The sequence below is a fragment of the Peromyscus maniculatus genome, chromosome 7 (assembly GCF_049852395.1).
Source record: "Peromyscus maniculatus bairdii isolate BWxNUB_F1_BW_parent chromosome 7, HU_Pman_BW_mat_3.1, whole genome shotgun sequence".
Classification (NCBI taxonomy): domain Eukaryota; kingdom Metazoa; phylum Chordata; class Mammalia; order Rodentia; family Cricetidae; genus Peromyscus; species Peromyscus maniculatus.
Genome location: NC_134858.1, coordinates 1,702,745 through 1,843,319, shown reverse-complemented (window position 1 = coordinate 1,843,319; position 140,575 = coordinate 1,702,745). Strand labels below are relative to the sequence as shown.

The 140,575-nt window shown below is 39.2% G+C and overlaps 2 protein-coding genes across 5 annotated transcripts; one reads left to right on the top strand and one right to left on the bottom strand.

Moving 5' to 3' along the window:
- Positions 1–29,358: 29,358 nt before the first annotated feature.
- Positions 29,359–59,701, bottom strand: Kbtbd3 (kelch repeat and BTB domain containing 3). Of its 4 annotated transcripts, none has more exons than XM_006998294.4 (3): positions 59,446–59,701; positions 42,318–42,562; positions 29,359–37,028 (listed from the first exon to the last, which is right to left on the bottom strand). In XM_006998294.4, the coding sequence occupies exons 2-3, from the start codon at positions 42,536–42,538 to the stop codon at positions 35,426–35,428; spliced, it is 1,824 nt and encodes a 607-aa protein (XP_006998356.1). In that variant the 5' UTR covers positions 42,539–42,562; positions 59,446–59,701; the 3' UTR covers positions 29,359–35,425. The 4 variants fall into 4 exon arrangements, with proteins under 4 accessions (XP_006998356.1, XP_006998357.1, XP_015846662.1 ...); XM_006998295.4 differs by lacking the exon at positions 59,446–59,701 and adding an exon at positions 59,275–59,439; XM_015991176.3 differs by lacking the exon at positions 59,446–59,701 and adding an exon at positions 55,365–59,187.
- Positions 59,702–59,755: 54 nt separating this feature from the next.
- Positions 59,756–71,659, top strand: Aasdhppt (aminoadipate-semialdehyde dehydrogenase-phosphopantetheinyl transferase). The gene is made up of 6 exons (XM_006998293.4): positions 59,756–60,051; positions 60,376–60,601; positions 65,346–65,467; positions 66,046–66,207; positions 67,293–67,364; positions 69,974–71,659. The coding sequence occupies exons 1-6, from the start codon at positions 59,869–59,871 to the stop codon at positions 70,136–70,138; spliced, it is 930 nt and encodes a 309-aa protein (XP_006998355.1). The 5' UTR covers positions 59,756–59,868; the 3' UTR covers positions 70,139–71,659.
- The last annotated feature ends 68,916 nt before the right edge of the window (positions 71,660–140,575 follow it).

Genomic DNA, 140,575 nt, shown 5'->3' with positions numbered 1-140,575 from the left:
AATAAATCTTAAAAAGAAAAGGAAAAAAACTCAAAAGATACATAAGTGAAAGTTCAGTGAAGGCAAGTTATTGTTACTTTTCCTAGAAAAATGTCTATATATAATGTCAATGTTGTATATGCCATCATCATCATCATCATCATTATTATTATTTTAGTCAGAGGTTTTCCTGTGTCCCACCTGGTCCCATGGTCCCACAGCTACTTATAAAATAATCATTCAGAGGCTTAATATTAATTACCAATTTATGGCCATGGCCTATAGCTCAAGCTTCTTGCTGCCTAGCTCTTACAACTAAACAAAGCCCGTTTTTATTAATCTATATGTCTCCACATGTTCCAAAGCTTTACCTGTGTGCCATTACATGCTGTTCCCTGGACGGTGGGATGGTGTCTCCTCTGCCTCTGCCTTTTTTCTTCCTGTCTCTCTCTTGGATTTCTTGCCTGGCTATATGCTAACCACCGTAGGCCAGAACAGCTTCTTTATTAACCAATCATAGCAACACATATTCAGAGCATACAGAAAGACATCCCACAGCATAATATTATTGTTTCCTTATGATTGTTCTTTCCCATACAAGCATAGATAGTTGAAATCAAGTCATTGGATATCTTCTATAGACTTTGAAGTAGCTTTTGTTAAACACAAAAATAACCTTTATATATTATTCTAATAGCAACATTTTAAACAATTACTACCATTTTGTTTTCCAAATATATTTTACATGTTATTTTCATGTAATGAGGAAGAGTCTTATAGTTTTGTGTTTTTTGTTTTTTTTTTTCAAAATTATCTCCAACCATCTGAACAAATCACTGCCCCTTAGAGGGTTTCTCTGACTCACAGTTTCTTGTCTAAGATGATTTGGGGAAATAAAAGTCAACCCCCTTCCCCTAATAACAGAAAAGCAAAGAGAAATTCAAATGCAGTAAAATTATACTAGGCATTTGTTTTTATTTCTACAGAGCAAGGATAGTTTAACGTATAATCTGCTGCGACACTTTTTAAAAATAGAGCCGGTGGTGGTGGCGCACGCCGGTAGGATTTTCTGAAGGAGGCAGAGGCAGGAGGATCACGAGTTCGAGGCCAGCCTGGGCTACACATTTTTAAAGGCCGGGTGGTGGTGGCGCACGCCTTTAATCCCAGCACTCGGGAGGCAGAGCCAGGTGGATCTCTGTGAGTTCGAGGCCAGCCTGACCAAGTGAGTTCCAGGAGAGGCGCAAAGCTACACAGAGAAACCCTGTCTCGAAAAACCAAAAAAAAAAAATAGATTCTTCTCTCACTCAACACATCCTGAGCACAGTTTCCCCTCCCTCCACTCCTCCCAGCTCCTCCCCACCTCACTTTCCTTGGACAGAGTCAATGATGTAGTTCAATCTTTCTCAAACTTGAAGGCAGTATAGCTAATGAAAGAAGGGCTCACATTTCAATAATAACAATTCCCATGAACAATGTGGAACAAAGGCTAAATGGGTATGTCTTCCTGGAATAAAATAAAAAATATTAACCAAATAAAGTTCCAAAACTACCATTTTGCAGATGTGAGTTTCTTGGAATTGAGTGTTTTTTATGAATTTAGTCACCAGCTTCATAGCAGTGTTCAAAGAGAGGTAGTGAGGTCATATGAAAATCTTTCCAGGTTGTATTCCAGCCTCCACTTCTTACCTACTTGTATGTCCTTGGACAAGGTATGTATCCATCTAATTTCAGCATGCTTTTTGTAAGCTTAGAAAAATGCAGATTACATCTACATGGTTAGGGTTATGAGTGTTAATTAATAGATGTACATTAAGTTAACTATCGTTCTACCTCATGTCTGGCTACCTCATGCACTGCCTGAGTCACTAACACCAGCCTTGTCACTTTGTCATCATAGTTAACAGCTTTACTCCCACTTCTTATTACTCTGCTAGCTCAGAGGCAGAGGTGCTCTTTCTCAATGTATAAGCTCATATTTTAAGGTTTTTGTGGTCCTCTTTCTCTATACAAGGTTCATTTGAGCTTGTTAAGGTGACTCTTGTGTCTTGCCTCAATCCCACACCATTTGTTCCCAGAGGTCAGGTAAGCTACTGCTGCTTCCTCTGACCTACCCAACAGAAGCTCAACACACCTGTTTGAGACTCTACTAAAAGTGTGTCTTTTTGAAAAATCTCCAAATGTACATGAGTTTCTTGACAGCATATCTCCTGGTGACCTTCTGGTTGTAAGACCTCATGTTGGACTTTCCAGTAGGTGCCATCTTACTCCTTAAGCTTTTTGGGACATCACATCTAAAGATTCAGTTTGTTTGTGGACAATTCTCCATGTCACAGTCTCTCTTCTCACATCTGTTACTTTTTGTGAGGTCACTCACTGAATTAAGTCAGAGGGGAGATCTGTGCCTTGGCTTGCCTTGAGCATTTCATGTGGCTAGTTTGGCTCAGCCTCACTCAGTAGAAGAGTTTTCTTCTTTGTTTTGCATTTCTAATGTGGTTGAAGAAACCAAGAGGAAGGAACATCTAAATTGTAGTCCCTTTAATAAAACACATTTCAGCAAGTAGACTACTAATATTTGCTTTAAAAAATAAATCAATACAATGATCAAACAAAAATCCATTAAGTAATGAGACAACAGGGCTATGTTGCCTCTAATGAATGCATTTAATTGTCAAGGGCTGAGGTGCTCAGGGAAAGGCTAAATGAGCTTGCTTGCTTTTAAGTAGATTTAACTTGGCAAATGTTACATTCAGCTTGATTTTTAGCAGATTTAACTTTGTATAATGTATATGTAGATGTAGATTCAGCTTCTATTGCCAAAAATAAATTATAAAAATTACTTTATCTAAATACACAATAAAACACTATCTTTTTCAGGTGTTGAAATATTATTATTAAGTACTCATTGAGCTTCTAAAGGATAAAATTACTTAATTAGGTGCTTTGTGGTCACTGTAATTTTAATTGGATCAGTTTTGTTCTCTGCAATCTTATAATGAGGGGGCTGGGATTGTGACCCAGTTCTAAGGTATCTGATGCCTTTTTCTAGTTTTACAGTGTGGATGTTTGAATCAAAATGGCCCCCACAGGCTCATAAATTTAAATGCTTAGTCACTAGAGAGTGACACTATTTGAAATGATTAAGAGGTATAGCCTTCCTTGTTGGAGGAAGTGTGTCACTGGAGAGTGGGCTTTGAGATTTCAAAAGTCCATGCCAAGCTCAGAGTGTCTCTCTCTCTCTCTCTCTCTCTCTCTCTCTCTCTCTGAAGATAAGGATTTAGCTCTTAGCTGTTCCCCCAATGCCATGCTCCCTGTCATAATGATAATGGACCAAGTCACTGAAACTGTAAGGACGTTCTCAGTTAAATACTTTTCTTTATAAGAGTTGCCTTGATCATGGTGTCTCTTCATATGAATAGAACAGTAGACTAAGACATACAGGCATGTGCACTCATGTACATATATCCATACACATATTTTTTTTAAAAGAAAGAAATCATGTAATGAAATAATGAGAGATCCCCAGTACAGTAGAAATATATTAACTTACTTAAAATTAAGTATAAAAACTTTTAAACTTTCTTTTTACTTGTTTTTTGTGTCTTTCACATCATGCTTTCTGATCCCATTCTTTTCCCTATCCCTTCATATTTGCCCTCTGCCCTTGCAAGTACCCCCAAATAAAATAAAATTTAAGAAAAAAATAAAAAAGAAGAAAATAGAAAAAAAAATCTCATCATGGAAGCTGTAGTATGACAGAGTGAGTCAACATAATAAACCCTTTGTCCATTTATCTTTATTTACAAATATTCATTGCAAAGAGTCATTGGTGTGGTTTCTGCTACACTATCAATGCTGGGCCTTCACTGGGGCTCCTCTTGGATATCCTGTTGTTGCCTGGTGTCACAGAGATCCTACAGCTTTGGGTCTGAATGATTAGCCCCTTTATGTGCTCCCACAGATCATAGATGGGGTGGATATTGGGGTGGGCCAACTCATAACCCTGGGTAGTTGCAGGTTTGGTCAGCCCACCAGCTCTCCCTAGTCCAAAGCACCAGGCTGAGCTCTCTTGCAGTGATGAGCAAGAGGTGGGGCCAGTCCTCTTGATTTCATGCCCTTGGGTCGGCTCTCCCATACCTGCACCATCAGGACCAGCTCTACTGTGTTTGCTGCCAAGGCAAGGTGCAGAGGCCACTCTCCAGAGTGCTATAGCTAGTTAGGGGGAGGATCAGCTCTCTCCCCCAAGTATTAATTATCAAAGACTAATGGGGTCCAGCCCCTAATAGTCTTTTCTCAAGGTCTGTGGAAGAATCTAACAACCAGCTGAGGAATCTAATCTTAATGATATGAAATGACTCTATGTACACAAAACTCTTTAGTTCATCTACTTTATTCGTCTGAGTCAAAATCTATTTACACTGCTTCAATTCTATTCTCATACTTAGCTCCTCTCTGTTCCTTTCTCTCCTGTCCTCTCATTGTTCTATTTAAGTTCCTTCCATCTTTGTTCCTCATTTTAGATCTCTCCTCATCTTAGCTCATTCTTCTAGTCCTCTTCCAAGTCTCTGAGGCTTTCAGTTATATGCCCATACAAAGCAGCAATTCTCTGGCCAAAGCAAGGTCACAAGGCTTAAATACAGGGACATAAAGGCAGATAAGAGTTTTCCTCAGGCAGTGACTATTAGGCTTTCTTTTACAAACCAAAAGGGGAGTGGTTAAAGGAGGTGGGGTCAACTAAGAGCTAAAATCAGTTAATATATCAGAAAAAGGGAATTTATGTGCTCAAACTACATTCCTAGAAGCAGTTAGGTAAAATGTTAGGAGTCTACAATGTTAGTATAGATCATGAGTAAAATAAAACTGCCTATATTTCATTAGGAGCCTGTAACTGTCTCTGTAAAACTCAGCAGAGCAGGGGTAGCTAGGTAGCCTATGTCACAGCTTGATGTACCTGGTATGGAAAAAGCCCTTTTGTTCTAACTTAAATGTCAAAAGGAAGTCTGAAGATACTACTAAGACTGTGTAAGAAAGGAGGGTCTGAGCTTAATTTGCACAAGAAACAAAATTATGTACCTAATGTCTGCTTAGCCTATGCAGTGTCTCTGTATGGATATTTACTTTAATTCAGGAGACTAGAAGGTGGTGTGGAATGCTTATTCTGTCTGTTGTTTGTCCTTGGATGTTTGAGAGGTATCTCAGATAAAATGCTTTTGTCCAGAGTTGGCTTTGGATGATAGCTAAAGGGGATATCTGATTCTAATGCTAAAGAAGGAGAAACAAATAGCCTGACTGTTATGCAAATACCTTAATTGTATATGGAATAACTATGCCCAAAGAATGGTCAGTACACTGCTCTAGAAATGGAGAAGCTACAATAGCATGCAAGAAATTCATAGCAGAAAATAGCTTAATATTCAAGAGCCAATATCACCAAGACTCCTTGAACCTTGGCTGTAACTCTAGAAGGCCCCTGGCTTCTTCAAGGTATTACCTTTGCTATAGTCAGCTGAATTCCTACTTCATATTTCTGTGGCTCCAAGCAATTAATTTTTTTAAATTATTGAGTGCTGGCCTTATACTCGTTATGGTCTTACTATGAACTCAAGCTGGCCTCCAACCCAATGTCTCCTTCTCCTTCTCCTTCTTTTTCTCCTTCTCTTCTCCTTCTTTTCTCCTCCCTTCTTCCTTCTCCTTCTCCTTCTCCTCCTGCTCCTCCTCCTCCTCCTCCTCCTTCTTCTATGATGATCTTAGAAGAGCCTTAGTGGTAGGGGCTGTGATATAGATGCCCCATTTATAGCTGAGCACTTCACAATCTCATAGTTTTTATTCTTTTTTTTTTAATTAACATGCAATGTACTGACTTCCATGTGACTTTTTTATATGTACCTTCCTTTCACATTTTTACAGATCATTTTCATCAGCATACAAACAAGTTAGCTTCACATATCCTACAGAAACTGCCCTACTCCTTTTTTCTCTGCCCTACTGTCTCTTTTCTCCTGGGCTTTTAACCATAGTTGTACCAAAAATGCTATTCTCAAGACTGCCAGCAGCCTCTTGGTATTTCTGTTACCTAACCCATCAGTAGCTTGTATGTGACTCATCAGTCCTTCCTCCTTGATGCACGTGTTTCTCAGGGAGCCTCAAGAAATCTTCGGCTGGCTTTCTGGTGTCCTCACCGCATGTGAATCTTTTCTTTGGGATCCTTCATTCTTCCTTGACTCCTGATGCTTGCACAACTCTGGAACCAACCCTTGTGATCTTCTCCTGTAATACTGTGGGTAATCTCCAAGTTTTAAGATCATCATCACCTATTTGCTGATGGTTTCTAAATGTGTAGTTCAAATCTGCACTATTTTCTATTTTGTACCGTCTAATAGACATTTGGATGTCTCATAGATATGCAAAATGTAACTTTAAAATTTCCACAGATTAGCTCCTGCTATACTTTATACAATCCAGGTATTCAACTCATAACATTTTTTTCTTAGTTCAAAAGCTGGATTATCAACTTTTCTTGTTCATGCCATATGTCCATTCATTAGGAACACATATAAATCCCACCTTTACAAAATAATTAGAATCACCATGTCCTCTGTCCCTACCTTGGCTGCTTGAGGGCCTAGTAACAGGTGCTGTCAGAGGTCCTGATTGTCACTAGCTAGTGAGGGGTGACTACACAATGTCACCAGATTGTTGTCAGAGCTCCTGATCATGCCCTGCCAATGAGGGATGACCATGCAATGTCACCAGGTTGAGACACAGCTTGGGTGCTGGGGAGAGAGTATATAAGGCTTTCCCTATTACTGAATAAATAAGTCTGCTTTTGCCTTTCATCTGACTCCCAATGTCTATGTGTGTCTCTGTCATTAACGATGCATCTTCTCACCCTCTCCCCTGAGGGAGCCATTAGGACCCAGCAACAGCTGCTGTCATCTCTTATTATGGATTGCTGTACTAGCCTTTAAACATGGCTTGTTGCTTCTACACCTATACCCTACAGTCTGTTTCCAGCACAACGAAGTAATGCCACACAGATATATGCATATCATTGACACTTCTCAAAAATCTTCCTATGACTCCAATTTTATAGGGTCTGTGAAGTGGATTCATTCTGTTTTTTTTTTTTTCTTTTTGACCTCCTTTATGTTCTTCCCCGATCCATATTCAGCATAGGCAGTTCCTCTTAAAGGTGTTGCCACAAGAATACTTTTCTACCAGTTATCTAAATACAGCTAAGTCTATCCATGCTTCAAAGCTAAGCTCAGCTATCACCTCCAGGGATATGATGGTACATATCCCTGGTCATTATGTGTAGATGTGTAACTATCCTCTTCTCCCTAGGACCCCAGCCCTTCACACCCATCTTCTATCCAGAGCTCTGCTCATCTTCTAATATAATCTATAAAAGTACATCTTTTATTCATGTCTCCCATGGAGAGACTTCTCTCTCTCTCTCTCTCTCTCTCTCTCTCTCTCTCTCTCTCTCTCTCTCTCTCTCTCTCTCTTTATCAATATGCCCTAGTCCCTTAGTACCTACTGCATCTTAGTTTCTTAGTAAATATTTGTTTGTTTTTTTGTTTGTTGTTGGTTTTTTTTTTTTGCACATATGAACTAACAGCAGCAGACACTGCATGCACAAAACCTATAAAAGATCAAGCCAGTCAATGTCCACACATGGATGGAGTGGGGCTCCTGAAGTCCCATCCCCAGCTGAGGATCTGGCAGTTGATTGCTGCTGGGAACATGGGCACATAGAAACTGTAGTCACAGGATAAGAAAGAAGAGGTTATAACAGCTGCTGCTTTATTACCTCTATAGAACTGACTTTTGTTCCCTCTTTTCACTAAAGCTCTGATATTTGTATTGTATAAATCTGGTCAATATTTCTTATAACATGGAATTTATGTAAATTTCCTTGGTTTTCTTTTATTCCTCCAATAATTCATTCGCAGGAACAAAGAAGGCTTTGGGGTTACCCAGGAGAGGGATCATTGTATATGAGTGAAATTGATGACTAGATATCCTCCTCAGTTTATAGTTCCAATTTTCAACAAGCTGACCTCTTCATGATTTCTCAATTCTGCATCATCTGGCTGAGAATGTACAATGGAGAAATGTAGAGAAATAATATAGACTCAATTTATCAAGTAAAAAGCATTAATCTAGTATTCTGTTGATTAAAGGAATTTTCAGGAAAACAGTTTATATAATGCTGAATATAGATACTAAAACGGATTAAGAAAGAAATTGAACTGTATTCAATCAAAACTTTATAAATTCTTCTGCATTGCAGTTTATCAAAATGAATGATTGAAAAAATTCCAAGTTCCCTGAAGACTGCTCCAATTTCACCCATTTTTGGTGACTATGGAGCTCTCATGTCTGACTCCTTTGCTCATGAGTGAGCAGGCCAGCTGGGCTTCAGTCTTCATTTACCAGTAGATATAGGAGTCCTTTATGATTGTGAGAGATATGAAATAATCACATAAACAGAGCACTTCTAAGCATTATGCAATACTCTGGAGGAGCTCAGAAAAAGGTTGTTACCTTCTAGCAGGATAGAGAGTCTGCACAAACTCCCAAGGCATGTGACATCACAAGATTGGGCCCATTCCTGGTTCATCATTTAAGGGGCAGCTTATTTGTTCCCACCCTCATGGAAGGACTATGGGCAGCTAATGTGTGCTGAAAGAGGAAATGCTATTCTCTCAGTGATGTAGACATTGATAAGTTGCCCATTTTTCAGTAAGTAAGCCCAACTCACTCTTGTGCAAACAACTTAAACTCAGTGGTTCCCACACAAAAATCAAAGTAGGAAAGGAGCTTACTGAGAAGGGTTTTTTCAGAACAAAGAATTGGATTAGAGAGGATAATGAGGGATGGAAATGACCAAAATCTAGTAAGCACTTGTATGAACAGGTCAAAGAATAAAACAAACAAACAAACAAACAGAAAAAAAAAAGCCTATTGAGTGAATAAATTAATAGCTAAGAAATTAACGTTAAGTTTATGAGAGAGGAAGTTTAAAACCAGTTTAAAAACAAGAGCATATATCAACCAAGCTTTATTTTGTCACCTTAATTCCCTCTGTCAAGGGAGATTTTGGCACTTTTTGAATTTAAATTTGTATGCCTAGTTGTGGAACCAAAGAGGCAAAGGAAGATGGCTTCTACTGAAATCAAGGAAAAGATAAAGCTGTAATCCCAGCAGTGAGGAAGCTATGGCCTAAGTGTCACTACAAACTCAAGCTAGACTCAGACACAGCAAGACCATCTCAGAAAACAACATGACAAATAGAAAGAGACATTCATTGATCACTTCCCATGTTCTGTGTACGGTGCACGAATGTCACATACAGTCCTTTTCATAACTTTTTTTTTGATAAAGAACATGGGCTAGCTTGGTCTCTAAGAGTTTAAGGATAGCATGGGCTATCTATTAAGATCTTCTCTCAAAGAATCAAACCAAATTAAAAGAGCACTATAAACTACAAAAACAATAATTGGGGGGTGGTGACAGAGGGGAGGTAGGGGGGAGCAAGTGGGAGGAGAGGAGGGAGGGGAAACTGCAGTGGAGATGTAAAATAAATATATAAAAATTTTAAAAATGTAAAATGATGAATATATTAACTAGCCTAATTTACCCACAACACAATACCTATCTTTAATCATCAAAAAATTAATAGGGAAAAAAAACTGGGGCAAGGAATATTGAAGGGCCTTGCTCAAGCTCCTAAAGATATAGCATATTGCTCTACAATAGAAATGAGATGGGAACCATGTCTGTCTTATTTCAGATCAGAGTTCTCAACCTCTACTGAAGAATGTTACACATCTTGTCTAACAGTAAAATTATTTGAGTGCTTGTGAAATATTTAAGCTCCCAGGTCCTAAATGTAGAACTTTATAAAGAAATAGCTCTTCAGTTTGGTCTTTTGCTTATAGGCACTTCTCAAATCTTCATATGTATTTATTTGTTCGTTGATTGGTTGATCTATTTTGTGTGTATTTTCACCATGCATGCACACCTGGAGACTGGAGGTTGATTTGGAGTGTCTTTCTTCAACACTCTCCATCCTGTGTTTTGAGACCTGGTCTCTCACTCAACCTTGAGCTCCTTCGATCACTGCCCTTGACTAGTACAAACCATTTTCTTAGCATACTCCAGCACTGGGGTTAGAGATAGGTGCCTGTGGCCATGCCTACCTCTTACATGGGTTTGGACAGTGAACTTAGATCTACATGCTCTTGCAACACTGAGCTATCTCCCCAGCACCCGATTATTTTATTTTTAATTTCAGGAAAACTTACTGACAATGCACATTCTTTTTTGTTTGTTTTGTTCTTTTGAAACAAGGTTTCTTTGTGTAACCCTGGTTATCCTAGAACTCACTTGGTAGACCAGGCTGGCCTCAAATTCACAGAGATCCACCTGCTTCTACCTCCTGAGTATGGGATTTAAGGCATGCACCACCACCACCCAGCGACACTGCACATTCTTTTTTTTTTTTTTTTTTTAAAGAAATGACATTTTTTTAAACATTTATTTATTTATTATGTATACAGTGCTCTGCCTACATGCATGCTTGCAGGCCAGAAGAGGGCACCAGATCTCATTACAGATGGTTGTGAGCCACCATGTGGTTGCTGGGAATTGAATTTAGGACCTCTGGAAGAGCAGCCAGTGCTCTTAACCTCTGAGCCATCTCTCCAGCCTGACACTGCACATTCTTTTTTTTTTTGGTTTTTCGAGACAGGGTTTCTCTGTGTAGCTTTGCGCCTTTCCTGGGACTCACTTGGTCGCCCAGGCTGGCCTGGAACTCACAGAGATCCTCCTGCCTCTGCCTCCCAAGTGCTGGGATTAAAGGCGTGTGCCACCACCGCCCGGCAACACTGCACATTCTTAATGGACATTCTTTTATAATAATCTTGGTTGAAGGGGCTAGAGAGATGTTTCAACAGTTAAGAATACATGCTGTTCTTGATTTGGTGCTCACCACCCAGACTAGATAGCTCACAAAAATCTGTAACTCCAGGATATCCAATGTCTCTAGTCTCTGAGGACACCTATATTTATGTACACAACACAGACACACACACAGAAAGGAAGACACATAGACATAGATATAGACAGACAGGGAGACATACAGAGACAGGTAGACAGACAGACAAACAGACACATAGACACAGACACATACACACTCAGAAATAAAATCTAAAACTTCCTGGTTGGAGTTGCAAGTTTTCTCTCATAAAAGTAAGAAGTGTTGATGTTTTAAACTATTGACATTTTTCTTTGCAAAAATTGAGTTATGAATGAATATTAATTTCTCTCATAAAAGATGTGTGAATAATAGCTAAAGAGTACAGTGGAAGAGATGAATAATATTGGTAAAAGAAATAAAATTTTGCTAATATGTTTAAAACTTGTTTTTCAAAAAGCTATAAATAGTTTGAATTCTAATTAATGTTTCATAGTATAAAAAGGTAGTTAATCTCTAAAAGGAAAACCATTAAAACATAATTAGATTTTTAAATCTGAAAAGCCCATAAGGAAGGGCTTTTCTTAATGAAAAATTTTAAATTCATTTTTTCACCATACATTTTGGTGAGGTTGGGGAAGGGTAATTAACTTCCCCTGGAAGATTTAGTAATGAAGATTCACTAATTACCAGATGAGCAAAATCAGGTTAGAGAAGAACTGAATATGGAAGAAATGAAAAAACATATTTATCATGTGTAGTAGAATGTAATACTGTAAATTCTAAGATGATGTGTTTAATATTTATGTCAAAGCTCTATTTTGAGATGGCCCCCACACATTTCTTTAGATTTTCATAGGTAGTAATTCATTGGCTATCTTAAATTTAGGCTCATTAAGTTTTGCAAAAAAATCTTTTTAGACCACAAAATTTAATAAGTACAAGTGACTTCATTCTGAAAAGATGGTCCTTAAAAATTAATAAAAATTACAGTTTTAAAAAGTAATATTCACTGTATAGACAGTTTATAGTGCCGTTTTACCTAAAATTGAGGTTTTGTTTATTTTTTGTATTAATTTCAAGAGCTTCAAGTCATTCTAAATGTTTTGAAACAAAAGAATAGATAAAGAAAATGTAGTACATTTACAAAATTGAGTATTACTCATCTGTTAAAAACAATGGAATAATGAAATTTGCAGGCAAATGGATGGAATTAGAAAAAAAAATCATCCTAAGTGAGGTAACTCAGACCTAGAAAGATAAATATGGTATGTATCACTTACATGTGGATATTAGTAAATGAAAACCAAGCTACAGTTCATAGACCTAGAGAGGTTAGGTATAGAAGGGTCTAGTGTGGGGGGAGGACACATGGATCTCCCTGGGAGGAAGAAATAGAATAGATGAACTGGGAATAGGAGGATCAGATGAGGAGGGGACAGGATATAGGATAGAAGGGGAAAATTTGGGGAGAGATGGCTGAAATTGAGGGGCATTTGAGGGAGGGATGACAGAAATCTAGTGCAGTGGAAACTTCCTAAAATATATGAAGGTGATCCTAATTAGGTCTCCTAATAATGGGGGATATGGAGTCGTGACTGGTGATTGCCTTGTCACTAAACAAGGCCTCCAGTAGCAGGACTGGTTTGCATTCACTTCAGTTGTTGGACAAGAGAGTTCCATGGAAATACCTATACAACCTAGGTTATTGCTACCACAATGGGTTGCTCTCAGCAAGCTGATTGTGTGTGTGTGGAGGGGCACATTGCCAAGGACAACACCCACACAATTCATTGAACATGGAGTTGAACTGGTTGCATGGAGCCTTCATCTCTAAGTTCTAGTGTCTTTGGTGCAGGAATGTACTCTGAAGGCTACCAAACTAGAAACATAAATACTCACCCAGTCCCAAAGCCTTAACCTACAATCAATCCTGTCTGCAAGACATACTAACTGTTGGTTATGCTACAGCGGGGCCATGCCAGCAGAGGAGCGTGCTGGTTGAAAGAATCATAACCATGGTTACCTATTTAGAGCCTTATTGGGGGGGGGGGAGACAGACAGACAGACAGAGGGGTGGAGGAAGAGTGGTGGGCCGTTGTTGGGGCCAGATGTAGATGTAACCAACCATCTTATTAAATAAGAAACACAGAACCAATGTAAAAGAGAAAGCCGAGAGGTCAGAGCTCAGAGCTAAAATCTCACCCTTTCTCCTGCGGTGGTCCTAGCTTCCCGAAAGAGAGCTATTTCCTGTGTGTAAGTCATTTTCATAGTATTTTGTTCTGCCTTCTCATTGGTTGTAAACCCAAACACGTGACTGCCTCATCACTGTATGTACAGCCCTCTAGGTCTTAAAGGCATATGTCTCCAATGCTGGCTGTATCCCTGAACACACAGAGATCTATGGGATTAAAGGCGTGCGCCACCACTGCCACGCTCTGTCTATGGCTCTAATAGCTCTGACCCCCGGGTAATTTTATTTATTAACATACAATCAAAATCACATTTCAGTACAATTAGAGATGGGAGGAAGGAGCGGAAAGGAGAGGGGACAGAGAGTGCACAGAGGGCCCACGCTCTTTTTAGTCTGGGACGTATTGAAGGCTGATGACATAATTAAGGACCGAATCCTTACATCCCAGACTTCCCCTTATTATAAAAAAAGCAGGTAGATGGGACTAGGGGCATCGTTCCTCACAAACACTGCTTCCAGCTGACTTTTGGACGGTTGGCTCTGGGGGGAATGGAGAAGGGGAGTTTTCCGAGGTAGACAGGCGTTGTAGGATGCTGTCTGTCATCCCTTTGCTCTGGCTGTGGCTGGGAACTTTCTGTTTGACAAGATGCTGGTGACACAGAAAATAACTTTTAGCTGTTACAGTTCTTATTTGATGATCTCTGGACTCCGGTTCTGTGGTGGTCCTGTACCATTAGCTGAACAGTGAGTTAGAACAGGGAACTGGGAAGAGAAAAGCTTGTGGTACATAAGAATTTATTTATTTTTTTGGAATTAGGGACAAGGCAAAGATCAGGGTCCTGTCTGTATGTATGTAAGAAACACAGGTGGTGGATCTGGAGTGAAGCAATGAGCTCTTATTTTAGGTGGAAACCTTTTTTCATTAAGTAACTCTAAAAGTGCAACTAAATCTGGTGAGGTGGTAAGGCTGTCCTCTGTACCTGACAATAAAGGAGAGGTGGCATTCCAAAACTCCCAGGACTAACTCAGTGGCTCTGGTGTCCAGAAGGAAAGAAATGGGTCACTTCCCTGCTGCGTTCTGGGTTCCCTGCCATGTCTGTAGCCAAGCCTAGGTCTGCTGGAGGTCTTAGCTTGATGTACCCATGCATCTTGGTGCCTGGGGGCAGTCAGCTGAGTCTTTGTCTTTCTAGGCTGCACTTTTAAGAAGGCTGTTGATGGCCTGGCAGGGTATTAGCTAGCCCTTGGCCTTTCCCTCATTAAAACAGGGACCCAACAGCTTTTCGGAGTCAGTGAGTGCCAGCACTTGGCAATTTTGTTTTTGGGCTTTTATCTCTTCCCTGGCACACCTTAAATGCCACAGATGACTCTTTTGCCCATGGGGTCAGAAGCCTTGCTCTCCAGATGCTTAAGCTTTAGTCGGGGAGGTCTGGGGAACAAGAGATGGATTTTACTCCTTGTTCTGAACTTTTTTTTTTCTGATGATGATTGGTGGCTTAAGGACAGCTTTTGGAAGATCTGTCAGTAGGCTATAAGCTGATTTTTTGGCTTAAGAGTCATCCTGACTACTGTAAATTTATTTGTATGGATCTTGGCTGCTTCCAGACCTGTCTGTGTTTCTCAAGGCAGTTTGAGAATGAATGGGTGGAGTTAAGGTGAGTTAGAGCTAGTCATAGAAGGCGGTGGTGGCGCACGCCTTTAATCCCAGCACTCGGGAGGCAGAGGCAGGCGGATCTCTGTGAGTTCGAGGCCAGCCTGGGCTACAGAGTGAGTTTCAGGAAAGGCGCAAAGCTACACAGAGAAACCCTGACTCGGAAAACCAAAAAAAGAAAAAAGAAAAAAAAAGAACTTTAGCAGAAAGCTTGGAGACAAAGTAACTCCTATTTGCCCGTTTGCTGGCAGAAGTTCCCACAATTCTGTTATGCAGCCAGGCTTACGTCATTTATGCTGTTATGTGGCCAGGTTTACTGGTGCCCACTCTGTCCCTTTGTCCCATGGCTGTAGCCAAGAAAAAAAATAAAAAATTAAAATAACAAACCGGGATCAGACTACAATCTTGAGCGTCCCCAAAGACTGGAGAATCAGCTCAAGTTCGCCATGAATCAGCTCAAGTTCGCCATCCTCTTCATCAAGGGATGCGAAGGGATGTGGCTGTACTGCAGTTGGTCCACCAGGTAGACCAAGACAGCATTTACTTTCTCGTCAGAAAGGAAAATGTGCCATTGCCAGTGCAGCCCGAGGACAGCCCCCGGGGTGTCCGTCGCAAAGAATATAGCTCAGACTACAGCTGGGAGAACAGCAGACTTACTGTGGTGAAGAATCATGGCAGTAGCGGTGGGGGGGTCCAGCGGAGGCGGCAAGGGACACGCAACGGGGGAAGAGGCAGCAGCAGTCACAGCAGGTCCTCAGTCCAGCCATCAAAACTGTCATTGTGACTGGTTTAATAAAAAGCTGAATGGCCAATAGCTAGGCAGGAGGTGGAACTTCCTGACAGAGAGAGCTGGGAAGAAGAAAGGTAGAGTTGCCAGCCAGATGCAGAGGAAGCAGGACATGCAGGAGGAGAGGTAAAAGCCATGAGCCACATGGCAGCATGTAGATTGATAGAAATGGGTTAATTTAAGTTATAAGAGCTAGTTAGAAACAAGCCTAAGCTAAGGCTGAGCTTTCATAATTAATAATAAGTCTCTGTGTCATGATTTTGGGGCTGGTGGTCCAAATAAGCCTGCTACATACCACAGTAATGGTAGTACAGGACTTGTTGGAGTCGCCAACCAATCTGATTGACTTAAGGCCCGCTCCACGAGACAAAACCATACCCGACACTGCTAGAGTGACTGATAATCAGAGACTGTGGTGATAATCTAATTGTACTGAATTATTATTTTGATTGTATGTTAATAAATAAAGTTGTCTGGGAGTCAGAGCTATTAGAGCCATAGCAAGAGTGTGGCGGTGGTGGCACACGCCTTTAATCCCATAGATATCTGTGTGTTCAGGGTCAGAGCTATTAGAGCCATAGCAAGAGTGTGGCGGTGGTGGCACACGCCCTTAATCCCATAAGATCTCTGTGTGTTCAGGGATACAGCCAGCATTGGAGACATATGCCTTTAAGACCTAGGGGGCTGTACATTCAGACAGTGACGAGGCAGTCATGTGTTTGGGTTTACAACCAATGAGAAGGCAGAACAACATACTTTAAAAAAACGAACCGACAGGAAGTAGCTCTCTTTTCGCGAAGCTGGGACAGCAGGAGGAAGGGTGAGATTTTAGCTCTGAGCTCTGACTTCTCGGCTTTCTCTTTTACATTGTTTCTGTGTTTCTTATTTAATAAGACGGTTGGTTACATCTACATCTGGCGCCCAACGTGACAAGAATCCATTAAAAACTGCTTGGCTTGGCGGCAGGTCCACTTTCCCGCAAGGGCGGCAGGCGGCCCGCGGCGGCGGCGGCGGCGGCGGCGGCGGCAGCGGCGGCGGCGGCAGCGGCACACTGCGGCGATCGGCTTCTTAGTCCGAGCTGCCGGCATCCTAGTCCGGGTAGCAACTTCTAGCCCGGGCCTAGGTCTGTGAGCAGCTTGCCTAAAGCCGGTGCTACAAACAACTCAGACCTGCCCTGCCGAACAGGGCCCTGCCTGTAAAGCCAACGCACGTGGTCGGAGCTTAAGGAAGCCAGACCCAAGCCTTGACTCGGCACAAGAGGGAACACGTGGCTGCATTTAAGCTTTAGCCGGCTACGCTTTCTTGTGCGTTCTCTCTTTCCTCTCTCTCTCTCTCTCTCTCTCTCTCTCTCTCTCTCTCTCTCTCTCTCCCTCTCTCTGGATTTACACCTGGGACACTAGGTGGCTGCTTTGAAAATCCCCTCGGATTTCTACTGTTCTACGCAGATTTGGTAAGTCATAATATATCAGATATTTTAAAGGAAACTATCTAAAAGAGAATTTTTTTCCACATTAAAAAACAAATGGGTTTTATGTGTACATTGGAAGAAAATTGGTTTTTGTTCGAAATTTTAGGCAGTCTGGCAATGGAACAACTATATAATATTAGTATTGGTGGAATTATGCACCTTATCACTATAATAATCCACATTTTAATATTTAAAAAGATAGTCCATTTAAGTGCCAGGATAACAGCTTTAGAAGAACTTGTTAAACCTGTAAAAATTCAGACAGAAGAAATTAACAGTGAAGTTGTTTCAAGTCGGGATCATAAGGTTACAGAAAGAAAGCCTGTTTTCACACAGTCACCCTTAATTTATCCTGTAACTGTACAGCAGATGCCTGATCAAATGGCTACACAAAATACTTGGGCTCCAATTGAAATGTTGGATTTAAAAAGGTTTAAGGAGGCAATAGTATCTTATGGCATGCATTCCCCATATGTAAAGCAAATGTTAAACACTTGGTCAACATATAATAGGATAGTACCACAGGACTGGCGGGACCTCGCACAAGGTGTTCTGGAACCCAGCCAGAGACTTCAATTTCTGACTTGGTTTAAGGAGGAGGCTAAAAACATAGAAAAACAATGGAGGGATAAAGGAGTACAAGTTTGCCAGGATCAGCTTATGGGCGAAGGCCAATATGCTTCAGCACAAGCACAATGTTTATATGATGTCCAAACCCTAATTTTATGTCGAACGGCAGCCTTGAATGCATGGGACAAAGTTGAGGAACCAGGAAAAAAATCTGAGTCATTTACAAAGGTGAAGCAAGGCCCAAAAGAGTCTTTTACAGATTTTTTACAAAGACTGGCTTCAGCAGTAAAGAGAATGGTCTCGGATTCAGAAGCTGGTAAGGCAATAATTGAATCTTTGGCCTTTGAGAATGCGAATGCAGCATGCAAAAGAATAATCAGGCCATTAAGGGCAAGATCTGCACCTATGGAAGATTGGATTAGAGAAACAATTAATGTTGAAGCTGATGAGCATGATGATACATGGGTAGGAGAAGTAATTTCAAAAGGTTTGAGGAGTGTTAGATGTTTTGGATGTGGAAAGCAAGGACATTTGAAAAGGGACTGTAGACAGGTCATTTCCAGAAACAATGTTTCTTCAAGGAACAATGGCAACAGAATGCCCCTTCCTTCTGGAGTATGCAGAAGGTGTGGTAAGGGAAAACACTGGACCAACGAATGTAGATCAACAAAGGACAGACAGGGTAATCCTTTGCCTCAGTCTTCGGGAAACTCCCAGAGGGGCCTCATGCAGGCCCCCGTAGCAAATCCAGTTCAAACCTTTCCTGCAGCCATAGAGGAAATCCCTGCTCTGAGCGATTAAATAACCAAATGCCTATTGGAATAAATCATGCTGGTCAGGATGATGAAACAGAGAGAATAGAAAATTCAGGAGAAAACATAAAGAAAATTTTTTGGCAAACTTCTATTAATGAACAAAGACCAAAATTAACAATAAAAATAAATGGTGTTTTGTTGTCTGGTCTGGTAGACACAGGTGCGGACATTACCATAATTGCACCAGAATTTTGGCATCCAACTTGGCCTCTTCAGGAGGTAAACGTTCAACTGTTAGGAATTGGGACATTATCTCAGGTGAAACAGAGTGCAAGATGGCTCAAATGTATAGGTCCAGAAGGACAGAGAGGAAAATTAAAACCATATGTGGCTAACATAACTATGAACCTGTGGGGTCGAGACTTGTTGCAACAATGGAATACTCAGATTAACATCCCTCCAATCTCAGAAACAAATCATAAACTAGCACATGTTACTGAGAGAAATATTAGAAGATATTGTTCTAATGAGTGGTCACCAGCCATCCATATTATACAAGAACAGGGCACAATAACTGATGATCTTCCAAAGACACCAACAGCTCTACCTTTAAAATGGTTAACAGACAAGCCTGTATGGGTCCAGCAATGGCCTTTAACAACAGAGAAACTCCAGGCTTTAGAAGAGCTGGTAGAAGAACAGTTAAATGCTCAGCATATTGAAGAATCAACCAGCCCTTGGAATTCTCCTGTATTTGTTATTAAAAAGAAATCTGGTAAATGGAGAATGGTAACAGACCTTAGAGCAATTAACAAAGTAATTCAGCCAATGGGCTCTCTACAATCTGGGATGCCTTTGCCTACTCTGTTACCAAAAGGATGGCCTCTCATAGTTATTGATTTAAAAGACTGTTTCTTTTCAATACCCTTACAAGAAAAAGACAAAGAAAGATTTGCTTTTACAGTGCCTACTTATAATAATTCTCAACCGGTTAAAAGATTTCAATGGAGGGTCCTCCCACAGGGAATGTTGAATAGCCCAACTCTGTGCCAATATTTTGTACAACAGCCATTGGAAGTGATACGTAAAAAATTTCCTAAATCTATAATTTATCATTATATGGACGATATTTTACTAGCTGACTCAAATGCAGATACTTTAGAAATAATGTTTGAAGAAGTAAAGAAAATTTTGCCTCGCTGGGGATTACAAATTGCTCCTGAAAAGATACAAAGAGGAGATTCTATTAATTATTTAGGATATAAAATAGAGCTACAAAAAATTAGACCCCAAAAGGTGCAAATTCGGAGAGATAGACTACAGACTCTTAATGACTTTCAAAGATTATTTGGAGATATTTCTCATCTACGAACTATTGTTGGGGTAAAAAATGATGAACTGACTAATTTGTTCAAAACCTTAGAAGGTGACAAGGACTTAAATAGTCCAAGAGAATTATCACCTGAAGCTGAGAAAGAATTAGCCTTGGTAGAAAAGAAAGTGCATGAAGGACACGTGAATCGTATTGATCCAAAGCTGGATTGCATTTTGGTTATCTTACCTTCTAGGCGTTCTCCTACTGGAATATTAATGCAGAGGGAAGATATTATATTGGAATGGATATTTTTACCAAATAAACCAAATAAAAAATTAAAAACTTATGTGGAAAAAATCTCTGACTTGATTTACAAAGGAAAAATGAGACTTCGTCAATTAGCAGGCATAGACCCAGCAGAAATTGTCGTACCATTAACTAAGGAGGACATTGAAAAATTATGGACAGAAAGTGAACCTTGGCAAAGAGCTTGCAGTAATTTTTTGGGAGAAATTAACAGCAAATATCCCAAAAGCAATAGAATTGATCTTATAAAGAGAGCTGATTGGATCTTGCCTCGAATTGTACGGCAAAAACCCATATCTGGAGTTCGTACATTTTATACAGATACCAACAAAGAAGGAAAGGCAGGTTACAAATCAGAAAATTTAAGTAAAGTGGTTCAAAGTCCATATAATTCAGTTCAAAAATCAGAATTGTATGCTATTCTGTTGGTATTAATGGATTTTTCAGAACCTCTCAACATAGTAACTGACTCTCAGTATGCTGAAAGAGTGGTGTTACATATTGAGACTGCAGAATTTATCCCTGATGCTTCAGAATTAACTTCACTATTTATTCAATTACAAGATACAATCAGGAAAAGGAATCATCCTTTATATATAACTCACATTCGATCCCATACTGGTCTGCCAGGCCCTCTAGCACAAGGCAATGATGAAATTGATAAATTATTGATAGGAAATGTGCTGGAGGCCTCAGAATTTCATAAAAAACATCACGTTAATAGTAAAGGTTTAAAAAAGGATTTTTCCATAACCTGGCAACAAGCCAAAGAAATAGTAAAGAAATGTCCTACTTGTTCCTTCTACAATCAGACGCCATTACCAGCAGGATGTAACCCAAAGGGTACTCAGAGAAATGAAATCTGGCAGATGGACGTGTTTCACTTTGCAGAATTTGGAAAATTGAAATATGTACACCACACTATCGATACTTATTCAGGATTTCAATGGGCAACTGCTTTGAGTTCTGAAAAAGCTGATTCTGTAATCACTCATTTGCTAGAAGTTATGGCCATCATGGGTATACCTGCACAAATCAAAACTGACAATGCTCCATCATATGTCTCTGTTAAAATGAAACAGTTTTTTGCTTATTACAATATAAAGCATATTACAGGCATACCACATAATCCTACAGGTCAAGCAGTTATAGAAAGATCAAACAGAACTCTAAAGGATATGCTAAATAAACAGAAATGGGTAACAAAAACCCCCAGAAATAGACTGCATAATGCTCTTCTAACTTTGAATTTTCTGAATGCCAATGAGAAAGGAACAACAGCTGCAGAGAGACATTGGATAATAGAAAAAACTACAGAATTAAATCAGCCTATATACTTTAAGGATGTGCTGACCTCAGAATGGAAACCAGGGTATGTATTACATTGGGGACGTGGTTTTGCTTTTGTTTCTACAGGAGAAGATAAGCTGTGGGTACCATCAAAATTGATAAAGGTTCGATTTGAACAAGAGAGACCTCTTAATTAGAGGAGGTGATAGTTCATCAACCAGCATGAACATCCAATTTAAACTAACTTGTATCAATAAAACATGCCTTTTCATTTCATCAGATAATAACTTGCCAAAAAGGAACATCCCCAAAATTAGTCTTGGGGAAAGGTTTTTGTTTTTGTCTTTTAGGAGAATGAAGGTTAAGGAATCTGAAGAACACTGGACAAATGAGACAACTGAAGAAAAGGGACAAATCATCTATCCCAAGAAACAGAGTGAAACGGTGTATGGGTATATATTATCTAAAAAAATTTTATGTCTTCCTAAATGTTTGTTTCTGCTTTTCTCTAAAGATTTAACACTCTTGGTTTTCTAATAGTCCCAGTTCAATTAAAATTTAAAGCTGACTTTGGAGTTGGAGAATGGCTCTCTCCTTCTTTAAAATCAAGCATGTTGTTAAAAGGAAAATGCAAACTCCCTGTATCATGCCAGAATAAGAGCCATCTTCTGCTATGGTACAGGACAAAAGCAAAATTAATTAAGGGACTATTCTATTACTAATCTCAACTCTTTGATTCTATTCTGATTCTTTAAACTTTTCTCAAAGTATAAATTTTATATCAAAATTTACAAGATTAATATATATATATATATATATATATATATATATATATATATACATTTTAAACTTTGTTAAGATATGAATGGTCACATAGAGTACTAACTAATTCTAGAAAAAAGGCTAGCTGCATATATATGTTTTTGTGTTCGAGTCTCTTATCAGTTTTCTGCAGGAAATCATGGCCAGGCCTAACATCAACTGAAGTCTCCAGAAAGAAGATGGGGCCCCACAACAACAACAATTCCACGTGGACAATAATAATATCATTAAGCTGACAAACATCATCCATAGGTTAGCTTTGAACTATAAGATGCTCAGAGCAAATTTGAGATGACTAGCTGAGATGATCCAGTCTCAAAGACTACTTGAATAAGGACTTGAGATAAACCCTAAACTTTGGCATTATACACAGACTGGATAATGAAGGATATAGTTACCTCTCCTAGAATTTGACAATTAACCTAAAATTTTTCTTTCAGGATAAAGAAAACTTCGCCCATACCCAGCAGGAAGCAATTTTAAGAATACGACACCCACATTCCCAAAGAGGTGGTGTGGGGCGGGTGGTTTTTTGGTCTTTTTAATGGGTTTTGGGTCTGGGATAATTTTCAGTATTTAGGGGGGTTGGTTACAAGTTATTGTCAAGGGTTAGGAAAAAGGCTAAGCAAAGGAGATTAGATTTAAGGTTCTTGTTTAAAAAAAAAAAGAGAGAAAGAAAGAAAAGAAAAAGACAATTACTAGTTTTAAATACTTTACATTGGATTGAATTGTTTTATATTGTACACAAATTTGAAACTGATATTGTTAGAAAATGCTATATGTATATTTCTAATTGTATTTATTCCATCCATTTAACAATGTAATGCAAATTTCTGATCCTTGAATGTTATTATTATCAACTATTAGGATATAAAGAAATGAAAGCTAGTAGTTAGACATTATCATAGAACTTGTAGTCATATTAGATATGTTTTAAAAATTGAGCAGAGATGTTTTAGACAGGTCATCTTCAAACCCTTCAGAGATCTACAGAATATGGCATTTAAAATGTTTTAATAACTTAGAAAATTTTTCTTTTTTGAGACATGTCGGCTCCTGGCAGTACCAATCTACTTTAGAGAAAATATGGGCATTGAAGAAACTGCATATGGAGTCAACTTTCATTCTGGCAAAAGTTAGCCACTGGACAACAAAGTATCCTCGAATCAACAGGACAAAATGGACAGACAGATCACGAAACAAGGGACTACTGATTCTTGCCAAAACAAGTGTGGTTATGGCTTTATCAAAAGGCATCTTCTGAGGCCAGGACAATATGGCCCCATCCCTGAAGTGGCCTTCGCATCCGGAAAAGGTACGGTGCCCTTTTCTTCGAAGGCAGCTTAACAGGCAGAGGGCCGATGGATTCTGTTGTACAATGGAACAGCAGCTGAAAGCTCATGCCTCTCAAAAGTAGACTGGCATTTAATAGAGGGATGTGGAGAAGAAGGGGATGCTGAGATGAAGCCATATATACACAGCCAAGAAGAATGGACAGCTGAATTAAAAAACTGTCAACAATTTCCAGAATTTAAAATCCTGAATCATGACAGGACACTAGTGGAATTCAGGTGTTTCTGGTACGTGGACTGCTCTCACCCAATGTGAGGTTGAACTGTTGACCTTGTGTACATCCTACTTCACAAATGAGTCTGTCAGATACACTAAGCCTATAGGCTGAAGATGATGCCCCAACACCGCGGAGAAACCTCAGGTGACTGCCCAGGCAGCTGGCTGTTTCTGTCAACTCACAAAATTTTTTGGAAGTTGCTTGCATGCACTTCCTGTTTTTATTTTTGTTAGCTAATATTATTCCCTTCTTGGGTCTCTGAGGGAGTTGAAGATTAGTTAGTTATGGTTGAAAATTAGTTAGTTATAGTTGAAAATTAATTAGGATAGAAAGTGCATTAGATACATCTTGGATTTACCAAAATAGGATAGATAATGGAATTGTTTTCTCTGATTTGTCAAATACCTGTTTAGGTATTTATTACTTGTATATATTGTATATAGTTATTGTACTTTTGTATATAGTTTTTCTTTTGTTAGTTATAACCTTTTGCTTTCTTTTTCTTTTTATTAAAATAGAAAAGGGGAAATGTGGTGATAATCTAATTGTACTGAATTATTATTTTGATTGTATGTTAATAAATAAAGTTGTCTGGGAGTCAGAGCTATTAGAGCCATAGCAAGAGTGTGGCGGTGGTGGCACACGCCTTTAATCCCATAGATATCTGTGTGTTCAGGGTCAGAGCTATTAGAGCCATAGCAAGAGTGTGGCGGTGGTGGCACACGCCTTTAATCCCATAGATATCTGTGTGTTCAGGGTCAGAGCTATTAGAGCCATAGCAAGAGTGTGGCGGTGGTGGCACACGCCCTTAATCCCATAAGATCTCTGTGTGTTCAGGGATACAGCCAGCATTGGAGACATATGCCTTTAAGACCTAGGGGGCTGTACATTCAGACAGTGACGAGGCAGTCATGTGTTTGGGTTTACAACCAATGAGAAGGCAGAACAACATACTTTAAAAAAACGAACCGACAGGAAGTAGGTCTCTTTTCGCGAAGCTGGGACAGCAGGAGGAAGGGTGAGATTTTAGCTCTGAGCTCTGACCTCTCGGCTTTCTCTTTTACATTGTTTCTGTGTTTCTTATTTAATAAGACGGTTGGTTACATCTACAAGAGACCATATAGCCCAGGGACCTAGGGTAAAACCAAACATTACTAGTCTGAAAAAAAGGTATCAAAAAGTGACTACTAATAATATTCTGCTATACTTATTGAGCAGTGCTGTATTCAGTCACCATCAGAGAAACTCCCTTCTGCAGTAGACAGGAAAAGATGTAGAGACTTTACACACAGAGAGAGTGCTTGCAACACACAGCTCTAAATGGGGTGTCTTTATCAAATCTCTTCCCTCAAAACTTAGGGAACCCCGTGGAAGAGGAGATGGAAAGAGCCAGAGGAGATAGAGGACACCAGGAGAACAAGGCAGTCGGAACCAACTAACCAAGGCACATATGAGCTCACAGAGACGGAAACAGCAAGCACAGGTTCTACGTGGGTATATACCAGGTCCTTTGCATATAAATATTATAGCTTTCAGATTTTTATGGGACTCCTGAGTATGAGAATGAGTGGGCCTCTGATTCTTGTGCTTACTCCTGGGGCTCTTTTCCTTCCATTAGGTTGCCTTGTCGAGCCTCAATATGTTTTTTTGTTTCATCTTATTATATTTTATTTTGTCATGATTAGCTATTATCTCCTAGATGCCTTTTCTTTTCTAATGAGAGACAGAAAGATTATGGTTCCAGAAGATCGGAGAATAGGGGACGTGGTGATATTGTGTTTCCCAATATATTGTGCACACTAATAATCTTACCTGGGGTCAGAGAACAGAACAGCCACTAGACAGACATAGAAGCCACAAAATGGTGGCACACATACGTTTAATCCTAGCATTCTGGAGGCAGAGATCCATCCAGATCAGATCTCTGTGAGTTCAAAGCCACACTGGAAACCACCAGGCATGGTGACACACACCTTTAATCTCCGGAACTGATGGCAGGAAGCAGAAAGGTAAATAAGGCATGAGGACCAGGAACTAAGTTTTTTTAAGCCTTTAGGCTTTTAGCAGCAGTTCAGCTAAGATCCATTCAGAAGAGGACACAGAGGCTTCCAGTTTGAGGAAACAAGATCAGCTGAGAAGTTGACAAGGTGAAGTTGGATGTGGCTTGTTCCATTTCTCTGATCTCCCAGCATTCACCCCAATTCCTGGCTCTGGGTTTGTTTTTATAAGAAGACCTTTTAAGATTCCTCTATAAGGGGAGGTGAGGAGCCGTTCTGAGAGCAGTGCATGGAGGGGAGACTGGAATTAGGACATAGTGTATGAGAAAAGAATCTATTTTCAATACAAGGAAAAGACAAAGATAGTAAAATTTTTTGTCTTAGGAATTATCTGTTTTTTTTTTTTTTTTTTTTTTTTTTTTTTTTTTTTTTGAGACAGGGTTTCTCTGTGTAGTTTTGGTGCCTGTCCTGAATCTCGCTCTGTAGACCAAGCTTGAACTCACAGAGATCCACCTGGCTATGGTTCCCGAGTGCTGGGATTAAAGGTGTGCGCCACTACCGCCTGACCGTTTTTTTTTAAAGAGATTTTTCTATTTTACATACCAACCACAGATTCCCCTGTCCTCCCTCCTCCTGCCTCCCAGCGTTCCCCCATAACCCAACCCCCATTCCCACCTCCTCCAAGGCAAGGTCTCCCATGGGGAGTCAGCAGAGCCTGGTACATTCAGTTGAGGCAGGTCTAAGCCCCTCTTCCCTGCACCAAGGCTGTGCAAAGTGTCTCAGCATAGGCACTAGGCTCCAAAAAGCCAGCTCATGCACTAGGGACAGGTCCCAATCCCACTACCTGCCTGGGGGCCCCCTAAACAGTTCAAGCTAAACAACTGTCTCACTTATCTAGAGGTGGCCAAGTGGTTAAGGAGATGGACTGCAAATTTTTAGTTTTAAATAATAATGTTCACTATGTAGAAAGTTCTAGTGCCACATTATCTCAAAATTTAGGGGTTTTTTTTTGGTTTTGTTTTTTTTTGTATTAGTTTCAAGAACTTGAGGGTACTTTAAATGTTTTGAAAATGTTTACCTCTACAGTGAAAAGAAAATTACTTCTATGAGCTATTTTCTCTGGAAAGATGTTAAAACATAGGTAACTACTAAGTATCCAAGAATAGTTTTTCACAAAATGAAATTTGTAACTGACATTGTAAATGAATAAAAGCCTGAAGCCCTGTTATACAGCTAGCTCCCAGTGAGTGAAAAAGGAAAACTGGGTACTTTTTATAGTTGATTTCCTGTAACAATAGAGATAGAAATTTGTTGTTGAGGGTTTGGATAGTGAGAGGAAAAGCTAATTCAAAAAGGTTCAGAGCTTAGGGGAAGAACTTAATGCTGAAGTACTATGTTAATTACAGAGTCCACTTAATGACTTTAAAGAAAAGCTTCATTGGCCAGGGGATGGGAATATTAAAATATTGATGAAGAGAGACCTCCGCTATAGACTGAACATCCCAACAACTTAGTGGCAGGCTAATTTAATCAGATATAAAAGTCGTGTGTGTGTGTGTGTGTGTGTGTGTGTGTGTGTGTGTGTGTGTGTGTGTGTGTGTGTGAAGGCAAGAATGCAATGTGGGGTGTCTTCTTTCAATTGTTTTCCATTTTGTTTTTACAGAGTCTCTCACTGAACTTGGAGTTCACTGATTTGCCTAGACTAACTGGCCAGTAATCCCCAGAATACTCCTCACTCTGCTTCCCTACCACTGGGATTATAAACTCATGACTTCATGCCCAGCTTGTCTTTTATTTTTTGTTTGTTTGTTTGTTTGTTTGTTTTTGTTTAACTAATGTGGACACTGGGTCTTAAATTCATGGATATATGGCAAGCATTTTAAATACTGATTCATTTCTCCAGCCCCCTCTATAATTTTTTTTTTTTTGGTTGTATACTTTATTCTGGACATTCAATTCTTTGCCTCTGTCACTGGGCCTTTATTGTTATATTTTAACCCTTCTCTTACCCATATACTTTCAGGTCAGTAAGAACTTTGTTTATAGGTCTCAAACTCTAGCAGACAAATGGAATACTCTTATTTTACAGATTGACAGTTGACTTATCCTTCTTGTTCAGGTTTTCATTATTTTATTAATTTTAATTATTAAATTTTAATAATTAATTTTAATTTATTTATTATGTGTGTATGTGAGGGAATGTACATGTGTTATAATATACATGTGGAGGTCAGAGGAAAACTTTTGGGAAATGGTTCTCTCTTTCTACTATGTGGGTCCTGGGTATTGAACTAAAGTCATCAGGTTTGGTGGAAAGCATCTTTACCTTCTGAGCCAACTCTCTGACCCAATAGGCTTCTTGTTTTTTAATTTTTTTTTTATCAATTCTTTGGGAAGTCCACACAATGCACCTCAACACCACTCATTTCCAGTCCTTCCACATCTGCCCTCTACTCCTGCAACCTCCCCCTGGAAAGAAAACAAAAGACAAAAGAAAAATGAACATTTTGCTGACCCCTCTGAGCATGACCTGCACCTCTAGTTCCTCTGTCCATGTACCATTCTGATTCTGTCTCTCTCTCCTCTACATCACATCTACATCACATACTTCCTCTTCATAGTCTCCCCACCATAATTTTTTTTAATAAACTAAGTCTTCTATCTAGATGAATCAAAAGGAAGGGACTGGAGCAGTGTTTGAAGTCAAAGGGAACTTCAGGAAGCTGAAGGCATGGAAAAAATTGGGTGTATTGAAAGGAGTCTGGATAAATACATTCTTACCTAGTACTAACATGTACTAGAGACCTTAAGAAACTCAAAGAACACAACTGGCCTTATCAAAACATGTCAGACAGAGACAGACTGCATGAGATGGTTAGTGTTGTCAAATCTATGAAATCTACAATCACCTGGGAGAAGGGTCTTGGAGAACATCTGTAGAGATTATTTTATGTTAATTTATGTGGTGTGTTGTACCATTTCCCTGGACTTGGGATCCGAGACTGTCTACAATTATAGAGAGCCAGATGATCGCTGGCATGCATGGATTAATTCATTGCTTTCTATTCTTGACTGTGGATGTGATGTTGAGCTGCTCCAAGGTCCTGCTGCCTTGACTTCTCATCCTTGATGGACTATATCCCTGAACTGTGAGCTGGAACAAATGCTTTCTCTCCTAATTTTGTTTTGTCAGGGAATTTTATCATAGCAACCAGAAAATAAACTAAGAGTCTTCCCCTTTCAAGGGCTGGATTTCTTGCTAAGGGGGAAAACTCATTAGTCCTCAGTATTTATCTGTGAGCACAAGGACCTTATGCCCTTTACAATGACTGGTCCTTTGTGATGTGTTAAGAATTTTGTGTGAGAGTAATACACAAATCCCCCAATAGCATTACTATCTGGGGACCAAGTTTCCAACTGTCTGTGGAAGACAGTTACACTCAATTAGCATAGGCCTAGCCTTCCTTGAGGCAAAGTTGATCAGTTGCTGACCCTGTATATTTGGCCAGGTTCTGTTTTCATTATCTCTGGCCCAGGGATATTTGTTGTTCTTTCTCAAGCAGAGGCTGAGGTTCTAACACTCGCCCACTCAAATGCCACAGTCTCAGTGGTCCGAGATCTATCAGGGTTTCTTATCAGCCTAGAACATTGGAAAGAGGCAAGAAGAGTCTTGGCATCTACTTTTCTCTCTTTTATTTCTGATAACAATGCAGAGAATTGTGACACATTTTAATAAATTAACATTTTATAGAACTGAGATATTTTACTAGATAATTATTAAGGTTAACACAAACCTGAAAAAATGCTGACTTTATTTCTCATAGCATATGGCAAAAGACTCACATTTCACTAACAGAGAAATGAAATAAGTTACCTGCGTAATAGCATTGGGCATTACCTCCCCCAACTAGAAAAAATATCACTGAAGCAATTACACTTAGAAATGGGGGTTGCAAATGTATTAATGGAATTTGTACTGAATGTCTTACCCATTATTGCCACTTAAAGAAAATGAAGGATTAGCTGTTATAGTTACTTTTATGGTTAAAATGTATGAAAACAAATAATCAACTACCTGAAAAATAGGTAGAAAACTACTTAGAAGCTATAACATCACCTTCAGAAAAAAATTTCTAAGAATTACTTAGAAGCTATAATATCACCTTCAGCAAACAATTTGCCAAAGGTACAGAAGAATCAGACACATTCAGTCATGATGAATATATTTTGCTTTACATATATACATTGCTCAATAGAATTAGTTTATTGGACAGATTTCTATGATAGGCATTGTGCTAATTGCTGAGTCCTGAAATGATGAAGTTATGTCTCAGTCTCTGTGAGCTTCCATGTAGATGAGAAATATACAGTAATATCTATTTAGTGTGATACTTATTAATAGAGGGTTGTACTCTGAGTTATTTCAGCAACTTCATTACCCTCAAGAGCAATAGCACAATTTGTTGTTGGGAACGTTTTCAGAGTTAATGAGGTGAATAAAGTTTCATGGTTGATAACGATGGAATTATGGCCTTGTTTTACAAAACTACCATGCTGTTATTATCATAAGGCTAGTCTATATTGATCTGTGAGTAAACTGTCCTCTTAATAATGTAACTGGTATCTATGATTTCTATGTTTTGTAGACTTTCTAGAGGACTTTCTAAAAGTATTTTTAAAATTTTGAAAACTGTATCAAAAATTGTTATTAAAATTTTGCCCCTAAATTCTCTAGGCAAAATATATGTTTATGATTATGCTGATGGGAAGAGGGCACTCAGGAGGCTCTAGACCAGTGGTTCTCAACCTTCCAAATTGTGTGAACCTTTAATACAATTTCTCATGTTGTGGTGACCCCTAACCATAAAATTATTTTTGTTGCTACTTCATAACAGTAATTTTGTAACTGTTATGAATTTCATGTAATTATCTATGTTTTCTGATGGTCTCTGGTGACCTGTGAAAGGTTTGTTGGATCCCCAAAGTGGTTGCAACCTACAGTTTGAGAACCACTGATCTAGACTCTGTAGGACTACAAGACCTAGAGAGCTAGACAAGAATGAAATGTTTGAACCACCAAGTTCACTGGCACTAGACAGTAAGGTAAAATCCTCCTGTCAAAGATTCTACAAAGCTTGCCAGGCTCAACCCAACAACATGGCACTACAGTGAATTCTCTGTGGCAACCTTACAAAGAGAAATCATGCAACCTGGCCACTGATAGAGAAGTCAATGTGTTGAGCTCTTAAAGAAGGAAAATGAGGATATACTTTGTAGCAACAAAAGACATGTTGCTTCTCCAAGTGCTTTAAAGACTGAATTTAAAACAATTTTAAAGCAAGAATTCAAGTTCTCATCACAGATGGCAAAGTTACTTTCAGTATTAGCAACAATTTCTAAGGTAACTTTTTGGAATCAGTATAGTATAGTAATTCTTTGTCCCTGAAAGCACTGAACTATAAACTCTAAGACAAAAATCATGTGTCTGAAATGTTTAAGGTAGAAAAACTTTCTCCATATTTTATTCCAAGATTATTTTCACTTTTATGCATATCTCTAACTTATAAGAATTAACATTTTGTAAATGAACATCTAACTGAGTAAAAATATGAAGAGAAGAACCAAAACCTATATGAATTGTTATTATTTCCCTGACATAGTACTTATGTCAGAGGTGGTGATTGCCTACCTTTATATCTTAAAATTTAAAGTATGTTTATAGATTATATTTGATGACCTAGTGCCTATTCAAATTTATACCAAAATAGAGAATTTAATCTATCTAAGAATAATACTATTGTTCATTTACAAAATGTTAACTCTTATAAGTTCTATTTTTTAAAAAAAAAATCTCAAGTATGTAAACCAATTGAAATCAGAATAGTTAAAATGTCTTAGTAATAGTCTCACCCTTAGGACTTTATAAAGTGCAATTGTTGTTTCTTATAGTGAACAGAGGTCTATTTCCCTGTAAAGTCTAGCCCTTATTTTAAAGGGCTACCCTCTGGAGCTGCTTTCTTGGAGACATTTTTAAAACTTATTCTTTAATTTCAAATACAAGAGAAAAGCTTCCAGAACAATGAATTCAATCAATCTGAAAATGATCCCAAAGTAGCATTCTATTCTAGTATGTATTTTATTGCTTCCAAATATCAAAATATTAAACAGATTAGCTCTCAGACTTTGGTTGTCAAATGTATAATTGAGCCAAACACAATGAACACACATTTATTTGTTCTTCTTAGTATATGAAAAAGTAGAATTTGTTGCAATGTGGGTTGCCCTCAAATAATCCACCTGTCATGGGTAATGAATACAATGAATGTTTCTATGATAAATATTTCTTTCCTTACCAATACAGAGTTGAGTTTAATTTTAATTATGTGAATACTCTTGCTCAAGACTGTACATGAACAAAGGTATGCTGCATTTTAACTCAAGTTTGAAGATCACAACAAGAATGTTCATCAACTCTAATTTTATTTCATATGTTAATCTTTTCCTATATTTAATAATGCTATATACATACATTCAATATTTAGGAGATAATATTCAAGTATTTCTAGATGTATAATCACAATGAAGTAAAGCAAGACAAAAAATAATGGATGAGCCAGGCCATGGTGGCACAAGCCTTTAGTCCTAGAACTTGGGAGGCAAAGACAGGTGGATCTCTGTGAGTTCGAGGACAGATCAGTCTAAAGAACAAATTTCAGAACAGGTTCCATAGCTACACAGAGAAACCTTGTCACACACATACACACACACACACACACACACACACACGATGGAGAAATGTTAACAATTTTTTTCCACAGGAATGACAGCAGTCTGGACAGTGAGCCCAATTATTTGGTCATTACATGTAGTCCTGGCTGAAGGCCATGAAAGGTAAACTACTTTAAAGAGAAAGAAAGAAAAAAAAAAGACCTACAAGAAGATGTCATAAAAGGATGCTATATTCTCAAAATAGACCACAGAGACCACAGAGATTTGCATATTAGAAAACCAGAATGAAGAGAGTCAGAGTGATAAGTTCTGTTCTTAGGCAATGAGGCCACAGTGACTGGCAAGACCACTGAAGGTACCAGTGTAGTCATGGAACACAGGATCCAATGTAGATAGAGTCCTGGAGATTCTGAACACAGAGCCATTTTTCCCCACTGGGGCAGTTAAGATGAAAGCATGTCAAGGAAATACAAAATTAGACATTAGTGGAGCCAAGCCTGTTGTGGTGGTGATAAAGAAATGAAGAGGCTGAGCTTTATGAATGGACATAGTATTTTCTCCATAATGACAAATGGAAAGAAGCACAGGGTGTAGATGTATAGAGATGGCAAGAAATGAACATGTTTAAAAGCAAACACAGCAATATAACTAAGGCCCCCAAACCATAAGAAAAGACAACAAATCCAAGTAAACCAGTTGGGTCTTGATGTCAAGAATATTACTATAGAGAACAGCAGAAATAAAAAGGGTTGGATAATGTAACACTGTTGGGAGGGGACTGTTTTAATTTAGTTTCTCTTTTTTGGAGGGGGAAGAAATGAATAATTCCTAGATTCACTGATGATATTATTTAAGCATACTTTACTAAGAAATACTTACTAGTCCCACATAGGCCACTCTTTGTTACCAGCTTTCTTTAAGAATGCCAGAGAAGCATCCTCTGAGTTTTCTTTTTCTTAAGTACACATGAAAGAAAAGGCACAGCCATCAGTCAATATGCTAAAAAGAGCTATTGATTGTACTGAATACCCTGTGACTGGCATCTGATAGCCCAATTTTGAAGTTGCATGCAAATGTACTCTGAAAATACATCTGAAATTTGTGTTTGCATTTATGTGATAAAAATCAAAGAACTTTCATTTAGGTAAACATTAACTACACTTACTACAAATTAATATTTATAATGTAGTGTAGGAAACCACACTAATTCTAAGTTGTGCAATCTATATAGTTGCTAAGATGTAAATCAGAGGTATTAAAACCTAAAATGGCAGTATCTTTTAGAGCAATCAAACAAGCATACCTCTTGCAAAGCAGAATGACCTTACTCATGAACAAGAATGGTCATGCTCTGGTTGAAGCTGACAAAGACAGATTTTGAAACTATTGATATCAGAAGTCCTGTCATTTTGATTCACCTTGAATAATTTACTGAAGTCATAAAACAACATGGTGCTTGACAATTAGATCCCATGGCAGGAAACTGGTATAGTACTAATTAAACCCTGGAATCTTACTGCAGCTCCAGGTTATACACACAAAGGATTCTTAATGCACATTTATGTTTATTGCTGCACTCTGTTCACAACAGTCAGGATATCAGAATATCAGGATATCAAAATCAGCCTAGATGACCATCAATGGATGAATATAGAAAACGTGGTATATATGCACAATAGAATTACATTCAGCTTTCACGAATGCAATTAGGGCACCTGCAGGAAAATGGATGGAACTAGAGGTCAATATGCTAAGTGAAAAAGCCAAATCCAGAAAGACAAAAATCATGTTTTCTCTCATGCAGAATCTAGATTTGTTTCTGAATCTGTGCATGTATACAATATGTGTTTGTGAGACATGGAAGTAGAAAGACAACTTTGAAGGAAGGAAAAGATCTTAAGGGAGCAGAAGAGAGGGTAATGGAATGCATGTGGCCTGGAAGCAAAAGGGGGACTATCTGGCAGGAAGAAACCAGCTAGAGTAGGACCTGGGGGATGGGTGGAGGCAATGGAAGAGATGAATAGGAACTAAAGTATAAAGACAAACATGTATACAAAGGCCAAAAAGAATCCCACTACTTTATAATGATCAGCTTCTCTAGAGATAAAAATTTCTATATCCTCTATGTTGGGGGAACAGGCACTAATGACATAGAAAAAACATTTTAAAAGTACCATTTCAGATTGCAAGGACATCACTTAGTGGGTTATATGTTAAGACACAGTCAAGCTTGGTGCAATTTAGGATGATAACTAAATAAAAAATGTAAATTTACCAAATTTGAAACAAAAAATGAAAGCTATCATGTTATTAAAAGCTCAGTCTCACAATGATACTAAAAACAAATAAACCAGCAAGTAAAAAAATAGTAATTGCAATGGCTTAGCACTATAAAGTGCTCAAATATGCTCTTAATAACAAATACATATTACATGTACATAATATCATATACCATAATGAATCCAAACTCTTCTTAGTATATTGACCAGAAGAGTGAAGAAATGTATTTTAGAAAATTACTGACCACAACAAAGGTAAAATGAAATCATTTAAGTAGCAGGCAGAAAAGGATAGGGATTCAACAATTCTTAGACCTACAATGTTCAATGTGAGCGTCTCACCTATTTCTAATTTATCTTCATGTCACACAATGTGACAGTATATAGGCCATTTTCCCTTCCTCAAGAGAGTTCTCCCTTCTACATGTTACACATTTATGAACACTGATTTTTTTTGTCATCCTTTACCTTAAAGTCAAAGGGTCAAAACCTATAATTTTTACTTACATAAGAAAATACAAAGTATTTATTCTGAACTATTTAACATTAAATTACATTTAATATAACTTTGGTAAAATGTATTTTGTATTTTAACTTTCTGGTAACTGTCTACTTATAGACAGCATACATCTCTAGTCATTCTTCAATAGAAGGAATATTTTATTGTGCTAAGTAACATACTTTTTTACTAATTCTATTAGGCATCATTTTAGACCACTCATGCAAATATTATTTTTAGAAATGATTAGAAAACCATGGGTCCCTATATTTGTTGAACTGAATAACTTGGCAGTAAAATTCAGTTAAGGCTCTTGGCATGGGTGACACCTCTTCCCACTCTGACCTGCTGCTGTGGTAAACCTGCACCTCATCTGTGATTTCATCTGGTGCATAATCTCCACCTAATATGTAAATCTTATCCTCAATCCCAATTGCACCTGCATTAAAGCCTGCACATTCAAAAGAGCCTTCTCCTTTCCAAACACAAGTATCAGGACAAAAACTATACACCTTATAGGTGGAAAGATCACATATATACAGGGTGCAGTTTACTGGGACAGCTTTAATTAGAGTAGCATGAAAGAACTGCCCAAACTCTGCTACTAGTTCAGACCACTGGTCAGTTGTAGCATTGTATTTAAAAAAACAATCAAGGGATGGGTTAAATGAATCTGCAATCTCTACCTCAGATCCAAGAACATAAATGACATTCTGGCATGCACTGGCTTCTGGGTAATAGATGCCTCTGGGTAAAGGGCTAACTGATGTCCACTCTTTGGATAGTGGATCATAAGATTCAACATCTAAGAGACTTTTAATATCCTGTGATCCTCTAGTCTTTCCACCTATAACAAATAATCGATTGAGAGCCATGACTGATGTATGCATGGTTCTTGGAGTTTTCATGGTTGAAACCAAGAAAAACTCATTTTTGACTGGACAGTAGCACCAGGTCTGGTCAGTGGCATCATGGTAAGACTCAGCAATATGAAGTCGAACCTTCCTACAGCACTTCCCTTTACAACCACCTGTTAAGAATATTTTCTCTCCATAGCTAGACAGACTAGATCCTGGCAAATCAGTAAGATGTGATTGTGGCAGTATTTTCCATGAGTCAGTTTTAATATTATAGCAAAATGTATATTGATTTTCTCCATTTTCCTCAGTTTTATGGATGAATATATATTTTTCAGTTGTGGATGGTCGAGCATCAGGGAAGAGGCCACTAGAACCTTGCACACACTTAATGGCATCCACAATTATGTCAAAGCAGTTTGTGCTTTTGAGTAAACACTCTTCATTGAGCAGATAGTCTTGAAGTGTGTCCTCGGGTAACTGATGTAACCTTACTTTTGTAATCAAGTGAGGCAGGTGCTTTCTCCTGGACTCTAAGTTGTATTTAATCCATGTGATGACAACCTTCAGGACTATTTCTTCTTCAGGCACATTTAACTCATCTGACTCCAGACACTTTTGTAGCACTCCAAAATTCATCTCTAAAAACTCTCTGGATTTAAATAGCAAATGAAAGTGACGTTGTACGAAGCATAAAGTGTGAGTAAACAAATGGGTAGAGCCGTAGCTGTCTGACAGAGATAACAAATGCAAACAATTGACGAGACTGATGCTTTTTATTAAAAAGTCACTGCAAACTTTGGACAGGAAGGGGACCTGCAGAAAGGATGACAGCTGGAAGAACATTTCCACATTTTCATCTGTTATTCTTGCTTTCCCAGTATAGGCGTAGTCAAGAAATGCCTTTACTGCTTTGGAGGACAAGTTAGTAATGGTAACACTTCCATCATCTCTTTCTTTCATGTTTACTTCAAACATGGCCCTGAAAAAAATAAAGAAGAAAGAACAAGTAAACAGGAGTATTTTATTCTACAATTATTATCAATATTACCATACAGATGTTTCTTTACCCTTTAGTTCATTTAAAATGTTTATGATACCACAATTAATGGCATCCTAAAGAACTATTTTAACTTTTAAAATAGTTATATGCCATAATACTCATCTGATGATATATTATGTAACCTTCATATTAAAAATTTATACAATGTAGCTGAGATATAGTAAAAAATGAAAAAAAGGTTGTAAAGTGGTTCAAATTTTATGTACTGGTTAGTTCTTCTATATAACTCCATTTTCTTCAATGGAAAATTAATTACAGCTGTGATAATAACTACATTTCTCAACATACAATGTTCAAAATTTTAGGCTTCAAAAATTTACATCAAACACAGAACACAATGAGGGGCCCACTGCCACCAATGATTTTTGTATGGCTCTGTGGGAAAATCCATGAAATCAGATTCATACTGTATAAGGGACTGTGTGGCCAAAAACTAAGCCACACAAAGCGCCCCCCCCCCCAAAAAAAAAGGCCAAACCTATGTTTTTGTGGTAACAACCACTGGGTGACAGACTGCTCTCTGAATCTGAATAATCAGGTCAGCTTGGAAGTTAAAATTAAGAGATTGGGACTAACTTGAACTCAGGAGAGACAATAATTACAGGTTATTTGGAGGTACCAGTGAATAAAATGTACTTTACTGTACAGCCTGCATCTGTGCTGATATTATAAAAAATACTGTGGTGGTTTGAATGAGAATGACCCCCATAGGCTCAACTTTTAATACATGGTCCCCAGTTGGGGGAACAATTTGGGAAGGATTAGAAGGGGTGGTCTTGTGGAGGTGTGAGGTTTCAAAGAGTGATGCCATTAACACCATGTTCTCTGTCTCCTGCTTGTGGACTAAGATGTGACTTCTCAGCTGTTCTTGCCACCATACCTTTGCCCTGGCATCATGGGACCCTAACCTTACATTCTAAGCCAAATTAGACACTTTCCTTTACAAGCTGTTTTTTTTTTTTTTTTTTTTTTTTTTTTTTTTTTTTATGGTGTCTCACCACAACAATAGAAAAGCAACTAAGACAAATACTATGTGTACTATACCTGTGCTATACATAGCTAAGTACTTGCTTGTACTTGGTGTTGGGGCTGACTTTTTACTTTGAGTCTGTCCCAGAGAACAAATAAATCTATTAGTGAGCACAGCATCTACCTGAAGAATATGACAGGGTCTTTCAAACAAATAAGGAAAAGAATGATAAAGAGACTTTTTATAAGGCTATTTGATACTTAATACAAAGCCAAGTAAATGTAGTGACAAAAATTATACATATGCTGTATGTTACACAAGGACCTTCAACAATGTATGTCAGTTTAGAAATACTAAACAGCAATGATTATATTATATATTATCTATGTATCTATGTACTACATAATGTACTGCATTATACTCAATGCAGTATTAAGTTCATGACCCCAAGAGACAGCTATCTCAGTGATAATGCAGCTTCTTCACTTATTGACTACATGACCAGCAGGAGGTTTCATTAATAATGAATATGAAAGGTATTCTATTAATGCTTGTTTTCTTGTATCACACATGAATATAAAAAGAGAAAAAAGCATGGCTAATGAAGCTGAAAAAATAAATTAAAATATTAATTTGCATTGTAATGGGAAGTTCTAAATAGATACATTATTTTAGCTAAAAGATTATTAATATGCTACAAAATAACCTCAGGTTACATATTCAAGGAAAATCATATCACTATCAACAAAATTACTTGCAAAATAAAAGGATTAAATGAGTTGTTTAGTGGGGAAGGGATGGAGAGGGAGAGCAATGAAAGAGGTATCTTGATAAAGGGGGTCATTTGGGAGAAATCTGGTGCCAAGGAAAATCCCAGGAATCCATAAGGATGACCCCAGCAAAGACTCCTAGCAATAGTGGAAAGGGTGCTTGAACTGGCCATCTCCTATAATCAGATTGGTGACTACCCTAATTGTCATCATAGAACCTTCATCCAGTAACTGATGGAAGCAGATGCAGAGATCCATAGCCAGGCACTGGGCTGGAGCTCTGGGAGTCCAGTTGAAGAGAGGGAGGAAGGATGATAAGCAAGGGGGAGGGGGAATATCAAGATCAAGATGGGGAAGCCCATAGAGACAGCTGACCCAAGCTAATGGGAGCTCACAGACACTGGACTGACAGCTAGGGAGCCTGCATGGGACTGACCTGGGCCCTCTGCATGTGGGTGATAGTGGTGTAGCTTTGTCTGTTTGTGGGGCACCTAGCACATGAGCTGGCTTTTTATAACCTATTCCCTATGGTGGGATGCCTCAGCCAGCCTTGATGCATGGACCTAGTCCTGCCACAACTTGATATGCCATGGTTTGTTGACTCCCATGGGAGGCCTTACCCCTTCTGAGAAGTGGATGGAGGGTGGTGGTGGGAAGTAGAAAGGAGATGGCGGGGAGGGGGACAGGAGGAGAGGAGGGAAGGGAAATTGTGGTTAGTATGTAAAATTTTTAAAAAGTCAATAATTTAAAAAATGAGTTGTTTAGATGAATAAGTGACTTAATCATTGCAAAGTATTAACTGTTACTATTTTAAGAAATCAAACATTTCCTAATAGATTGCTCACCTCTCCCCACATCTCTGTCTTTCTATCTACCCTACCTACCTATTAAGGTTTTATTTATTTTATGTATATGGGTGGTTTGTCTGCATGTATGCATGTGTACAAGTATGTGCCTAATGCCTGTGAAGTACAGAAGAGGGAATCAGATCCTCTGGAACTGGAGTTACAGATGATTATGAGCTACCATGGGAATTGAACCCAGAACCTCTGGAAGAGCAGCAGGTGCTCTTAATCACTGAGCAATTTCTCAAGTCCCAGGATTCTATGTGACTCAGATTTGTCATGTTATCCTAAGTAGTTTTCTGTAAGAATGTGATTCCTTTTCAGTTCCTTGATTTTACATCTTAATCATAATTTTTGCTAAGTAGTGCATACTTTTCTGACATTTTTATTTTACGTTATTCTTGCAATGTAGTTAATTTTATCAAATTACAAGTATTGTGAATTAATGGTTTATTTTAAGAGTATAAATGATTAAGTTTCTAGCCACATTTGTATATATTTTCATGTGAGCTATGTATTCATTTAACAAAATTCAATAAAGAACTGGTCATTCCTGCTATTTAAAACAGTCTAAAATTAAAAAAGAAAACTAGTATTTTATTCTAATAGTGATTTTAAAAGATGAATAGCAGACTCAAAAAGCTAGGAGAGGATATGAGGTTCTGCTGTGTCATGTACTATTTACTAATACTGCTAAAATTATTTAACTGCCTATCTGTTCAGCATTAGGTCACTTGAGGAAAAGTTAGGAATAAGCTGAACAAAATAGTATGTATGTGTTAAAGCATTTAAATGCCTAACCCAGTAGTCACACAAACAGCCCTTGTTAAACTAAATGGGTCAAAAAAGTCATCACTGGGAAGGGACAGCGGGGGGGAAGGAAGGGACATTGATATAGCTAGATAGCGATAAGGAGGCGGTAGAGAGTAACCAGAAGACAATATACACATGTAAAAAGCTCTCAAATAATTAACGTACTAAATTATTTAATTAAAAAATAAGTTTGATAAGAGCAGAGAATTATAAATTCAAATGCTTACAAAAACTTCTTGGTGTATTAGCTTGAAAACAATGAAGAGAAATCACACTGTATGCTCAGAACAGGATCTTTCTGTGTTTTGCTATGTTGCAAAACAAGAACTTTATTGACTAACATTAACTGAATGTAAAATACAGTATGCTAACCATTTATACATTATTTCTTTTATAAACTCCAGAATGACCCTATGTATTAATTCCTATTTTTATTTTTTCTAATTTCCTTGTCAATAGTGAGGAGACCTAGGTCTGAAGAAGGTAAGTGATTTACCTAATGTAATGATGATTACATGACTAGTAAACAGTGGATCTGGGACTTAGCTTAGGGAATATATACTTAGAAACTAAGTATTTAACCACTAACTAGACAGATGCCTGTGAACAAAAGGCCACATCTGTAAGGATAAGGGACACAAAAAAGTTACTGGAAGGAAAGCTGAGTTCAAAAGGAAGAGGGCAGACAAAGGTATCCTGGGGGTAACAGAGACTAACACTTGAGGCCCCAACATAGTTCAAAGAATGCCTAAGAGTATGTGAAGAAACAAAAAGCAGAGAAGGAAAGTTCTAGTTAAGTAAATAGCTAATTCAAGACTGCTAGAGCTTCTCTGGCCAAGAACACTGTGCAGTACTGAGTTCCAAATTCAAAGCAAAACCCCAAAGGCAGGTGTTCAATCAGTAGCAGATGGCAAGAACTGCTTGCTAAATAAAGTCTAGCTTATACAATTTACTACAATGGCAGTACAGCAGCTCTTGAATTACATGGTTATAAAAAGCAGGTTTTGAATTAATGACTGAAAACAGAACAGCACAAGGTTCACTTACCAATTTAAAAAAATTGCAAATGCAGTATACTTTTCATTTTGCTTCATATATTCAATCTTAACCTGTTTTTATCAAATTGGTTGAGAGAGTAAAACCCTACTTAATTTTTATTCCCAAACTGGGCACAATGCAGAGTACTGAAGTGAGAACTTGAGTTTACTGCGGTAAACTAGGAGGGCTGACTGCAGGGTGCCAGCACAAGATACCATTCTCTTTACTGGCCAGCAGACAACTGCCACAGCACTATGATAATACATCAGACCTTTACCCTTATGCATCAGAAACTCACTATCATCATGGCAATCCTCCTTCCTCAGCCTCCTGAATGCTGAGATTATAGGCATGAGCCACCATATGTGGAAGGAGAAATAATAAGTCCTTTGGACTCGAGTTCCTCACCTGGGAGATGGCATGGACACAACTAAAATTATTTTCTTCTTGGTCATTTTCTTTAAACTCAGCTTCTATTTTTGTTCAACTTGCCATTTCAACAAAGCTGACCCCATATGAACCCCACTCCCACCCAGAATAGCTCAAGGAACTAATTTTAAAGAACTTTGGGGATGGTGTCCTTGAAAGACTCTTATTTTTACAGCTGTAGCTTAAGAGTCCCTATTCAAACACTATTATTAAACTAGTTCTAATTAAGTCTTTTTATTAAGAATTAAAAATTGCTATAGCATGTTCAGGAGGCAGTGAGTTTTAAAATACAATGTAATTTTTTCCATATATAAAATATAAAGTATAGATGGGGGTAGAGTACCTGAAGAAGTCACTGCATGCTGCCAACACACAACGATGACATGGGATTATTTCTTCTTTCATTATTATTTTGAAATCATAAAAGACATTCTGTTCTCTAAAACTCTGTAGAACACTTAAAATTTTCTGCCCATGATCTTCTGATGCAAGGAAATTCTTTTTCTTTTCAGATGAGATTCCATTCCATGAGCCTTGTTCATCGAAATTGTATGAATTATCCATAGCCAATTCAACCGGTTCTTAGAACTGGAATAAAAAAATTAATGTTGTAGGAAGCTAATGAAATTTTCAGACTTAATTTGCCCTCTTCAGTCTGGCAAGATAGCTTATCAGGTAAAAGCTCTTGCCTTGCAAGTCTGGTGACCTAAGTTAGATTCACAGACCCCATATAAAGGTGGAAGAAGAAAACCAACTTCATACAGTTATCTTCTGACATCCACATGCTTATCAATACCCAATAATAAATAAAATGAATTTTAATCAATGTACTCATGGTGTGAAATAACAACAGAAATAATAATATGATAGTAAACTTTAAACATTTGATTTTATGATATTTAATAAAAAAATTCTTCTTGAACTTTTATTTGAATTGGGAAATATGTAATTGAAGCTTGATATCTATTCTCATAGGATTGACTGTAGAGGTTGTATAAATACCTACCTTCTTTAGGACTTCACTACATGCTTCATCTTATTGTTATTAAATAAATACTATTCCTGAAGTAGTAGTTCTTTTACTACTTTTACATTCTATACATGTGTTCCTCTTCTAAGCACAATCTTTTGTGGCAAAATCAGGATTAAAATGTTGATGCTGACATACTGACTTCGTATCTTCTAACTCTAACCCTAACCCTGACCTTCACAAGAGAACTGACTTAAAAAAAGCCACCCAAGTTTGGTGGTATTAGTTGATTTATGGCTGTGGTGGTTTGATTGAAAATGGCTCCTATAATTTCATAAGGAGTGGCACCATTAGAAGTGGCCTTTGCTGGAGGAAGTGTGTTGGGGGGTGTGTGGGAGGGCAGACTTTGAGGTTTCAAATGCTCAAGCCAGGCCCAGGGTCACTCTCTCTTCCTGCTGTCTAGCCATTTGGATGTAGAATTCTTGGCTCCTTTCCCAGAACCATGTCCGCCTGTGCACTCCCATGCTTCCTGCCATGATGAAAGTGGACTAAACCTCTTAACTGTAAGCCAGCCCCAATTAAATGTTTTCTTTTATAAGAGTTGTTGTCATAGTGTCTATTAACAGCAATAGAAACCATAACTAACAAATGGCCATTAGAAAGAAAACATTGGTCCCAGGTGTCCTAGTTGAAAGCAGAAAGAAAAACAGCATACCAATACTACTAATGTTTTAAAGGGTGTTCTAAACACAAGGTAAAGAATGCAAAAACAGTGGGAGGCTAGATTGTAAGCTCCTCCTCTGAGGACCTCTAACTTCCAGGTTCCATCCACAGAATACTCTAATTGCTCTAACTGCTGGACCCTGCTCCCACTCTGCAGAGCAAAAAGCCCAATCTCTAGACATAAAATCCCACCAATCTCCATCCTGAAAAGCTCCACCCTCTTCCTAAGAAGCTCTATATAAGCTGTTTATCCTGTTGAGTTTGCTGCTGTTTCTTGCTCTAGCAGAGGCAATTACCCTCCTAATCTCTTGTGTGAGGTTTGTTGTGCAGTGTGACTTTATGGTATTCCTTGGTTTCCAGTTTTCAGGATACCTTTCCATCTGAGCTGCAATACTTACACAGAAAATCATTAACTTCCCAAATAACAAACTCAGCTCCAAACACAAAAGTGTTAACAGCAAAAAATAAGGAAATAAACAGGAAAGAAGGCTGAGAACTAGGGAAATCAGAGAAACAGGGAAACTGATTCCCTAGTACCTCTCTGTTGTACTTATTCATTTCCTTAAAATCCCCTGACTTCTAGTGGCTTAGGACAATTTATTCCTCTCAGGGTACTTAGCTGGAGCTTCTTGCTTGGGGTTTTCACATAACTGTAGATAGTCAGATTGCAGACAGCTATGGCTGGAATCGTCTAAAGTCTGAGATCTTCAATATGGCCTCTTTAAGGAAAGGAATAAATAAGAACCACTGAGGAACTGGAGGTGGAGTATACAGTGTTACAATGGGCTTATAAGAAAAGGGAATGGTTTGTAAAAATTTTTCTTTTTTGTTTATGTTGATGGTGGTTTTGTGTGTGTGTGTGTGTGTGAGCTTGAGCGTGCATGTGCCATAGTAGGACAGACTCAGGTATCTGTCTTCCGACTTCTACCTTTTCTGAGACAAGTTTCTTGTTATTCAGCACTGTGTCCACCAGGCTAGCTGGTCTACAATGGGGACTGTCCTATCGCTGCCTCCTATCTCTCTTTAGGAGCACTAGGCTGATAGAGCCACTTCACATGAGATCCAGATCCACATTAAAGTCCTCATGCCTGCATGACAAGTGCTTCACCCACTGAACCAGCTCTTTGGTCTCTGGTCCCTCGATGATTCTTTTAAGAAATCCAACAAGGTTAGGCTAGAATAAAAAGTAGGTACTTTAAAAAAATGAGAGAAACATGGAATATATTAGTACACAAAGAAAAGAGGGTAGGTGTGAAGAGAACTTTTGACAATGATAATAATTTAAACTCAGCAACTATATCTGGTAGCATTCAGACCTGCCCCTGGCCCACCCAGTGCCCTGACAACATCATCCTATGTAAAGTCCCCTTTAAAAAAAAACCCTCCCTCTTCTCTCTCTCCCTTCCTCTCTCTTGCCATGAGGTAGTGTGCACCTCCTCTTTCCCTTTTCTCCTTCTCTTTTACTCCCAGTCTCCACCTGCTTTCCCTCTCTTCCCTTCTCCCTTCCCCCAATAAAACTTTCCACGTGGGTGCCGTGTCTGCATGGTATGAGTGAGTTTCCATCATGCCCCATGGCAGCTGCCCACCATGTCTGCATGGCGTGTCTCCCTCACCAGCCATGGGGCATGTTGGCTCCACCTGCCAAGGCCTCTTTGATGGAAATTCCCAACACGCCCCCGTGGTTGGGCATGGTCACACATGCTGGGCGGGACACCTAGTTATTTCCACCCAGTCATTTCCGGGTCAAATGTCTTGTGTGACCCAGGACCCTGTGGCTTTACGTGGTTGCATAAAGCACGCGGCGCAACCATGTTATCTATGTGCATGCATGGAATAGCCACTTGGGCCTGTGTGCGCAGGCACAGCTCAGCCTTTATAAGCCAGTGCCATGATTCCCTGGCCCCCTCACACACCACACACGTCTTTCCACAGGCCTATGCACATCTCTCTCTCTCTCTCTCTCTCTCTCTCTCTCTCTCTCTCTCTCTCTCTCTCTCTCTCTCTCTCTCTCTCCTCATCTTAATAAAACTCTTGTTAGTGGATTCTGTCGTGTTTCCTGACTTTTCCTCACAGGGTAAGAGCATTGCAAAAAACCAACACTCTCTCCTGCCGTTTTACAAAAATATCCATACCTCAAAGCAAAAAACTTGGGACCCTTACACAGTAAGTTAGACAACAGCATTATATATAAAAATTCCACTCTGTTAAGCGGTAAATATTAGTAGACAACAAATGGTTAGAATTTCTGTAGTTGCTTGGTGATACAAGCCTGACAGTACCAGTGAGAGACTAAGAGTTAGACAGACTTCCTGGAAGACAGACAGATAGGTTCTGGTCATGGCTAGGTAAATAAAGGTGGCAAATTTCCAAGATGGCTGGCTCCTTCTTCACACTCCTGACTCGAGACAAAAGCCTGGCAGCTTAAAGCAAAGGCCCTGTAGGGTTTTTTCTCAGCCTGCTGATGTACTGTCTCAACAAGTTCAAGGTTGGTTGAGGACAGGTTACACAACAGTTGTGGGTAACCATTCTATCTTTATTCAAACTCACCACCCTCAAATTAGGAGAAGAAAACTCTTCAGAGACTGTAAACATCCCAGCTCTGGAGAGGAGACTAGAGTTCCAGCTTGGCAGAGAGTCTTTTTCTCTGTGTGTCTGCTGCATACATGTGTTCTTACCCCCAGTAAATGCCTTTCTTCAGCTGCTGCTGATTCTGTCTGCTACCTGTTACCTTTGAGATTTTCCCTGTCTTTTAATTCTTTAACCCCTAGTCTGTATCATTAGGACTTTGGATAATCTCCATGTGTAGTGGCATTCCTGCTAAGCTCCAGGCTTGGCTCCAGAGAGCAGCACCTAGACCTAATCCTTCCTTTGTTTAAATACACCTTTTGTTTCTCTTACCTTTTGTTTTTCTTATTGCCCTATGTGAGTCTTGTCTGAGAGTCAAGGATCAGAGAGTCCCCCAAAGATCAAAGGCCTATGCAAAACTTGGTCCAGGAAACCCGGAAAACCAAAGTACCTGAGAAATCAAGTAATTTGCACCTGGCATTTGGTCTCTGGGAGCTCCTTTTGGGTTGCTTTGAAGGTATGGAAATTAACTATCTAAACTGTAAAAAAGAGTAAATAAATTTGTCCTAGGTGAAGGGAAGAGTGTTTCAGTCCTTTGAGGCTGGACCCCCCTGCAGCCATGAAAGGCTAGATTCATTCTTAAGATGCTTCTGTGTCTTCATTCCACCGACCCGCGTGAACCCCCACACTTGTGTAGCGACCACCCACATAACGACATCCATGGTTACTTCACTCAATATTGATATATCAACTATTTAAGACTGTCATTAACAATACTTTCTTCAAAATAGCAAGCTGAGACTCAAATTAAACAACATTCCTAAGAACAAAAACGCTGTGTCTGGTCCCTCAAGAAAGTCTTTTTCCCAAGGTCAGGCAAATTAGACAAAAGCCCCCATTCCTTCAGGGACTTGAAGAAAGATCCTGTTTGCTAAAAGGCAGTCATTGTGGCTTTTCTATTTCCATATCACTGTGGTGCCTATTAACTTGCCAAGGTCAGTGCTAGCCTCTAGGCTCCCTCCATCACTGATCACAAGGCCCCTTTCTCCAGTTCCCATTTAACCCTGGGCATCTTTCCTGTCCCTTCACCTTGCTTTCCTGGGAGACAGCCTTGGCAATTTGAAATAAACTTTTCCCCTTTTTCCCCCACAGAGTGCTACTTTGGATTTTTTTTTACAGTATCCTTTTTCATTCAGTATAGAAACATGCTTGTTCACTTGAAGTCCATGTTTTGTAGAGCACTCTTCCGCTCCATTTCAACATCAACCCAAAGCTTAGAGAGCAGTTTTAAAGCTGAGTGGTGGTAGCTCACTTTTTTAATCCTAGTACTTGGGAGGAAGAGACAAGTGGATCTGAGTTGGAGGCCAGCCTGGTCTACAGAGCAAGTTACAGAACAGCCAAAGCTACACAGAGAAACTCTGTCTCAAAAACCAGAACAAAACAAAACAAAACAAAAACAAAAAAAACAAAAACAGAAAAAAAAAAAAAAAAACCAAAAAAAAAAAAAAAAAAGAAAAGAAAAGCAGTGTTATTTACAAGATCTTCATAAGGCACTGCTCAAAAGTTACCACAACAGATCACTTTTGAGATAGGGCCTCACATTGTTGGCTAGCTTTGAATTCAAGAAGGCTCCTGCCTATAACTGTCAGGTTTAAAGAAAACTCAAATTTCCCAAACTCCAAAAGGTAGTCCATAGTCCAGAAATGAGCTCAACCTGAACTACAAGAGCATTTCTAGTGGCCAGATAAAACTCAGCACCCTCAGGAACTTGTTAAACCAGTTCCCATCTGCCAAAGAGCCATTTCCCTTACCTCTGGCTGAAGGAACATATGGCTACCTATCAACATATCAAAAGTACATGTTGGCCTTAGATGCCCTCAGTATCTCAAATACCTTTTATACACTTCAAAGTCCACACTGACATCCTAGTCCTTCTCTTCTCCTCCACCCTAAACTCCCTCCAGCTCATGGGCTTCCCTCCCCCAGCTACTCCTTGTAAGGCACCTGAGACACAAGAGTGTCCAGGCCCCTCCCCAAGGACCTCCAACTGCCAAGTTCCACCCTCAGAACACTCTGTCCTAAGAGCTACATCCAGCCCCTACCCTACAGAGTAAAAAGCCCAAGCTCTGTACATGAAATCCCACCAATCCCAACCCTGGGAAGCTTCACCCTGAAGAGGTCCACCCCTCTATCCTGCGCCAAAGATACTCTATATAAACCCTGCCTTCTGCTCAGTTCTCTGCTGTTTCTTGTCGGAGCAGAGGCAGTCACCCTCTGGGTTTTTCCCTCCTAATAAATCTCTTATGTGAAGTTTGTTGTGTGCTGTGACTTCGTGGTATTCCTTGGTGCCCGAATGCCAGGTTACCTTTCCATCCGAGATGTAATGCTTACATTTGGTGCTTACATTTGGCTAGCCTCTCTTAGTGCCTGCATTTTTCCTCATGATCCAAGCTGCACTTGAAAGGATAATGGCACTGATTGTTCGGCAGAAGTCATGAGCCATGGTTACCAGAATTAGAATGGGCTTTTTTAGAGAGAAGAGGGGATAGGACAGGAGAAACCAGGCCTGGCAGAAAGAGACGGGAGTGTGTGTGTGTGTGGGGGGAGACAGACAGACAGACAGACAGACGGATACAGACACAGACACAGACACAGACACAGACACAGACACACACACACACACACACACACACACACACACACACACACGAATATGACACCGCTTTATAAAGGCCAGGACGCATCTGCGCACACAGGCCCAATCTCAGAGATCATGAGGTTACGTGACTACATAACTATGGGGTGTGGGTCACGCAGGACGTGTGACCTGGAAATGGAGATAACTAAGTGTCCCACCTAGCATTTGAGACCATGGGGCGTGGTTGGAATTCTTATCAGCACTAGGATCCTATCCCTCATCTCCAGTCCACCCACAACAGACTCACCTCCAGGTCACACCAATCTCTTGGCACCCCATCCACCAACAGCAATTGGGTGTTGTTCCTCTTTGGTCGGTGTAAACATTTGAGTCTGAGGAATGACCGTTGAGTGTCCAGCACTCCTTTGTTACTCCTGGAGGTAGAGGTGCCCCCAGCCACAGTCTTTAAGGCTCCAGCCAGCTCTCTTCACCTGACCCTATACCCCCACCCTTGGAGCTACAATCCTGCAGTTTCCTTAGACCTGACTGGGCTATTATTGTGTGTCTTCCTGCCCTCTTCTCCCACCCTCTCCTCAGAGCTGTCTACAATGCCACAGTTCCTCTAGGTCCTCATGGCTTTTTTGACTCTGTTCTCCAACCCTTTCCTGTGGATGACATCCCCATCTCAGAGCTTGGTTTTTGTCCTTGCCTTCACAAAAGCCCTGTTACCAGGCTTCCAGTCTCTCTGGCTTACGCAGGCTAAGGCCCTGATCCCCAATAAGTGTGGAGACAACCCACCGAACAGTTTGGTCCTCATTGACTCATGGGGATGCCCACAACTACAGGCTGCAGGGACATTTCCCTTCTTCTCATCCGTGGGAATGTGCCCATAGCCTCTAATTCCTCCTTAGAATGCCTCTAAGAAAATCTCCAGACTCAACACCTGGCATCTGATCTAAAGGGCCTTAAGTTTATTCGCTTTTGCAATCAAGTTTGGCCTCAATACTAGATAATCAATCCAGAGAGCCACCTAAAAGCCCCCTAGATCCTAATATTTGGGAACTTTGCAAATACTAGGAGTGATCAGGGAAATAAAAAGAGACTCCCCATTCCCAATTTTTTCTCTGCTCCAAGCCCTGTCTTTGTCTGGTTCCTCACCACCCTCCACCCCCCAACCCCCTCACTGTTTAAAAAACCTGTCTTTTAAGTTACCAGTTGATAGATCTGTAAGTTCATTGCAAAGTGGAAGCCAGGAGCCAAACCTAGCAACAGGGGGAGAAAGCAAAGCAGTAGGCCAGTTGCTCTGTGTACACATTCTGCAAATACTCTTCACTGGCTCAGCTCCCTCCTGCAACGAACGCCCTCTGTCTATAGCTAGAGCTCAAAATTTTCCTATCTCTAAGCTTTATTTGTTCTTATCTTATCAGATTCAGTTTTACAGTGATTTAGGTGTCTTTTAGATATGAGTGGCATTAGACTGTTGTTTTATGTTGTCCCACTTCAATTAAAAGCTGGCTCTGGAATTGGGGTATGGGGTATGGCTTGCTCCTCCCCCAACCAAGCATGTTTGTTTAAAAGATTTCCTCTAAAATCTCCCCTATCAGGTAAGCCACCTGACTATGTGACAGAGAAAGGAGAGCAAAACAAAATAAAGAGACTATTTCCAGTGGGGACTATTGCTACTCATCTCATACTCTTGGTTTTGGTTTAACTCTCTACAACCTTTCCTAAGGTATAGATCTTATCTCAAGATTTGTAAAACTACTGTATAAACTTTCTGTACCTAAAGATTTGCAAGCATATTGGAGATGCTTATAACCCTGTAAATTTTGTAACAAAGGGGTTAATTTAAAACTCATAACACCAGGGCTGACAGCTAAAAATCTACACATAGGTAATCTTAAAGGAAACATGTGGCTTGCTGCCATCTTAGTTCCTGTCCCCCGACAGGGACAGAGGCGGCCATGAGACAGACAGCGGGGTTGGAAAGGATGGGTTTTGCCTCACTCCCATCTTAAAAGTGTCCACATGACATAAGCTAACCAAGGTACAACTCCTCCTAGTTGTGAGGCCCAAACCAGATGATTCTTCCACTGTTTTTGATCCCACTAAAAAGCCTCTCCCTTATTGGCCTCAACCCACAGTTCCTCATCTTCCTCTCCAGCATCTCTGGTTTCCCTTTCTCCCTCCTTAGTGACAGGCTGCCCACCCAGTCAGGGCTGAGGCAGTCCCTAACCATGGTGGTGAATGGAATTACAGTATCCTGAAGGGGCATCCCTGCTCGGGATCAATTTCTAACTTGCCTCCTAGCTGGTCTTCACAAGGCCACCCTTAAAGTGGGAAATCACTAAATAATCTAATAGGTTATCCAGTACAAACATAAACCATCTCAATTCCTAGACCGCCTCACAAAGATCTTCTTACAATATACTAGTCTAGATCCTGAGACCCCAGATGGAAAACAACTCCTCAGACCCACTTCTCCCAGAGTTTCCTTGATACTAGGGCCTAATTTAAATGTCTAGAGAAAGGACTCCTGACTCCTCAGGCAGAAGACACAGCCGTAGCCTTTAAGGTATACCATGTCAGAGATAAAAAAGCCTGAAAGCAAAAATACCTGATTCTGGCTAAGGCTTTTCAAGTGGCCATGGCAACCATGTAGGTTCCCTGGCCTCCCAAAGCCTGAGAGCCTGTGGGTCTCTGTTTCAAAGGCAGTCAGGAGGGTCACTTAGCCCGGGCCTGCCTGAACCCATGTAAACCACCCAAACCATGTCCAAGGTGCCATCAAGAAGGGTTTTGGGATGTTGACTGGCTCCAGGTCCCTCGAGGCATGGGGACATCAAGTTCAGGTGGCCCTTCAGATGAAGTCCTATATCTGGCCACGGACAACTGAGGGGGCCCAGGTTCCCATGATTCTCCCTTGGCCTGACCACTGCCATCTCTGACTGGGAGTCTCAGGTAGACATCACAATATCAGGGTGATCTATCTCTCTCCTTCTGGACACTGGGGCCACCTTCTTACTCCTGATGGAGTTTTGGGGACCCACCTCTCCTTCTTGTTTATTATCACAATAGGGGAAGAGCCTCACCAAACCTCACCAAATATGTCATCCAGGCTCCATACCACTCTTTCTTCACAGCTTCAGGGGACTTAAGCCTCTTATCTCTCACCTCTAAGAAAGAATCTTCTGTATCCCATTTCTTCCCCCTTTAGTACTCTCATACTCTGGGGAGGGGGGACTAACAACAATGGAACCTACCACTTGGTTTAGGATCTCTGACTTAACAACTCAACAGTGGTTCCCCTTTACCCAATAGTACCCAACCTCCATCCTCTTTACCATCCCCTCAGAGGCCTTCCCATTTCTCTGTCCCAGATCTCAAGGGTGCCTTCTTTTCCATACATCTTGATCCACAGTCACAAAATACCTTTGTCTTTACATGGACTGATCTGGATACTCATCTTTCCACCCAACTCTCCTGGATTGTCCTACCCCAGGGGTTCTGGAATATTCCATATCTATCTGGCCAGGCTCTAGCCTCTAACTTGTTCTCTCTAATCTCTCAGCTCCATCCTGGAACTCTCACAGCTTCTCTATACCCTCCTGGGCTTCTCTCTTGCCTCTCAGCTCCCACTAGGAGCTTATAGAAACTCCAACAGAGTTGTTTTGAGACCCTTCCTCTCTTCCTCTATGGTCTTAGATTTTTATTAAAGCATCACTCTGTTACTAGGAACAGCTTGGCCTTAGTAGATTTTGATGGTCTAAACTGACATGCTCAATTTTCAATGGTGGCAACTTCTGCCACTACACAAATGGTCTGAAAATCCTTTATAGCTAAACTTGCTCTCTCCTGTACTTCTTCCTAACTCTACCTGTCTGGGGTAGCTCTTACAAATGGATATTTATTGTTCAAGAGACCCCCAACCTTTAACCAAGAGCCTGTTCTAATAGGGTCAGGAAATTGTTCTTTATCAGGCTATAAAAGGCTGATTCAGTTCCCTTTAACTCCCTTATTTATTTCTCCTTCACCAGTGCTTACCCCCATGCCTGTTTTTTCTATTTCTGTGTGATAATTCCTGCCCTTAAAACAAAAATAAAAAAAAAAACCCACAACAAACAGGTTTATGATAAGACTTAAGAAACAATGCTTTAATGAGGCATCAAAGCTACACCTCCATGTATTCATACAAGAATGTACTTCTTAGTGGTAGACAAAGAATCACCTAGGTGGTGTTAGTTTTAAAAGGACATGAAGGGTTCATAGAGAGAACCTGAGACTTAGCACTGGGTGGTAGGACTGAAGTTCCTAAAGAGAGCCCAAGAGGGGCTACTGGTGAAAATGCAGACCATTTGCAATGAGGGTCTAAGAAAGTTATGAATGTCTAAGAATGTGAAAGCTTCAGTAAGTTTAGGGGGTTTAAGAAAGTTTTTAAAGGTCTGAGGATACAAAAGCTTAAGAAAGTTCTAAGTTATAAAAAAGTGTTTTAAGGTTAAGGCATGTAAATAAAATTCTGAAGGTAAAAGAAAGTGATTTAAGATAATGAAAAATGTTTCAGATTTCTTTCCTCCTCTATGCTATTGTTATATTAAGATTTCAAAGATTTAGGAAACCTTTATACTTAATGGTTCTACCAGACCACTCACATGGTAGCGTCTGGAGACTGCTCACCAGCAGGTTGCCAAAAAGAGATACTTGTCCCTGTAACGCCTACATTGACATCTGAAACACCGGTCCCCTATGCCTGCTTTCTCTATGATCATAGAGATCACTGTTGACATTGAACAGAGACTTATGAAGGATGTCCTTACTGGCCCTGTAGGAGATATGAAGCATATTCAGGAAAGTGTTCTACCTTTTATGCAAAATGACCAATCTTTTATATTCTATTTGATGACTCATGGTACTGCAGATGGGATACAGAGGTCTTAGTAAACTTTACTATAGCATTTACCACAGCCATCCATCCATCAGGCATAATCAAAATATAGAGGGTACACATCCTACTCTCTCAACCCCTAGGTATAGACAGGTAGAAGTGGTCCAAAGCTCCTCAAAGGTCCTTACATCCCTAGTATCATCCCTTTTTGATACTGATCCCACCTCCCTCTCATATCATTTCACACATCTCTCTCTTCAATATCACAGACTGCTTTCACTCTTTAGGAACATGTAGTGGGTAGCTATTCCAGCTTGGTTCTGGAAGTTCCAACCCCCATTGAGACTCTGGCAACTGTCATGCCTACGAGGCGGGGCCAAGGGAGGTGTCTGGAGACCCGAGACCTGGATGGGCAAGCGCGCGCTCTGTTCCTGGACCCTGGACGGTGGAGGCTGACTGAGCAGAGCTCCAGAGAACACTGCTGGATTGCGATACACCTTCTCCAGACCCCCGCAACCTATCTATTCCTTCATTTGTAAGTCATCCACTAAATAAATCTTCCTTTTAACTACGTGGAGTGGCCTTTATAATTTTCCCCAATAGGAACATGCTTTGTGAGCACACTGAATTCCACAGACAACAGTAATTCCGTAATCCTTGGTACTACCTCCTAGCCCCTATGCCTAAACACCCACAATGCCTTGATTTTCTGTGGCACTTAGGTTTATCACTACCTACCTTACCTGTTGGGTAGTCTAGGACTTGTGCCCTGGAGCTCCTTGTTCCAAAACTAGGGGTGGTACCTGGTAAAGAACTTGCCAATTCCTATCACAGGGTTTATAGCAGCATGGGATGACAAATAAGCAGTTTGGGTCCTACGCTTTTTGCAGTCCTGGGTACAATCACCTAGCTATGTACCATCTGCTTTCCTGTCAGTTCATCCAGGATCGCCAATGGGTGGCTCAGACCATCCTTATATTTCAGGGCCAAATAGACATCCTCATGGCCATAAGTGCTACAAAATCAGCAAGAATTAAATTTACTAACAGCAGAGAGAGGTGGTCTTTGTCTCTTCCTCAGAGAAGAATGTTGCTTCTGTATCAGTCAGACCTGACAACTCCAGATAAATCTTCAAGAAACAGCTCGCTGCCTCTGGCCAGTGGCTCACTGGCAAGTTTAATATGGAATTGGATACTACCCTTTTTAACCCCCTTTCTCCTCCTTTTCCTAATCCTACTAGTTGAACGCTGCCCTATAAACATCTTGTCTAGATTTTTTTCAACAATAAATTCAAAACATTTCTAATCAGACTTTTAATCAGTCACTACCCTCGGATTACTGCTCCCAGCTAGAGCGAGAGGCCAGCAACTCCAGTTACACCCGATGGCGAAGAGCAAGTCTACCCACACAGGACTTCAATGACCTATCCAATGGCAGTAGACTATGATGACCCTATCCAATGGCAGTAGTCTATGATAACATCACTCCTCTTTCCAGTAACCTGTTTATCAATAACAAACAAAAAAGAGGGGAAACATGTTAAGATCAATCTGTATGAGTCTATTTAATGGGTAATTGGGATTTATTAAGATATAAATTGAGAAAATACACTCACGAATACAGAACAGAGTAAACAGCTGAAGTCGTCCTCTGTTCTTTCTGGTGCCAAAGCACCTGGCCCTTGGATCACAGGAAGAAAGAAACATGTGATGCCTCTCTCTTCTCCTTAAAGAGATCATGAACAAAGGCAAGAAACACCATCTCCTTCCCACTCTTTAGCCCAAGGTCATAGGCCAAGCAAATACCACTACAGGACTGTTAGCCACTTGGGACACAGGAGTGGCCAGACCCCTCCCTGAGGACCTCCAACTGTCAGGTTCCATCCACCACAGAACACTCTAACTGTCCTAATGGCTGCACTCAACACCACCCTACAGAGTAAAAAGCCCAAGCTCTGGACATGAAATCTCACCAATCCACCTTGGAAAGATTCACCCTGAAAAGGTCCACTCCCAACACCAACCCCCGCCCCCCAAAGGAACTCTATATAAGTCCTGACTTCTGTCAGCTCTCTGCTTTTTTTTTTTTTTTCCTGCCCTAGCAGAGGCAGCCATCCTCCAGGGTTCTTCCATCCCAATACATCTCTCTGGAAAGTTTGTTATGTGCTGTGACTTTGTGGTATTCCTCGGTGCCCGACTGCCAGGATACATTTCCATCTGAGACGTAATGCTTACATTTTTCATCATTACAAGCTGACTGTTTTACTATTCTGGGCTCTTTCTATTCTCTATTTCTGGCTAGTTAGTATCATTTCTTCTCATACATAGCCCTAGCCATGTCCACCCTGCTGACCATGTTCAGTCTACTCTCTCCTCTCCTCTTCTTTTCTCTCTGCTTTGGATTCTGGAAGATGCCTCTGAATATTTTCTCTTATGAACAAAAAGAAACAAACAAAACAAAGAAAAAACCACTTTTCCCTTTACCACACTGCAGAGCAGTTATGTCAGCAGTTCCTTTACTGCTCCCCTCTTGCTTATACCTGGGGTGAAACACTCATTGATATCCCAGGTTTCTGTACCAGATACATGTGAGGGGGTACAGAGAAAAAAAAAAAAAACAAAAAACTACCAACTTTACTGCTCTACAACATGGTTATGGTTTTTATTGTAGATATGAGAGAGAGAGCAGCCAGAGGCATCTGGAAGAATTTACTATATATAGCAGGCTAATCTTTATGGCAATCCTTTACCTCAACCTCTTATGTATAGGGATCACAGGAGTAATCTGCTCCATGCTTCCTCTTAAGCCAGATTCTAAATTCATTCACTCTATCTGTGCTATTTCTTTATTACTACTATGCAGAAGAACACATATGCTAAGTGTTCATGGAAGTAACTTCCAAACACAGACTATATTGAAATTATAAAAATTAGTTTAAAAACTTAAAATCTCAAGAGTTAGGCTTAACAACAAATCCTTGTTATAAAGCAATGACACAAAAGCATGTGCTACCCGAAAAAAGTAAATTCAACTAAGGCTGGGCTGAGTTTGATCTCATCTGGGCTTTGTTTCATGATAGCCTCCCATCACTGATCTCTAAATATGGAGTTTATTATAGATATTAGTTATACAAAAGTACTGTATTGGTCAGGGTTCTCTAGAGTCACAGGACTTAGAGAATAATCTCTCTCTCCATATCCATATATACCCATATATACCCATATATATATCCATATTGGAATGATTTCTAGGCTGGAGTCCAGCTAATCCAACAATGGCTAGCTGTGAATGGCAAATCCAAGAAAACTCAATCCCACAAACTGGAGGTCTCAGCTAGTCTTCTGTATATGTTGGAACCCCAAAGAACTAAGCTTCAATGACAGTGAAAGAATGGATGTGCTAGTAAGGTGAGGGCAAGTGGGGAAAGAGCAAAAACTTTCTTCTTCTATGTTCTTATATGAATTCCCAAAGAAGGTATGGAACATATTAAAGATGTCTTCCCACCTTAAGATTTAGATTAAAGGCATATGTCTTCCTGACTCAATATCCAGATCAAAGGTGTGTATCTTTCTGTCTCAAACATCCTGACTAGAAGTTGATTTACCCACTTCAAATCAAGCAGAAAATCTCTCCCAGGTGTACCCTCCATTTCTGGATTGTAGTTCATTCCAGATAGTCAAGCTGACAACCAAGAATAGCCATCACAAATACTGAGTAGGAACTGGAGCTGTTTTGGAGAATACGGCATACATACAACTATACTTCCCGCATTTTCTTTCTTTTTGTGTTTATCATCCAATGAGGATGTGCTGCTACTTGTCCTGTATGCCTTATATCCTCTTTAACTTCACTAGCTACTTATAGAAAGCAAATACTATTATTATCTCTTATTTTATAGATGGGGAAAATGAAGTTTTGCTAATTTAAGTACTAATTTAAGTCACATATAGTGAGTAAGTGGGGAACTGGAAAGTAAACCCAGATAGTCTGACTTTGGAGCCCTTGCTGTCATTAACTACAATACTACAGCCTTTTTGAGGATGTGTTTGTTGAGACATAAATGATGAGAAGGTAAATCATTGGTGGGTGAAATATATAAAGCCCTCAGGTGAAAAACAAAGCCTTCAATTTTAGAAAATTACAGGTGGCTAGTACAGTTGCCAGGAGACAGAGATGCACAAAGCAGGTAAAGGAACCACTAATTTCAAACATGGCAGTGTTTTGATGTTATTTCCGTTCTTAGAATATATTTCTAGCTCATATGTGACAGATAAGTTGAAGGAAGGTTATTTGTTAGAACATTTACAGAGAAGCTATTATTGTAGAAGGTACTATTCTAAAAATGCATGACAACAAATAGCTAGACACAAGTTTTAATATCAGGCTGTATCTCTAGCTCAGGGACATGGCAAAAAGCAATACTATCCACCACTCTGGAATGATTGCCAGAATGGTGATCAGACCTCTTGCTTTCTGGCACACACACACAATTTTTCCTTCTCTGCTAGACACTTTCCATAGCATGCAAATTCCAGAACTCTTCATCTTTAAATATACATCAAACAAACAAAATATCTCCACCCCGTGACTTCTTATTTTCCTATAACCACCTCTGTATTTTTCTTCTCCTTATCCAGGAAAACATGTTTGACAATACTCTTTGGTACCATCACCTCCAATCATCATGAACCTAGTCATGCTCCTCTTTTGCCTACTCAAGCTGCCCTGGCACGTGTCATTACACTAATCATTAAAACACGGGGAAGGAGACACTGTAACAGGATGCTTAATTACATAAGATGTAAAGCAGAAACCTGAATTATTATATTTACTGATATGGGCATTAGTACTTGATTACTTTATTCATCCTCACTTTGTTTACTGTAGCTTTTTATGTGTGTTGCAGACACCGTGTCACATTGTGAACTCTCTGCAATCTTCAAATCTTAAATAGCACCTCACTCACGCTTTTAACAGGCAAGATGTTGTATCAAGATAGTATTGTCTGTGTGTAAGCACATACTCAAAAATTCCAAGTACCCGCATAAGACTCGAGGAGGCATGTCATATCACAAAAATGTTAATGGGAACAAATAAGGATCAGACTTAAGCCATCTTAAGGAGTACAGAACTCGCAGGCAGTGGTTGTATATATTTGATTACTGCCGGCCCTTCCAGATCCTTCCTGGCAGCCTTAAGAAGGGAACAGGCTAAAAAAGTGTGGAATCTATAGTCATCCGCAGAAACCAACTTTTCCCTGGACTCTAACTCGGCCAACACTTTGCTCAAGTGGATGTTCACAGAAGAGCCGCCAACATCCATCTACAACAGCAACCAAGTAAACAGAAATGCACCGGTGCGATTTTGCCTAAGTCTGAGAACAGCATGGGGCCCAAAGGTGCGCGGAAGCCGTGCCTTGAACCCTTGCGGGGCTGGCTGAACATAGAAGGGCCTTTACCGAGTCGGCTCGGCGTAGGCAGGGAGGTACGAGGAGGGTAGTTCTGCAAATGGCAGGGAAGAGTCACCTCCGTGCCGCCGTGATGATGATGCACAACTCCGGTGGCAGCAGGCTCCCCACTGCGGACCCTCCCTCTCCAAAGCGCCCACGGGCTGCACCGAAGCCAAGGGTCACAAGCCCCTTGCCCTCGGCAGAAGACTCTACTGCCCCCTTTCCTCAGACCCCGTAGCTCACCCACCTGCAACTGCGGTGCGCCAAGTCTCCACCCAGGTCCACCTGCAGAGCTCCGGCTGCGGTTGGCTTGTGCGACTGTCCCGTTAGCGCTCCCTCCACTGTGAGTGGCCTAACGGTTCTGAGAGACCGTAGTCCCGCCCTTCCCGAGGCTCCAGAGCCATGGTCACAAGACGTCACCCAGTGCCGCAGAGCTCTGACTCGGCTCCTCCTCCTCCACGAGCCGCCCTACCCTCCTCCGGGTTGGGGGCGGGGCAGCACCAGGCCACGCAACAACGTGTAGGGGTGGAGTCTGTGCACGTCACAAGCAGGCGCCCGACTTCTTTGTGCGGACGCTTGAAGGGGGTGGGGCCCCGTCCGCGCAGACTCTCGGGTGGGGGGCGTGGCTGCGGCCGGGCCTGCCTGACCAGCTGCGGTCCGCTCGAGGCGCATGGTGTTCCCGGCCAAGAGACTGTGTATGGTGCCGTCCATGGAGGGCGTTCGCTGGGCCTTCTCCTGCGGCACCTGGCTGCCGAGTCGAGCCGAATGGCTGCTGGCGGTGCGGTCGATCCAGCCTGAGGAGAAGGAGCGCATCGGCCAGTTCGTGTTTGCCCGCGACGCCAAGGCGGCCATGGTACTCTCGGCCTGCGGCTCTCGGGAGGCGGGCTGGGCGGCGGGGCACCGCAGGGAGTCGCCGGCCCGGTGCGGGTTCTGGCGGGCGCTGCCTGCTTCCGCCTTGTGTCCTCTAAGGCCTGGGGCTCTCACAACTAGCCCCTCCCCAGTGAGGTTGCCTATAGAGGCTCTTTCCCCTAAAACTGGAGGCAGGGCCTGTGTAGAAATCGTTTGTTTAGTAATGAATATGCTTTAAAAGTTAAAAGCTTAGACGTTACAAAATATACTTTGTAAGCAGTGTGTTTATGCGAATAGTATGTACCATATGTTTTGTGTGTCTTAACAGGCTGGTCGTCTGATGATAAGGAAATTAGTTGCAGAGAAATTGAATATCCCTTGGGATCATATTCGTCTGCAAAGAACTTCAAAAGGAAAGCCGGTTCTTGCAAAAGACTCGTTGAATCCCTATCCCAATTTCAACTTTAACATCTCTCATCAAGGAGACTATGCAGTTCTTGCTGCAGAACCTGAGCTACAAGTTGGCATTGATATAATGAAGACTAGTTTTCCAGGTAATGGTTCATTTTTTTGATTAGTAGTTGAGTGTGTTATGTCTCAGATCTTAACTATAAGACTGTTGTAGACCAGGAGACTCAAAAATGCAGACACTTGCCATACTTAATTTACCTGATAAAGCATCTAACTGAAAAGAATGTATTTCCTTTAACATTAACCCTTATCTACAGATATAGTTACTGCACTGTTTTAATCCTTAGCTGCAATTTCTCTATAGATAGGCACATAAATTTTTCTTGGTATTTTTTCTTTTTCTTCCTGTTGCAGAATACCCGAGGCTGATTAGGCTCATTGTTCTGGGTTCAGGGAAATCCTTGAGGACTGGGATAAAAATTAATTTATTTATGAAGGTGGTGCATCTATGGCCTTGCAATACTTTTGTATTGGCAATTAAATTTCAACATGAATTTTGAAGGTAGCAAACATTTATTGAAACACAGCTCCAAGAATGTGACCTGGTATTATAGAAGGCTTACTCTGAAATAACTGCTGCTGCAGAGGAGTCAGGGTGGCAGTGGGGGGGTAGGCCATGTGGGTTTATAGCTCTGAGCAATCTTCATAGGAGCTTTTCCTGTAACTAGAAGTAAGTGGAGAGGCCATGAACACTTAGAAGAAAGACAACACAACTAGACAGTGTCTGCCTGAACATAAACAAATTTTACAATCAGCAGTGTTGACTGTGGTCAATACTGAATAAGCCATTACTGATTGAAGTTTTTAATGGTGGGAAGGTGGTTGAGCAGAAATTGAAGATTCTGTTTCTTGTTAATGCTTTATTAAATCTTTTGACCCCCTCCCCCAGCAATTTTGATTAAAGCCTTTTCCTTCCCTTTTATAGTTTCATTGACTCAAAGCTTATATGCCCACAAAGGAAGAGATACATTCAGTTGGGACTAGTATCATCATCACCATCTCACTAATTTTCCAGTTGTGACTGGATGCATCATCTTCTCTTAGTGAAGATTAGAAATAGACACCAGTTTGCTTCACTGGCAATTTATTAGACCAAGATAAGTGAAGCAGTTGATCAAGGAATGTTCTTCAGTCTTGCTGAAAGATGGAAGGTGTAGTGTTGGATAGAAGGGGAAACTACTCTGTACCCAAGCACTGTTAACTCTTGAGACATGGTCGCCTTAGAGGAGTGCCATTATTATATCGGAAGAGACAATTATCTTATCCACATTTTATGTCCGTAAGAAATATCAGGTAGGAATGTGGGGAATCATTTTCCTTATTACCTATGTTGGCTAAGTACAGCTCATTTCCTAAATAGATTGTGGCTTTGGGATCCTAGCACAAGTTGCTGATAGTGTAAATTCCTAATGTTTGGGGAGAATGTCGTTTTCCTGATCAAAGTTTGTCCCTCATTTCCTAATTTTCATTTACTATTAAAGATGTTTGGAGTTTCAGATGTAAAGAAGATAGTTTTATGATTTTTTTTGAGTTAACAGTATTTGGAAAATAAGCATGATCAGTATAAAAATTAATATTTAAGTTGGGGAAGAAGTAAGTATTCTATTTGCATGGTTTTCATTTTCATGTATGTATTTCTGTCATAAAATATTTTGGATGTTAGTTGGCACAATAAAAATAACTTAAAAGTATTTTGAGAAACAATTCGAATTTTAATTAATTCAAGTAATTTAAAATGACTTGCTAGTTGTACTGACACACATCTGTATTCCTAGCACTCTGGGGGTAGAATCAGACCAATCATGAGTTCAAGTCTATCCTGAACTAAATTGCAAGACCTTTACTGACACATACACCAAAATAGACTTTGTTATGGAATTGCTCTCCAAAGGAATTATTGCATTATAAGTTAAGTGTAGTTGGTATAAACTAGGCCTGGATATTACTAAAGAGTCACGGAGCCTGTTCTTGTCTCCCGCTACACTCTTTCTTCGGTATTGTTACACCTTCCTAAAGGTTCTCCAGATAGAGCTGAGTGATCTTTTTGAGATATGGACACCAGTTTTAAATTGTGAAATAATTTCTCATTACACATATATAATAGAATTCAAACTCCTGACCATAACCCTGTTTTCTTGTTCTTTTCTGCTTTCTATTCTCAGGCATCTACTGTTCATCATTTCTTTTTAGCTCTTTTCTTTGATCATTGTTTTCTGTCCACACTGGTCTTTTATTGTCTTCAGTTTGACATTGCTTAACTCTTTATTAACTCCACCCTCCCTAAATAACTTCCATAGTCTTTGAGAAGAATGAATGCTTTTATTGTTTTAGTTTTTGTATATGTGTGCTCGTAGTGCCAATTATATGTATAGAAGCCAGACGACAACCCACAGCGGATGTTACTCTCAAATGCCACCCATCTCCTTGAAACAGACTCTTTTTAACCTGTAGCTCATCAATTAAACTAGATTGGTTAGCCAATGTGAGCCTTAGGGTTCTTCCTCCTCAACACTGGTATTCCAGGCTATACAACCACACTTAGCATTTTCACGTGTGTTCTAGGGTTCTAATGACTGAACTCAGTTTTACATGCTTTCATGGCATGTACTTTACCAATTCAGCTTTCTTCACAGCTGAATGGTGAGTTTTAACTGAGATGCTATTATAATACATGAGTACTGGAGTTTGTTTTAGAATGATGTAGCTGGGCTTTGAGGTTCTAGTATTAGAGTGTTTTTTTCATATACATAGAATAGTAGATAAGGGTTGTGGATGATTTTTGTTTGGGTTATTATGTTTAAAACAAACTTTTCAAGTTGTGTGATCTTGATTTTATAGAACAAATTAGTAACTGACATTCTTCGTTAATAATTAAACTCTTAAGAAGGATCAAGTTTTTCTAAACGTAACTAGTACTTCACATATTTTTTAGTCTTTTCATCTTTCCTACATATGTATACCTATGTTCTTAATATTCAGTAGGATGATTAAATAGATTGTAGTAGACATCAGTATATACAAGTAGTTTTAAGAATTTGCCTGTGTATGTGCCCAGTAATTACGCTGATATTTTGAGGAATGAATTTGTTTTTCTACTGGGATTTTCTAAAAGCTTTTCTTCTAATTTCCTATGTAAAGTGGAATAAAATAGAGTATTTGGCTAGTGTGCCTTCCCCCGTAAAACCACAGGGTGGTGCTGCTGTCATTCAGTTGAATATTTATGGCATTCCCCATTGCTATTTATTTTGTGCTTTAATATATAGGAAAGTGTACTCATTAGTATTTTTTTCAGCCGTAAGTAATGAATTATATGATTGCTTGACTGCCTTTTATGTTGGTTTTTTTATAAATATAGCTATTTTTCTCTTTGATTACCTTATACTTAGGTAAAAATTGAGTTCTTGTAGGTTATTAGTGGAAAACAACAAAAAACAGACAAAATGATACAGTAGGTAAAAACAGGCTTATCTTAAATTTATGAGTTTTATTACTCCTTTAAATCTACAGTTTCATACAAAGTATGAAATATTCCAAATCCAAGTTAAAATGTTCCTCCTCTTGATTTTATATATGCTACTTATACCAGAGTCCATTTAAAAACCACAGTTTATCTGATTTTAATTTTGTGGGTGTGGGTGATATGGGTATGTAAATTTGGAAGCCAGAGGTTGCCATCAGGTGCGTTCTGTCACTTTCTACCTACCTTAATGTTTTTTGACATAGTCTCTCAATAAACTTGGATACTGGTCAGTGAGCTCCTGGGATCAGCTTCTCTTCCCATCCCTGCCCTGACAAGTCCCCTTGCAGACACTGGCAGCTGCTATACCTGCCTGTTTTCACAGTGGCTGAGGATCCAAGCTCAGGTCCCTATGCTTGCTTAGCAAGCTACACATTGAGCCATCTCCTCAGCTCCTTAACTTTTTAAAAGGCTTTCTCTGGGGTGTTATTTATCGAGCTAGTACATGCCAGAAACAGTGAATGAAAGAGTTTTTATTGAAATGCTCCACTAATTCTCAGTAAATTGAAAATGAGCTTTAGATCACTGAAACAATTCATCCATGTCCCCAAATGGTAATATCCTCTTGTTATAGGACTCCTGAGATCACATTATAATATATTTGAAAATGAATGAGAATTGTTGTTGCAATCTCAAGTACCACATGTTTCTGGGATAAGCACAAAGAACCTATTTTGAAGACTTGACTTATGGAAGTGGAAGCTGTAGTGTTTTCTTCCCTGACTCACTATGGGAGAGATATTTGCTTATTGCACAAGTTCTAAGCCATACAAAGGAAGATAGTGTATTTTGTTCCAGATGTTCCCGCTTCTGCCACTTGAGTGTCTATATATGTATATATTGATTTTTGTTTTCTCAGTAGTAACTTCAGATAAACAGTGTGCATTGTTTAACTGCCTTCTAGTTGCAAACTATTATAAAACAGTTATTTTCTTTTCCCCCCAGTAATGTGGTAGGGTCAAAATTTAAAACCAGATTTCACGGATTCCTATTCAACTGCTTCTAGGTTTACTCATGCTTGTCATAGTGAGTTTTTCTTTTTAATTCCTAGCTAATTTTGATATGCTCATATTTTATGTAAGCGTATTTCTTTTATTGTTTTTGTTTATAGTAATAGGCATTCCATTCAGGGCCTTGCACATGCTAGGCAAACAGTCTACCATGGAGTTATATCCCAGCCCTCATTTAGGATTATTTTCTGTATAAATTGACTTTCTTTTCTGTGTGGTCTTCAACAGCTTTTTAAGTTCTGTTTTTATTTTCCTTTTAAATAGAGTAACTTTTTAATTCTATATTCTCTGATTTGACAGGTCGTGGTTCAATTCCAGAATTCTTTCATATTATGAAAAGAAAGTTTACCAACAAGGAGTGGGAAACAATCAGAAGTTTTAATGATGAATGGACTCAGCTGGATATGTTTTACCGGCATTGGGTATAATTTCTTTGTAGTTTTGACAGTAATAGTGTATAATTATTTTATTGTCTTCACTAGAAATAAGAGTGAAAGACTTGGTTTCCTTGTAATACTATACAATGCTTGATAAAAATGGACAAATTCCTTGAGAACTTTGGAATTTTTTTATTATCTATATTACATTAATATGGTATTTATTTTGAGAAATTTTAACCTGTAATATTTAATTAGAAGGTGGCTTATTTCTAAAACTAAAGTTTTATTTATTATTTATGATAATGTGTTCTGTGTTAAACTGATACACATGAGCCTTATTTAACAGACAGTGTCACTTCAATGTCTCTATAATTTAGTTAATTCTCTTAACAACCTGTTGCAGGTGGCACTGTTTGGTCATTACAGTTTACATTTGAGAGATCTTAAATGATTTACCTGAATACTACTACCATGATTTGTTTCCAATGCGATTATAATGAACAAAGCAAAGAAAAAAATTATAAAAACATAGTTAGAAATGGAAATGTATTATATCTGTAAATGTTATGAAAAGTTTTAGCTATTGAATACTTTAAGAGAAAAATGTCTCTTTCTTGTAGGCACTGAAAGAAAGCTTCATAAAAGCCATTGGTGTTGGATTGGGATTTGAAATGCAGCGGCTTGAATTTGATATATCTCCATTAAACTTGGATATAGGCCAGGTTTATAAGGAAACACGTTTGTTCTTAGATGGGGAAGAAGAAAAAGAATGGGCTTTTGAGGTAAAAAAAATTATTGTAATTATTATAGCTAAGACTGTGTTTTTAGGTATGTGAGTAATCTAGAGTGTTCTTGAAATTTACCAGGAGAATGTCAACAGTTATGAGTACATGTCTGTCATGAGCTTGAATAGGTTCAAAGTGCATAACTTAAATCTATTCTTTAAAACTCTTCAGTCCTAGCAAGACCTAGTTGTGCCTTTAATCTTAGCATTCAGGATTTCTGTGAATTGGAGGTCAGCCTTGTGTACAGGCCACCCAGTTACATGGTGAGACCATGTCTCAGAAAAATACAGAAATTCTTCAATCCAAAATAGAGTATCATTGTATCAATAAGAGGGGTTGGGAATTGTGTTTTAAAATGTCACTGTCTATCCTAGTTAGGGTTACTATTGCTATGATGAAACAGCATTATCAAGTTGCGGGGAGAAGGGTTTATTTATTTGGCTTATACTTTTCACATCTTAGTCCATCACTACAAGAAGTCAGGATAGGGACTCAAGCAGAGCTGGAACCTGGAGGCAAGAGCTAATACAGAGGTCATGTTGGGGATGCTGCTTACTGGCTTGCTCCCCATGGCTTGCTCAATCTGATTTTTTAAAGAACCCAGAGCCACTAGCCCAGGGATGGCACCACCCACAATGTGCTGGGCCCTCTTACATCAGTCATTAAGAAAATGTCCTACAGGCTTGCCTATAGCTCAATCTCATGGAGGCTTTTTCTCAGTTGAGGCGTTCCCTCTACTCTGATGACTTTAGCTTGTGTCAAGTTGACAAAACTAGCCAGCACACTTTTGTAATAGAGATTAACAAGGCATATGCATTGTTAGTCAATAAACTACCTAATCCTGCTTACATGTTACATGATTCCAAGAGCTGTGTGTGTGTGTGTGTGTGTGCGTGTGTGTGTGTGTGTGTGTGTGTGTGTGTGTGTGTGTATGTGTGTGTGTGAGAGAGAGAGAGAGGGAGAGGGAGAAGAGAGGGAGAAGGGAGGAAATGTAGAGGGTGTAAAAAATAAATAAAATTTAAAAATCTAAAAAAAATCTGGATTTATGTTTTATAATCTGCATTTATCGTTTATATTTTTAGGAAAGCAAAATAGATGAGCACCATTTTGTTGCAGTGGCTGTTAGGAGACCTGATGGATCTAGACGACAAAATGTACGATTTTATGATTTTTTTTTTAAAATCTTTCTAAAAAGTAAGAATGAATCAATGATGTTTTTGCTTTTATTGATGAAAATTATAATTTACCTTGCATTAGGTTAGGGGGTCAGAGGTCTTGATGGGTTTTGTTTGTTTTGTGAGTTTATAGTTTACAAGGTTTTTTATTATCAGCGCTTATAAAATTATCAGGTATTATACACAGACACATACACACACACACACACACACACACACACACACACCTACCTTTATATTTAGATACCCTTAAACACTGCAAAGGAAAACTTTGATAGAACTGTCAAATTTCCAATAGAAATTCAGTATCGTCACTATCTTAGTCATAACAGGAATTTATTTCTTGGTGAATTGGGGCTGTGTTGAATATAAAGGGCACCAAGTTGAACATTGGAATCACCTTAAAAATTAAACTTATTCCTCGTATTAAACTGTTCCCAGAGTTTATGTGAGACTTTGTGGTCCCACTTCTGTTCTTTTAATCTTAATCTGTTTATATTTCTAATGTTGTTATCTAGTAAGTGTAGGAAAACACTAGGAGTCATAATCTACATATAGCTGTAGTTCTGTGTGAGTAATTTATGGAATACTGTAAAATTTATGCATTTGTTTTTAGGAAACACGTTTGAGAAAATATGTATATTACATGCACACACATGCCTTCATTATTACTTCTAGAAAATTAACGTAGGCCACAGACCATTTCTTTTATAAATAAGTATGGAATTTTGTTTTAGTCTGTCTTAAGAAGATTAGCATGTTAGAATTGAAACTCAATGAAATATAGTATGATTTGGGTTATTCCTCTTACTCTCAAGTCTCAGCTTTATGCTCCCTCTGAATACCTTTATTGGGGGGGTACATTTTTATTCTTTATTTTAATAATATATTTATTCTTTGAAAATGTTAAGTATATATAGGATATATTTTGATCATATCGATTTATTACCTCTAATTCTCCCAGTAGTCCTTTACTCTGCCTCTTTCCCAACTTCACGTGTTTTAACCTAGGGTTTTTGTTTTTATTGATAACCTCAAGTCAAGTTAGTGCTGCTCATATGGACGTGGATATAGAGACATCCACTGAGTCATGAACTGTTTTACTGGCAGCCATATCCCCAAAGTAGATTGGCTAACTCCCAATAAGGGTTGGGTGTCCCTTATCTTACTCATGTAGGAATTTTGAAGTGCTTGATTTTGTGCAGGTCTTATGAGTTGATGTGTGCAAATACCATGCCATGTCCAGAAGTCATCATTTCACAGCTTTCTTCATGTGCCAGCTTGTAAATTTTTTTATGTTCCCTGAGTCTTGGATGAGGGGAGGTTATTATGAACGCTTCATCCACAACTGAGCACTCACTGTTGTTATGTTTGGGACATGACCAGCTATGAGTCTGTCGGTTAACTGTTAACCCATTACAGAAAGAAACTCCTTTGACCAAAGGGGAAAACACACAGATCTATGGATATTAAAGTAATAGAAGGCAATTCGACTATGTGACAGTTTAACATAACAATTTTAGGTTCCTCCCTTAGGGCCTGTGCTATCCCCAGTCATGAGCTTTTGACCCAGTTTTATATTACCAGGTGTGAAATTCCTCCTGTGGAGCAGGCCCCATATCCACTAAGAAAGTGGTTGGTTACTACCATAACTGTTGTTCCACTCTTGCACCATTGGTTAAATGTTTGTGCTTCTTTGAGTAGAACCTACTGCAGCAGTGCATAGTGGGAAAACTAGGTTCAAAGTCTAAGTGTACTTTTTAACTTGTATGGCCAACTTATGCAAATGGTCTTTCTGAGCCTCAAGTCCCATCTGTAAAATTGAGATGACAATATTATAATGGTGTAGAAACCATATAAATAAGTACTGAACTTTATTAAAGTAGTGTATAAAGTTCAAGTGTTATTTAATATGAATTGCTTAGCCCTCATCTGAAATGCTTTGGGATGAAGGTGTTTTGGAATTCAGATTTTGGAGTATTTTACTTATTTATTTATATATATTGGCATTTTGGAGATGGGGCCCAATTTTAAACATGGACTTCATTTATGATTTCATATATACCACCTACATACAGCCTGAAGGTAATTTTATACAATGTTTTTATGTGTTTCAATATTTTGATTGTCTTGTCACATGAAGTCAGGTACCTTGTTGGTACTCAGTAATAATTTCCTGAATGAGTATCATCCCTATATAGTTACAGCAGATCTATTCTAGCAGTAGTGTTTCAAAAATTTTGCCTATGGCCCACTTCTGCTTGCTGAAATTACAGCTCTTCAGATTCCTTATATATATGTATACTGAGTCGGACTGCATATGAGTTCTCATTAAGTCTGTTTTAAGCAAATGCTACAGTTGGTGGCCATACGTAACTTGAGAAACATGTTTATATTTCACTTTTTAAATTGTAACTATAGTATAAGAAGTAAAAACACTACTGTAGAAATTTTACTAAGCCTTAATTTAATACTAAAGAACTGGAATTATTTCAGAATTATAAAGCTATTCATATGGTTAATATGGGGTATATATATATTTATAATAAAAACAAGGCAATCTGTTTTTGTTTTTTTTTTCCTCTTAGGTTTCATATCAAGATGACTCTAAACCATCGCAGAGGCAGTTTACCATTCTTAACTTTAATGATTTGATAGCATCTGCTATTCCTATGACACCTGAGGATCCTTCATTTTGGGACTGTTTTTGCTTCACAGAAGAAATTCTAATACGGAATGGTACCAAGTCATGATAGATTCCCTGAGTAAGGAAAAGAAATGAAAAGGGCAATCTTCTGTGTTCACTAAACTAAAATGCTGGATGTGCTCAAATTTTATTTATCAAAACATTTTTAAGACCCAAATGCTTTTTAAGAGCAGACTTCCAGTTCAGTGGCTTCTTCCTGTCCAGAATTGTAATTGACAAAAATGATGACAAAATCTTCCAGTGATACATATGCTTTATAGAAAGAAAAAAGTAAAGTATAAACATGTCGAAGGCAAGCATTTTCACAGAATTACCCTAAAACTTGAGTTATCATTCCAGAAACTTTTGTTGCAAATGAATCCATATTAACTTTTTTTAAATGATAACATATGTTTTGAAGAAAATACATATGCTCTTCATAACTGTTGTTGATACATAAACTTAGTGGTTCTAAGATATTGCCTGGTATGATGTCTGTGTGGCATATATTGTAAGGTTTAATTTGTCATTAGCATTACAATACTCACATTGCCTTAGCTGCAGTAACAAACTGCTGCTGGAGCTTCCAGGTTTATATCTTTATACAGTTGTGATATTTGTTTTATCAGTGAGTAGCTCGCCCCCCCCCCCCCCCCAAAGATTCCATCAATTCAGATGTGTCTGATATGTTTTACCACTGTCAAAAACAGACCAGTGAAAGGAAAAGCTAAGCCCTGTTGGGAGAATTTCACTGAGGTAACACTACTACTGGGCTTGAGGAAGATGTACCATAGTGTACTCATTTGCCTTTTAGGAGTTTTAGTTGTGTCATTATTAGTGTAAGCAACAGTACAGTAAAAGCTCTGGCATTTTGAGAGACATGCTTAATTGTGTCTTGCAGACAGGTTTTAGAAATGGAGTGACTGGTCAAAGGGGTTAAACAACTTTGGTATGTATTATCATTGCCCTTGAAAAACTACAGTTCATACTTCAGTTAGTCATGTGTGAGTACCACCATCTGTGTACTCTCTGTTCAACTGTAGGTTTTGCCTTGATTTTATTCTCTGAAGGGTTTTTTGTTCTTTCCTTCTATTGGTCTGTATAACTGAAAAGTGGTACCATATTTTAAGTTTGCATTCATTTCATTACAGATGAGCTTGATATGCCATTGTTACTGGTTATTTGTATTTTCTTTTTATAAACCTCTTGTTCATCTTCATCTGTTTTTATTTACTAAATAGACTTACAGTGTGAACATAATATATTAAGATGCCAAAACCATCATATTGATGAGAGAATCTACTATATGGTTGTAGTAGTGCATGTCTTCAGGAGTTAGTCTTATTACTGTTAAATATTAAGAAGTAGAATAATGCCATTGTTCTTATTACTAACATTAAAAATTATGTGTAAGTTATATAAAATTGCTCAGTAAAAGTGTTTTTATTTTATTTTATTGAGCATGCTTAATTTTACAAAGCATAGAAAATGTTGTAGCATTTCTAATAGATGAAGTATTGTAATCCCCTGCATGAGTGTAATACTGAAATGAAAAATCATTTGTCTTATAATAAAATGATAATAATTATGGACTTGTATGGGCTTGACAGTGTGTCAGTAGTGATAATAATTAGCCTGGCTAGATACATGATTACCTTCTGTGTAACTATACAGCTAGCAATAATACTGTCAGTTTAATCTATCTCAAATAATGGTTCTTGAACAAACAGCTTTATTGTCTGGTCATTTTGCCTTCTGTGGCTGGTGTGCAGCAGAATCGTAGGATCTCCTTCACCATTAACCTGAGGATTATTTGCCTCTCTTCTGTGTTCTCTTCCTTTGCCTGGTATGTCTTACATGTACTCCTTTCTGTGACACATAACCTTAGTTAACATCTTAATAACAAAGGGTACTGAGTTTTCTTGTTTTGAGAATTTACAAGGAGAGGGGAAAATCCATTGAACAGAGTGATGTGAATTTAGATATTTTCTAAGTCATTTACCCCTCTCGACTCCAAGCTTACCTTGTTTGTTAACAATGTTAATTTCCACTTTTCCCCCAAGTATTTGGTATTGCCAAGTAGTAAATTTGGTTCTGGCCTGGAAATCAGTGCTGGTTCATATCCTTGTCTCTTTGATCCAAAACCATTGTTTATATAGTGCCGTACTGGTCAATTTGTATGGCATGATGGATCTTCATTAATAATTTCTTACACAGGAATTTCTTTGGGTCGATTTAAGAATGTGTGTGTGTGTGTGTGTGTGTGTGTGTGTGAGAGAGAGAGAGAGAGTCCTTTGCAGTTTTATATATTTGAGTAAATTTTCAGTTAAAAATGATCAGAATTCTATTACTCAGTATTTAAAGTCTGTTAAAGAATTATATTTACATAATTCAACAGACTCAGTTGAAATGTTGCCACCTAAACTTTTGAGAACCAAATAGATGAATGTACATAGAGCTATGGTAAAAAAAAAAAAAAAATTTCTTACTGCAATTCAGCTACTTATATTTTTAAATAAGACTTGAAGACAGCTAATGAAGTTCACTGGGGACACGGGGGATAGATATACAACCATAGCATCTGTTAGTTTGAATTTGGTAAAGATGGTTAGATGCATCTTCAACTTATCAGCTAAATGTTAACTAGCTTTGTGTCTTATCCAGGACTGTTTATGGTAGATAGCAGTCTTCCAGCCTAGGTACTTTACATTTATCAGGTTATTTGGTCATTGTAGCTTTATGAACTAGGTTCTGTTAACACCTGTTTTAACCATGGGGAAATAAGGTACTGAAAGAAAAACTTAGTAATGATCATTTTCTTAGTTAGGGTTACTATTGCTGTGATGAAACACCACCAAGAGTAACTTGGGAAGGAAAGGGTTTATTTAGATCACAGTTCCATATAACAGTTCATCTTCAAAAGTAGTGAGGGAAGAACTCAAGCCAGGCAGGAACCTGGAAGCAAGACTTAATGCAGAGGATATGGAAGGGTGCTACTTAATTGGCTTGCTCTCCATGGCTTGTTCAGACTAGTTTGTTTCATTGTTTTATAGAATTTATGTCTATCAGCCCAGAGATGGCCCCACCTACAATGGGCTGGGCCCTCCCACATCCATCACTAATTAAGAAAATGCCCTACAGGCTTGCCTACAGCCTGACCTTATTGAGACATTTTCTTAGATGAGGTTCCCTCTGATGACATGCTTGTACCATGTTGACATAAAACTAGCCAGTACAACCATACATCCATTGAGTGGTAGGTAGATTTATTATTCAGATTTGTACAGCATATAGCCAAAGTCTAAACTGAGATACTAGTGTAAGCTTAGTGTTGTGTTGGTAAATATTGAACAACCAACAATACTGGGGAAGGCATGGTGGAATCTGGAAGACTTACATTACATATGTTACCAACATATACTGCCATATTTATTTCAGATTGTGTTTTTATATTTATTTGAAGAATAAAGAAGATGCAGCCAAGATCTGTTCCTCATGATTCATTCTAGTTTCATGACATACACATTTTTTTTAGTTTTTTTTTTGATTGTTTCATACATATGTGCAATGTATTATAATCCTTCCATACTACCTTCTATCACCAAATGACCCCTTCCCAGCCAGTCAACCTTCTATTTTATGTTTTTTATTGTCACTTATAAATTTGGGGAAGTGGTTATTTCCTGGGGCATGGGCAATTTACCAGTTCCGAGATACCTCCTGGTAATTTGTTGGCCAGAGAGCCCCCAGAAGCTTTCCAGATAGTATTGTCATTGCTCTTGGTTGCCTACTGGAACTAAATGGTCTTAAGATCCTATTGCTCAAGACAACATATACTTTGTATACAGGGCTTAGAGAAATCAACTAGTACTGAGCTGTGAGCTTCCTCCCTGAGATGGCTCATCAGTTAAGAGCATTGGCTGCTCTTCCAGGACCCAGGTTCAATTCCCAGCACCCACATGGCAGCTTACAACTGGTAACTCCAGTTCCAGGGGATCAGACACCTTTGTACCAGCACATAAAATATTTTTTTTAAAGCATTGTGCGGGTTGCTGGGTGAGAAAAATCAACAATTGGTTTCAGTAGGCATGGCCCGCATGGATTCATGTGTTTGAATGCTTGGCCTATAGGGGCACTATCAGGAGGTGAGGCCCTGTTGATGTAGGTGTGGTCTTGTTGGAGGAAGTGTGTCACTGTGGAGGTGAACTTGGAGGTCTCATGCTCAAGCTCTTGCCATGCTTATTGCCATGATGATAATGGACTAAATAAACCTGAAACTGTAAGCCAGCCCCATTAAATGTTTTCTTTTATAAGAGTTGCTGTGGTCATGGTGTCTCTTTACACCAATAGAAACCCTAAGAATGACTTTCCCAACTATGGGTTCTATGTGCTACAATTCCATTGTGCTAGACAAGGTGTGCCTAGGCAAGATGTGCCTTCTGGTATAATAGTAACATGATTGGAGAGTGATCAACCACTTTACAATTGCAGTAGAAGCCTACTTCCTATGAATAAATTTATTCCTGGTACTGTAAAAACCAAATGACTGGTGAGGTTTCAGGCCTAGGGAGAATATACTACTGATGTTTGGCTAAATGAAGATGTAGCCAAACTACCTCCTAGATCTTTATCTATCCATAGACTAGTGCTACTCACTCTGGATCAGAGAAGCTTTTTGTTCTATTTTGTTTTGCAGAGGGCAATAGTTAATGCAGAGACTTGCAACTGTAAAAGCTGAGAATAACTGTTAAGTGCTCATCTCTAATTGAGATGTGTGTTACCCCCCCCTTCAAGGCTTAGAAAATATAGAAGATAGGGTGGAAAGATTTTAAGAGCTGAACGTTGGAGAGAGAAGTACCATGAAATACAGTCTTCTGGATAGTGCATGGCCACTGCAGTCATGAACACAGATCATCTGTAGCTACTTGCATAAGACATACACATTTACACACAAAGATATGGACATAGAATGGGGTTTAGTTGTGAAGAACAAAGTCAGCAGGAGTTAAGGGATAAGAGGGTGATGGGGGAAGGAGTGAATATGATCACAATATATTCTATATGTGTATGAAACCATCAAAAGTAAAATTGTAAGTCATAAGCACATAACAGTAGAATATTTGACACAAAATTAACATGTTCCTAATCTTTTGGAATAAAAGTATATTACTTACAATACTGCTGTATTATTACTGGTGGTTTTTTTTTTTGTTGTTGTCTATTATCCATCCATTTATCCGTGTCTTTTTTTTTTTTTTTTTTTTTTTTTTGAGACAAGGTTTCTCTGTATCTCTGGCTGTCCTAGACTACTTTGTAGAACAGGCTGCCCTTGAACTCAGAGATCAGCCTGCCTCTATCTTCCAAGTGCATGTGCCATCACCACTTGTTACTGATTTTTTTTTTTAATGAAAGGGTGATAAAGACTCATTCTGATTGTGTCTGTACTATCTCTTCAAGGGTAAGCTAGAGGACTTTTAGAATTTAATAGGCAAGATACAGTTCTAGAGGTATTGGTAGCTTTAAAGGTCAACAGCATATTATATCAATTAGATTCAGCCAGCATTGCTTGGGCATTTACCATGGATATAGCTTTAGAGGATTAGCTCTGCACTGTGGAACAATTTCATTGATACCAGGCTTATTATGTCATCTAGATGCCAGTAAAATTCATGTCAAAAACTTGAATATACATGTTCTATTGCATGGTAATTGTATTAAATAGCTCTTGCCGCATGTATCTCTAAAAGTATGCTTTAAGACAATACAAATGAATGGTGGGGGAAGGGGCACAGGACATTACACCATCGTCAGCATGTGAATTAGTCTGAATGATATAGAAATAACTAATGATATTTCTCAAAATTTCAAAATATATGAATTAACTACCACTGATGGATGAATATAAAATGTGGCGTATGTATATAATGAAGTTTTATTTGGCCATAGACAATGAAATTGTCACTGCAAGAACATTTAATTAACCTAGAGCTCATATTCATGGGGTTATATAGCAAATTCCTTAGAATTGAAACTCCCTCCTGAAGGGAGGAGGCAGGTTTATGATACTAAGGAAGTGTAGAGACCCACAGAGGTTTCCTAGTGAGAACTTACTTGGGATCTGAAAATCTGAGCTTTCTTTACACAGCAGACATGGTTACCAGGTGTTTGGAAGGGTATACACTTGGCTGTGCTGTGTGCTTTGATCTAGCAAGAGGGAGGTCTTTTGCCCTACCACTTGGCATTGTTATAAAAAGCCTTTTTGAAGAGGCAGAAAAGGCCATTGGATTTTTGTCATCCTGAAGCTGTCTTGTGTTTTCTGTCTTTTTCCTCTTCACTATCTTTCTATCTAAAAGTTTCTTATCCCTCTCTCCTCCTCATAGGAACCCTTTAAAAGGTGGGAGCTGACCTCCTACAAAGAAGTAAACAAAATATTAAAAAAGTCCCGTAGGGTACACAGTTACTGTTACACAACAGTAAAAAATTGCTGGGATCCAGAGACTTTGACCAGCCCAGCTGCCTAATGAAGCATTAAATCTTAAAAGTTCTTATTAATAAAGTCAAACCCGAGGCCAGTTATTGGGGTCAATGCTGGTAGATCAGAGAGACAGAACAAGCCACAGCTATCTCACCTTGCCAATTCCTCAGCTGGTCCTGTTTCCTCAGACTGGAAGCTTCTGTGTCCTTATCCCAATGGCTCTCACCTGAACTGCTGCTTAAAAGCCTGAATGCTTAACCAGCCAAATGCTTCTAGTTTCTGGTCCTCATGTCTTATATACCTTTCTGTTTTTTACCATCACTCCCTAGGATTAAAGGCTCACTTCCTGGGATTAAAGGCATGAGTCACCATGCCTGGCTCTTTCCAATGTGGCCTTGAACTCACAGAGATCCCAGATGGATTTCTGCCTCTGGAATGCTAGGATTAAAGGCGTGTGCTATCACTTCCTAACTAGTGGCTTTTCTGTTCTCTGACCCCAGATAAGTTTATTAAGGTACACAATATTTTGAAAAACACAATACCACCACAGCCTAAAAGTTGTGCAAGGAGCTCCAATGATGCAGCTTTCAAATCTGTTGCCACCCATGTTGACTTGGGGTTTTCAGTGATACAGCTGCCTTTCAAACATTAATACTTGTCTTAGGGTTTCTATTGCTGTGAAGAGACTCCATGGCCACAGCAACTCTTATAAGTGAAAACATTTAATATGGACTGACTTACACTTCAGAGTTTACTCCATTGTCACCATTGTGGGAAGCATGGTGGCACAAAAGCATAGTTGGAGAGGTAGCTGAGAGTTCTACATCTGGATCTGAAGGCAGCAGGAAGAGACTATGAGACATTGGGCCTGGCTTGAAAATCTGAAATCTCAAAGCCTGCCCCCAGTAACATACTTCCTCCAACAAGGCCACATCTTCTAATAGTGCCACTCCCTGTGTGCCTATAGGGGCTCCATATTTCAAATCACCACTCTCCTGTAAGTAATAAACTTACTGGTCCACCAACCTAGGTTTGGATGGAATCATTTCTTTGGTCTGCCCTGAGACACATAGATATTTGTTAATGCCTCCACAGGAAATCACACAACGCTTAGACAAGTATTTTCTCTTGTACATAGAGCCTAGCTTTTGTGTGTGTGTGTGTGTGTGTGTGTGTGTGTGTGTGTGTGTGTGTGTGTGTAGAGTAGAAGAGCAGAAGGAAAAGCAGAACCTTGAGAGTAATGGGAGGTGGATATAATCAAACTACATTATGGATTAATAAAATGATGAAACATCACTCTACAATGAGTATGTACTAATAAGGAATGAAGATCACATGGTTCAGCCCACTGTAGTGGCTCACATCTGTAATCCCAGCAATCAAGAGAAGGCAAGAGGATTGACACAAGTTGAAGACCTCCCTGAGCAGTAAAATGAGTGCTCATCAGAGCTCTATGGCAAGAACCTGTCTCAAAAACAACACATGGCACATGATATTCAAACAAATCTGTCAAACCACATCCATTGCCATCACTCTCATCTAAGCCAATGTCTTTGCTGGATGTCTCCACAGACTTCTTTTACTCTGCCTCCATTTCCCCTCCTCTTAGCTAATTTTCTACTTGGCAGCCACTTTACTCACAGGAAAAGCCAGAATCATCTTACTATTCATAAGAACTTTGTGTGGACTGGTTTAGGTTACTTACTTGACTCCACTTCTTATTGCTTTTCCCTCATGATCTCTCCTGTAGCAACTCACTAATTCTCTGTTCTTTGAATTTTCTATTTGCACTCTTATATTCTGTCTTGAATGGTCTATACAGTCCACTAATTATTTCCATCATATCTTCAGTCAAATGTCATCTGCTTAGTGGGTTGTATTTTATCAAAATTTATATAGTACTCTCTCCACAATCCCCAACACTTCTGATCTTCCCCCACCTCCTTTTTTTTTTTTTTATTTCTGTTACTTAACATTGTATAATGTGACACATTTTACTTTCTTCACTAATGGCTCTACTCCATTGAGGCTCTGGACTACTTTCATTTACTCCTACTTTCCTACAAACAGAAGTTCAGTAACTGTTAAATGAGCAATTATTGGGATTCCATGTTGGTTTTCTAGGGCTGTCATAAAAAACCAAAATACTAAAGACTGAATGCTTTCAATAGCAGAAATATATTCCCTCATTGCTAAGAATGTAGCTTTGAGGTCAAGGTTGCAACAAGATTGGTTTGTTTTGAGACACCCTCCCCACTCCCATTGGCTCATAGATCAAATCTTATCCCTGTGTCCCCACTTCATTTTTTTCTTCGTATCTCTGTGTTGCTCTGACTGGTTAATAAAGTGCTGATTGGCCAGTAGCCAGGCAAGAAGTATAGGCAGGACAATACTATATATAGAGAGGAGAATTCTGGGAACAGGAGGGCCGAGTTGGGAGATGCTTCCAGCCGCTGTCATGAGAAACAAGATGTAAAGTACTGGTAAACCACGAGCCATGCAACTTATAGATAAATAGAAATGGGTCAGTTTAAGATATAAGAACTAGATAGCAAGAAGCCTGAGCCATTAGGCCAAATAATATATAATATTATAATATATAATAAATTATATATAATAATATATAATATAACATACAACATTATATATCATATAATATACATTACTTATAAAATATATAATAATATAATACAATATATTATATTTATATATTATTATATAATATGTAATATAATATAATATATAATTAATTATATAATATAATATAATAAATATAATATAATAAGCATCTATGTGTTTATTTGGGTCTGAGTGGCTGTGGGCCCAGGCAGGCCTGGAGATAACTCCAGCTACATATCTCTATGTGCACTAGTCCCTTTTAATAGGGACTGTATTAGTTAGCTTTTCTCATTACATTGATAAAATAACCTGACTTAAAAGAAGAAAGATTTATGGCTCATGGTTTCAAAGGGTTCAGTCCATGGCTGCTTGACCCCATGTACTTAGGCAGAAATTAAGGAAGTAGGAAGAGCAGCAGTAGCTCTTCACCTAGGGGACAGGAAGCAAAGAAGGAGAGCGTCTGTAGACCAGTTCAGCTTCCTCCAACCTATATCTACATCCTAAAGTTTATACAACCTCCCAAAATAGTGATCCATCTGGGAACCAAGAATTCATTACATGAGTTGGGGGAGGGTATATTTCACAGTGAAACCATGAGAGGAATGCTAATCATACTTGATGAGAGCCTGTTCTAGTGACCTTATTTAACACTGAATTGCTCAGTCTTCTGATGCAGTCCCAGGTATACAGAGTTACAATATGAACATAGGAATTGAATGGTATATAAATAATATTATGGTATGTTTCTAATTCTTGTTTACTCACTTCCTCTGGTTTGTTCACCAGCAATTCTCTCTCCAGTATTTGATCACATAATTTTGTAACTAATCTTTCTTTATCCTTATTTGAATTTGTCATTCTATATCTTCATAATCACTTTTATAATATCTACCTTCTCTTTCCTTCTCTGGACTCTTAATTTCTATGAATTTCATTAATACTTCACTTATTTTGTATGCATGTGCAGTGTGTGTGTGTGTGTGTGTGTGTGTGTGTGTGTGTATGTCGGTGTGTTGGTGTGTGTCGATGTATGCATATGCATATATGGGGAGGTCACAGGGGAACATTGGGTCAAAAGCCTGTTTGTTTGTTAATATACCATACTTTCATTAAAATGAATTGTATAAAACCATACTCCTACATTTAGGCTTGAGGCTGCCCTTGAAGCAGGTCTGGTGTTTCATGTAATGGAATTAGTTTAGAAGGGTTGAATTTTTTACTGCTGGAATTTCAGTTATCTTTGTCACATTTATTCTTCCTTTTGAAAAATTTAGCAGCTAAGAATATTAAATTTGTTTCCTCATTAAAGTGTCAGAATTATACAATAAATTTATAATTCTAAAGCAATGAATATCATTTTATTCCAAAATAGAGATGAAGTCATTGTTTTTGTTAGAAAATTGTAACATAACTTCTCTTTTTTTAAAAATGTATTTATTTATTATGTATACAGAAGAGGGCACCAGATCTCATTATAGATGGTTGTGAGCCACCATGCGGTTGCTGGGAATTGAACTCAGGACCTCTGGAAGAGCTGTCAGTGCTCTTAACCTCTGAGCCATCTCACCAGCCTGTAACATAACTTCTTAATGTAATGACAGTTTTATTTGTTAAAGAGTTGACTTCAGCAGACTATTATTTCTACTCTGATAAAATATATATCATTTTCTTTTTGTGTAGCTCACTATTTAAACTACAAAATGTGTCTTTACTCATAGATTTTTCTATTTTAGGCTGAGAGCTTCACTTGTATGTTATGCATATATCTGTATATGTTATGCTTATATGTTATATATGTGTTATATATACATGTGTACCACAATTATATTGAAAAGCTTATACTAGTTCAGAAATCATTAACTTTGCCATGAAAATAGCTGAGAATTCTCATTTTGATACATGGATGAAAATACAATAGGTCCTGTTAGAATTCTGCCCTCACTCCAGCTACATGACCTCACAGGTGCAGTTCAGGAGTTAAGCAAAGGTCTTGCATCTCATGTCATCAGTGTGTGCTGGTGACTATGTGCGTGGGTCACGCAATCAGCGCATTTGTGGTGTAGCTCCATAGCGGAGCCCTTAAAGAGCTGGACGCAGACCCCACCCTGTCTCTGCTCTGCTCTCTTTCCCCACCTCACTGTCTTTCCCTCTGCTCTCTGCACATGCTCCCCCACCCCTCTTCCTCCTAATAAAGCTCTCCGCTACTAAGCAACCGGGTTCTTTTGTGACCGTGACCTTTCTGCTGGTAACCAGCACTGCCACCAGTGCCATTTTTCATTCATTTAGGTGCTGGTGGTGATTACTTAGAATTGGTGAAGTCTGGTTTTCACTCACCATTTCCAAGCCACTGCCTTGAGTTTGTAGCTGATAATCAGATGGCTATCTAATGGTGGTTTATAAATCAATGAAATGAGGGAGAAATGCATAGATGGCACTTAACTTCGACTCTTAAGAAAGCTTTTTGATGTTCTCTCTCTATGTATCAGTAGCTCCTAAAAAGAACAGGCCTCTCTCTTTATCAAAATTAATTTTGTTCAAAGCAAATACCAGCTGTGAATGAGCTAAAGATTTAGATAACAGATTTTGAAAATAGGTATTAATTTAATGATTTAAAATGCATTTTAAGAATAAACATGTAGACAATGAAGTATCTTTAATTAATGATAAATAAGCAAAGCCTGAATTATTAAACATAACTTTAGAATACTTAATATGCTTATACCCCAGCTTCCCAGCTCATTTCTCCTCATCCCACTGTCACTCTTTAGCTGCCCTTACTCCCCCATTGCCCCTAACTCTTAACCCATTTCTTATCTACTTTTTGTAAATTTGACCCTTCTGAGTTTATTGGTCTCATTTAAAATCGTGACCACAAATATCAAAGGGTGTACATTTTCAGGTCCACTTACCCACATACCTTCCAAGTTTTCCATATTCTCCAACCTCTAATACCCTCTGGATCTTTGCTGTCAGCTGATGACCCCAATTCCTACCCAATGAGAAGAAAACCTTTCAAAGACTTTCCTCATGTACCCTATTATATATCCTTCCACTCCCTTTATTTATGACCATGTACTATGTCAGACTGTACCTGTACAATAGGTTCAATTTCTCCATCCTTACCTTCATGTTACTTTGGAAAATATTATATCTGTTCCCTTTTTTCTTGATTAAAAATTATATTTATTTAGTGCTGTGTGTATATGTGTGTGTTTGTGTGTGTGTTGAATGTGCACATTCTACTTATGACTGTGTGTCTTAGTGTTACTATTGCTGTGATGAAACATCATGATCAAAGCAAATTGAGGAGGAAAGGGTTTATTTGGCTTACACTTCCATATCACTGTTCATTGAATGAAATCAAGACAGGAACTCAAACAGGGCAGGAACCTAGAAGCAGGAGTTGATGCAGAGGCCATGGAAGGGTGATGTTTACTGGCTTGCTCAGTCTTCTTTCTTATTTTGGACCATGAGCCCAGGAATAGCACCTCCCACAATAAACTTGCCCCTCTCCCATTAATCATTAATTAAGAAAAATGCCTTAAGGCCAGATCTTATAGAGGCATTTTTCTTAATTGAGGTTTCTACTTTTCAGATAACTATCATGTTGACAAAAAACTAGCCAGCATGACATGTGAATCTAGAGATCAGAAGACAACTTACAGTAGTTGGTTTTCTATTGCATGGGTTCTGGGAGAGAACTTAGGTCATTAGGTTTGGCAGGAACTGCCTTTACCCATTGAGCAATCTGGAGACCAATGACATAGTTCCTTGGTTTTACAAAGAGTTTCATTTCTTTCACTATCTTAAAAACAGAACAAAAGAATCTCTCTTGACACTGTCTTTTTCATGGATACTGTCTCATTTTTATGTCCCTGACTCTTATTTTCTACAAAATTAGATAATTTCAATCACCACAATTCTTTTTTATTCTAGAAGCCACCAATCTTTAGGTTTCTTGCCCCATTTTACTACTGAGGCTCACCAGTGGTATTCATACTACCGTGTCCTTGGGCATTTTTACCTTACATTAGACAGTCAATAGCATTTAACTCATCACATTAATTTATCCTGTTCCCCCTCCCTGTTACAGCTTCTTTAGGACACCACATCAATCAAATCTCCTTTGTTGACTCCTTTAGTTTCTGTAGACCTAAACATTAGCAGGTCCTAGATCCAGCTCTCATACTTCTTCCTCCCTATACTTTCTGTCTAGATATATTATGTACCATTTACTCCCAATCCATGCCTCATAGACCATATCTTTTTCCCAAATTGTAGGATCATATTTTCTCTTTATTTGATGTCTTTACTTGGATGTTTAACAAGCATCTCAAATATATCAAAATAAAGATATTTACCTCGCTAAAGCCTTTCCAATCTATTAAGTGTAACATATTTCTTTAGATGTTTATGTTAAAAAAAAAACTTGGACTCTCCTCAGCTTATACTGCCCACCTTTTCCAATCTGTCAATAATTACTATTGTTTTTACCTTTAAAAAAAATGTGCCTGTCAGAGTGCTATTCTTTACCTCCTTCATTATTTTGAGTCAAGGTACCACTAGTCTTACATATTTTTAAATTCTACGTGTTTCATGAATAATTTTATTTTATTTTTAATAAAGGGCATAGACTAATTCTCAAAGCTCTTCAGGGCCTTCATACTCTTTCAGATTTTTTTAAAAAGGGCATTATCATGGCTTACAAGAACACACGTTACCTCCCTCACTCTTGCCCCGCCTTCTCTGTTTCTTTTACTATGCTCTCTCTCTGTTTTGACTATAGTTGCCATTTTTCTGTTCTTTGAAAATATAAGCTAGTTTCCCCTTCTTAAGTATATATAGGGTAGTCTTCTTCCTGACATATACACATTGCTCTCTTACTTCTTGGCTCTTCTGAGAATGTGATTTCATTAGTAAATCCTTTAGCAACCCAACTAAAATCACAGTGTCTTTCTTTAGCTTTACCCTCAATCCCCATTTTCTCATTTTCCTGTTATTATTATGATTAGATACACCAGGTAATGTTACCTATATATTTTGTGTATTTCCTTTCTCCCATTAAAAAATTACCTTCATGAGGGTGAAAACTAGTCTGTTTGTTGGTAGCTATGTCTCTCTTGCTTTTGTTATGGGAATCTTTCTAGAATAATCATTCCACACCAATGAGAGTGGAAGAGAGATGTCACTGGTGGACCTAAACCAGGACAGCTCTTGAGAAGCTTCAATCCAGAGCCAAATTTGTATTCTCATTTTATATTCTGAAGCCACACGTGGGATGATCAAGTAAGCACGATTGGACAGAAGTTTACATGGCAGTCAGTAGGTTGTTAAGAGCAACAACCCATTGTTTCAGCTATTTCTCCAGGTCTTTTTGTTCCAGGTAGCAAGTGAAGTCATACTTGGCAAATAGACAGTAAAAGTAGTGCTTTAAGTAAGTCACTAAGTAAACTGACAAATCAGCATCTAGAAATTGGTCTTTTTTACTTTATTCTACTTCACTTTGAACACAATCTCAATTAGCTGTTGACAATTTGAATGCCTCCATACCTTTATAATAATCCTTCTGAGATGTCTTTAATGGGTAACTGCTTATCAATCTTCCCTTTGTAGTATAACATTCTGCCAAAGAGATTTTCCTCCATGTGAGGATTCAAATTATGTTTATTAAAATAAAAATACTAGTATTTTTACTAGTTTACTCTGATATAAATGCTTTATTTGTTTAAAATATATATAACATATCAACCCCATAAAGTATATGCAATTATAATGTCCATTCAATAGATTACATGACCCAGAAACTTTGAAATTACATATAGACTAAATGGTAGATTTAGAATAATTTGAACCCAAGGATTTGGGTTCAAATTAGATATCTCTTAGATATTGTCTTAGTTGTGTCTACTGCTGTTAAGTTGCCATGACCACAGCAACTCTTATAAAGAAAACATTTAATTGGAGTGGCTAGCTTACAGTACAGAGGTTTAGTCCATTATCGTCATGATGGGGAGCATGGCAGTGTGCAGGCAGATGTGGTGCTGGAGCTGAGAGTGCTACATCTTGCAGTCAACAGGAAGATGACTGACACATCGGGTAGTGTCCTAAGCATAGGAAACCTCAAAGCCTGCCTGGCAGCGACACACTTCCTCCAACAAGGCCATACCCACTCCAACAAGCCACTCCCTATAAGATTATTGGGGCCAATTACATTCAAACTACCACAGAGATACAAGTTCATTGTTAGGTATTAAGGGACCCTATCTCCCATGAACAGTGTATGAAGGCTTTAATTTGACTAATGTAAGTCAAATGTTCTTAATATTGGAGTCAGAGTCAATATTTTTTAAAAGGAATGGATCAATTCACATAGGGAGTATGTAGAACAGCACTGAATGATAAGACATGGTTTTTTTCTTTTGCTTGTTTGTTTGTTTTATGATTTGATACTCTGGTAGACTAGGTGATCCATTACCACATCACTATGAAAGTTCTTGGCTAGATAACCATTCTTACCATTGAGAGAGACAAAACCATAAGTTTTGATTTGTAGGGACAAAGAGGAATTGTTCTGCTTCTGTAATCAGGAAACTCTAGAACTTGTCCTGACCCAGAGAACTTGCTTTCCTAGAAGTAACTTGGCAGATGGACTGAATAGGGATCGCAAGAAAGCCTCAATCATTTTAAATGGGAAGTTCTCTCAACTAGCTATTCTATCTCCCTTAAAAGCATTCAAGGAAATCTTCTTTCATAGAAACACAGTCCTTAAAACACTGCTTTCATAGTGTCCCATAAGTTTGGGTATGTGGTGTCTTCATTTTCGTTGATCTCTAGGAAGTCTTTAATTTCTTTCTTTATTTTTACCTTAACCCATTGGTGATTCAGTTGAGCATTATTGAGTTTCCATGAGATTGTAGGTTTTCTGTAGTTTTTGTTGTTGTTGAAATCTAACTTTAAACCATGGTGGTCTGATAGAACACAGGAGGTTATTCCAATTGTTTTGTATCTGTTGAGATTTGCTTTGTGGCCAAGTATGTGGTGAATTTTAGAGAAGGTTCCATGGAATGCTGAGAAGCAGGTATATTCTTTTTTGTTAGGATGGAATGTTCTGTAGATATCTATTAAGTCCATTTGAGTCATGACATCAGTTAAGTCCTTTATTTCTCTGTTAAGTTTCGATTTGGGAGATCTGTCCAGTGGTGAAAGTGAGGTGTTGAGATCTCCCACTATTAATGTGTGGGGTTTTATATGTGGTTTAAGCTTTAGTAATGTTTCTTTTACATATGTGGGTGCCCTTGTATTTGGGGCATAAATGTTCAGAATTGAAACTTCATCTTGGTGGATCTTTCCTGTGATGAGGATGTAATGCCCTTCTTGATCTCTTTTGATTGATTTTAGCTTTAATTCTATTTTGCTGGATATCAGGATGTCTACACCTGCTTGCGTCTTAAGACCTTTTGATTGGAAAGTCTTTCCCAACCTTTTATTCTTAGGTAGTGTCTATCTTTGAATTTGAGATGTGTTTCATGTATGCAGCAGAAAGATGGGTCCTGCTTTCATAGCCATTCTGTAAGCCTATGTCTTTTTATAGGTGAATTAAGTCCTTTGATATTAAGGGATATTAATGACCAGTGATTGTTCATCCTTGTTATTTTTTGGTGGTAGTATGTGCGTGTACTTCTGTTCTTTGGGGTTTACTGCTGTGGCTTTATCTGTTGCCTGTGTTTTCCAGGGTGTATTTGACTTCCTTAGGTTGGAATTTTCCTTCTAGTGTTTTCTGTAGGGCTGGGTTTGTGGATAAGTATTGTTTAAATCTGGCTTTGTCTTGGAATGCCTTGTTCATTCCGTCTATGATGATTGAAACTTTTGCTGGGTATATTAGTCTGGGCTGGCATCCATGGTCTCTTAGTGTCTGCATTACATCTGTCTAGGTCCTTCTGGCTTTCAAAGTCTCCATTGAGAAATCGGGTGTTATTCTGATGGGTTTGTCTTTATAAGTCACTTGGCCTTTTCCCTTTGCTGCTCTTAATATTCTTTCTTTATTCTGTACATTTAGTTGTTTAATTATTATGTGGTGAGGGGACTTTTTTGGGGGGTCTAGTCTGTTTGGTGTTCTATAGGCTTCTTGTATCTTCATAGGCATTTTCTTCTTTAAGTTGGGAAAGTTTTCTTCTCTGATCTTGTTGAATATATTTTCTGTACCTTTGAGTTGGTATTCTTCTCCTTCTTCTATCCCTATTATTTGTAGATTTGGTCTTTTCATGGTGTCCCAAATTTCTTCGACATTTTGGTTCATGACTTTGTTGGCCTTAGTGTTTTCTTTGACTGATTAATCTATTTTTTCTACTGTATCTTCAATGCCAGAGATCCTTTCCATCTCTTGCATTCTGTTGGTTATACTTGCATCTGAAATTCCCTATTGTTCACTCAGATTTTCTATTTCCAGCATTCCCTTTGTTTGTGTCTTCTTCATTTTTTCTATTTCCCTTTTCAGGTCTTGGACTGTTTCCTACATTTGTTTCATTGCTTTTTCATGATTTTCTTTCAGTACTTTATTGTTTTTTTCCAGGACTTTATTGTTTTCTTCTACTTTGTTTGCCCTTTCCTCTAGTTGTTTATAGCATTCTGCCCATTTTTTTTGTCTTTTCTTCTATATAAGCCTCTACCTTCTTCATGATTATTATTCATAAGGCTGTTTTCTTCTGCTTCTTCCAATTTTTGATGTTCAGGTGTAGATGTTGGAGGAGGGCTACATTTTGGTGATGCTGTATTGCTCTTCATTTTGTTGTATGTACTTCCTGCCTTGACGTCTGCCCATCTCCTTGTGGTTGGTTCTTGGTCTTATCAGCATACTTGGTTCAGACAGAGCTGACAGATTCAGGAAGTCTCTCTCTCTTGTCCAGTTGGGAGCTCTCTTGTCCAAATGGGAACTCTGGGCCAGGATGGGAGCTCTTGTCCAGAAGGGAAGTCCGGGGCAAGATGGGAGCTCTCTCTGGTCTAGAAGGGAAGTCTGGGGCAGGATGGGAGCTCTCTCTGTGGTCCAGAAGGGAACTCTGGGGCAGGATCTAAATGTCTTTTTAGAAGAGTTGCCATGGTTGCTGGGTGTGCTGGCACATGTCTTTAATCCCAGCACTTAGGAGGCAGAGCTAGGTCATTCTCTGTGAGATTTGGATTAAGTCCTTTGGCAGAGTATTATGAATTTGCACCAGTAGGAAACCCCTAGCTGGCCAGGCCAGGATATCCCTTGCATGAGGGAAAACATGCTGGGCAACTGCAGTGGGTGTGACGGCATGTGGAAAGTCATTCACACCCAGTAGCTGCATCAATGTGGACAGTTTATTATAACAGAGAGATGAAAACAAGATAGGAAATAGGGAGATAAGGCAGTGATGGTGCATGCCTTTAATCCCAGGACTCGGGAGGCAGACACAAGTGGATTTCTGTGAGTTCAAGGCCCGCCTGGTCTACAAAGTGAGTTCCAGGACAGCCAAAACTATTACACAGAGAGACCCTGTCTCAAAACACCACACATCTGCTTTCTCTCCCTTCTCTTTCCTCCTTATCTCCCTCTTTCCTATTTTTGTTTTCATCTCTCTATTATAATAAACTTTCCATGTTGATGCAGTGACTGGGTGTGAATGACTTTCCACATGCTGCCACTCCCACTGCAGCTGCCCAGCATGTTTTCCCTCATGCATGCCATACCCTGGCCTGGCCACCTGGGGGTTCTCCACTTGTGCAAATTCATAACACAAAAAATCTCAAAGCAGTTTAATATAGACTCTGTCATGTGGTTACTAGTATTCATGCTTATAAAGATTTATAATGAAAAGGAGCAAGCTGAGGAGAAAAGGAGCAGCAGGAAGTGGAGTGGAGCTAAGTCCTATGTTCAAAGAGATAAACAGATTAAGAAATGGATTAAAGGGCTGGTGAACTCAGGGCAAGATCCCATCCAGCTACATTTCCAGCTTGTAAAAAGGAATAAATGAAAGCTTGCAGCCAGGTGGGTGTGGTAGTGCATGCCTTTAATACCAGCACTCAGAAGACAGAGGCTGGCAGATCTCTGACTTTTAGGCCAGCCTGGTCTATAGAGAAAGTTCAAGGATAGCCAGGCTTAGGCAGTGAAGATAACCACCAAAAACAGAAATCTGGTAAAGATTTATAAATGTTGCTGTGATCCTGGTGTCTCTTCACAGCAATTGAATCCTTAGGACAGTAAGCATTGGAGAACTTGAAGAAGATACATGACAGCCTTCACCCTCAAAGGTTCAGATTACATCAGTGGGACCAGTCTGGGGCTAAGAAGTCTGCATTTTGTTCAGGGGAACATTTCTTTAAAATGAACTTTATCCCCTTTAAAAGAAATCAGTTGTCTTAATAATTTCTTTTCAGGAAAGAATAAAGAAATGCTTCTTCTGTTTATCACCTTAGACTTTAAGAGCACCAGGTGTATTGACCTCATAGTATGTGCTAGAATTTCTGTTCTCAACACAGAGGATGCTTGCGTTGTCTTGGGGTTGAATGTCTATTGTTCTTGGGGTTGAATCTAAGGGGATTAGAGTCCACAACAGGAAGGACACAATTCAGAAGGTATGCACATACACCCAGAGGTGAGTTAGTTACTGTGTTTCAAGCAACAAGAATGTGTCCAATCTCTTGTAGTGATAGAATGGTCCCTGTCATCAAATAGTCTATATTTTACTGGGTGATAGGCATATAAATATGTGAATGCAGTAAAATATTATTTGTGTCATTATAAGGACATATGTAGAATATGGGTGGAAACTGTAGTGTCAGCTCTCACTGGGTAGAGAAAACAGTAGGGAAGCTACACAAGAAGGTTGATGTTTAATCTGAAAACTCTTCCAGGTGTGTGTTATTTGCAGGACTAATAAGAGGGAGAAGAAATTCCAAGCAGACTGAAATGGCAGTTGAGGTATGGGGGTCGGAAATAATTTGGAACATTGGCTGTGTGTTGAGAGTGGATTAGATAAGAAATTAACTACCTTCTCAGGGTTTCAGTGTTTCTGAAAGGAGGGCCTCAAGGAAATATTAGTGCTGGATAGTGTATTCACCAATGATTTACTAGGATAGGGGATTTAAATTTTATTCTATATACAATAGGAAGCAATTGGGAGGATTCTAAGCTATGGACAACTTTGATGATTCACAAAACTTATTATTACTTAAAATTTTTTTCTAATCCATTGCCTCGTTTTTGTGAGTTGAGAAGGAAGATTCCATGGGACTACCTTGGAGAAACAGAACAAAATCTTGAAGAAGATGAGCTGATTCATTGATAGATCAGTCCTGCCAGCACTGAGCCACTTGGAGGTGGCCACATTTTCTGTTTATCACTTTCCCCAAGCCTTAGGTTAGAAAATTTTTTCCATAGAACAGCTATGTGGCTCCACAAAAACCTTTACAATTATTTACAAAGTTCACAAATCTTAAGGAGGCTGACTTTGGAGTTCAGGAAATTCACTAAATGAAAACAAAAATCACTTGCTGGTCTAAAGCTTAATTCATGCACACCACACATCTTGTCCAGCCTTATACACTTTCTATTTGGATCAGTAAAATACATGGAAGGTGTTGGAAGTACAATGGTGCTTACATTTCAAGCTATTTGTTTGTTCAGGTCTAAGTGTTGAAAATCCAATGCAAACTATTAGAGCCATGAAAAATTCTACGCAGCAAGTATATTGTGTGTGTCTGATTTGTGTTATTTGCAATTAACTGGTTTTCTTTTGTGAGACCCTCACCACTCCTCCCCATATTTGTTCTTAAGGGGACTCTTTGACAATAAAACTCAGGCCAGTTTCACATTCCCAGAGCTGATGGTGGTCCAACCCCCAGTCTGGGAAAATTCCAAAGCACCTAGTCAAAATAACTGACCATTTAGTGGTGATTGATAAATCATAAGATGTCCTGACTCAGGGACAGCATGACCTGACTGATAGGGTGGACTGTATAACTTCAGACAAAACAATGTAAGACAAGTAAGGATGAAAAAGAGAACAGAGACCTCCAAAAATAAAAATAAATCAATCCGAGTTGCATTTGTGCCAAATCCCCAATGACCCTCAAGGGTCTGTGGTTTTTGCCTTTAAAAAACTAGTCTCACAAAGAAAGAGGAACTCCTCTCTGCCTCACTGCGGTGAGTACTTATGGACAAGTTCCCTGCCGGCTTGTACTATGCGCCTCCAATAAACCTTGCTGTTGCATTCTGGATATCCTTGATCTTTGGTAGTCTCTCTGGGGGTGATTTGGGCATAGCACTTGAATACAGCATTTCTATAATGCTGGCCTAGCACTTATCATCACTCTTAATGTACAAACTCTACTCAGGACTCGTGTACTGGATTTTTTGCTTACAATGCTCAAGTAGAGCTGGAGCCACTTAGCTTAAATTGCATATTTCAGAAAGGAATCTCTTATGTGTAATGTGAAGCCTCAGGACATAAAGATAAAAAATAAACCTGAGCAGCATGATTGATTAATCCTGGTTTATGTTCTACAGCAGAGAAGACCTCCAGATAAGATTCCTCGGATTAGAGTCTTGAAGTTTGGTTGTTAAAGTGCCTGTCCCACAAACATACAACCTGAGCAAAGGTTCCCAGTACCCAGGTAAAAAACTAAGCATAGCTTCCAATGTCTACAACCCCAGGCCAGGAGAGCAGAAATAGGAAATTCCCTGGAGCTCATTGGCCAGCCAGCCTACCCCAAGTAGTGAGATCCAGGTTCAGTGAAGAGACCTTGTCTCAAAAAAAAGTTGACCCTAGGCCTCCCACAGGCTCACAGGTCCTAGTGTTATGCCCAGATCACAGGGACCCCCAAAAGACCACCAGGGAGACCAAATCCCATATGTAAAAGCAAAGAGCCTTTATTTCAAGCTTGAGCTTAGTTTCTGTCTGTCTGATGCAGCAGTGAGAGCAGAGAGACCTGAGCCCATGCAGGGTGGGTTTTTTTTTTTTTTTTTTTTTTAATCATGCAAAGGTTGAGGTGAGGGTATTTCCAGGGTTCAGGACCCTGTTTGGTTGACATTTGTCTAGGGGGTATCTGCAAAAGGGAAATAGTTGTGTGCTAGGTTCAGGGACATCTGGCAGTCTTAGCTAATCTTACCTGATGGTGGGAATGTTTTGGATGTCAGGTTCTTCCCCTCACATGCTGACCCATTCCTAGGTGGATCCCTCAGTGGAATCAGCTTATGGCTTTTCCTAAATCCAGGTGTTGCCTGCCAGTAAGCCTGTCATGTGTGTGGGCTTCTAAGCCTGTCATGGCAGCTATGTGGTCAAGCTGTTTTAGGCCCCCCACACTAGCACCCAGATGGCAGGCCACAACCATCCTTAACTCCAGTACCAAAGGACCCAATGCTTTATTCTGGGTTTTGAAGACACTGGGCATGCAAGTGGTGCATATACATATGCAAACACGAATACTACTAGATATAAAATGAAGACATGTCTTTAAAAAAATTAAGAAGAGCTTGAGATAGGGATCACATGGGAACATCTAGAAAGGGTAGAGGGAACCTGTTGGGGGCCATCCCACCCCCACTTTTCCCCAGGGTACTCTTGAGCAGGAGCAGCAGGAAATATTAGATAGAAATATAGCTGGAGAGAGACAGACAGAAACAGAATAGCCTCGGGAGGGCCTGCATGCTAATCCATTGGCTCTGGCTTTATCTGCCAAAGAGCTTTTAAAGGAATGCCAAGAGGAGGGGCAAAAGACCTCCACCCAGGCACAGCCAAGTGCAGACCCTTCCAACCACCTGACAACCTTGCCCATGGTCAAATCATTCCCTTGTGCAGTTCTGCTGTATCAGGCAAACTCAGATCTCACAAGGAAAGTTCTGTAGGCTCCAGAGGAACCAGATGTAAATAAATTGTAAATTATTGAGGGTGTGCAGGTACACTGCAGAAAGTCTGCCAGCAGGAGGTAGAGATGTTCCTGGAACAAGAGTAGAAACTAAATTGTGTTAAGTGGATGGACCAAGATTTTATCCAAGAAGACATACAGTGGAATGTCTGTTAAGATAGAGGATCTTTTCACATATTTGCAAGCTGTGTGGAGGGCCAAATAGAAAAGATAGTAAGCTTAGGATAGATTGTAAAGCTGTGGAGTTTCTAGATGATGCCTATGGGGTCAAATCCATTGATTGGTGAATGAAGATCCATGGTTCAGGATAGACACATGATAATAACCCTTTATCAATTTTGCATTTCTCTCTCCCTCCTCAGTCCTGAATGACCACATCCCTAACCCACTTTGAAGTTCCCAGACCCTGTTCATGGACCTCATTATCCTTAGGGAGATGATCCCAGGGTTGACTCCTTCCCTTGCAGCATTCTTTTCTTCAGTCCCTTTCCCACACTGCTCTGATCCTAAATGTTCCAAAATTCAACTCCAAGCACAACACTCCTCCATATTGGAGGCTCTAAAGCAATGCAGAGGTTAGAAAAGCCTATCTATCAACCATAGACTCTATAAAAATCACCTTTTACTTTCCAGTATTTCCTCTCCTTGCCTACCGAGTCTTCCTACAGCAATCAAGGCCTAATCTTCTCTGAGGTGATCCTGTAGCCCATAGTGGTAGAAAAATCAGGGGCAACAAGTATGGTGATATTTTATTTGTACTGAAATGTGATTTTATTTGTATGTTAATAAATAAAGTTGCCTGAGGGTCAGAGCTATTAGAGCCATATCAAGAGTGGGCGGTGGTGGCGCATACTTTTAATCTTGATCACATGACAGGCAGATCTCTGTGTGTTCAAGGATACAGCCAGCATGGAGACACACGCCTTTAATCTCAATACCAACCATAGAAGACCTGGAGGTCTCTACAGACAGGCAGTGACAAGGAGGTCATGTGGTTGGGTTTATAACCAATGAGAAGGCAGAACAGAAAGTCAATAAAAAGACAGATACACAGGAAGTAGGTCGCTTGCTGAAGGGAAGGACAGCAGTGGCAGGAAGGGTAAGAAGGTAGTTTAAGTCTCAGCTACTGCTCTGACGTCTTGGACTTTTAACTCTGCATTTGGCTCTGTGTTTCTTATTTAATAAGACTGTTACATCTACAAACAAAGAAGTATTTTTTTCTCCTTTTAAGATCTAGTGGAATCACTTTTCCCCCTCATACATAAGAACAAATTCATTGCTATACACGGAGTCATTCTAGTCAGAGAATGTTATTGAGACCATACATAATGTGTGCTCATTTATGTGAAGATGCATGCATTTCTATGTATGGAAGCTCGGTGGAAGAGCACCAGAAAGAAAGAAAAAAATAAGAACTCAACATCCTTAATTCTATTTTAACAAAATGATTTAAATTACATTTCTTCCAGTTAATGGTTTAGAAAGAAAATGAGGAATAGTCCATGCATTTCACTGGAATGAGCCATCAAAGATATGAATAAATGAACCAAATGAGTTTGTTAAAATGTTTCCCATTCACATGGGATTACACACTCAAGTGAGACTGTGTACATTTATTTGAATATGTAATCAAGGCATTGAACAAAACTGGCACTTACTTCCAAGTACAGTTTTCCTGGTTTACATATCAGGGTATCTTGCTGTGTTGTAAAAAGCAGAAACTGGTGCTTTCTAAATGCATTTTTATGCAATTTTCAAAGCTATTGCTATTGTTCATCATCGTCTTTGCTTCACTGGAGCACCTGCACATGTTATTAGCAATGCTGCTGTCAAATGGGAGCCTAGCATTAAATATCCTTTGTTGTCTGAATATATGAGAAAGTCTGAGCTCATCTATTCTTTCAGTTTTAATATTTATTTTTAGATGTTTAATTATGTTTATGTGGGGGTGGGTATGTATAAAGGAGTATATGTGCCCATGAAAGTCAGAGGTGTTAGAGTCTCCCTGGAGCTGAAGTTACAGGCAGTTGTGAGCTGCCTGATGTGGGTGCTGGGAACTGAACTTGGGTCTTCTGTAAGCAGTATATGCTTTTAAGGGCTAAGTTATATTCCCAAGCCCCATCTCATTTTTGTTAATATGGTAAATATTTATATACCACTAGGCAACATGTTAACATGCAAAACACTTGAATCATCTAGGTATTTAAAAAAAACTGGGTATTTTAATATATAATCTTACTGTTTTTACACTACTAGTTTGGATAATCCTGTTCTGGTTTATGACTTAAATCCTTTTAGCTGATCATATATCAGTTAATTCTTAATTCTTAAGGAATATAAAAGTGTAGAGGGTACCTTAGGAAGATACAAATGTTATAACATGACATAAATATATAGAGACAATATAAATATGCAAAAAATAGTAACCAAATAAAATAATAAATAAAATCTGTACTATCACCTCAATTTGTTCCTGTATTGACAATGGATAAAAGTTGATTTTTTTTTTTTTTTTTTTTTTTAGCATGATGAAGTACAGCATCATGGTGGAGCTATTCCCTGGCCTCTGGTTAAAGCCTGAAACCTCTCTTATTCTTCATATATGCTTGGTTCTGTCTGTCATCACAACATTCACATGGGTGGACACCATGGTCAACACATTCAAGCTCTGCCTACATGCCATAGGTAGTTGCTCTGGATATAGTGAAAATGTAAGAGCCCTTGAAGCAATATGAAGCTACTTGTGAAGGGAGATCAGGGGACCCACATACTGACAGGTGGTCAAGAAAAGGGAATGAATAAAGGGTGGGTAATACCCTGTTGTCTTTGTCCATAAGGAAAGATGATAACTATTATATATTATTATGTAATAATATAGAAACTATTATATATAATAGCTAATATATATATTACTAAGTAGATCTCAAACTGGAGGCTCTTGTCTAGGCAATTTGTGCATATCAGGAATTCTTGGTTTATTTTTTTTAATTTAAAATGTTTTAAATTTAAACATATTTTGATCATATTCTCCCCCTTCTCCAGTTCCTTCTAGATTCTCTCCCCCTCCATACACACCCAACTTTCAGTTCTTTCTCAAAAAACACCAAAATCCACCAAAACCAAGAAAAAAATAAAACAGCACTTCCAAAGAAAAATGAAACAAAACACTAAATTGTAACCAAATAAAGACACACAAAAAATTTGTGGAATTTATTTTATGTTAGTCAAGTACTCCTGAACATGAGGCCTTCACTGGAGAGGTTACTATACTCAGTGGCACTCCATTGAAAAAAACTAATTTTTTTATTAACTGACAGCTCAATTGTTAATCTTTACCCTTGTAGCTATGTTTTCATTTTCATTTTTTCTTTCTTTTTTTTCTTTCTCTTTCTTTCTTTCTTTCTTTCTTTCTTTCTTTCTTTCTTTCTTTCTTTCTTTCTTTCTTTCTTTCTTTCTTTCTTTCTTTCTTTCTTTCCTTCCTTCCTTCCTTCCTTCCTTCCTTCCTTCCTTCCTTCCTTCCTTTCTCTCTCTCTCTCCCTCCCTCCCTCCCTCCTTCCTTCCCTCCCTCTCTTTTTCCTTCCTTCCTTCCTTTTTTCTTTATTAAGAAATTTTTTATTCATTTTACATACCAACTAGAGATTCCCCCTCTCATCCCTCCTCCCACTCCCTACCAGCCTGGCCCCCCAACTCACCCACAATCCCTCCTCTGAAAAGGTAAGTCCTCCCATGGGAAGTCAGCAAAGCCTGGTACATACAGTTGAGACAGGTCCAAGCCCCTCCCCCTGCATTAAGGCTGTGCAAGGTGTCTCACCATTGGTAATGGGCTTCAAAAGGCCAGCTCATGTACCAGGGATAGATCCTGATCCCACTGCCACTGCCAGGGGCTCCATAAACAGACCAAGCTACATAACCGTCTTGCTTACGTAGAGGGCCTAGTCTAGTCCTATGCAGGCTCCATAGCTGTTGGTTCACAGTTCATGAATTCCCACTAGTTTGGTTGGTTGTCTCTGTAGGTTTCCCAATCATGATCATGATGCCCCTTGCTCATAGAATCCCTCTTCCTTCTCTTTAACTGGACTCTTGGAGCTTAGCCTGGTACATGGCTCTGGATCTCTGCATCTGCTTCCCTCAATTACTGGATGAAGACTCTATGATGACAGTTAAAGTACTTACCAATATGATTACTGGAGTGCGCCAGTTCAGGCACCCTCTCCATTATTGCTAGTAGTCAAAGCTGAGGTGATCATTGTAGATTCCTGGGAACTTTCCTAGCACTAGGTTTCTCTCTGTCCCCAGGATATCTCCCTCTATCAAGATATCTCTTTTATTGCATTCCCACTCTGTCCCTGTTCTAGTGAGACCATCCCATTCCCTTATGTTCTCTACCTTCTATTACCCTCCTCACCCCAATTTACTCAGGAGGGCTCATCTATTTCACCTTCCAAGGGTGATCCATCCATCCCCCTTAGGGTCCTTCTTGTTAGCTAACTTCTCTGGAGCTGTGGGTTGTAGTTTGGTTATCCTTTGATTTGCATCTAGTATTGACTTATAAGTGAGTTCATGCCATGTTTATCTTTCTGAGTCTGGGTTATCTCACTCAGGATGATATTTTCTAGTTCCATCCATTTGTCTGCAAATGTCATTGTTTTTCTCTGCTGAGTAGTACTCCATTGTGTATATGTACCACATTTTCTTAATCCATTCTTCATTGGAGGGGCATCTAGGTTATTTCCAGGTTCTGGCTATAACAAATAATGCTGATATAAACATAGTTGAGCCAGTGTCTTTGTGGTATGATTGATCATTCCTTGAGTGTATGCCAAGAGTGGTGTCATTGGGTCTTGAGGTAGATTGATTCCCAATTTTCTGAGAAAACACCATACTAATTTCCAAAGTGGCTGTACAAGTTTGCATTCCCACCAACAGTGGAGGAGTGTTCCCCTTACTCCATATCCTTTCCAACATAAGCTGACATCAATGGTTTTGATCTTAGCCATTCTGACAGATATAAGATGGTATCTCAGAGTTGTTTTGATTTGCATTTCCCTGCTGACTAAGGATGTTGAGCAATTCCTTAAATGTCTTTCAGCCAGTTGAGTTTCCTCTGTTGAGAATTCTCTGTTTAGTTCTATAGCCCATTTCTTAATTGGACTGTTGGGTATTTTGATGTCTAGTTTCTTGAGTTCTTTTGGAGATCAGCTCTCTGTCAAATGTGGGGTTAGTAAAGATCTTTTCCCATTCTGTAGGTTATCATTTTATCTTATTTACCATGTTTTTTGCCTTACAGAGAAACTTCTCAGGTGCAGGAGGTCCCATTTATTAACTGTTGCTCTCAGTGTCGGTGTGACGTGTTATATTTAGGAAGTGGTCTCCTGTGCCAGTGCATTCAAGGCTACTTCCTACTTGATCTTCTATCAGGTTCATTGTAACTGGATTTATGTTGAGATCTTTGATCCACTTGGATTTGAGTTTTGTGCATGGCAATAGATAAGGATCTATTTGCAATTTTCTACATGTTGACATTCAGTTATGATGGCACCCATTTGTTGAAGATGTTTTCTTTTTTCCATTGTACAGTTTTGATTTCTTTGTCAAAAATCAGGTGTTCATAGGTGTACAGATCAATTTCAGGGTCTTCAATTCAATTCCATTTTTCTACATGTCAGTTTTTATGCCAGTATCAAGCTGTTATTATTATTCTAGCTCTATAGTAGAGCTTGAGGTCAGGGATGGTGATGCCTCCAGAAGTTGTTATATTGTACAGGATTTTTTTAGCTATCCTGGGTTTTTTGTTTTCCCATATGAAGTTGAATATTTTTCTTTCCAGTTCTGTGAAATATTGTGTTGGGATTTTGATAGGGATTGCATTGAATCTGTAGATTGCTTTTGATAAGATTGCCATTTTTATTATGTTGATTCTACCTATACATGAACATAGGAGATCTTTACATTTTCTGATGTCTTCTTCAATTTCTTCCTTCAAACACTTAAAGTTTTTGTCATACAGGTCTTTCACTTACTTAGTTAGAGTTACCCTGAGGTATTTTATATCATTTGTGGCTACTGTAAAGGGTGAAGCTTCTCTGATTTCTTTTTGGCTCATTTATCATCTGTATATAAGAGAGCCACTAATTTTTTTGTGTTAATCTTGTATCCTGCCAAATTACAGAAGGTGTTTATAAGCTGTAGGAGTTCCATGGTAAAAATGTTTGGGGCCACTTATGTATATTATTATATCATCTGCAAATAGTGAAAGTTTGACTTCTTTCTTTCCAATATGCATCCCCTTGATCTCCTTTTATTGTCTTATTGCTCTAGCTAGAACTTTGAGTACTCTGTTCAATAAATATGGGGAGAATGGACAGCCTTGTCTTGTACTTGATTTTTGTGGAATTGTTTTGAGTTTCTCTCCATTTAGTTTGATGTTGGCTGTTGGCTTGCTGTAAATTGCCTTTATTATGTTTAGGTATGTTTCTTGTATTCCTGATCTCTACAAGATTTTTATCATGAAGGGGCATTGCATTTTCATCAAATGAGATGATCATGTAGTTTTTTTCTTTCAGTTTGTTTATATGGTGGATTACATTGACAGATTCTTGTATGTTGAACCATCCATGCATCTCTGGGATGAAGCCTACTTGATCATGGTGGATAATTTCTTTGTCATGTTCTTGGATTCAGTTTGCCACTGTCTTATTGAGTATTTTTACATCAGTGTTCATGAGGGAGATTGGGTCTGTAATTCTCTTTCTTTGTTGCATTTTTGATTTGGGTATCATGATAACTGTAGCATTATAAAAAGAGTTTGGCAATGTTCCTTCTGTTTCTATTGTGTGGAACAATTTGAAGAGCATTGATATTAGCTCTTCTTTGAAAATCTGGTAGATTTCTGCTTTGAAACTATCTGGGTCTTGATCTTTTTTTGGTTTGGAGACTTTTAATGAGTGTTTATATTTCCTTTGGGGTTATTTGTATATTTAAATTATTTATCTGATCTTGATTTAACTCTGGTATGTTGTACCTATCCATAAAATTGTCCATTTCTTTTAGATTTTCCAATTTCATTGGGAGTACAGGTTTTTGAAGTATGACCTGATGATTCTCTGAATTTCCTCATTGTTTGTTCTTATGTCTCCCTTTTCATTTCTGATTTTGTAAATTGGGATGTTCTCTCTCTGCCTTTTGGTTACTTTGGATAAGTGGTTTTCTCAAAGAACCAACTCTTTGTTTCATTGATTCTTTGTATTGTTCTCTTTGGTTCTATTTTATTGATTTCATCCTCAATTTGGTTATTACCTTGCGTCTATTTCTCCTGGGTGCGTTGGCTTCTTTTTTTTTCTAGAGCTTTCTGGTATGCTATTAAGTAGCTCATGTGAGATTTTTTCCAACTTCTTTATGTGGACATTTAGTGCTATGAATTTGCCTCTTAGCACTGCTTTCATAGTGTCCCATAATTTGAGTATGTTGTGCATTCATTTTCCAGAATTCTAGAAAGTCTTTAACTTCTTTCTTTATTTCTCCCTTGACTCAGTGGTGATTTGGTTGAACATTGTTCAGTTTCCATTAGTTTGTAGGCTTTCTGTAATTTATGCTGTTTGAATTCTAACTTTAAGCCATGGTGATTTGATAGGATACAGATGTCTATTTCAATTTTTTCTTTTTTTTAATTAATTAATTTTTTAAATTTCACACATTTGTGGTATTCGTAGATTACATTCGCAGTATTCATTCAATTATATATATATGTTTAATTTTAAATGTTAAATGTCATTTCCTGAAGGGGGTAGGAGGTCTTAAGGTCGTAAATACGGGCTTACAGCACAATGGGAGGACCCCGGAGGGCAGAAGTTCACTACTGATGTTTTACAATCTTGCATCTAAGCTGTTAATGCCCATTATTCAGGATACACAGACAAGGAACTTCCCTTAAGCATTCAGGAGGGTGGAACCTGGCAGGGAATTAGCATTGGGAGGATATCAAGGTCAAGGTCGGCAAGCAAGGCAACAGTTACCCAAAACAGGGGCCAGGGACCTGCAGGTCCCCCTTTTATTAAAAAATGAGCTTCTCACTTGGGTTGCGTGGGACATCAGCAGGTAACCTTACCCGTCATGGAGACGCCTGCCCAGGCCACACAGGTGCTCTGTCTTAGGTTGATGAGTGCCCCCCCAGGAATTACCCGTCTCTGAATACTCATTATCATACCGGCTCAATTGTGTGTGAGCTGCATGGCTAATTGCTGCCAAAGATCTCAAAGTGGCACTGGGCTTGCAATCTGTGTGTTCGATATAGAAAAGACCAACAGAGGTCCTATATCACCCATAGTCAGTAGGCTAAAGGCAACTGAGCCATTCCCTTCCTTATTGAGCCATACTGTACGTTGGAGTCCTTGTAAGATAGTATCCCAAAAGCAACTGGAACTTGAGTTTATAAATTTATAATTTTCAAAGCCAATCGAGATGTATATAACTACTGAATTAAATTTATCATGCCCAATAGAATGAAAGATTAACTAACTGTGGTAGCTACTTTGTTGCCAGGGTCTCCACTCTGCTAGCTGTAGTAAGCAATTATGAAATGATAATCCCAGAAACAGTAGCAGTGGTGTGCACCATTGTTTTACCCGCAACAGCAACAGCAGCAATGTCAAATTCTCTTCTGGATTGTGTGGACATCCACTGGCATGGATACAACTCCAGGAACATGAACTGCCAAGGCCCGTTTTTCTTGATCCCAGCATGATTTTGCCTGGCAGCTCTTCTGGAGAATCCAATCTCATGGCTACAGTTCCTAGGCTTACATTAATGCTTGCCAAAGCTGGCCATATTGGGCTCTCAATCTCCATTGGTATCAGAAGGGTAGATTTTATTTCATGATGACCCATTAGGTCTCTGTCATGTTGAACTTCAGCAGCAGCCACAGGGTGCGTTCAGTGCTCAGGAATCCAAAGAGGAACCTCATTGTCCTGAGGAAAGACATAAACCAAATGCCGGGGCCACACCGACACTAGATCAGGTCTCCTTCATGTGCTAGGAGAAAGATCCTTCCATCACTCCAGAGGGTGATTTGCAACAGGAGCCCTCCAGTGCTTATCTGCATCAGATCCTCCAGCAGAATCCACCGATAAACTCCAGCAGAATCCACCGATAAAAAATTTAAAATAGGTCTGGCTCCAAGAATGGAATGTCAACAACAGTTTCTTGTCTGCGGTACAGTGCTGATGCAAATTGAGAGTTATTCTTGTTATGGAATATACCTTGCTCTGGCAGCCAAACTTTGCAACATAAAGGAATCATAAGAAACAGCTGGGGCTATTTTTTTTGGGAGCTGGGACACTGCAGGAGAAAGGCTTCCCCAGTACTGGGATTTCAGGCCCAGCGGCGGTCCACAGAGGTAGACAGGCCCGGCGGCGGAGACAAGCAGATGCAGCTTGGAACAGGGATGCCCCTAACCCCAACATCTAGGGAAGAAGCTATATCCGTGGGTCAGAACCAGAACGAATCTGAACACTCTGTCTGAGGACAACCCAGGGCCCAGCTGCTGATCTTGTGAAACCCAACAACTTGGAGGTGTTGGTGAGACTACCCTGCTCAGCTGAAACCCATCTGGGAGTGGATTCGGATGCCTACAGTTTAAAGTCTGAAGAAAAAAAATCAGCTGAGGAGTTGACAAATAAACAAAACGTGATCTGCGAACACAGAAGAAGGCGCTACCCAGACACCAAACCAGATCACCAGAATCATAAGTATATAATTCACCGATCGAAATCAACTGCCCCTGAAGAAATAGCCCAATAGCACCAATTTAACCAAGAACCCCTACTAAACCAAGACTAAAAATTAGAACAAGAGAGGCACTCTCAGACACAGACACCACCTGTACCGCACAGAGGAAGAGATGAGTAGACGCCAGTGCAAAAATACAGGCAACAACAAAGACCTATATGGCAACATCAGAACCTAGTGATTCTACACCTGCAAGACCTAAACATACCATGACAGAAGAAACAGAAGAAATCAACCCTAAAAATGACTTTAAGAAGATGATAGAGGCCCTTAAAGAAGAAATAAAACATTGCCTCAATGAGGAAATAAAAACTTTCCTTAAAGAGGAAATAAAAAACTCCCTTAAAGAGGAAATAAAAACTTCCCTTAAAGAGGAAATGAAAAACTCCATTAAAGAGGAAATAAAAAAACTCCCTTAAAGAAATGGAAGAAAAAACGAACAAAAAATGGGAAGAAATCAAATCAAGCCAAGAAAAAGCAATTAAACAGATGAAAGAAACATTCCAAGATCTGAAAAATGAATTTGAGACAATAAAGAAAACACATGCTGAGGGAATGCTGGAAATAGAAATCCTGACAGAATGAACAGGAACTACAGAAACAAGCATAACCAACCGATTGCAAGAGATGGAACAGAGAATCTCTGACACTGAAGACACGATAGAGAAAATAGATTCATCAGTCAAAGAAAACACTAAAGACAAAAAAAGTTGTAACACAAAACGTCCAGGAAATTTGGGACACCATGAAAAGACCAAACCTAAGAATAATAGGGATAGAAGAAGGAGAAGAATACCAACTCAAAGGCACAGAAAATATATTCAACAAAATCATAGAAGAAAACTTTCCTAACCTAAAGAAAGAAATACCTATGAAGATACAAGAAGCTTACAGAACACCGAATAGGCTGGATCCAAAAAAAAAGTCCCCTCACCACATAATAATCAAAACACTAAACACACAGAATAAAGAAAAAATATTAAGAGCTGCAAAGGAAAAGGACCAAGTAACATATAAAGGCAAACCCATCAGAATAACACCAGACTACTAAATAGAGACTATGAAAGCTAGAAGGTCATGGAAAAATCTCATGCAGACACTAAGAGACCACGGATGCCAACCCAGACTATTATACCCAGGAAAACTCTCAATCACCATAGGCAGAGTAAACAAAATATTCCAGGATAAAACCAGATTTAATCAATACCTGTCCACAAACCCAGCCCTACAGAAAGCACTAGAAGGGAAAATTCAACCCAAAGAAGTTTAACACATCCATGAAAAATCAAGCAATAGATAATCCTACACCAACATACACCACAGAAGGACAACACAACACAACCAAAAAAATAACAGGAATTAACAATCACTGGTCATTAATATCCATCAATATCAATGGTCTCAACTCACCTATAAAAAGACACAGGCTAACAGAATGGATAAGAAAACAGGACCCATCCATATGCTGCATACAAGAAACACACCTTAACTCCAAAGACAGACACTACCTCCCAGAAAAGGGCTGGGAAAAGGTTTTCCAAGCAAATGGACCTAAGAAACAAGCTGGTGTAGCTATCCTAATATCTAATAAAATAGACTTCAAACTAAAATCAATCAAAAGAGACCAGGATGGACATTACATATCCATCACGGGAAAAATCCACCAAGATGAAGTCTCGCTTCTAAACATTTATGCTCCAAATACAAAAGCACCCACATTCATAAAAGAAACACTACTAAAGTTTAAAACGCACATCAAACCCCACACATTAGTAGTGGGAGATTTTAACACACCACTCTCACCAAAAGATAGATCTACCAGACTGAAACTTAACAAAGAAATAAAGGACCTAACAGATGTTATGACTCAAATGGACCTAATAGATATCTACAGAATATTCCATCCTAACACAAAAGAATATACCTTCTTCTCAGCACCCCATGGAACCTTCTCAAAAATTGACCACATGATTGGCCACAAAACAAATCTCAGCAGATACAAAAAAAAATTGGAATAACCTCCTGTATCTTATCAGACCACCATGCCTTAAAGTTAGAACTCAATAACAAAAAAAATTATAGAAAACCCAAAAACTCATGTAAACTGAATAATGCCCACCTGAAACATCAATGGGTCAAAAAAGAAATAAAGACAGAAATTAAAGAGTTCCTAGAATTCAATGAAAATGAAAGTACAACATACCCAAACTTATGCGACACTATGAAAGCAGTGCTAACTGGAAAATTCATAGCTCTACATGCACACATAAAGAAGATGGAGCAATCCCATACCAATGAATTAACAGCACAACTGAAAGTTTTACAACAAAAAGAAACAAACTCATCCAGGAGAAATAGACGCCAGGAAATAATCAAATTGTGGACTGAAATCAACGAAATAGAAAACAAGAGAACAATACAAAAAATCAATGAAACAAAGAATTGTTTCTTTGAAAAAATCAACAAGATAGACAAACCCCTAGCCAAATTAACCAAAAGGCAAAGAGAGAGCACCCAAATTCACAAAATCAGAAATGAAAAGGGAAACATAACAACAGACAATGAGGAAATCCAGAGAACCATCAGATCATACTTCAAAAACCTGTACTCCGCAAAAATGGAAAACCAGGAAGAAATGGACAATTTTCTGGATAAATACCACATATCAAAATTAAATCAAGACCACATAAACCATTTAAATAGACCAATAACCCCTAAAGAAATAGAAACAGTCATCAAAAGTCTCCCAACCAAAAAAAGCCCAGGACCAGATGGTTTCAGTGCAGAATTCTACCAAACTTTCAAAGAAGAACTAATACCAATACTCTTCAAAGTGTTCCACACAATAGAAACAGAAGGAACACTACCAAACTCTTTTTATGAGGCAACAATTACCCTGATACCCAAACCACACAAAGATGCAACAAAGAAAGAGAACTACAGACCAATCTCCCTCATGAACATTGATGCAAAAATACTCAACAAAATATTGGCAAACCGAATCCAAGAATACATCAAAACAATAATCCATCACGACCAAGAAGGATTCATCCCAGGGATGCAAGGATTGTTCAACATACGGAAATCAGTCAATGTAATACACCATATAAACAAACTGAAAGATAAAAATCACATGATCATCTCCTTAGATGCTGAAAAAGCCTTTGACAAAATCCAACACCCCTTCATGATAAAGGTCTTAGAAAGATTAGGAATACAAGGAACATTTCTAAACATAATAAAAGCATTTTATAGCAAGCCAACAGCAAACATCAAATTAAATGGAGAGAAACTCAAAGCGATACCACTAAATTCAGGAACAAGACAAGGCTGTCCACTCTCCCCATATTTATTCAATATAGTACTAGAAGTTCTAGCTAGAGCAATAAGACAACAAAAGGAGATCAAAGGGATACAAATTGGCAAGGAAGAAGTCAAACTTTCACTATTTGCAGATGATATGATAGTATATATAAGTGACCCCAAAAACTCTACCAGGGAACTCCTACAGCTGATAAACTCCTTCAGTAAAGTGGCAGGATACAAGATCAACTCAAAAAATGAGTAGCCCTCCTATACACAAATGATAAAAGGGCTGAGAAAAATCAGAGAAACATCACCCTTTACAATAGCCACAAATAATATAAAATACCTTGGGATAACACTAACTAAACAAGTGAAAGATCTTTTTGATAAGAACTTTAAATCTCTAAAGAAAGAAATTGAAGAAGATATCAGAAAATGGAAGGATCTCCCATGCTCATGGATAGGTAGGATTAACATAGTAAAAATGGCAATCTTACCAAAAGCAATCTACAGATTCAATGCAATCCCCATCAAAATCCCAACACAATTCTTCACAGACTTGGAAAGAAAAATATTCAACTTTATATGGAAAAACAAAAGACCCAGGATAGCTAAAAGAATCCTATACGATAAAGCAACCCTTGGAGGCATCACCATCCCGGACCTCAAACTCTACTATAGAGCTATAGTAATAAAAACAGCTTGGTACTGGTATAAAAACTGACATACGGACCAATGGAATCGAATTGAAGACCCTGACATTAATCCATGCACATATGAACACCTGGTTTTTGACAAAGGAGCCAAAACTATACAATGGAACAAAGAAAGTATCTTCAACAAATGGTGCTGGCATAACTGGATGTCAATATGTAAAAGATTACAAATAGATCCATATCTGTCACCATGCACAAAACTCAAGTCCAAGTGGATCAAAGACCTAAACATAAATCCAGTTACACTAAACTTAATAGAAAAGAAAATAGGAAGCACTCTTGAACGTATTGGCACCGGAGACCATTTCCTAAATAAAACACCGACAGCACAGACCCTGAGCACAACCATTAATAAATGGGACCTCTCGAAACTGAGAAGCTTTTGCAGGACAAAAGACACAGTCAATAAGACAAAAAGACAGCCAACAGATTGGGAAAAGATCTTCACCAACCCCACATCTGACAGAGGATTGATCTCCACAATATATAAAGAACTCAAGAAACTAGACATCAAAGCACTGAACAGTCCAATTAAAAAATGGGCTAAAGAGCTAAACAGAGAATTCACAAAACAAGAACTACAAATGGCTGAAAGACATTTAAAGAAATGCTCAACATCCTTAATCATCAGAGAAATGCAAATCAAAATGACTCTGAGATACCACCTTACACCTGTTAGAATGGCTATGATCAAAAACACCAATGACAACCAATGTTGGAGAGAATGTGGAGCAAAGGGAACACTCCTCCACTGTTGGTGGGAATGTAAACTTGTACAACCACTGTGGAAATCAGTATGGCGGTTTCTCAGAAAATTAGGAATCGAACTACTTCAAGACCCAGCCATCCCACTCTTGGGCATATACCCAAGGAATGCTGATTCATACCATAAAGATACATGCTCAGCTATGTTCATAGCAGCACTATTTGTAGTAGCCAGAACCTGGAAACAACCTAGATGCCCATCAACGGAAGAATGGATGAAAAAAATATGGTACATATACACAATGGAGTGCTACTCAGCAGAGAAAAACAATGAAAGCATGAAATTTGCAGGCAAATGGATGGAACTAGAAAAAATCATCCTGAGTGAAGTAACCCAAACCCAGAAAGACAGTTATGGTATGTACTCACTCATTGGTGGATTCTAGATATAAAATAAAGAACAATCAGACCACAAACCATAGAACCATAGAGGCTATATATATAGCATGGAGGTCCCTAGGATGACTGTGGCTTATAATAAATTTCAGTTTTACTCAATTATTAAAAAAAATAGCCAAATGAATGGAAACACATGAACTATGAACCAAAGGCTGAGGGCCCACAGCTGGATCAGGCCCTCTGAATAGGTGAGACAGTTGATTGGCTTGATCAGTTTGGGAGGCAACTAGGCAGTGGGACCAAGTCCTGTGCTCATTGCATGAGTTGGCTGTTTGAAACCTGTAACTTATGCAGGGACACTTGGCTCAGTCTGGGAGGAAGGGACTGGACCTCCCTGGACTGAGTCTACCAAGTTGATCACAGTCCTTGGGGGAGGACTTGTCCTGGAGGAGGTGGGAATGGGGGGTGGGTTGGGGGTAAGGGGAGGGGGTGGGAGGGGGGAGAATAGGGGAACCCATGGCTGATATGTAGAACTGAATGGTATTGTAAAATAAAAAATATATATCACAAAAAAAAGGAAAAAAAAATTTAAAATATATAAAACAAGGAAAGAATAGAATGTGGAGAGGAATGATGAGTCCCTAGTTCTCCCCTTTTTTAACTTTAGTAAAGTGTTTGTTTGTTTGTTTAATATTTCAAATTTTTCTATTTTTATTTATTTTTTTATTGCTTAAAGCTAATTAATTAATTTATTTTTCTATTATCATCTTGATAGAGCATGTATTCTTATCTTAGTAGTGAGATGTTTCATTGAGGCATGCTCAGTAATTGAGTAAAACTGAAATTTATTATAAGCCACAGTCGTCCTAGGGACCTCCATGCATATATATATGGCCTCAGTGGTTCTGTGGGTTGTAGTCTGATTGTTCTTTATTTTACATCTAGAATCCACTTATATAAGTAAGTACATAACATGACTGTCTTTCTGGGTTTGGGTTACCTCACTCAGGATGATTTTTTCTAGTTCCATCTATTTGCCTGCAAATTTCATGCTTTCATTGTTTTTCTCTGCTGAGTAGTACTCCATTGTGTATATGTACCACATTTTTTTTTCATCCATTCTTCAGTTGATGGGCATCTAGGTTGTTTCCAGGTTCTGGCTACTACAAATAGTGCTGCTATGAACATAGCTGAGCATGTATCTCTATGGTATGCATCAAAATTCCTTGGGTATATGCCCAAGATTAGGATGGCTGGGTCTTGAGGTAGTTCGATTCCTAATTTTCTGAGAAACTGCCATACTGATTTTCACAGTGGTTGTACAAGCTTACATTCCCACCAACAGTGGAGGAGTGTTCCCTTTGCTCCACATCCTCTCCAACATTGACTGTCATTGGTGTTTTTGATCGTAGCCATTCTGACAGGTATGAGGTGGTATCTCAGAGTCATTTTGATTTGCATTTCTCTGACGATTAAGGATGTTGAACATTTCTTTAAATGTCTTTTAGCCATTTGTGATTCTTGTTTTGTAAATTCTCTGTTTAGCTCTTTAGCCCATTTTTTAATTTGACTGTTTAGTAATTTGTATTTAGTATTTAGTGTTTAGTATTTTGATGTCTAGTTTCTAGTTTGAGTTCTTTATGTACTGTGGAGATCAATCCTCTGTCAGAAGTGGGGTTGGTGAAGATCTTTTCCCATTCTGTTGGCTGTCTTTTTGTCTTATTGACTATGTCTTTTGCAAAAACTTCTCAATTTTGAGAGGTCCCATTTATTAATTGTTGTGCTCAGGGTCTGTGCTATTGGTGTTATATTTAGGAAATGGTCTCCTGTGCCAATGTGTTCAAGAGTGCTTCTTACTTTCTTTTCCATTAACTTTAGTGTAACTGGATTTATGTTCAGGTCTTTGATCCACTTGGACTTGAGTTTTGTGCATGGTGATAGATATGGATCTATTTGTAATCTCTTACATATTGAGATCCAGTTATGCCAGCACCATTTATTGAAGATACTTTCTTTTTTCTATTGTATAGTTTTGGCTTCTTTGTTCATATGTGCATGGATTAATGTCAGGGTCTTCAATTCGATTCCATTGGTCCATATGTCAGTTTTTATACCAGTACCAAGCTGTTTTTATTACCATAGCTTTATAGTAGAGTTTGAGGTCAGGGATGATGATGCCTCCAAAGGTTGCTTGATCATATAGCATTCTTTTAGCTATCTTGGGTCTTTTGTTTTTCCATATGAAGTTGAGTATTTTTCTTTCCAAGTCTGTGAAGAATTGTGTTGGGATTTTGATGGGGATTGCATTGAATCTGTAGATTGCTTTTGGTAAGATTGCCATTTTTACTATGTTAATCCTACCTATCCATGAGCATGGGAGATCCTTCCATTTTCTGATATCTTCTTCAATTTCTTTCTTTAGAGATTTAAAGTTCTTATAAAAAAGGTCCTTCACTTGTTTAGTTAGTGTTATCCCAAGGTATTTTATATTATTTGTGGCTATTGTAGAGGATGATGTCTCTCTGACTTCTTTCTCAGCCCTTTTATCATTTGTGTATAGGAGGGCTACTGATTTTTTTGAGTTGATCTTGTATCCTGCCACTTTACTGAAGGAGTTTATCAGCTGTAGGAGTTCCCTGGTAGAGTTTTTGGGGTCACTTATATATACTATCATATCATTTGCAAATAGTGAAAGTTTGACTTCTTCTTTTCCAATTTGTATCCCTTTGATCTTTTTTGTTGTCTTATTGTTCTAGCTAGAACTTCTAGCACTATATTGAATAAATATGGGGAGAGTGGACAGCCTTGTCTTGTTCCTGAATTTAGTGGTATTGCTTTGAGTTTCTCTCCGTTTAATTTGATGTTTGCTGCTGGCTTGCTATAAATTGCCTTTATTATGTTTAGAAGTGTTCCTTTTATTCCTGATCTTTCTAAGACCTTTTTCATGAAGGGGTGTTAGATTTTGTCAAAGGCTTTTTCAGCATCTAATGAGATGATCATGTGGATTTTTTCTTTCAGTTTGTTTATATGGTGTATTACATTGACAGGTTTTCATATGTTGAACCATCCTTGCATCCCTTGGATGAATCCTACTTGGTTGTGATAGATAATTGTTTTGATGTATTCTTGGATTCGGTGTGCCAATATTTTGTTGAGTATTTTTGCATCAATGTTCATGAGGGAGATGGGTCTGTAGTTCTCTTTCTTTGTTGCATCTTTGTGTGGTTTGGGTATCAGGGTAATTGTTGCCTCATAAAAAGAGTTTGATAGTGTTCCTTCTGTTTCTATTGTGTGGAACACTTTGAAGAGTATTGGTATTAGTTCTTCTTTGAAAGTCTGGTAGAATTCTGCACTGAAACCGCCTGGTCCTGGGCTTTTTTTCGTTGGGAGACTTTTGATGACTGTTTCTATTTCTTTAGGGGTTATTGATCTATTTAAATGGTTTATGTGGTCTTGATTTAATTTTGGTATGTGGTATTTATCCAGAAAATTGTCCATTTCTTCTTGGTTTTCCATTTTTGTGGAGTACAGGTTTTTGAAGTATGATCTGATGGTTCTCTGGATTTCCTCATTGTCTGTTGTTATGTCTCCCTTTTCATTTCTGATTTTGTGAATTTGGGTGCTCTCTCTTTGCCTTTTGGTTAATTTGGCTAGGGGTTTGTCTATCTTGTTGATTTTTTCAAAGAACCAACTCTTTGTTTCATTGATTGTTTGTATTGTTCTCTTGTTTTCTATTTCATTGATTTCAGCCCACAATTTGATTATTTCCTGGCATCTATTTCTCCTGGCTGAGTTTGTTTCTTTTTGTTCTAGAACTTTCAGTTGTGCTGTTAATTCATTGGTATGGGATTGCTCCATCTTCTTTATGTGTGCATGTAGAGCTATGAATTTTCCTCTTAGCACCGCTTTCATAGTGTCCCATAAGTTTGGGTATGTTGTACTTTCATTTTCATTGAATTCTAGGAACTCTTTAATTTCTGTCTTTATTTCTTTCTTGACCCATTGATGTTTCAGGTGGGCATTATTCAGTTTACATGAGTTTGTAGGTTTTCTATAATTTTTGTTTTAGTTGAGGTCTAACTTTAAGTCATGGTGGTCTGATAAGGTACAGGAGGTTATTCCAATTGTTTTGTATCTGTTGACATTTGTTTTGTGGCCAAGCATGTGGTCAATTTTTGAGAAGGTTCCATGGGGTACTGAGAAGACGGTATATTTTTTTGTGTTAAGGATGGAATGTTCTGTAGTTATCTATTAAGTCCATTTGAGTCATAACATCTGTTAGGTCCTTTATTTCTTTGTTAAGTTTCAGTCTGGAAGATCTGTCTTTTGGTGAGAGTGGTGTGTTAAAATCTCCCACTACTAATGTGTGGGGTTTGATGTGCATTTTAAACTTTAGTAGTGTTTCTTTTATGAATGTGGGTGCTGTTGTATTTGGAGCATAAATGTTTAGAATCGAGACTTCATCTTGGTGGATTTTTTCCTGTGATAAATATGTAATGTCCATCCTGGTCTCTTTTGATTGATTTTAGTTTGAGGTCTATTTTATTAGATATTAGGATAGCTACACCAGCTTGTTTCTTAGGTCCATTTGCCTGGAAAGCCTTTTCCCAGCCCTTTACTCGGAGGTAGTGTCTGTCTTTGAAGTTAAGGTGTGTTTCTTGTATGCAGTAGATGGATGGGTCCTGTTTTCTTATCCATTCTGTTAGCCTGTGTCTTTTTATAGGTGAGTTGAGACTATTGATATTGATGGATATTAATGACCAGTGATTGTTAATTCCTCTTATTTTTTGTAATTGTGTTGTGTTGTCCTTCTGTGGTGTATGTTGGTATGGGATTATCTATTGCTTGATTTTTTTGTGGATGTGTTTAGCTTCTTTGCGTTGGATTTTCCCTTCTAGTGCTTTCTGTAGGGCTGGGTTTGTGGACAGGTATTGATTAAATCTGGTTTTATCCTGGAATATTTTGTTTACTCTGCCTATGGTGATTGAGAGTTTTGCTGGGTATAATCGTGTGGGTTGGCATCCATGGTCTCTTAGTGTCTGCATAAGATTTGTCCAGGACCTTCTCGCTGTCATAGTCTCAATTGAGAAGTCTGGTGTTATTCTGATGGGTTTGCCTGTATATGTTACTTGGTCTTTTTCCTTTGTGGCTCTTAATATTTTTTCTTTGTTCTGTGTGTTTAGTGTTTTGATTGTTGTATGTGAGGGGTCTTTTTTTTTTGGATCCAGCCTATTTGGTGTTCTGTCAGCTTCTTGTATTTTCATTGGTATTTCTTTCTTTAGGTTAGGAAAGTTTTCTTCTATGATTTTGTTGAATATATTTTCTGTGCCTTTGAGTTGGTATTCTTCTCCTTTTTCTATTCCTATTATTCTTAGGTTTGGTCTTTTCATGGTGTCCCAAATTTCTTGGACATTTTGTGTTACAACTTTTTTGTCTTTAGTGTTTTCTTTGACTGACGAATCTATTTTCTCTATCGTGTCTTCAGTGTCAGAGATTCTGTGTTCTATCTCTTGCAATCAGTTGGTTATGCTTGTTTCTGTAGTTCCTGTTCATTTAGTCAGGATTTCTATTTCCAGCATTCCCTCAGCATGTGTTTTCTTTATTGTCTCAAATTCATTTTTCAGATCTTCGAATGTTTCTTTCATCTGTTTAATTGCTTTTTCTTGGCTTGATTTGATTTCTTCCCATTTTTTGTTCGTTTTTTCCTCCATTTCTTTAAGTGAGTTTTTTATTTCCTCTATAATGGAGTTTTTCATTTCTTCTTTAAGGGAATGTTTTATTTTTTCTTTAAGGGAATTGTTTATTTCCTCTTTAAGGGCCTCTATCATCTTCTTAAAGTCATTTTTAGGATTGATTTCTTTTGTTTCTTCTATCTTGGTATGTTCAGGTCTTGCAGGTGTAGAATCACTAGGTTCTGATGTTGCCATAGAGGTCTTTATGTTGTTGCCTGTATTTTTGCACTGGCGTCTACTCATCTCTTCTTCTGCTCGGTCCAGGTGGTATCTGTGTCTGAGAGTGCCTCTCTTGTTCTAATTTTTAGTCTTGGTTCACTAGGAGTTCTTGGTTAAATTGGTGCTATTGGGCCGTTTCTTCAGGAGCAGCTGATCTCAGTCAGTGAAGTATATACTTATGATTCTGGTGATCTGGTGTGGTGGCTGGGTAGCACCTTCTTCTGTGTTTCCAGGTCACGTTTTGTTCATTCGTCAACTCCTCAGCTGATCTTGTTTCTTCAGACTTCAAACTGTAGGATCTGAATCCTCTCCTGGATACATTTCAGCTGAGCAGAGTAGTCTCACCAATACCTCCAAGTTGTTGGGTTTTGCAGGATCAGCAGCTGTGCCCTGGGTTGGCCTTAGATGGAGTGTTCTGATTAATTCTGGTTCTGTCCCATGGAGATAGCTTCTTCCCTGGGTGTTGGGATTAAAGTTGTCCCTGTTCCAAGCTCTTGATTAAGAGCTTGTTTTCACTAGCTCTTCAGTGGGTAATAGCTCAGTTTCCGGTCTTTATTGCAACTGCGTTTTGGTTGCCGCCTGCTGGGCCTGCCTGCCTCTGCACCGGGCTTGTCTGCCTCTGCCAGGTCTGCCTGCTTCTGTTGGGCCTGTGTACCTCTGCAGGCCACCACTGGGCCTACCTGCCTCTGCCGACCACTGCCCGGCCTACCTGCATCTGTGGACCGCCACTGGGCCTGTCTGTCTCTGCAGACTGCCACCAGGTCTACCTGCCTCTGCCTGTCACCACCAGGCCTGTCTGTCTCTGCCGGCCACCACCACCATGCCTACCTGACTCTCCAAATTTTTTAATATGTATTAAGATTTGCTTTGTGACTGAGTATGTGGTCAGTTTTAGAGAAGGTTCCATGGGGTGCTGAGGAAAAGTTATATTCTCTTTTGTTTGGGTGGAATGTTCTGTAGATATGTAGAAAGTCCATTTGAGTCACAGCATCTGTTAGATTCCTTATTCCTCTGTTAAATTTCTGTCTTGCAGACCTCTCCATTGGTGAGAGTGGAGTGTTGATGTCTTCCACTGTTAGTGTGTGGAGTTTGATGTGCAATTTATGGTTTAGCAATGTTTCTGTTGCATAGGTAGTTTCCATTGTATTTGGGGGCATAAATGCTCAGAATTGAGACTTCATCTTGATTATGTTTTCCTGTGATGAATATATAATGTCTTTCCTGATCCCTTTTGATTGATTTTAGCTTGAAGTCTATATGTTAGGTATTAGGATAGCTACACCAGCTTTCTTCTTAAGTTCATTTGATTGGAAAGTCTTTTCCCAGCCTTTTAGTCTTTGGTAGTGTCTGTGTTTGAAGTTGAGGTATGTTTCTTGTATGCAGCAGAAGGATGGATCCTGTTTTTGTATCCATTATTTTAGCCTGTGTCTTTTTATAGGTGAATTGAGTCCATTGATATTAAGGGATATTAATGACCAGTGATTATTAATTCCTGTTATTTTTTAAATTTAAATTTTATTTTTTTTGGGGGGGGGGTAGTGTGTGTTTTTCCCTTCTTTGGGATTTGCTGCTGTGGGATTATCTATTGCCTGTGTTTTCATTGGTGTGTCTGATTTCCTTAGGTTGGAATTTTCCTTCTAGTGCTTTGTGTATGGCTGGATTTGTGGATAGGTTTTGTTTAAGTCTGGTTTTGTCTTCTTCACTCTGCCTTTGGTGATTGCAAGTTTTGCTGGATGTATTAGTCTAGGCTGGCATCCATGGTTTCTTAGTGTCTGCATAATATCTGTCCAGGACCTTCTGGCTTTCATAATCTTGATTGAGAATTCATGTATTATTCTGATGGGTCTGCCTTTATAAGTCACTTGGCCTTTTATCTTTGCTGTTCATTATAGTCTTACTTTATCCTATTCATTTAATTGCTTGATTATTACATGGCAAGGGGACTTTTTTTGGGGAATCTAGTCAATTTGGTGTTCTGTAAGATTCTTGTATCTTCATAGGCATTTTTTCCCCCTTTCGGTTGGAAAGTTTTCCTCTGTGATTTTGTTGAATGTATTTTTTGTGCCTTTGAGTTTGTGTTCTCTTTCTTCTCTCCCTGGTATTCTGAGTTTGGGGCTTTTCATGATGTCCTAGATTTCCTGGATGTTTTGTGTTATGACTTCTTTGGTTTTAGTGTTTTCTTTGACTGACAAATCTATTTCCTCTATTATATTTTTCACACCAGAGTTGCTTTCTTCTATCTCTTGTATTCTGTTGGTTATGCTTGCATTTGTAGTTCCTGTTCATTTACTCAGATTTTGCATTTCTAGCATTCCCTTGTTTTGTGTCTTCTTTATTCCCTCTATTTCAGTCTTTATGTCTTGAACTGTCTCCTTCACCTGTTTGATTGCTTTTATTGTTTTCTTGGCTTTCTTTAAGGGATTTATTGATTTCTTCCTATTTTTGTTTGTCTTTTCCTTGGTTTCTTTAAGGAAATTTTTCATTCCCTCTTTAAAGCTGTCTATCATCTTCTTAAATTAAATTGACATTAAAAATGTCAATTTCTTCTGCTTCTTCTGTATTGGGATTTTCAGGTCTTGCTGATGTAGAAGCACTAGTTTCTGGTGGTGCCACATCCCCCTTTATGTCCCTGAATGTATTTTTCACTGGCATCTACCTATCTGTTCTTCCAATTGGTGCAAATGGTGTCTATGTCTGAAGGAGTCGCTTTAGATCCAATAGGCACTGTTGTTCCAATGGGAGCTCTTGTTCTAATCTGAGCTCTTGGTTCAATCAGAGCTCTTGGTCCAATTGGAGCTGGTGGAGTTTGTATCTCAGGGAGCAGTTGTGATTTCAGAGGATTGGTGAGTTTGGAGGGTGGGGTGAGGCTTTTAGTTTACAGGATATGGTAAGTGATGGTGGTAGTTAGGCCTGCCTGCAGGAGTCCTGCCTGCTGGCCTGCAACTGGGGCTGCAATGGGTGTGGGTATGGGGTTGGCAACAGGTTGTACCCCTGGGTCAAAAGCCTAGAGGCCAGGTTGATTGGCTAAGAGAACAAAGTCTCATCTCTTGGTCCACTTGGATCTGGAAGTTTCTGTGTCTCAGGGAGCAGCTGTGATATTGGAGGATAGGTGGGTTTGTGGAATGGGGTGAGGCTTGTAGGTTACAGGGTCAGGTGGGGGATGGTGGTAGTCAGGCCTGCCTGCAGGAGTCCTGCCTGCTGGCCTGCAACTGGGACAGCAATGGATAGGGGTGTGGGAGCACAAGTTGTGCCCCTGAACCTAAAGCCTAGAGGCTGGGTGATTGGCTGAGATTATAGGCATGTGCTATCATATCTAGAATGATTTCCTACATTTTAATTTAAAAGCCACTGCAACAAATCTCTTACCAATTGACCTGATTTTATTTTTTAATGATGCTGTTAAGAAACTTTATATCCCCATTTATAATATTTAATAAAAACTGCCATAGCAACTGGAGCAACACATATGCTATCAATAACCATTGACCCATCAAGGAGTATGGACTTCAGAAACAGAAACAAACTTGAAAGCACCACACCTTGTCATGGCTGGCAGGGGCAAGACTCAACCAAGAGCTGCCTAGTGCCTTTGTCTTAGACATTATGGTGAGCAAGTACACGAGGTGGAAGAGAGAGAGAGAGGCAAAGTGGTTCATGGACTGGGGATAGAGGCAGATCTGAAGAGATGAGGGTGGCAAGGAACAGACTAAATTGAATAGCTTATTTGTCACCCAAGTCCAAGATGATGTCAGAATCTGGGTTATTGTCAAGAGCCAATCTTTGTCTGAGGCCCTAAAGCAGCCTAGGGGGCTTGAGTTGATGTCTGTGACTCCTGTTGCCATGGAGGGCTGTTCAGAAGCCTGTAGTCTGTAGTCCTGGGGCCATGTTGGTGACTGAGGGCCATGCTGTGACAATGACTATCTGAATGGCCTGTGGGAGGCCAGCTCCCACATTTTCCCAGGGTACTCTTGAGGAAAGAAAGATAAGAATTATTTAGATAGAAAGAGAGTGTGGAGAAGAGACAGACAGAAACACAGGATAGCTTCGGGAGGACCTGGATCAGTATCCCCTGACCCCCTTCTGTCTCTTCAAAAGGGCTTTTTATAGGAATACCAAGGGGCAGGGCAAGAGACCTCCCCCTAGCACAGCTAAGTGCAGACCCTTCCAATCATCTGGTAACCATGCACATGATTGAGCTATCTCTTAATGCAACCTGGTTGGGCAAAGCAAGCTCAAATCTCACTAAGAAACATTTGTGGGCCCCCACAGTGGCCTGCACTGCCACCTGGGGCCATGGTAACATCTGGACCTGACTGTTGTCAAGGACCACATTTGGGTCTGTGGTCCTACTACAGCCAGGATCTGTGTTGATTACCATGGTGCCATCAAAGGCCACAAGGATACCTAACATCTAAACTACAACCTGTGACCATGTTGATATCCCGAGGCTGTGCTGCTGCCATGACCATCTCAATTTGAGCACTGGCACCTAGGGCCATGATGTCGTCAGGCTGCTGCATGAGAGCTGGGCCTGTTCCTTGCTGCAGGCTGTGTTGGGTGTGTTGGTCAAGGCAGTGCTGGAGTGCTTACCTGGGTGGTGATGATGGGGGAAAGCTGGTGGGCTCCTTCGCCCAGCTACCACCCAGCCAGAATCAGGGCTATGAGTTAGCCCAGTCCAGCATCCACCTCATCTCTGAACTGTTGGAGCATATGAAGGGGATAAAGCTACAGATCCAAAACTGAATGATCACCAGGACACAGGACAGCAACAGAATATCAAAGCTCCTGGATAGTCTTGTAGACAGAACCTTCTGCCTCTGAGCTCTAGGCCCCCTCTTTTAGCATTTGTTTTGGGTATCTGCCTTTTGCAAATATCCTCCTTGAGCTACTTTCTAAGATAGTCAACCCTAAAAAAAGCCTTAAAAGACAAGCAAGGAATAGATAGCTACCAGTCCATCTGTTAGATGCCTGAAAACTAAGATAAAATGTCTTTTCTGAGACTACCTGTCTCACGGGCCAAATGCCTACCAACTAGTCTAACAAGCTTCGTTTCTTGTGCAAATCAAGGCCTCTTTTCTCTCTCTCTCTCTCTCTCTCTCTCTCTCTCTCTCTCTCTCTCTCTCTCTCTCTCTCTCCCAGAGAACCTCTTAGATCAAAGGGAGTTTCCCCTCAGCAGGTGTTTCAAGCTGTGATGCTAATTGACCAGCTATCAATACTCTTCCCCCACCCTGTCAGGAAACTGGCTGAGGAAAAAAGTGACAGTTTTAACTTTTAGTGACCTACAGATTTACTCTACCCTGTCACCTGTAAGTTTATACTTCAACACATTTATGATAGACTCGTAGTGCCTTCACTTAACCACAATAAGGATATATTTCAAGCACATAAATTCCTTTTCTGATTTATTTCAACTACTAACTGACTCCACTCTCATCTCTCCCCTTTTGGGTTGCAAATAAAATTGCCAGGAAGCCTCTATCAGGGACCCCTACAATTTTGTGCTGTATACAAAACTTAAGGTGTTCCTGCTTGGGATAGGATATAGACCAGTCCTGGGAGAAGGGGATTAGAATAAAGGGAACTAAGGAAATGAATAGATCTGAGAGAGTTGAACTGGTAATTAAATGATGGTGACCTACGAATAAATGAATTGAACAAAAAAACTCTGAGCAACTGAATTCATTCCCATGCCGATGGTAGTGTTGTAAGGATTTGATCCTTAATTATGTCATCAGCCTTCGCCAGCTTCCCAGCCTAAAAAGAGGGTGAGCCCTTTGTGGGCTCTCTCTGTCCCCTCTCCTCTCCACTCCTTCCTCCCATCGGCTCTCCCCTCTCTCCCTCCCCCCTTTTTGTGTCTCTCTGTCTCTTTCTCTCTCTCTTTCTCCCCTCCCCCCCAATAAAGCTCTAAAAAGGTAACCATGGCTATGATCCTTTTAATCAGCACGCTGCTCTGATGGCATGGTCGCCGCCCACGAGGGGCAGTGCCGTGGCATAACTAACAAGTGTCTCTCCTGGGCCCCTGGATTTGTATAAATTTAAGGCTGGACCCTTAAATATTATACAAAAAGAAAGAAGGAAAAGGAAGAGTTATACTTTCTAATTTAGAACTCAGAAAAGAAGTCTGACTTAGTGGTGTTGTGTGGAGGAAGCGCCTAGAGACTGCATGAGGAAGGAGCTTCTGGGAAATGGATGTGGATCATCCAGTGGAGGGGATAATTATTCTCATTATTTCCTTAGCATGTCTGGAAGAAAAATTCTGCCTAGGTAATCCAGAGGCCTGGCTTAACTTTTTTTTTTTTTTTTTTGGGGGGGGGGTTTTCGAGACAGGGTTTCTCTGTAGCTTTGGAGCCTGTCCTGGACTAGCTCTATAGCCCAGGTTGGCCTCAAACTCACAGAGATCTGCCTGCCTCTGCCTCCTGAGTGTTGGAATTACAGGTGTGCGCCACCACCACCAGTGACTGGCTTAATTTTTAAGGAAGAGACAAATACTGTTTTGGAGCAAATCAAAGAATCATGTCTCCACCCAGGACCAGATGTAGAATTCAGATTCCATTCTTTTGTTCTCAAGGATGAAACTGTTGCTGAATGGATCTTAATAAAGCCCCATTTACTCCCATCTTTTCATAGAGTATTTCAAGCTCAAGAAGGGAAATTGTGAAGTATCCTTTTCTAGTGTTACCAGGAAAACAGGAACTGAGGTCCATACTCATGGTCTCTAAGGATGCTCATTCTTAGAACATTCTCCTTTCAAGAGCGTAAAGTAAGATTGCATAAGGATATGAACATTGAGTGAGTCTGACTACTTCCTGGGGGAAAAAGATAACAAGAAACCAGAGGAGGATCTAGAGCCCACTTCTAGCATTTGGTCTCCAGCTATAACAGAACTAAGAACATATTCAACTTCAGATGAATTTTTAAAAATGCTAATTATGTTTAGAACACTTGATACTTCTATTGGTTCATCGATACTTCTATTTTTATATATGGTTAATGAATATAGAGTGTACATAACCTACAAGTTGTGGGTAATTTCTGTGTTGACTAGGTTACACAGTGACTGAACTAGTAAGAACTGCTGCAACCAAGAAAAGTTAATCTGACTGGATTTAAGGCCCACTCCATGAGATGGAACCCATGCCTGACACTGTTTGGGTAGCTAAGAACCAGAGACTAGATAGGTCATGAACCTAGAGGAAAAACAAACACTATTGTCCTGCTAAAGGACCATGGCAATAAAATGACTCCTAATGTCATTCTGCTGTACCCATAGATCAGTGTCTTGCTAATTATCAGAGAAGCTTCCTCTTGCAGAAGATGGGAACTAATACAAAGAACTAATACAACTGCAAAATGTGCAGAGAATGAGAGACCTTAGAACACTTAATCTTAACAGGGATGTCTCCATCAAATCCTTCTCCTCTGGGCTCAGGAAGCTATGCAGAAGAGGAGGCATAAAGATTATAAGAGCCAGAGGGGGTGGATGATACCAAGGCAACAATGTCTTCTAGACACATCAGGACTGACCCATATAAGAAGTCATACTGACTGGAAGCATATACAGGGCCTGCAGGGGTTCAAGCCAGCCAGGGTCCCAATGTGCAGAGGGAGAAGTGGACATGAGCTCCAATTTCTAACCAAGAAGGTATCTCTAATTAACAAACACTTGCAAGGAAAAATTATGATCTTCAATGGAGTCACCGCACTTAAGGGCAGGATCCATGCCCAGCAGTAGATGCCAGCACAAATGAACACAGGGGTTTTTTGGAGGTCATCTTGGAGCGGTGTTGAAAATTTTTTTTAAACTGAGTCTTTTCCTTGAAATTATGGTTTCTGATTTTGTGTTTAAATGTTTGTGTGTGTGTGTGTGTGTGTGTGTGTGTTTCTCTCTCTCTCTCTCTCTCTCTCTCTCTGTGTGTGTGTGTGTGTGTGTGTTTCTCATGATTTTTTTTTGTTTTGCCTGCTTGTTTTCTAAAGAGAGAGAGAAAGAAAGCATTGAGCTTAATGGGTGGGGAGAGGGAAAGGATCTGGGAAGAGATGAGGGAGAGGAAACCATGATAAGAATATACTGTATAAAAAAGTCATTTAAAAAGGGAAAACTAAAGAAAATTTAAGCTGACAGAGAAAGACTTGCTTAACCAAAATAAAATGTTAGTGGATGTTGCTATTAGGAAAATACCTTGGCCTCTTTGGCATTTGATTCCAGCTTCTTTCACAGTCTCCCTCAACACTTTTATAATGAGAAAGTGGCTTCTTCATGACAGTTGTATTTAAAGGTTTATCAAAGTTGACTACTTAAGTACTTCCTGCTAGTTGTGAGGTATTTGTTTATCAACATAACCTGTCTTACTTAGAGTTTCTACCATGATCAAAAACCAAATTGGGGAAAAAAGGGTTTATTTGACTTACATTTCAATATCACTGTTCATCATCAGAAGAAGTCAAGACAGGAATTGAAACAGGGCAGGAACCTAAAGGCAGGAGCTGATTGAGAGGCCATGAAGGAGTAGTGCTTACTGGCTTGTTCTTCTTAGCTCATTCAGCCTGCTTCCTTATAGAATCCTGGACCACCAGCCCAGGGATGGCACCATCCACAATGGCCTGGGCCCTTCCCCATTAATCACCAATTAAGAAAATGACTCACAGGTCTGCTTATAGCCCTATCATATTGAGACATTATCTCAATTTAGACTCCCTCCTCTCCAATGACTCTAGCTTGTGTCAAATTGACATAAAACTAGCCAGTACACATATTTAAGATTCCACGTTAGGGGCCCCAACATGGTTTAATGGTTCCCCAAACTGTTATTGGTGCTAATTTATGCTGTGGATATCACTCTGTATGCTGTGAATGTGTTGCTCTGATTGGTTTATAAATAAATTGCTGATTGGCCAGTCGCCAGGCACCAAGTATAGGTAGGACAAAGAGAGAGGAGAATTCTGGGAACAGAAAGGCTGAGTCAGGAGATACTGAAAGCTGCCACTATGAGAATCAAGATATAAAGATATCGGTAAGCCATGAGCCACATGGCAAGGTATAGATTAATAGAAATGGGTTAATTTAAGATATAAGAACTAGATAGCAAGAAGCCTGTCATGGCCATACAGTTTATAAGTAATAAAAGTCTCTGTGAGTTTACTTGGGTCTGAGCAGCTACAGGAACAGGGTGGACACAGAAAAACTTCAGCTACAAATTCATTGTTGGGTATTTGCCTTATTATGGGAGTTAAATTCTTTGCTAAAGGACTAAGAGAGTTACAGCCAATCACAAGTGACATAAGAGAGGATTTATCATTTTATTCCCAGCACCAATATCTTTTTTTTAAAATTTAATTTAATTTAATTTTACAATACAATTCAGTTCTACATATCAGCCATGGATTCCCTTGTTATCTCTCCTCCTGCTACCCTCCCCTTCCCAACAGCCCACATCCCATTCCCACCTCCTCCAGGGCAAAGTCTCCCCCAAGGACTGAGATCAACCTGGTAGACTCAGTCCAGGCAGGTCCAGTCCCCTCCTCCGAGGCCAAGCCAAGGGAACCTGTATAAACCCAGGTTTCAAACAGCCAACTCATGCATTGAGCACTGCCTGGATGTCTCCCAAACAGATCAAGCCAATCAACTGTCTTACCCATTCAGAAGGCCTGACCCAGTTGGAGGCCCCTCAGCCTTTGGTTCATAGTTCATGTGTTTCCATTCTTTTGGCTATTTGTCCCTGTGCTTTATCCAACCTTGGTCTCAACAATTCTTGCTCATATAAACCTTCCTCTTTCTCGATAATTAGACTTGCGGAGCTCCACCTGGAAACTAGCCATGGATCTCTGCATCCAGTTCCCTCAGTTGTTGGATGGGGTTTCTAGCACGACAATTAGGGTGTTTGGCCATCCCATCACCAGAATAGGTCAGTTTGGGCTGTCTCTCTATCATTGCCAGCAGTCTTTTGTGGGGGATATCTTTGTGGATTTCTGTGGGCCTCTCTAGCACTTTGTTTCTTCCTATTTTCATGTGGTCTTCATTTACCATGGTCTCCTATTCCTCATTCTCCCTCTCTGTTCTTGATCCATCTGGGATCTTCCACTCCCACAGGCTCTCTTTCCCTCCACCCTGGCCCTTCATTACTTCCACTTATGTCCAGGCTGTTCATGTATATCTCAGCCATTTCTCCATCATTGGGCAATCCTAGTGTCTTTCTTGGGGTCCTGTTTTCAAGTAGCCTCCCTGGTGATGTGAGTAACAGTCCAGTCATCCTTGTTCCACATCTAGTATCCTCCTATGAGTGAGTACATACCATATTTGTCTTTCTGAGTCTGGGTTACCTCACTCAGGATGATTTTTTCTAGATCCATCCATTTGCCTGCAAACCTCATGATGTCATTGTTTTTCTCTGCTGAGTAGTATTCCATTATGTATATGTGCCACATGGTATTTATTCATTCTTCAGTTGAAGGGCATCTAGGTTGTTTCCAAGTTTTGGCTATTACAAACAATGCTGATATGAACATAGCTGAGCAAGTGCTCTTGTGGTATGATTGAACATTCCTTGGGTATATGCCCAAGAGTGGTATAGCTGGATCTTGGGGGAGATTGATTCCCAATTTTCTAAGAAAGCACCATATTTATTTCCAAAGTGGTTGTACAAGCTTGCATTCCTACCAGCAGTGGAGAAGAGTTCCCCTAGTTCCACATCCTCTCCAGCATAACGTGTCTTCAGTGTTTTTGATCTTAGCCATTCTGACAGGCCTCATCAGGTGGTATCTCAGAGTTGTTTTGATTTGCATTACCCTGATGATTAGGGATGTTGAACAATTCCTTAAATGTCTTTCAGCCATTTGAGTTTCCTCTGTTGAGAATTCTGTTTTGTTCTATAGCCCATTTCTTAATTGGACTGTTGATCGATTTGATGTCTAATTTCTTGAGTTCCTTAAATATACTGGATATCAGTCCTCTGTCAGATGTGGGGTTGGTGAAGACCTTTTCCCATTCTGTAGGCTGTCACTTTGCCTTGTTGACCGTATCCTTTGCTCTACAAAAGCTTCTCAGTTTCAGGAGGTCCCAACGATTGATTGTTTCTCTCAGTGTCTGTGCTACTTTAGGAAGTGATCTCCTATGCCAATGCGTTCAAGACTACTTCCTACTTTCTCTTCTAGCAGGTTCAGAGTAGCTGGATTTATGTTGAAGTCCTTGATCCACTTGGACTTAAGTTTTGTGCACGGTGACAGATATGGATCTATTTGCAGCCATCTACACATTGATATCCAGTTATGCCAGCACCATTTGTTGAAGATGCTTTCTTTTTTCCATTGTACACTTTTGGCTTCTTTGTCAAAAATTGTATGTTCACAGGTGTGCGGATTAATGTCAGGGTCTTCAATTAGATTCCATTGGTCCACATGTCGGTTTTTATGCCAATACCAAGCTGTTTTTATTACTGTAGCTCTATAGTAGAGCTTGAAGTCAAGATCGTGATGCCTCCAGAGGCTGTTTTATTGTACAGGAGGATTCTTTTGGCTATCCTGGGTTTTTTGTTTTTCCATTTGAAGTTGAGTATTATTCTTTCCAGGTCTGTGAAGAATTGTGTTGGTATTTTGATGAGGATTGCATTGAAGTTGTAGATTGCTTTTGGTAAAATTGCCATTTTTACTATGTTAGACCTGCCTATTCATGAGCATGGAGATCTTTTCATTTTCTGACATCTTCTTCAATTTCTTTTTTCAGGGACTTAAAGTTCTTGTCATATAGGTCCTTCACTTGTTTGGTTAGTGTTACCCCAAGGTATTTTATGTCATTTGTGGCTATTGTAAAGGGTGATGTATCTCTGATTTCCTTCTCAGCTTCTTTGTCCATTGTATATAGGAGGGCTACTGATTATTTTGAGTTGATCTTGTATCCTGTTATGTTCCTGAAGGTGTTTATAAGATTTATCATTTCCTTGGTGGAATCTTTGGGGTCACTCAAGTATACTATCATGTCATCTACAAATAGGGAAAGCTTGACTTCTTCCTTTCCAATTTGTATCCTCTTAATCTCCTTATTTTGTTTTATTGCTCTGGCTAGAACTTCAAGTACTATATTGAATAAGTATGGGGAGAGCAGACAGCCTTGCCTCGTTCCTCATTTAGTGGAATTGCTTTGAGTTTCTCTCCATTTAATTTGATGCTGGCTGTTGGCTTGCTGTAAATTGCCTTTATTATGTTTAGGCATGTTCCCTGTATTTCTGATCTCTCCAAGACCTTTATCATGGAGGGGTGTTGGATTTTGTCAAATGCCTTTTGTGCATCTAGTGAGATGATCATATGGTTTTTTTCTTTCAGTTTGTTTATATAGTGTATTACATTGACGGACTTTCATATGTTGAACCACCATTGCATCCTTGGGATGAAGCCTACTTGATCATGGTGAATAATTGTTTTGATGTGTTCTTGGAGTCTGTTTGCCAGTATTTTATTGAGTATTTTTGCATCAGTGTTCATGAGTGAGATGGTCTGTAGTTCTCTTTCTTTGTTGTATCCCTGTTTGGTTTAGGTATCAGGGTAATTGTAGCCTCATAGAAGGAGTTTGGTAATGTTCCTTCTGTTTCTATTGTGTGGAACAATTTAGAGTATTGGTATTAACTCTTCTTTGAAGATCTGGTAGAATTCTGCACTGAAACCATCTGGTCCTGGCCTAATTTTGGTTGGGAGACTTTTGATGACTGTTTCTATTTCTTTAGGGGTTATTGGACTATTTAAATAGTTCATCTGTTCTTGATTTGGTATGTGGCACCTATCTAGAAAATTATCCATTTCTTTTAGGTTTTCCAGTTTTGTGGAGTAGAGGTTTTTGAAGTACAACCTGATGAATCTCTGGATTTCCTTATTGTCTGTTGTTATGTCCCCCTTTTCATTTCTGATTTTGTTGATTTGGATTCTCTCTCTCTGTCTTTTGGTTCATTTGGATAAGGGTTTGTCTATCTTGTTGATTTTCTCAAAGAACCAACTCTTTGTTTCATTAATTTTTTTGTATTGTTCTCTTTGTTTCTATTTGATTGATTTCAGCTCTCACTTTGATAATTTCCTGGCATCTATTCTTCCTGGGAGACTGTGCTTTTTCTTGTTCTAGAGCTTTCAGGTGTGCTATTAAGTCACTAGTGTGAGATTTCTCCAACCTCTTTATGTGGGCATTTAGTGCTATGAATTTCCCTCTTAGCATGCTTTCATAGTGTCCCATAAGTTTGGGTATGTGGTGTCTTCATTTTCGTTGATCTCTAGGAAGTCTTTAATTTCTTTTTTTATTTTTACCTTAACCCATTGGTGATTCAGTTGAGCATTATTGAGTTTCCATGAGATTGTAGGTTTTCTGTAGTTTTTGTTGTTGTTGAAATCTAACTTTAAACCATGGTGGTCTGATAGAACACAGGAGGTTATTCCAATTGTTTTGTATCTGTTGAGATTTGCTTTGTGGCCAAGTATGTGGTGAATTTTAGAGAAGGTTCCATGGAGTGCTGAGAAGCAGGTATATTCTTTTTTGTTAGGATGGAATGTTCTGTAGATATCTATTAAGTCCATTTGAGTCATGACATCAGTTAAGTCCTTTATTTCTCTGTTAAGTTTTGATTTGGGAGATCTGTCCAGTGGTGAAAGTGGGGTGTTGAGATCTCCCACTATTAATGTGTGGGGTTTTATATGTGGTTTAAGCTTTAGTAATGTTTCTTTTACATATGTGGGTGCCCTTGTATTTGGGGCATAAATGTTCAGAATTGAAACTTCATCTTGGTGGATCTTTCCTGTGATGAGTATGTAATGCCCTTCTTGATCTCTTTTGATTGATTTTAGTTTGAAGTCTATTTTGCTGGATATCAGGATGTCTACACCTGCTTGTTTCTTAAGACCTTTTGATTGGAAATTCTTTTCCCAACCATTTATTCTTAAGTAATGTCTGTCTTGTATTTGAGATATGTTTCATGTATGCAGCAGAAAGATGGGTCCTGCTTTCGTATCCATTCTGTAAGCCTATGTCTTTTTTTTTTTTTTTTTGGGTTTTTTCGAGACAGGGTTTCTCTGTGTAGCTTTGCGCCTCTCCTGGAACTCACTTGGTAGCCCAGGCTGGCCTCGAACTCACAGAGATCCACCTGGCTCTGCCTCCCAAGTGCTGGGATTAAAGGCGTGCGCCACCACCGCCTGGCTGCCTATGTCTTTTTATAGGTGAATTAAGTCCATTGATATTAAGGGATATTAATGACCAGTAATTGTTCATTCCTGTTATCTTTTGGTGGTAGTGTGTGTGTACTTCTCTTCTTTGGGGTTTACTGCTGTGGCTTTATCTGTTGCCTGTGTTTTCCAGGGTGTATTTGACTTCCTTAGGTTGGAATTTTCCTTCTAGTGTTTTCTGTAGGGCTGGGTTTGTGGATAAATATTGTTTAAATCTGGCTTTGTCTTGGAATGCCTTGTTCATTCCATATATGATGATTTAAACTTTTGCTGGGTATATTAATCTGGGCTGGCATCCATGGTCTCTTAGTGTCTGCATTACATCTGTCTAGGTCCTTCTGGCTTTCAAAATCTCCATTGAGAAATCGGGTGTTATTCTCATGGGTTTGCCTCTATAAGTCACTTGGCCTTTTTCCTTTGCTGCTCTTAATATTCTTTCTTTATTCTGTACATTTAGTTGTTTAAGTATTATGTGGTGAGGGGACTTTTTGGGGGGTCTAGTCTGTTTGGTGTTCTATAGGCTTCCTGTATCTTCATAGGCATTTCCTTCTTTAAGTTGGGAAAGTTTTCTTCTCTGATCTTGTTGAATATATTTTCTGTGCCTTTGAGCTGGTATTCTTCTCCTTCTTCTATCCCTATTATTCATAGGTTTTGTCTTTTCATGGTGTCCCAAATTTCTTGGACATTTTGGTTCATGACTTTGTTGGCTTTAGTGTTTTCTTTGACTGATGAATTCATTTCTTCTACCGTATCTTCAATGCCAGAGATCCTCTCTTATATCTCTTGCATTCTCTTAGTTATACTTGCATCTGAAGTTCTCTATTGTTTACTCAGATTTTCTATTTCCAGTTTTCCCTCTGTATGTGTCTTCTTCATTTTTTCTATTTCCTTCTTCAGGTCTTGGACTGTTTCCTTCTTTTTTTAATTGCTTTTTCATGATTTTCTTTCAGTGCTTCATTGTTTTCTTCAAGGACTTTATTTTTTTTCTTCTACTTTATTTGCCCTTTCCGCTAGTTTTTTATAGCATTCTTCCCATTTTTTTTGTCTTTTCCTCTATATAAGCCTCTACCTTCTTCATGATGTTATTCATAATGCTGTTTTCTTCTGCTTCTTCCAATTTTTGATGTTCAGGTGTAGATGTTGGAGGAGGGCTACATTCTGGTGATGCTGTATTGCTCTTCATTTTGTTGTATGTACTTCTGCCTTGATGTCTGCCCATCTCCTTGTGGTTGGTTCTTGGTCTTATCAGCATACTTGGTTCAGACAGAGCTGACAGATTCAGGAAGTCTCTCTCTCTTGTCCAGTTGGGAGCTCTCTTGTCCAAATGGGAACTCTGGGGCAGGATGGGAGCTCTTGTCTGGAAGGGAAGTTCTGGGGCAGTATGGGAGCTGGGGGTAAGTCTCAGTAACTGGCTGGGGTCTCGGGTGGACGGGCATGGGGGCAGGGTGTGGAAATTGCAGGGTCTGCAGGGTTCTTGGAGAAGGGGAGCCTTTCCAGTAGGGCTAGAAGGGGACCTGCCCAGTGGACAGAAACTGGGGCCAAGTTGGGCAGGTCTTCTCCGGAGTGCCAGGACCAATATCATAAATAACTGCAGTAACTAATGAAGAGCTAAAACCAGAGCTCCTTTGTCACCCTTGCAGGTGTTGTGGGGATTCCTCAGAGAAGAAATAAACCAAATAGAGTAAGACTTCTGCTTGGACTGACAGTTATAAGGAATAAACAAACTGTGTTTGTGAGGTACTTAGCATACTGCCTGGTGTGGCTATAGTTAACAAATAAAAATATAAGATGTCAAGTTGAATTTTAATTTCATATTATTTACATGTTGTTGGATGAACTTATAGCTACTAATTGTTCACCCAGAAATATATATATATGAACAGTGTTTATTCATTGGTAACTTGAGTTTAAATGGGTATTTCTATCTGGCAGCTCTTGGTGTGTCTTCAGTTCTGATATTCTCCACAAGGCTGCTAGTTTTTTATTATCTGATCACCTGAGTCAGGGTGTCAAGAATGCTGTGATTTTTTTGCAGTCCTGAGGAAGTGATCCTTAACCTACCTTGAACCTCCAGTGTTACTGACCACTCTCACTTGAATTTCTCTGTGGTGTTGCCTTTTATCACAGAAATTGTTTTGTTCCTTTTCTAGTCTCTACAACATGTAGGCCCCTTATGTCTCCTTGTTTCTTCTTTGTCTTCAATAGCTGCTCATTGTGGACTTTGCCTAAGGCTCTGTCTTTCTTCTCTGGTCTTTCCTTTGCTTTGAAGAGCACATCTTTTCTCATTGTTACAGTTTTCACGTTTATGCTCATGGTTCTCTCATGCTGAGCTCTAAGTTTACCTCTTCTTCCCACTCTGGGCCAAGATGTCAAGCTGAAGACCGAAAAAGCCAGTGTAATCATTACAATGGGCTGAATGTTCAGCGTCTACAAACCATATTTCCCAACCACATCACCTTCTGAGATATTCGTCTTTAACCTTTTTATTTTATTTAATTTTATTTTTAAACAGGGTTTCTTTGTGTAGCTTTGCACCTTTCCTGGATCTTGCTTTGTAGACCAGGCTGGCCTTGAACTCACAGATATTCGCCTGTCTCTGCCTCCCAAGTGCTGGGATTAAATGCGTGTGCCACCACAGCTTAGCCTTGTCTTTAACTTTTACAGTTAAATCATCTCACTGTCCACTGTTTTCCAAGCAGTGAATTTCTGATCTATTGAGGGATTAGGCCAACTTTTTCTACGTTTGTAAAGACCAAGAGGCTTTAACAGCCTGCTTTCTTTTAGTGGGATCTTAGAATGTGTCTTTCCACATTCACTTTTGTTTATATCCAGAGTACCAACCTGCCTTTTGATTGTTCACTAGTCTTTCATTTCTACCAACACATCTGTTGTCTACTTGAACCATTGTGTGGACTCCAGGGAAAGTAGTTGTGCCATTCTCTGTTAGGGCCATTAGTTTTTTTTTTTTTTTTTTTTTTTTTTTTTAATAACACAGGATAATCAGCATTAATTCCTGCTTCTCAAGATTAAATTTGAGGGCTAAGTTTGGTGTTGAAGGTCTGTAATCCCAACACTATGGAGATGGAGGCAAGAGGTTCAGGTATTCAGGGTCCAGCCTGGGCTATACAAGACTCTGTCTCAAAGAGATATAAAACAACAAAACAAAAGGAACTTCTGTTAGTGATGTCTGTGGGCATTTACCCACCAACCCCACAGCTCCCCAGAGTTTTCTTGAGTTCGAGCAGCAGGAAATATTAGATAGAAGGATTTATATTGCAGAGATAAACAGAAAATAAAGGATAGCCTCGAGAGGGCCTGGAACCTTTTCCATTGGGCCCTGACTATCTCTGCACCAGGGTATGTATAGAGACATCAAGGGGTGGAGCAAAGACCTCCTCCCCCAGCACAGCCAAGTGCAGACCATCTCAGACACCTGCACTCATGCCCGTGGTCCAAATCATCCTCTCTATGTGGACCTGCTAGGTAAATCCATGAGGAACCTGAAAACAGGCTCTCACAGATGTCATAACAGAACTTTGGGTTTCAAAAGCACTATAGTTTGCTTAATTATAAACATGAATTTACTTTTCATCTCCAGCAGATGGGGCAAGTGGGAAAGGAGTTTGCCAGCTTTCAAATAGTGTGATTTCTTTACCCCAGTTGTTTTCAGATCTTCCCAATAGCCCTGTTAGGTAGGAATTGTGGTCCTTGCTTTACAGATGGGAGAAATTGGAGCTTAAAAGTCAGGTGATGGTGGTGCACTCCTTTTATCCCAGCCCTTGGGAGGCAGAGGCAGGCATATCTCTAAGTTTGAGGCTAGCCTGGTCTATAGACTGAGTTCAAGGAGGACAGCCCGGGCTACACAGAGAAACACTGTCTCCAAAGAAAAAAAAATTGGCCAGGCTGTGAGAATTAGAAAGTAGCAGAGCTGAAATTAAACCCAGGAGTCTGTCTGGCTTTGCATTCCATGTGCTCTCTTCTTCCAGGAGAAGAAAAATGCTGATTTCAGCTATGTTCTCTAGGTAGGGAAGTAATGGGATTTTTTTAGACATTTTAGATGAAAGATAATTAAACAAATTAGTGTGAAAATTAAGTGTAAGGGTTTCAGCAGAGTTGTGTGACTGTATCAGTACAACACAAAGTGGGAGAAGTAAGGTAATCTTTATACTCCTGTCTCAATTCACGGAAAATGAAGGAATGTGAGAGTCAGGACAGAAGCAAACCTGTGTAAATGAAGAAGAGGCACAAGATGTGCTTTATGCCCTCTAAGTAAGTTTTTAAGATTTGAGGAATTACTGGCCTTGAAATTATTGTCTGGGTTTCCATTTGTGCAGTGTATTTTCTTTTTCATTGGTTTGCTAATGGCATTCGATGGATCGCTGTGGAAGTGTCTGCTACTTTTCTTCATAAGCCCAGAATGGCCAGCAGGTGTTGTGCTTGAAAGCACTTGCAGCCTTCCTCTGTGGAACCAGCTGGGTTCTGGAGGAGGTGTTAGGAAAGGGATGCCAGGGAAAGAGACAGGGAATTTGATGAGTATTTAGTGGAAATTCCATGCAATTAGGTCTGAATTTTAGGCAGCATTTTTAATATCATTTTGATTAAAAGGGAAGGTGTCAATCTTTCTCAAAGTCATGCAACGTTATCAATAATAGGTAGAACAAACATCAGACAGCAGTAAGGGTATGTTAAATGAATTTGAAAGTTTTAATTTGTTTTTGTAAAACCAACGTATATTTACTTTAACAATGTTAAGAACCACTCTATGAGCATTTGTGTGTGTGTAAAGCAAATGTCCTATTTACTAACATCCACCTTTCCCCACAGTTTGTCTTATGAACATCACCTTTATCAGTTCTGATGCAGGACACGAATGATGCTTTCTGATTATTCTCAAGTCTCTTATTTTTACCCACACATCAGTTTACTTAAGCATTCTTTTCTTTGGCTTTATGGACTCCAGGGAAATTAGCTATGTGATTCCATGGTGGGTCTGTTAGTTTCCTTTATGGTAATATAGGATGATAATACCTGCTTACCAAGGTGAATTTCTGAACTAAGTATGGTGGTGCATGCCTGTATTCCCAGCACTGGAAATTAATCTTGCTTTTCAGTTTTTTTTTTCTTTTTTAGAATTTTTAAGACAGGCCTTCTCTGTGTAGCCCTGGCGGTCCTGGAACTCACTCTGTAGACCAGGCTGGCCTCAAACTCAGAGATCCATCCACCTGCTGTCTCCTGAGTGCCAGGATTAAAGGCCTGTGCCACTACCACCCAGCTCTTTGCTATTCAGTTTTAACTATGTATCTTTCCAGCATTGTAATCTATTTAAACTTTCTCAGTATATGCATTTACTCTTTCTAAACTCATACATTTATGTATATACTTATATATACATAATTTTATTTATATACACCTATTTTTATATGTATTTCCACAAAGTATGATTCATAACTACATTATGATTTCTGTTCTGCTCCCCACTTACTCTATTGTGAATATTTTTTTATGTTAGTATTTTCAGTTCAGCCTCATGGTAAAGACAATTTTAAAAGCTAATTTAGAAATAGTGATAAAGCAAATATAGATTAGTAGTTTGCAAGGGCTGAGGAAATGAAGGAGAGAAAGAAAATGAATTGCTGAAATAGCAATTAGTAAATAAACTATTTGAACAATCGCTTCTTCATCCCTCTGCTTGCATTTTATGTGCCTGGATAGTTCTTTTATTTATAATTTGAAGTGCTTGAAGAACAGTTTTTGATTTTATTCTAAGGTTTTTCTTTTTTTATATGCAGTTAATTTTATGACTAAAGAGAAATCTTGATGTAAATGTAAAAACCCTCACTGAGCCGGTGCCTAAAGTAAAAATAACATGCTGGAAGACCAAAGCTAGCAGTTTCTTTTGCTCTGTGTTGCCTCTTGCTAGAAGGAACCAATCAATCTGTACAGATATTACCTTAGATGGAATTTATTTATGGTATTTCTATTGTTTTGCACACAGTTGAAGGAAAAAAGTACTGTGAGTTTTTCTATAAAAACAAACAACACTGTGGGAAAATGTTTGACATACAGTGTTTCAAGACAAAACTAGAAAATAATTTTCTTAAAGAGAAGACTCATATTCCCTGAACTGTTTCCAATGACATTCAGTTTAGACTCTTTAGAAAGTCTAAAAGCTAAAATAATTTAAAAAGACCTCTTAAAGGAAGTTTCTGTCTTGGCAAACTAAAGCAGTAAATTCAATTGCCTTTTCCCTTTGTGTTGCAGGAAATGACCCTAGAGATAAGATTAAGGAGCTGTTGAGATTAGCAATGTGGTAGGATCAGTGCCACTGGTCTTTCTAAATATAGCGTCCTTAATTAATTTAAATCCAGGACAAACTTTCTTTCACTTATCTGCCTTCCATAGATCATCCTGCTCCATGACATTTCCTTGATACTTTCTACAGCTAGCAAATGGAGAGGTGGATGATGAAGAAAATTGTTCCTCTAGAAAGTGTCAAACACTAAGGGTATAGAATTGTAAATGCATATGGATTACACAGCAAAAACTCAGGCATCCAACCAACAGACAGTCAAATCACCCCTTCCCAGGGAACACTCATAATATAGCTGTGGAGGACAAGTTAGCAGGAGATGCATGCTTAAATAGAGAGGTCAAACAATTGCTTGAAGATCAATGTCAAGATTTCAGATTAGAGAATATAAAATCTTTATCTTTGTGCTACTGAGTGTGGCTGACAGCTCCAAATGGCCTGCTTGATCTTATTTCCTGTTAGTCCCTCCTTTGTGTAGTTTGGCTCTTAACAACCCTGTTTCCTTAACTCTGGGAAACCTGCAGCTTGCTTCTTGCAAATATGGTGCATAAAAGGGCCTGACTAGAAGCCACACCTGCCAGAAGACCAGATAGGCTGCCCATAGACCTTCTTCACTCTCTTTGTTACCCTATACCCAATTATTTGGGTTGCTTCTAGAGCTTCAACAGACCACCAGCTGCAGCTTCCTCTTGTGTCTGTCCATTCTTCAAGTGGATCCCACAGACCATCCCCAACTGCCTTTCCTAATGGGCAGACACTCCCTGCTCAACCACTGGCCATGCCTGCCAGATAACCAGGTAAGCAGCCCACAGACCTTTTCCACCTTTTTTTTCTTCCAGACCTAACTCCTAGGGTCACATATGGATTCCCGGTCAGGTAGCTTCGAGTGGTCTTCAGACTGTCGTGCACCTATGAGAACTCTCCTATTTGCTGTGAAGGGCAGACAATGCATGGCTGATCTACTCTGTTATCATGGGGCTAGAATGAAGAGCAGAGGCTGGGAGACCATTGCAGAGAGAACCCGACTCCCTCTGAAGAGCCTCTCAGCTCCCACCAGTGGTGGCGGACCTGCACTCCCTGACAATCCCACCGCAGCTACCAGTCTTCTACTTGGTTAAGACAGTTTTGTATCATTTTGCTAAAAATTACTGGCTTAAATCTGTGTAAAGAATTCTGTCTTTTTATTGTTAAAAACAAAACAAAACAAAACATGTGGGCGCCATGGGCCCTGGCCCCCGACTGTGAGTGGCTGCCGTCTTGCTTGCTGACCTTGACCAGATGTCCTCCCTATTCAGATTCCCTGCCGGTCTCCTTCTCACCTAAGGATCACCAGAGAGCTCACTGGAGGTTCTTTGTTCCTGTATCCTGTATTTTGGTGTAAACAAATTAGATGCAAGTATGTAGAACGTTGGGTCTAGAATGTAGACCATTGGTAGGGAACTTCTGCCCTCCGGGGATCCTCCATTTGTGTTGTAAGCCTGTATTTAAGGTTTCTTCCCTCTTTCAATAAAGGGCATTCGGCATTCAGCTGTGGCGAATGACTCGCTGTCTCTTGTCTCTATTTTTAATCCGCAGCCCTTCACTCGGACATGGTGAACGGGTATCGGTAATGTGGGCATTACCACTACAAAAACAAAACCAGACAATCACCCCCTGGCCTCTCCTTCCCCCAATTTCCAACAGAAGCAAACATTTTCTGTGAACACACCAGCTGAGCAGGCCAATAAAACAGGCAACACACAGACAACATACCCTCTGAAAATCCAGAGAGGAACAAAAACCGAGGAACGAAACACCCATTGAAAAAAGACAAACAGAAGAAAAAACACCTAGACCTATAATCACCAAACCAAGATGCCTAGATGACAGTATAAGAACACAATACATAACAGCCAGGGCAATATGTCTCCACAAGATCCCATGTATCCTACTGCAGCAGGTCCTGAATGTTCCAACATAGCTGAAGTACAAGAAACAGACCTTAAAACCGACTCTATGAAGATGATAGAGGGTCATAAAAAGGAAATGAATAAATACCTTGAAGAAATACAGGAAAACACAAACAAATAATTGGGGGAAATGACATAGCCCTTAAAGAAAGCCAAGAAAAACAAAACAAAAACAAACAAAGATGAACAAACAAGCAAACCACCACCACCACCAACAACAACAACAACAAACAAACAGTTGAAGGAAACAAAGCTGTTCAAGACCTGAAAATGGAAGTAGAAGTAATACAGAAACACACAAACTGAGGGATTCTAGAAATGAAAAAATTAGGGACTTCAAAATAGAACTACAGAGGCAAGCTTTATCAACAGATTACAAGAAACGGAAGAGAGAATCTCAGGCATTGAAGATATGATAGAAGAAATGGACACACTGGTCAAAGAAATGTTAAATCCAAAAAAAGTCCTGACACAAAATATCCAGGAAATCTGGGCCACCATGAACAGACCAAACCCAAAAGTACAGGAATAGAAGAAGAATCCCACATCACAGGCCCAAAAAATATTTTCAACAAAATCAAAGAAGAAAAATTTCCTGACCTAAGTAAGGAGATGTCTATAAAAGTGTAGGACGAATACAGGATACCAGAAAAGGAAGTCAATTAGACACATAATAATCAAAACACTAAACATACAAAAGAAAGAATGCATTTTTGAAAGAATAATTTGTTATAATGAACCAGAAATACAAGATTCCACTGAAACTGAACAGCTGCCAAAATATGGTTGAACTCAAACCTTCAAGAGGGCCAACTAAAGCCAGTTAAGTGGATCAGACCCTGGCTGGTTCTGGACAAACACAGGTAACTGCACTTCAGCATGAGCAGATTATGACCCCTTCCTAGCAGTTAGTTTGTGATCAGTCTCTCCCTCCTATCTCTTCTGTCACATGTGCTATGCTGAATGGCTTCTAATTCTACACTGGAGGTACACAGCCTCTTAGACATGACACAAAGCCAAAGGAAAGCTTAAATATCTTATTTTATGGTAGAAATTGTACATATCCAAATCAGCATGTCAGCTACCATTTATGTGATGTCAATGTAGGCAGCACCAACTTTGACAAAATCAAAGTTGCTACCGTGTATAAGCTGTTCCTGGCCCAGTAGCAATACCAACATTTCTAATTTACTACCTTCACCATCACCATGGCAAACACACCTTTAGCTTCAGCTAAATAGAAAGCTTTTAAGGAAGATGTAGAACTCCATCCCAGAGACTACACATTAGTGAGAACACTGGCTCCTTCTGGGAACCTTTTTCGGGATCATAAAAGATGAACAGAGGAAGTATTAAAATGTCAGAGTATATGACAGGTGAGGCAGAGGCTGGAAAAATGTTCTACTCACAAGACCAATGCATTCTTGTTCAAACAGATGTCTAGGTTCCTGGATAAACAACCAAAGTCAACCAAATCAAAGGGAAATGGGGTTTCATATAATACAGCATCAATCCAGTTTCCTTCTCTTGTGTTCTCAAGGCTATTTTATAGATGTGGTGACTTTAACAAGAGTCTAACAAGTGGGCAGGCAGGCAGGCAGGCTTCAATCATTGGTTTCAGGATTTGTCTGTGCTATGTATGTATCCAATTCAGCATCCATGTGTCCTTTAGTTTTCTACATGTATGCATTCAATTGGTTGTCCAGCTGCTCCGGTGTGGTGTGTGTGTGTGTGTGTGTGTGTGTGTGTGTGTGTGTGTGTGTGTGACTAGAGGTCAGTGGTTCAGATGAATTTTCAGGGTGCCTTGGCTCAGCTCTGCATTCTAAAGAAGAAACTCAAGGCAGAGGCAACTTCCCTGTCCTGTTTGAGATGGGAATAATCTGTATTGCAGGGACTTTGATGCTTGCTTTATCTACACTCAATTACTTCCCCTAGATACTTTAGGAAGTTGGGATAATAAAGGGCTTTTAGGGATTAGTGTTTTTCATTGTAGAACTTTTGGTATCTGTAGTTTGGGAATGTTTGACTTTTTAAAATAGTAAGGTATGTATGGTTTTTAGAGTCTTTTAAATTGTTTTTCTTAAAAAATTGAAGGTATTTTAAAAATATGATTGCCTCAGAAAAATATAATATTTTTATAGTGCCAGCATTTCCTTCTCAATTACTATCTAAAATAGGTTGCAAACAAAGTAGCCTCCAGCCTTCTTTGCTCTTTGTGTGTCAACCAGGACTCTCAGGGAGGAAACCAATGACTACAGAAACAATCCAAGTTACTTAAGCTTACCCTTTCTGCCTGTGAGCCTCACCATTAACTTTATGGCAAAATCCAGACTGATTTTTAAAAATATGAGGAGAGAAGTGGAAAGTAACTATGATAGCCACCTGGGTTTGAGCTACAAGAGACCAGTGGACCAGTTGCTGGTAAAAGAGCAAGACAAAATTCAATCGTTTAGATTGGGACACAGGACTTTACTTTTAAAGTTTTTTCTTTTAGTTACTCATAACTATCTCAGACTTTAGACACACACACACACACACACACACACACACACACACACACACACACACACACACATTCTGTTCTGTTCTCCCAACTATTCATGTAAAGCAAGCAAACAGTAACAACAAAACACTATCCACTTGTGTTAAGAACAAAGAAAAAATACTTTAAAATCTATATTTTTACTAATATTAGCTCTTTTATTTTTGTAATCAGAATTGTTATCACAATTCTATAAACCACACAAAGGGATATTTGATCTGATGAACACCAAGTTTGTTGGGGGGGGGTGGTAAATGGTCCTTCTAGTCTGGGGAAATACTAGTAAAATGTTCTGTGAAACTTTGCCAGAAGAATCTCCAGCAGCTCCTTTCAGCATGTAAGCATGCATCTTCCTTTGTGGAGAGAAAGACTGTACTTTTTAGCTTATCTGCTCACATCTGGGGATCTTCTCTGATGACCTTTGGCTGTTAATACACTACCAAATCACACTCTAGCATCTCAGTGTCTCCCATTCTCAGCTGTATGGTCTCTAGGATGCTTTGTGCCATTGTCTCTTGATTCATCCTATCTGGCCTTCCACATCTTTTTTGACTATTACTGCCATGTCCATTGACAGTGCTCTGTATTTTCAATGGCCTCCATAGCTGCCTGTGACAGTGATCTCTGTCTTTTCCTCTTTTTTCTTCCAGATAGCTCCCTGCAGAGAAATTAATGTTTTGTTACCATGTAATTGCTTCTGTCTTCTTACCTCCATTTTATTGAGGACTCAAATAGAGTAGACCCCCTAACGCTCCCAACTAATTTCTCAGATTTGTTTTTTTTTATTTTTTAATTTACTAATCACAAATAAATTTCAAAGTCTTAGTGGAGTGTTTTTTTTTTCTTCCTCTGTGAGTCTCTCCTAACTTTCATAGGTCTGTCTGTCTTTAACACAAATACACCTCCTGAGAACAAGAAGCATCTCATTATATTTCGCCGTGCTTTTAGCAAAGTGGCTGGAACATCATACATGTGCAGTCATTGTCTATAGAGCAGAACTTCCTGTCACTCTGTTCCCTCTAAATTTTGCATATGCTTGACTCCAATATGGTGAGTTTCTGTATTTCTCCACATAGGATGTTTTAGTGAATTTAGCTTGCTTGGTCACCTTGTCATTTTAACTGTGCATAGTGGTTCATGATGTTAGTTACTTATAAATCTGTCAAATAGAGAAGACTTTAGACTCAGAGATTCTGGAACACCAGGTGTAAAGCTCTGTGCATAAAAGACAACCTGACAGTATAACAAGGTGAGAAGCAAGGTGGTTTAATGACAAATGGGAGTCTACCTTTAACTTAATCTTTTTTTTTTTTTTTTCTATTGACAGCTGCAGTGCAACTCAGTGGTGAGTTCCCTTTCATTCCTTTTATGGGGGCTGGAGAGATGGCTCAGAGGTTAAGAACACTGGCTGTTCCTTTTATGTAAATTGCAAATCCTAGCTATGTACTTCATTACATTATGAAAACCAGCTCAAGCAACTGACTAAAATGGCTCCAGAAAGTACATGCTTCCTAAGAAATTCTTGGCAAAAATGCACCTGAATTGCTTTCTGTATTGTTACCTACTATCTTAGTTTGTGTTTCTATTGCTCTGAAGAGACTCCATGATCACAGCACCCAGCTCCCAAATAAATCACATGGAGGCTTATTCTTACTTATAAATGCCTGGCCTTGGTTTGGCTTAT

Excerpts from the sequence above, each read along its gene's own strand:
- Kbtbd3 (XM_006998294.4), bottom strand. The coding sequence starts at position 42,538 with ATGGATAATTCATACAATTTCGATGAACAAGGCTCATGGAATGGAATC. Across the intron at positions 37,029-42,317 it reads GCATGCAGTGACTTCTTCAG|GGCCATGTTTGAAGTAAACA; the intron begins GTACTCTACCCC and ends TATTTTTTTCAG.
- Aasdhppt (XM_006998293.4), top strand. The coding sequence starts at position 59,869 with ATGGTGTTCCCGGCCAAGAGACTGTGTATGGTGCCGTCCATGGAGGGC. Across the intron at positions 65,468-66,045 it reads ATATGTTTTACCGGCATTGG|GCACTGAAAGAAAGCTTCAT; the intron begins GTATAATTTCTT and ends TCTTTCTTGTAG. Across the intron at positions 66,208-67,292 it reads AAAAAGAATGGGCTTTTGAG|GAAAGCAAAATAGATGAGCA; the intron begins GTAAAAAAAATT and ends TTATATTTTTAG.